The 129,679-nt window shown below is 37.2% G+C and overlaps 3 protein-coding genes and 1 long non-coding RNA gene across 6 annotated transcripts in view; 2 read left to right on the forward strand and 2 right to left on the reverse strand.

The window, feature by feature from the left end:
- Window positions 1-257: 257 nt before the first annotated feature.
- htr7c (5-hydroxytryptamine (serotonin) receptor 7c) lies at window positions 258-64,218 on the reverse strand. Its single transcript, XM_065250834.2, has 2 exons — window positions 63,040-64,218; window positions 258-2,787 (listed from the first exon to the last, which is right to left on the reverse strand). Exons 1-2 carry the CDS (start codon window positions 63,498-63,500, stop codon window positions 2,046-2,048), a joined length of 1,203 nt encoding a protein of 400 aa, XP_065106906.1. The 5' UTR covers window positions 63,501-64,218; the 3' UTR covers window positions 258-2,045.
- A 5,472-nt stretch (window positions 64,219-69,690) lies between these two features.
- piwil2 (piwi-like RNA-mediated gene silencing 2) lies at window positions 69,691-102,884 on the forward strand. The gene is made up of 24 exons (XM_065250835.2): window positions 69,691-69,744; window positions 70,335-70,619; window positions 70,739-70,838; window positions 77,840-77,939; window positions 80,090-80,290; window positions 80,561-80,761; window positions 81,507-81,617; window positions 81,837-81,954; window positions 82,957-83,081; window positions 91,157-91,237; window positions 91,495-91,608; window positions 92,021-92,209; window positions 92,447-92,531; window positions 93,793-93,882; window positions 94,621-94,761; window positions 94,970-95,083; window positions 96,213-96,401; window positions 96,566-96,667; window positions 96,853-96,969; window positions 97,310-97,398; window positions 101,438-101,543; window positions 101,739-101,992; window positions 102,093-102,200; window positions 102,339-102,884. The coding sequence occupies exons 2-24, from the start codon at window positions 70,362-70,364 to the stop codon at window positions 102,493-102,495; spliced, it is 3,150 nt and encodes a 1,049-aa protein (XP_065106907.1). The 5' UTR covers window positions 69,691-69,744; window positions 70,335-70,361; the 3' UTR covers window positions 102,496-102,884.
- A 2,456-nt stretch (window positions 102,885-105,340) lies between these two features.
- The window catches only part of slc39a14 (solute carrier family 39 member 14), a 30,952-nt gene continuing 6,613 nt past the window's right edge, over window positions 105,341-129,679 (forward strand). The window contains exons 1-5 of one of the 3 annotated variants that reach the window (XM_065250842.1): window positions 105,341-105,514; window positions 113,826-114,111; window positions 117,247-117,418; window positions 126,324-126,493; window positions 128,813-128,935. In XM_065250842.1, the coding sequence (XP_065106914.1) occupies window positions 113,851-114,111; window positions 117,247-117,418; window positions 126,324-126,493; window positions 128,813-128,935 (726 nt within the window). In that variant the 5' untranslated portion in view covers window positions 105,341-105,514; window positions 113,826-113,850. Of the gene's footprint in view, window positions 105,515-113,825; window positions 114,112-117,246; window positions 117,419-122,251; window positions 122,422-126,323; window positions 126,494-128,812; window positions 128,936-129,679 lie in introns of all 3 variants that reach the window. The other 2 variants (XM_065250841.1, XM_065250840.1) reach the window with 2 other exon arrangements.
- Window positions 124,207-129,679, reverse strand: part of LOC135732619 (uncharacterized) — a 7,338-nt gene continuing 1,865 nt past the window's right edge. The window contains exons 2-3 of the long non-coding RNA XR_010526785.2: window positions 128,987-129,121; window positions 124,207-125,818 (exon numbers count right to left, since the gene is read on the reverse strand). This is a non-coding gene — a long non-coding RNA (uncharacterized lncRNA). The remainder of the gene's footprint in view (window positions 125,819-128,986; window positions 129,122-129,679) is intronic.

Raw genomic sequence — 129,679 nt, forward strand, 5'->3', positions numbered from 1 at the left:
AGTATCAGTTCTTCGCCTTCTGAGAATATAGTTCCCAGTATGTATACTGTTAACAGATGGCTGTGTCTCATATGACCTTGTTATTTGTACACGGTGTGACTATACAAATCACAACACATAAATAGGAAAATGTTCACATTATTTTGTCACTTATTGGGAGCAGTATGCTAGCTGAAGCTATTTACTTACAGTCTTTGTGCTAAGCTAAGCTAGCGGGGGCTGCATCAGACAGAGTTATAGCACGCACGGAGATGAGAAAGGTATGTATGGACTCATCTAACTCTGGAGGATACTGTGAATAAGCCAAATTCCCAAAATCTGGGCGTGTTCCTTTAAAAAAAACTCATAATATGACCCCTTTAAAAAATATTTTCTAATTTTTTTTAACAGACGGCCTACCCCTGAGTACCCCAAGCCGATTACGCTCTTCCTGTGTTAGTTCTATAAGCGGGAGAATGTTATTATTGCAAAGTGGTCAGGCTATTTGTGTTTATTTCACAAGACTAACGGATAAGCTGTTTGATTTATAATTATTAGAGCATTTTCACAAATTTCCCTTACCCTGCTGTGAACAAAGAAAGCTGTTCCTCAATTTGTGTTTCCCATTTGACTAGTCAGCGTATGAAGCATATGCTGCTTGCGCTGGGACCCATAGACTTTAGCTTCAATTTTGATTTAATTAATTTAATCATATTATGTCGTTGATATATCCCTCGAAGGCATACTGCTGTCCCTTTTGTCTTGCTCTCTGAGATATTTCACCTGTTTGGCAAAAATTACTAATTATATCCTTGGGAATGTCTGAGACCGGTGCAAACATACTTTAATAGACTTGCCAGATGTGAAAGCTTGTCAGGCGTATAGCAACAGTAAGGAAGGCGGGGCTTAGCGAAGGGTCAATTATGATTGGTTTTCTGGTCCAGGTTCACAAATGGGCTACAGGAGCATAAGATTTGTAGTTTTCATATTTCAAAACCTTTTAGCATTAATAATAATGCAGTAACTGTAATTTATTCATTTGTGACAGGAGTATGCAGAAAACCAAGTTTTTTGATAATTGTATGTATTAAAAATAATACTGCATTTTTTATTTATTACAAATAAATGTAAACTGCTATAAAAAATTATATTTTCATCTCCAGACACTTTCCTAAAAACGTTAAAGTGTCTTCTTTAAACCAAAGACCAAAATTAGGCTTCCTGACAAAAAAAAATGCTATATTATATTATAGTTATATTAATTTGAAGGTGTACATCATCTTTTCACCTCCCCCCCTCTCAAAAAGCGCTGCGCCAGTTAAAGGGTTAAAAACCAAACTGGAACATCTAAAGATATGAAAAACACTTTAAGGGGGCGGTTTACATGTTGCGTCTAAAACTGTTGGTTGAGCTTGCGGCATTCTGAAAAGTTCAAATGTTTTTAACTCGACGCACCTGGAAAACGGGCGCGTCGCACCGTATGTGCGTCGCTTCCATTATGACCGCGCATACCGCACGCCTACATTTAAAATAACGAACTTGAGCGCGCAAAAGGCACGATATGTGAACCGCCCCTAAGGGAACTGATATATCAGTGTTCTGAAGAAATATAAACCCTGGTCCCATTGTCCATAATCATGTTTCCCATCCCAGCAAGCAACTTTGCCTTTAAAAGATGTCTACATGTCGCCTAAACACAGCCCATGCGTCTAGGCTAAAACCTATTAAATCTGGTCTGTCAGTGAAATTGAATATATACGTCTAACTAAAGCGCAAAAATACATAAAATAAAATAAATAAATAAATGAAACCAAACACCTTGTAATCACTGTTGACTTTAGTTACATGATGGAATATCATGCATCTCCCATGTTATGTTGGTCACCTAAACATGAAATTATGGCTATTGCTTGCTGGAATGATTCCCGCTCTCCATTAAAATGCCATTGTGTAGTGTATCGCAATCCTGTACACTGTTCTTCACTTTACTGGCTTTAAAAGTCTTGGTTAGTCACATATGAATTATGTCTCTTTCGACTGCACCAAATCACTTTCCCTCAGCCTTATTAAACTTTCAATGCCTCATGAACTCCCACAGCCGACAGACGGCGGTTAATGTTTCGATATCGGCAACGGAGCAGGTCCCTGTACGTGGAGCGCAGGTCCCGGTTAAAGAAAGCATAAATGAAGGGATTCATCAGCGAGTTGGCGTAGCCGAACCATAGCAGCGTCCTCTCCAACCAAATCGGTATGCAGCTACACTTGACCCCGCATATAAAGGGTCTGGCTGTCGACAGAATAAAAAACGGCAACCAACAAATCCCGAACACCCCGACTATCACGCCCAGGGTCGTGGCAGCCTTTTGTTCCCGCTTAAAGATGGAGATGTTCTGTCGCTCGCGGCTCAGCAGACGAGAAAGAGCGGCGCACTCCTCTGCGACGCCGGGTTGGGGTTTGAGCCCCTGCATCCTCAGGGCTTCGCTGGCTACCGTCTCCAGGCGTTCCCGACGGGTGAAGTCGGTAAACCGATGCTTGGCGCCACTCTTTCTGGCGGCCTTGAAGATCTTGTAGTACATGAAGAGCATCACGATCATGGGGATGTAGAAGGCCACGGCGGTGGAGTAGATGGTGTAGCCAAAGTCTTGGCTGATCAGACAGACGCCGGCGGTGTTGACGTTTTTTGCCCATCCGCAAAATGGAGGCAGCGTGATCGAGGCGGATACGAGCCACACCCCGAAGATCATTTTCGCCATCAGCTGGCCGTTTTGGCGAGCGGGGTAGGTCAAAGGCCGGGTGATGCCAAGATACCTGCAATTAAAAAAATAAGACATTTGAATGATGGTTTCCTAATATAAGTGTGTAATTTCGGGCACAACTACACACTTTTTAAAATAAAGGCTTTGGATGACGCCATAGAAGAACCATACATCTTCTGAAAGGTGATTAAGCTTTTTTATTGATGTATGGTTTGTTAGGATGGACAAAATTTGTCCGAGATACTATTTGAAAATCCGAGCATGCAAAAAATCGAAATATTGAGTAAATCGCCTTTAAAGTTGTCCAAATGAAGTCCTTAAACTGCAAAAAAATATTTTCAAGAAAATAAATTCTTCGTATTTTTGTCTTGTTTTCAGTAAAAATATCTTAAATTCTTAAATTAAGATGCTTTTTCTTGATGAGCAAAACGACCCAAGAAAATACGTCTAGTTTTTAGACAAAAAATATCACATTTAAATGATTTTGTGCATAAAACAAGCTTAAATATCTGCCAATTGGGTAAGCAAATTTTTCTTGATTTTTTCTTGATTTTAGTGTTTAAGAAAAAAATTCAAGATTTTTTTGCTTGTTTATGCACAAAATCACACTAAATTTTTTTTGGTCTAAAAACTAGACTTATTTTCTTGGGTTGTTTTGCTCATTAAGAAAAAGCATCTTAATTAAATAATTTTTTGATATTTTTACTGAAAACAAGACAAAAATACTCAGAATTTATTTTCTTTAAAACCAATTTTTGCAGTGTGGCAACACACATTACTAAAGATAAATACATTTTTATATATTTCCGGTAGAAAATTTACAAAATATATTCATGGAATACAATCTTTACCTAATATCCTAATGACTTTTAGCATAAAATCGATAATTTTGACCCACACTGCAAAAATGTTTTGTCTTGTTTTCAGTAAAAATATCTAAAAATTCTTAAATTAAGATGCTTTTTCCCAATGCAAAAAAATCTTGAAAATTTTTCTTAACACTAAATTGAAGAAAAATTTGCTGATTTTTTTACTTGTTTTATGCACAAAATCACTTAAATGTTTTATTTTTTGTTTAAAAACTAGACTTATTTTCTTGGACCGTTTTGCTCATCAAGAAAAAGCATCTTAATTTAAGAATTTTAACAAGACAAAAATACTAATACTTTTTTGTGTACAATGTATTGTTGCTATTGCTACAAATATATTTTATGACTGGTTTTGTGGTCCAGGGTCACATTTTTGGTTTCGTAAAGAACTTTTAACATCCAAAGAAATTGTTCTTTTAAGAATCTTTGACAAAATGGTTCTTTGGTAAGCAAAAAAAATTATTCTTCTGTTGCATCGCTTCAAAACAACCCTGTTGATTCATTATCTCGGTTTAAAGTCTTGTTTCCTAGAACTCAACTCGATAAGACAACATGTGGTACTTTAAAAGATAATCGAGAGGCAAGTGAGAACGAAATTACAACTTAAGAAAACATCAGGGCTACGCTGCAGCGCAGCAAGGCTGTGGCGGTGCAAACTGAGTCCGTCTGAAAAACTCTCGCCTGAACCAATCAGCACCCACTTGAGTCGAGTTGATGAGAGGAGCGCAGAAATTAAGAACAACGCATGAACAAAGATCAATTATTTTATCACCACTTCTGCTGCTGAGGAAAATGACCTAAAAGCCCTTGTCGTATCTGTCGTGGCTTAATCGAAAGTTATAGGCAAGCTTAAAGAGCAGAAGATTTCAGCACTTGAAGGTTTGATGAAGGCTTCTTATCACCATCATCAACTGACCTGCGGCCATAAAAGACACTTACTGCAAAAATGTGCTTTCCATAAAGATCTGCATTTAATCCCTGTTGGGTACTTTTTATCTCGCTAGGATCATAGTAAAACCACAAAGAAACATTAAACTTTTTATATTGACTATATACAATACAGAACAAGTACACTCTTAAAAAATAAAGGTGCTTTACGATGCCAGAGGAGAATCATTTTTGGCTAAATCGTTCTATAAAGAACTTTTAACATTTCTATTTCACAAAAGCATCTACGCCCATTTAAAAGTGGGTGCATGATCTCTGAAAGCCAATATTGACATTTGAAATCAAACACGCCCCTACCCCAATAGAATCTGGACCTTCTTTTGATAGACTGATTGGCTACAAGTGTGTTTTGGTACTCGGCCCGACTTCCTTCTTCAAAGTGTTTTTCAAAAATCATGCACACCGCCATTAAGTTGCATTTTTCAAAATGAAGGTGAGGTAGACTGGACCTTTAAAAAAGGGTTTTATGAACCTTTTAGTGTAAAATTAAAACTAATGTAAAATTTCCCTTATATGCGAAGCGACAGCTCGACCCTACACATTTGAATCCCTGTGATATCTGCTCTGGCTTTGGTTTGGCTGCGAATTTTAACAACATCCCTTTAAGAGGCTTAGCAGTCAAGCACCCATTCCTTTATGACTCTCAGGGCAGTGTGGAGGTCCGGGGTTGAGTAAATAATAAAGCCATTACTTTTATAATGACACTGTTGGCACAAGAGGTTACAATGCTAGAATAACTGTAATTATTACTCTTGGGTATTTCTGCAGACCGAGCTTTGACTATATGTACATTTTATATTTCAAAATAAAACATTTCATGAGGTCTTTTGAAGAGATGGTCATGTGACCTCAACATGGTGGTCTCAATAAGAGAGAAAACCAATATTATTTAGAGGGCATTTCATGTGAGTGTGTATTATTTTTAGGGGACATTTCACAAGACTTTTTTTAAAATGTCAACTAAATCTTTGGTGTCCCCAGAGTACGTATGTGAACCACTAGCTCAAAAAAGCCCCATAGATAATTTATTATAGCATGTTAAAATTGCCACTTTGTAGATGTGAGCAGTTGATCTCTGCACCAAATTGCAGTGCCGTGGTTGAAAAGTGCAGATTAAGGGGCGGTATTATCCCCTTCTGACATCACAAGGGGAGCCAAATTTTAATGACCTATTTTTTCACATGCTTGCAGAGAATGGTTTACCAAAACTCAGTTACTGGTTTGAACTTTTTCACATTTTCTAGGTTGATAGAAGCACACAATTATAGCCCTTAAACATGGAAAAAGTCAGATTTTCATGATATTTCCCCTTTGAATAAGCAAACAACCGATATTTGATATGTTAATGTAAAAAAAATGTAATACTTGTTTGCTAAAGCAGAAATTTTATGTATTTTTTTGTGTTAATGATATTTCTTTAATGCATATTTTGTCATTTATGTGCTCCTGTACAGCGCAGTGGTCTCCATTTCATTAGCAGCAAAAAGGGTCATGGGTTCGAACCCAGGGGACACACACAATGAAAAAGAAAAAAGCGTACTATTCAAAGTCGTTTTACATAAAAGTATGTGCCAAATGCATAAATCTCTTATCCTTTATTTCAGACTTCATTGTTCATTCAGACCTTATGTGTTTTGAGGGTTTATAATAAAAATAAATATATGAAAAATAGAAATATGCATCAGAAAATATCTCAAGTCTTTGATTTATCAAGAAGCGGTGAAGCAGTGTTTTATGGCATTTTTAAAAAGCTTATTCAGAAAAGATTTAATGTCATTCAGATATAGTAACCGTGCACGGAAGCCACAAGAGTAAAAATATACTTAAAATAGCAAATGGCAGAAAGGCTTTTTTGAAGTTGTGTCATGGGATACTTCAGATGTTGTTGTTAATGATGTTAATGAACTTTTGTAACCTTTTTTTTTAAATCCCAGATCCCCCAATTTGTCCTGAAATGGTTTTGTTAGCCTCATGTGCTTAAGATTTTTTACTGAAAACAAGACAAAAATACTAAGTAAGAAAGTCATTTTTTTGCAGGGTAAAGTCCAGGCTACTGTGAGGAAGTGAAAGGGTTAATGGGCAAAGAGACATGGCAGTGTAGTGCACACAGCTATTTGCCTCTAAATGAACTGATGAGGAGTGACATACCAGGGTCAAAGAATGATAAAAAGGAACGACATTCAGATCAGCCACCGCTCTTTCTTTTTCTTTCACATCTTAAGCTCTTTTCTTTACAAAAACTCCCCTCTCTCTCTCTCTCTCTCTCTCTCTCTCTCTCTCTCTCTCTCTCTCTCTCTCTCTCTCCTCTCTCTCTCTCTCTCTCTCTCTCTCTCTCTCTCTCTCTCTCTCTCTCTCTCTCTCTCTCCTCTCTCCTCTCTCTCTCTCTCTCTCTCATGAGTTAATGCTCAGTTTTTGTCTGGAAAAATTTAATATTTTTTGAGGTCAGAGACAAAACTAGTGGTTATTTTTAGATAACAACTAAGCCAGAAAAATGTATTTTAACAATTTCACAATTAAGCACAATCTTCCCTTTAGTTTAGTTTTAATTCTCAAAACAGATATATTTTAATATATTCTTATGTTCTTAAAGAAATTACTTCCTACAGGGGCCTCATTTATAAAGCATGGATTTTTGCGTACATACACTTTACGGTCTAATCTGTGCATAAGCCAAAATCCATATTTATAAAAACTGTCTTTGACATGGAAAAGTGGGTAACACTTTACTTAAAGGGATGTTCATAATACTGACACGACACCTTCATAAACATGACATGACACGTTCCATGAACATATGCACGTTTATGACAACTGTCATTAAGGGCCCTATCTTGCAGCCAGCGCAATTGACTTTGTCAGTGACGCATGTTTCATTCGTATTTTGCACCGGCACACAGCGGGGTTTTCCCTCCACAGACGCACATCGGCAAACTAGGGAATGAACTTAAGCTCCTTGGGCGGTTCAGCGCAAAAAAGGAGGCGTGTTGCGGCGCAAACCATCCCTGATGCTATTTTGCAGTTTCAAAAAACAATTGCGCCACGGACCAAAAAAAACTAGTCTAAAGTCAGTAGCGTGTTGCGCGTGGTTCATTATGCTATTTTAAGGGCGCATGCTTGACCATAATGTATAGCGTGCACAACGCGCACACACTTTGCTTATCTAATCTACACAGATGCAACAGTTATTTTTGCAAATCATAAATTGTTACAATAAAAAATATTAACACATGAGATAAGGGAAATCATTGTGGTGAGCATTGTGGTGATAGTTTTTATTTATTGTGTGACTGCGTTAAAAAATTCTCATGCAAATAACGATTAAAATATTTTCATAAGTTTGTTGTGTGGCAGTATTACGTTTATTTGATGTAAATAATAATTAAAATGTTTTCATAAGAAACCTTAATGTATATGAACTTGATTTGTAAGTGTACTTTGGGGTTGGACCTTGCTTGCGTTTCTTGGGTCTGATTTCAAAGCCCCCAAACCCTTTCAGCCGTGAGGGTGGAGGGTGCACTTGCATTTAAAGGGAATGTTGGATGACGTTCTAATTGGTTTATTTGACGTTACGCCCAAACCACACCTATGAATAATGAACCTACTTCAGACCAACCCCTTATTGATTTGCGCCTGGCGCAAGAGTTTTTTCTCCCGCCGGGAAAATAGCAACAGCGCCCTAAGATCCGCCCACAAAGTCACTTCCGCTTTGCGCTTCGCACTTGCGTTTCAGATCGTTAAAATAGATCCCTATGTGTCGTTTGTTCAATTATGTCATTTTTAATGCAAAGATGACATTAACCAATACATCATAACTTGTCATGACAACTTGACAACATAACTGACCAATTTTTACCAGTTATACAAATGTATTTTTAATTAAAATGCCATTAAGTGTTAATACTCCAACATGATCTCACAAAGTTCCGTGGGATAGTCACGGAATTTTTTGCTCATTTTTCCGTGGCATTCTCACGGATCTCCGCATATTTCCGTGGCCCTGCCACGGACTTTCTTTTCCGTGGCATTCTCACGGATTGGTTACTCAACTGCTTTTTCCTATTTTCAAACCATTGTCGCTTCGGTTTAGGGTTAGATTTGGTGTTTGCGTTAGTATGTCACTTTAAGTATTGGTTTATACTATTTTTTCTGATGTATTCTTTTATATTTTCTAAACTTTAATCAATTGTCGCCTGGTGTTGGGGTTAGAGTTGGGTTTGGGTAGGGATGTCATTTTATGTAAATCTAACCCTAAACCGAAGCGACAATGGTAAGAAAATAGGACAAAACAGTTGAGTAACCAATCCGTGAGAATGCCACGGAAAAGAAAGTCCGTGGCAGGGCCACGGAAATATGAGGAGATCCGTGAGAATGCCACAGAAAAATGAGCAAAAAATTCCGTGACTGTGCCACGGAAATTCGTGAGATCAGGTTGTAATACTCTGTCATATAGTTTTATAAAAACATCATAAATATTCTTCAGTTCATAATGTTTTTTAAGTTTCCTCCATGTGTTTAAGAAATAAAATCAATTATTCAATAATAATAATAATAATAATAATAATTAAAAGTGATAAAATTATACCATTTATATTAATTATTATATTTTATTGCATTTGGAGACAAATTCACCTAAATAAAAACAGTACAATAATGGTTTTCATTATTGATATTCATTTTTGTTTTGTTTTTTCTATGTCAGAACATTTCAGAATACTAAGTAAGAACAAGTTCTGTTAGTCGTCAGTTTTTTATGTATTGTGCACATACATAAAGTTAAGTATAATATTTTGACGTGCCTGTTGCATTTTGTTAAGGTATTTAAAATAATTAGACAGTATTAATACTTAATGATATTTAAATGACAGTTTAATATAATTTTCTTAACCCATAAAGCTAGGTGGTTTCTTAAGTTTGATAATTATTCTGCTATGTTATGTTTATGACAGATTTATGACAAGTTATGATGTATTGGTTTATGTCAAGTTGTCATAACAAAGACATCTCAAACAATGTCATCTTTGCATAAAAAATTACAGAATTGAACAAATGACACATGTCATGTCATGATTATGTAGGTGTCATGTCAGTGTTATAAACACCCCTTCAAGTAAAGTGTTACTGAAAAGGGCTTAGTGCCACGTCAAGGTCTGAGCAGAAGTACGCACTTTTGCAGGTTTTTGGAAAAATAAGCCATTCTTGCTGCTTAAAAAGGGTTTAAACATCGACAAGCGCTCTTTTTTTATGTCTATAACATTAATTAAACATTTAAAGGCCAAGATCTGAAACTGCTCAGCTGTGCACAAGTTCAAGATGATCATTTGCAATTTATAGATTTCACATCTGAAAGAAAGTGGTATGTGCGTTTTCTGCTTGTATGTTCGTATTATGAATCACACGTATGCATTTCTGACAAACGTAGGATGGTTTCTACAAGGCATTTTATAAATGAGGCTTAGACGAACAGATTTGATAGTAAAGTGTGCATACTCAAAAATCAACGGCAAAGTCCATTATTTATAAAAACTGTCTTTGATGTGGAAAAGTGCTTAGCGCCACTGAGTGCTGCAGGTTTTGGAAAATGAATAAGCCATTCTTGCTATTTGAAAAGGGTTTAAACATTGACAAGCGCTCTTTTATATGTCTATGACATTAATTAAGCATTTAAAGGCCGAGATCTAAAACTGTTCAGCTGCGCACAAGTTCAAGATCATTTGCGATTTCACATCTGAGTGCTAGGCACGTTTTCTGCCCGTACATTCGGTATATGAATCATGTGTGCCTTTTTGATATGATCGTAAGATCAAATGTAGGATGGTTTCTACGCAGCATTTTATAAATGAGGCCCCTGGTCTTTCTTTTTGTTCTGGTCAGTCATTTTATATTCAAGAATGGTCGCTTTTAGGGAAAACATGGAGACACCTTATCTTATAAGATCATCAGGTCTGTCCTCTATATGCCTTAATCCATTCTTTTATATTTTTTATTTACAGTATATGTATATGTTGCCAGCGGGTGTGCCTCATAAGTCTTGAAAAGTGAAGCCTCTGGCTCGTTGATCGCCCCCTGGTGGCTGGCTGCAGTACAAGTCATAACCCCTCCCTCTCCATTCAAATGAATGGGTCTCTGCTCTAAATAAAAAATGATTTACACTTCGAATAAAAGTTTCCGAAAGATGGTTTTGGTCCTTTCAAGTAGTTATTATCACGCTGATATATATTCAAGTGTTAATTTTTGTGATAAGTTTCATTTTAGCTAGTAATTTGATGCTTTAGAAACGGGGCGTGTCGTTAAGATTGGCGTGGTTGAATTGGTCGCGCAAGCGTTTGGGCGGAAGTTTGAAACCGCGGCTCCACAGACGATTCCTTCTGGCATGCCTTGGCTTCAAACCAACGTTTTTACGTAACATTGCGGCGACCATGGTCGGACATTTATGGCGCCAATTCAATACAATGGAGGGAGGCGACGTCGCGTCGTCCATCTTTTTTTTACAGTCTATGGATGCCAGCCACTTCACCCAACTTACATTGTGTGAAAGCAATCCAGTGCGGTGTAAAATTGACAGAGCTATGACGGATACGTTTACAGAAGCAACACCTTGACCCACAGCAGCTCAACGGTTTCAGCGGCGGTGTAGCTGGTAACCACAAGCCAGTTTTAATCAAGACCAAAATAAAGATCTGTCCATAAATGATATTAATCCAGGATGGATTAAAAATAACCCAACCATTTTTAGAGTGCAGGATCACAGAAGTTGGATGTGTTTCCCAATTGATTGTAACTTTAGCACAGTTTGTGACTAAGATCTCTCCTGAAACCCCAAGGACATATTTTCTTTCTCAGGAGTGAATTTTGGCAAGTATGAGATTTCCCAAAGAGAAAAGATGCTCCTGCTTTAATCTCATTGCTGCTTAGGAGATGCCAGAAGTGATTTTACTTTCCTATGCGAGTCTGCATTGGTGCATGTTTAAATAGGCTCAAGATAGTTTTTTTTTTTCATTACCCAGACCTTTAACTTTCTTTTTGTGTCTGATCACAACATAACCTTCAGCTTAAAAGCATCCGAGTTTCACTTTGTGATATTTTTGGATTAGTTACTTGTGACGCACGGGCCATTGATACTGGAACATTCTTTAGTTTAGTTTTAGTGAGAGATGGCGTCATATGACATAACCACACAAATGACTTATAAAACCATTTAGTTGCGTTGTCCTGGGTTCAAAGCCACATAAAGATCAACCCTTTCACAAAGCTTGACATTTCACAGAGAGTAAGCGAGCGAGTGAAGCTCCATTTAAGCGAAGGATATACCAAAGGTTTTCAGTGTTAAATGATCTCGGCAGTTCATTGGATGCACAATGGTTTGGTGAATAGCAGAATTTGAGACTCAGGCTCTCTATTGAACAACTCTTATAGGAGTTTGATGAGCTGTAAGCCTGTGCTTAAAATAATGTTGCGGTTTCAATGCAAGTTCAGCTGTCACGGATGCACATCGATTGACAGAGAAAATGCTTGCGATCCAAACAAACACACGAATACAAAAATCAGGCTTGCTCTGTTCACAATGGAGGCCTGCTTGCAAAGCATTCTGCAAGGCGTGTTTATCCTCTATTTTTTTGATAAAAGCATCTGCTAAATGCCTATATGTAAATTTACAAAATCATGATGGAAATTCGTGCTTGTTTATGAGATTTGGATCTTTTCAACAGTTTGTTTCAATTTGATTGAACTATTTTTTATGTGTGCCTTTTAGGAGGAAGTGCAAAGAAAATTTGCATTTACACAATAAAATTTGCATTCAAATTTGCACTTAAACAATCATAACAATCATTTCTCCGCTGAAAACCTTTTATGCATTTAAAGTGACGATAAAACACTTTTGTATGTGCTATATTTACCTATTACATTTATGCATTTGACAGACACTTTTATCCAAAGCAACTTACTTAGTGCATTACAAGGTGTATATTTGTATCAGCCTGTGTGCTTCAACCCATGACTTTAATGCAATGCTCTACCGTTAAGCTATACACGAGCATCTATTATATCATAATCGTATTGCATTTGATCAAATCAAATCAGTCAAACCCTTTCACAAGAAAAGAGTCTCACACTTCTTTATCCAGTCCTTGTAACGTGAACCATAGCTAAAATGTGTGCGTCTCCAAGAGTCCTGTGACTAAAAACATCACTTTCCTTGGGGGAAAGTCATACAAACTAAAATCACAAGAAATAAATCTTCAGTCCCATTTACAGCTTCATGTAAACAACCCCCTATTTGGCTTCAGTAACATCCTTGTGGAGTTAGAAACATAATTTAAAAATGATTTGAAGTGACTAAAAGAAGAATAGAGAAATTGATCATCAGATTACACCAGAGGAAGTAGTCTACGCCGATACATAAAGCGCAAAGAACCTCAAAGGAACCAATATATTTAAAGCTCACATAACACACACTGTTTCTGCTTATCTCATTTTAATCTTGAGTACCTATAGAGTAGTATTACATCCATCCAAAGACTCCTTTGTTTTATCAGATTTATAAAAGACAGATCAGTTGTACCGATTCTTTCCAAATAAGTCCGAGCTACCTGGAGCAAGTCACAAGCAAGCAACACACACAAAACATTATCCCACTATCTCTGGATAACTAATGATTCATGTTCGGGTCGTTTACATTATATGCACCTACGCACCGATTGCTAACAAAACACAAGCATTTGATGCCGTTTTACTTACCGCCTGCGACTCATGACTTGATTGGGACCGCCCCCTTTCAACAAAATCCAGCGTTAAACAAACACACATGCACAACTCCACCGCTACCCCTGAAAAACAAACTATATTCATTGTTTTCATAATGCTGGGTTCTTTGGGAAGCTAAACAAGCTTAAATTTCCCTCACAAACATCAACACACTGATTTAGTGTCAGCTCTTGGTTGATGTGGTGTGCTATTACGGTTAAAGTGCCCATATAAGGACTTCCACTGCACTTAAATTGCCCATAAAAGAAATAAAGCAAAATTGTTACGTATGAATCTTTCATGTTTGAAAAAAAACTTGAATCCTGGTGAAGTTCATTCGGCACAGAAATACTATGTCACACATCCATCTGCTTTTTTCACACTCTTCCAAATCCAACTCTTAAAAGGACTTTTTTTTATTTAAATATGCTCATTTTATGCTCAAGCTCCCCTAGTTAAACATTTGATTCTTACTGTTTTGGAATCCATTCAGCTGATCTCCAGGTCTGGTGCTAGCACTTTTAGCATAGCTTAGCACAATCAATTGAATCTGATTAGACCATTAGCTTCGTGCTAAAAAATAACCAAAGAGTTTCGATATTTTTTCTATTTAAAACTTGATTCTTCTGTAGTTACATCGTGTACTAAGACAGACAGAAAATTAAGTTGTGATTTTCTAGGCAGATATGGCTAGGAACTATACTTTCAAACTGGCGTAATAATCAAGGACTTTGCTGATGAAACATGGCTGCAGAGTATAGCTCCTAGTCATATCTGCCTAGAAAATCTCTACTTTTAATTTTCCGTCGGTCTAAGTACATGATGTAACTACAAGAAGAGTCAAGTTTCAAATAGGAGAAATATCGAAACTTTTTGGGTATTTTTTAACGCAATGTTAATGGTCTAATCAGATTCAATGGATTGTGCTAAGCTATGCTAAAGGTACTAGCACCAGACCCCTGGATCGGCGAATGGATTTCAAAACGGTAAAAATCAAATGTTTAACTCTAGAGGGAGCTGAAGAAAGAGCATATTTTAAAAAGAAAAAATGTAATGTCCCTTTAAACAGTGTTAAACAGAATGCATGAAATAGCTTTAACCCCCCCACCCTTAAGAATGTAATCCAATGTAGTGTAATGGCTCTATATCATCTCTGTATAATGTGGTAATCCTGATTCAGAGGCTGGTTCTGTATATATATATATATATATATATATATATATATATATATATATATATATATATATATATATTATGACACAAACGTCTACTGAGTTCATTTGCCATACACAACAGTAGCTCATTATTAATGAAATGAATTAATTGAACAAATTTCCTAACTGCTGCTAATATGCACACAATGAACAGCTGTCATTGTAAAAGCTTAATGTTGTGCCATAAACAAATTTGGAATATAAAATAATACAGTGGGATAAAAGAGATATATTACATTTCACACAGTGCATCTATGACCTCACTGATCCATTACAGATTTTATAGTTTTATACAGATTGAGTCGTATATCCAAGTGAAACTTCTTCTGAAATGTATGAATACCACATGACCAGATTTCATCTGGCCATACCACATGACCAGATGAAAAAAAGAGATCTTTTTGAGAAGATTTGTTTTTTGACTAAAGATTATGAGGGCACATAATATAATATTGAAGCTCACAGATAAGTCATTAATAATGACTTTAAATGACTTAAATTATTAAAGGGGACAATCTGACTTTTTCCATGTTTAAGTGCTATAATTGGCTCCCCAGTGCTTCTATCAACCTAGAAAATGTGAATAAGATCAACCCAGTAACTTAGTATTGGTAAAGCATCCTCTGCAAGCCTGTGAAAAAATAGGTCATTGAAATTTGGATCCCCCTGTTATGTCAGAAGGGGATAATACCGCCCCTAATCTGCACCATCTAACCACAGCACTGCCATTTAGTGCAGAGATCAGCTCATTTGCATTTTAAAGGACACACCCAAAACGAAACATTTTTGCTTACACCTACAAAGTGGCAATTTTAACATGCTATAATAAATTATCTATATAATATTTTAAGCTAAAACTTCACATACACACTCTGGGAACACCAAGGGCTCTATCATACACCCGGTGCAATGCAGCGCAATGCAGCCCAATGCGCAACGCAAGTGTCTTTTGCTAGTTTCAACCTGGCGCAATTATCATTTTCAGGTTTAGCGCCACGTTGTTTAAATAGCAAATGCATTTGCGCCCAGTTTTGCGCCCATGGGCGTTCTGGTCTACAAAAAAGGTGTTTCCAGGCGCATTGTTGGCACATTGCTATTTTGAGGCAACTAAAATAGACTACGCCATTGACCAACTAAAACCTGGCGCAATATGTAATTTTGTTATTTAAAGAGCGCGTTAGTAATATGCGCCTATAAATGGGACGACAACGTGGGTTTTCTTATCCAATACATGAATGTGCAGCAGCACAAAAACGCTTATAAATATGAAAGATTAAAGGATTGAAATGTAAAAGATTATTATTGAGTGTTTTGGATATAAATGAGGACCAATTATGAGACGTTAGAAGGCACAAAGAGCTGCTTCACCTATAGCCTGCTAAGTAAATAAATGCTTTGCTTTAAACAAATGCATCTATTTTTAAATGTTTTTTAAATGCTACCCTACGATTTATTGTATATGATGACTCTGTACCTGTGGATATGGTGAGATGAGAAACATTTTAAGTAATGCTTTTTAAAAATCCCGGCACTGTCCAAATGCTGAAACGCTTCGGCTCTCCGCACGTTTGTAAATTCTTTATCTCTTGTTTGTATTTTTAAAGTACAAACCCTTTCTTGCATATGATTTTATGCGATACATGTGAGATTATGAGATTATGTTTCCTGATAATGTCTCCTAGAGGTAACATATATAACGAGAACAGGATAGGACCTAAAACTGATCCCTGTGGTACACCCTATTTAACCAAGGAGTGATATGACTCTTTCTCATTTACATAAACAAAGTGATAGCTAGAGATGCTCCGATCAGCATTTTTGGGGCCGATCACCGATCACCAAGATCATGATCTGCCGATCGCCGATCAGTGCCGATCACAGAATGGCAGTGGAATGGGAATCTTTTATCTATAATCTAGCAGAGTTTGCACCATTTGTAGAAATGAAATTAACTATAAATTAGGTATATTATTGTTTTAATAGAGAATCAAATAAATAAGCACAACAAATATTTATTCTTGCAAAGAGAAATGTAATATGCCTTTAAAAAGGTTTATGTCTGTTAAAAGTAGTTAAAATAAAACACTTCACAGTCTTTACTGTATGAATTAAATATACACGCATTCATATGAAGTACAACAGTTTTTCACTGATGAGCAGAGAGAATTTCCATTGAGAGATGAATTAGGATACTGTAGCTTTAAGACGTGGGAGAGATCGTTCTCTTCACGTGCACTGATGACAGGCTGCTGTGTATGCGTGCGGCGGGTGTCCGCAAACAAGAGCAACTGTGAGGAAAATGGAAGTTTAAACCTTCAAAACTTTAAAACAAATGCAAGTAATAAACTTTCGGCACAAGGATGCAATTGTCCGCGATAGATATGTGTTGTATACGCTGTTTGATGGGGATGTGAAGACGCATCGCGCGTCCTCATAGAAAATACGCATATCTCTGTATAGGCAGAGAGGGAAATCCAAATCTGCACGTCACACATGAGCAATAGGTTACAAAATGCTTGCACTGTGTAAAATGGTCTCTAATTGCAGCCGCATCAGGAACGCTATGATGACAAAAGTAAACAGAAAAATCGGCTCATTAGATCGGCAAATTTAGCGAGTGCCGATCGCGTCATTTAATGTCGTTATCGGCCGATTACGATCGGCGGCCGATCGATTGGAGCATCACTAGTGATAGCGATTGGTTAGATACGACCTAAACCAGGCTAATGCCTGACCACTGATACCAACATAGTTTTCTAGTCTATTGAGTAAGATTGTGTGATCTATTGTGTCAAAGGCTGCACTAAGGTCTAGTAATATAAGGATTGAGATTTCACGACGATCGGATGTTAATAGGAGGTCATTTGTAACTCTAAGCAGTGCTGTCTCTGTGCTATGGTGGGGCCTGAATCCTGATTGGAACTTTTCATATGTACTATTATCTGTCAAGAATGTGCGTAACTGGCTTGCCAGTTCAGAACACATGAACCAGCTGAAACAAACAAGGAGATCAATGAGTACATAACGGCTAGTTGCAACACAAGGTGCTAGAGAGCACTATTCGTTTGAAAGCAAAATACCACTAGATGGGGAAAACCCTATTTGTTGGCCCTTTAATTTCATTGCCTAAATTAACCTGACCATTATTGTGCAGGAATTTCAATGGTTAAGTGCATTGTTTGTCACAAATAATGTTCCAGTAAATGCTTAATGATTAACTTTTTTTATCATTGATACTTTATCAGGTAACTTTGCATATTGTCATCTCGTGTCCTGCTACTGTACGTTTACGAACGCAGGCTGTCTACTGTCAATATACTTCATGCTTATCAGTAATGTGGATTTAGAGACTGGACAAACATTCAGATGCTTAGGTAGTCAAATGGCCTCAGTGCATACAGAGTATAAACACTAAGGTTTTTACCGCACTATGCAATGTTTTCCCTTGGGACTTACAGCATCACTTTTAAATTCATCAGTTGTCTGCGACTTCTTCAGTGTTTTTCAGTTCAGCTTACAAACTTTGAAGTCTTTGCTTCAAAGCGACAATGAAACAGAACCGAGTCAGTGAAAAATATACAGTATATTACACACATACATGTACTGTTCACATCAGAAAGATTTCTGAATCAGATAGGAACTGATAAATATATTTTTAAATAAGTATTTCCATATACTAGTCCTGTTTTCTTAGCTGCATTTTTCCATAAAAATGTTTAACTATTAAATTGATTAACTATAATCTTTATTGAATTTAAAAATGAATAAAAGTAATTTAAGTTATGGATTACTACAATTGATCATTAACTTCTCCAAAAAGCGTATACTTAATTCATTATTACCAGCATGTGTGCACATCTGCCGGCAACATTATAATATATAATAGTCTATACTGCTTTATTTTAGTCCTTCATATTCTGTAAAAGCCTTTACGTGACCAGATTTAAAAAATGAATGCCAGAGACATTTCTCATTTAGTGGTCAATATATTATTAAAATCTCCAGCGTTATTATCTAGGAATTCAAATGGGAGACAATTGCCTTTTTTATATTCTAACCATGATAAATGTCCTGTGATGAACTCTGGCACGTCATACTCATTTATTTAGTCATCAATGCATTTCACTTAGCTGTGTCCAAAAGTCTACAACCTTCAGCACCAAGTCCAAAATTGATCAGCGTTCCCACTCACCCCCCAAAAAACCCCGCTGTGGTCGAGTGCATAACATGCTAAGACAAAATATTACAAGTTAGTTTTTCTTTTTTTTTCTTTCGGGCTGGTCATAACTTTCTTAAGTCAGTTAGATAAACAGGTGGATTGGTCTAGTACTATTTGGGCCCTGTCCCAAATGGCACACTCCGGACTCCGGCCATCACACTTTGATGACATCATTTAATGCAGACTTTAGGGACCCTTGACACGATTCCACAAGGATGCAACAGAGTCTATTTTGGGACAATTTTTGGGACTCGAGCATCACACCGAAAATAGGAAGAGAAGTTGGCCATCAATGTTAACTCCTCCCATCCGTCGTCTGATTCGTTTGATTGCTCTTTCACAAGGACTTCTGGGTTGGTCAAAGACCACATCATGGGTGCAAAGGGGGTGCAGATGAGCACACTTCGGAGCATAAAAATGACAGAAGGGACACCCTACAGACTTGTAGACTAAGCAAACACACGCAATTTAAGGCCATGACACCGTAAGTCCACATGAACTGCGCCATGTGGGACAGGGCCTTGGTCTGAAAAGTCTGATTGTCTAAGATCAGGGTGTCCAAACTACATCCTTGAGGGCCAGTGTCCTGCAGAGTTTAGCTAAAACTTCTCTCAACACACCTGCCTGAAAGTTTCCAGTCTGCCTAGTGCAGGGGTGGACATTCCTGGTCTTGGAGGGCCACTGTCCTGCAAAGTTTAGCTCCAACACTGGCCCTTCAGGACCAGGAATGCCCACCTTTGTCCTAGTAAGTCCTTTATTAGCTGGCTCAGGTGTGTTTGATTAGGGCTGCAGAGACATCGGTCCTCCAGGAGCAGGATTGGACACCCCCGGCCAAAATGGATTGGCTAACTAATTTATACTCTAGTTGGTCAGACTAGTTTTTAGGAAAAAGTCCACATATAGTTCATTTTAAAAGAACCAAACCCAGTTAACTTGAAGTGAACCAGAAAAGGAACTAGCCGAATGTGACCTCAATCCTTTTGGTGTTCACAATATAGTGTCCTCAAAAGAGGACCCAGTTCTTTTTTTGGTCCTCTTTAGAACTGAAGTGACCTAAGACCCTTTCTTGTTCACATCACAACTTCATAAGAATTCAGCACGAAGCAGACAGCAACCTCACTGATTTCACACCTCCAAATTAAACCGAACATTAAAAGAACCCAAAAGGGAACCCTACTCAGACCACATCCAGACGAGTTCGGTTCACTTTTGGGTGCTTTTAGGGGGGTCTAATGCTGCATTTACACCAACCGTGGTAGAGGCGTGAAGCGCGAGTGATTTCAATGTTAAGTCAATGTGAAGAAGCGTTGACGCGCGTCAGGAAGTCCCGCGGCGCGGAAGAGGCGTTTGGCGCAGCGCGGAAGACGCGTTTCTGCCTCATTCGTGCGTGAAGATCGCGCGAATTGAGAGTTGTGCGCGGTACGCGCGAATGGTGGTTTTGTGCATTTTGCGGTTCACGCGAATTTGCGGCTGACGCCCGAGTTGAACATTTTGAACTTTGGCAGAATTTCGCGCCGCGTTAACCAATCAGAAGCCTGCTTGCTGCTGTGGTGGCAGCCCCGCCCCGAGTCACTCAACCAAGGCTTGATATTGTCCGTGCGCAGTCACCCAGAGCTATACGACACAAGTTCTTATTTAGAGGAGACAGGAATAAAAAGGACCTCGCTTGGAAGAGTGTCAGTAAGGACTTTGGGCAACCTGGTAAGTTACACACTTGGGTTTTGAGTCACGTGGCGTTTATCGACCCGCGCCGTTTATTTTCCCCCTATAGTAAGGTTACCAAATACAAACTGCTCTCTCAATAAATGCAGAGTCAACATAAGTCATCCTACAAACAGACAACCGCATAGCACTTGCCCCTCCCACAAGAAGCGGAGTTTGCCTCTGACGTGCGTCAAATGCTTGGTTTTTCCGTGCGCTCTACACGCGCGAATGCATCCAAATTGTTCAAGCGGCAAACCACGCGTGGTAGACGCAATTTTGACGCCCAAAACGCGTTTGGTGTAAACTCAGCATAAGATCACTTGGTTTGTTCACAGCTACACCTTGAACTGCTCCAAGAGCGTTTGAAGGGCTCAAACAAACTAGGAGTGAAAACCGCATAAGTGATGTTAAATGTGTTCAGAGTTTGTCACACCACAGAAAATGTTTCATTAACCACCTAAACAAATTTAAATGATAAAAACTGGCAAGTAGATAAAATAAGTTATCAAAAATTCTCTGCTCTCAAACGCTAAGGGCGTGTCTGCTGTCGACGTTGAAACCACTCCCCCTCGCGGAAAAGCTGCCGTCTCTCTCATCTTTCAAATACCGCTGTATCCTGTGTTAGGGGCGGGGCCATGCTCTGTGGCTCCATTGCATCATTAAGCCACCACTTTAGCTCCGCCCAAATAATCCTGAACACAGAAAACTGCGGTGTAACTTCAGTTCAGTTTATAGTTTGTTTAAAGTGTTTTAGCAATATATTTTTAACATTTATAATGTGTTTTAAAAAATTCTTAGAAATGACTTTAGTTTAGCGGCTATGTTCATGCAACCTGCCACTGCACATGTTCATGCACTGAGTATGTTAAACAAGACCAACAGAACCATGGTTGAAAAAAAAAAAAATATATATATATATATATATATATATATATATATATATATATATATATATATATATATAATCAGGGCCGCATTAATGCATGGGCTTACCTGGGCTTAAGCCCAGGGCCTCGGGCTGGAAAGGGCCCCGAGATGCCGGAAAAAAATAACAACCGCATTTTATAAAAAGTTGATACTCCCTTTAAAATGATGCTTAATCGCTTTGCTTTGAATGTCCGTGCGTGAATGCAGTTCCTGCGCGAGAAAATCTCTCACTTACTGTAGGCTACCCTGCAATCATTAGTGAGCTTTTAAAAATTTCTGTCTGAAATATCCATTATTGCATTTCTGATGAACTGAGGACGCGTTTTTATCTTAATATGAAAGACAACGTGTAAACATTCATTAAATAATTCCTCGTAACATTTTAAAGCCAAGATGTACAGAACGGCACACAAAGATATTACACAAAACATTTTTGATAACTAAATCTAATAAATACCAAATTAGATTCTTCCTCGGAAGCCACGGCTAAGTTCAGCGATCTTATTTCATTTTGAGATTTAGCGTGGCAAGGAAATAAAAGACGAGAAATTACATATTATTTGTTACTGTAAATTATAAAAAACAAGCTTTATATACAATTCCTTAAACGGTTCATTAAACGGTATTGCATTTATTCCAGCAAAATAAAAGCCTGACAACTTGCACTTAGTGCCCTGCTAAAAAAACAGCATACCAGCAAGACCAGCATATGTTGTGTTTTGGTGCCCAGGGGCCCCTTACAGTGTTAATGCGGCCCTGTATACAATATATATATATATATATATATATACACTTATACTCCATAATAAAGCATTTTAAATCAAATATATAAATTCCTTTCCTTTCTGACTTCAGATTCCTCCGGCTTCACTATAATTTTCAGATTTACAGAATATCTAGTTTAATCTTTTTCATTTTATTTTCTGAGTGGAGTCCCATTTTGTTAGTCTCAAGTGCATGTTTTATTCTATTTGGATGGCCAAGTCAATAACTGTTTTACTTTCCACACTTCACTCAACAGCATAAGTATTTAGTAGATTTTTGTTGTACCAGCTGTTTGTTCGAATACTTCCTTGGTCAATAAAAATTTTAGTATTGAAAAGATATATCATTTTATATAGGATGTTACGGTACATATGGATGTTTACAGTTGGGTAGGGACTAATATAATGTTTAGCCTACAGTACCAGAAGTGGGTTTCATAAAGATGGGAATCCACATTATTACACACATGTTCCTCCATAAAAAGTAAACATTTGTCACATGTAAGCAAACATGACCTATGAGCTTTTCTAATAGCAAGTGCCTGATACAACAATAGCACTTTTCAGTGGGCTTTATCTGTGGCATTCTTTCAATGATCACAAACTACACTTTTGATGTGTCATCACATGTAGTGTGAAAAAATAAATGACAAATGTTTTACAGTAGTTTTGGAAGATTAGTGTCCATGTTGCTGGTACTGCGAATAATAATATGAGAAACATTTTTGTGTGGGAGTTTACTTATATGTTAAATTGAGCCCATTTTTTCTGATTATAATTTCTGTTACGAACTAAATCAGAAATTAACCAACCTTTCTCCCTTCCCCCATGTACATATAAAACAATCTGAGCCCCTCTATAAGATTGTAAATAATAGATATTAAACTTAAACATTTTAAATAAGACATTATTTATTATAACTACCTTGTCTTGGCATATGATTTTTAAACTTATTTTTTTGTTGTTGAACATTTTATCCATCTTTATTTGACCCTCAATATTAGGTCCAGTACCACCCTTCATTAATAAGGTACAGATTTTAGTTTTTGGCCAAATAAAGAAAAATAAATGTGTAAAAGAAAGTGCTAGAGTAAAAACTATCATGTAGGGCTGTATTGACGTTACACAGCATGTTTATGCATTACTGGATTTACGTCATTAAAATTTTATCAGACATTTAATGTCTAGCCAAACCACTTGACTATTTTCATACAACCTTCTTGGTAATGGCATTTACATAGACTTGTAATGTAAATATGTAAATAAAAGAATGAAATTTGCTCGTTTATATAATCAAATATTAAATAAGTCTCTCTTTCTCTCCTTTTTTCCTTTCTCTATCTCTGTTTACTTTTATTAATAAGATCATAATTATTCAACTGTCTGTTTTGCCATTTATATATATTTTTTCTCTCTCTCTCTCTCTTGTGTATAAATATCAAAACTAATAAGAAGACTATATATTTATATATATATATATATATATATAAATACCTCATCTATTATGCTATCACATTTTAGCACACAGTATTGTATTTCAAAGTATATGTACTTTATGAATGTACTGCTGTGTGCTGTGAAAGTACAATGGTACAGTATATTCAAAAATTTTATAGGACTGCATCAATTTAAATAACACAGATGTCAGAAATCTCTATTCTTAAACAAATCAGGAGCCATACTGTAGATGAACATATCTGTGCATTCAGCAAACATTAATATTTATCTTGTAGATTGATGCCATTTTATAATTGACACTTCTATATTCAGTGCATGTTCATTCCAAGTATTTATGTTTTATTCATGTTTATCAGTGCCTCATCTTTCAGTCATTTTGCACATCAAATTCAGTACTTGCGCGTTGAATTAAAAACATTAATATCAATAACAAGTCCAGTTATTTGTATGCTTTCCCGAGAGAACAAAACATGGCATAGATGATAAATACAAATTTGAAAAGGCCTTTTCTGTATGCACCAAAACGCACACCTAAAAAATAACAGATCTGTATCACAGAAATGATAGAAAACAACAGATACTGTAGAAGAGATTTGTATACATCAGTCAAAAATTGTTTGCAAGCTATCACTGCGGTGTTACCCTTGAAAAACGTCCATTTAGCTACATAAATTTAGTGCCAGTATGCATGAACACTTTAAGCACAAAGGTGTAATTTTGGAAAGGGTACCACTCCAGTGACAGCAAGGGATAATTTTTTGACAAATTTTTTTTTGACAGTGTTGAGGTCAGATAGATTTGCTTAGACTCCATACTGTACTTATACTAACTAGCTAGCTATTAATACCAGAGACAATTCAACACATTTACATAAAACCATTGGGATCAATCTATCTCAGCACCATGCCCGTAGCCAGCTATGAGGCCACCGAGGTCTGGACCTCGGTAAATTTTTCATATAAAGAAAAACATATGAAGTTCTCTGACTGACTAATTAATAATTTTAAAGTATTCACATTGGCACCCGCGTTTATAATTAAGTTTGGACAGTTTACTGTATATTTTTGCGTAAAAATGACGGAGACTGACAGCTGTGAGATGCTGGCAGCTACGGGTGCAGCATTCGCAGTGTTGCCAGATCCCATTGTGAAAAATCCTCTTTTAGCAATTCATGTGACAATTTGGGAAATTTATAAAGTGAAAATGTGCTGGTTAGCGTTGTCTCTGATTTATTGCTGAAAGACAAAGTCTGAACTTGTTTTTTCTTCATTGCCCATTTAATTTATTTTTGTACTAATATCTGGCAACACGGGGTAACCAGCACCTAAACATTAGTACATTTAGTAAGTGTACTTAAACTTTATTTTAAACTCTTTACACTCTTTACTTTTACTCTTAACACATCAAGACCTCACTAATTGTCAAATGGCCTTGCTCAGCACCAATTATTTGAAAGAAAAGCTGAATCAATAATGTCATAGTAGTAAAAAGTCTGAATGGGGTTGATTTATATCCTCATCCATTTAAATACATTTCGGATGCAAAACAGCCCAAATAGTTTTCTTGTAATTGAGCATTTTGCCACAAATTGGTATTTCTGATTAAGCGAATTTAAAGAGAAATTATTTGATGAACATATAATATTCACAAAGATTTCGGGTAATACCATTATCTCATTTTTGATGGAGGTGGCGTTAAGCAGCTTTTGCGTCTGAGCTTTAAATTTGGCTTTAATAAAGTGACACAGTCATTTCTGCCATGGGGAAAGTGAGAATGATGGTGAAATTTAATCAAATTTGAGCAAAAAAATTACGATGAGAGAGGAAAAGAACTGGACTTTAAACTTATCTGCATGTGTGCTACTTTTTTAATCCTTTCCCTAATTAAGACTTTGTTAATCAGGATTGCTTTGATAAATGAAGATTTCGACTGAATAATTCATCCGACAGCACAGACAGCAACAGACAGCACTTGGTTTTCAGTGACAAATAGCACTGTTTTTATAGCACGGCACTGTGCTAGATTATTTAAATTTGGATAGAGGAATCGTTTTAAATACGTCAGTTCTCATAATGACTGCGAGCATTCAGACTGGCGCCGTGTTGTGCAATAATTTGTAACATTAATTCTAATCAAATTCAGGGCATCAAATTTAATAACCTAAATGGAAAACAGATTCACAGAGGAATACAAAAGATGAGTTTTTTGATGCTTTACCTACTTTGAATTCAGTATACTTTTGACAGATCACTGTTTGTTGATCTGTGTCAAATTATTTTAATCGAGATGGCTACTGATATCCAGTCCAGGAAAAACAAAATCAAAACTCAGATACTGGACCTTAATTCATAAGTAGTAATACAACTCTTGTGAAGGACCAGACATTTATATAGACATAAGTACTACCAATATCAATTGCTTTAAACCTTTTAAAATCCACACTACATTCTACTGTTTATTTTCTAAGGCATATTTCATTTGCTTTCCCTTTAAGGGTTAACCTAGAGTATTTCTTATCAAACTATGCTACTGTATTTCCTGTTATATTGTTATCTTTATGGCCGTTTATGGGGACACCTTCTTACTGTACAAACGTTGTTTGTAAACCAGGGAGAGCTTTGTGCAAAGAAATGTACACATACAGCTCGAGGATGTAAATGTGTGAAAATGATCTTATTTCTCATGATTCGTTACCAAGAAGAATTTTTATTCGAGGCTTAAAGTGACCAAAATTTATGTTTCTTTTAATTGCCTGGCCCGACATGTAAAGCTTAGTATATTTACACTTACGCATTTGGCAGACACTTTTATCCAAAGCGACTTACAAAGTAAACAAGGTAGTTTTATCAGTTTGTGTGTTCCCTGGGTTTGAACGCATGATCTTTTGCATTGCTAATACAATGCTCTACCACTGAGCTACACAGGACTACAGTATATGGGAAGACCGGGGCAAGTTGTCACACAGATTACTCCAGAATAACCTTTCTCCAGTAAACAAGTTTTCTTTTTAAAGCCATAAAATCTTAAAAGCTATGGAAGTTTCCTTTAATTTATTGATCACTGTTGTTTGCAATGTCGAAGCATGTTGTCGTATTATTTAGAATAGGATATTACAGTGTAATCCGCCATGTATACAGACAAGGTTATTAAAGGAAAACATATTTTACTTTGTTCTTATCTCAACTTGGACGAATACATACATACCTATCTTTTTCAATGCGTGCACTTAATCTTTGTATAGCGCGTTGTGAATGTGTTAGCATTTAGCCTAGCCCCATTCATTCCTTAGGATCCAAACAGGGATTACTTTTGAACCACCAAACACTTCCATATTTTTCTATTTAAAGACTGTTACATGAGTAGTTACACAAGTAAGAATGATGGCATAAAATAAAACGTGTTGATTTTTTTATGCAGATAAAAATGAGAACTATATTGTGTAGTGGAAGAGCACAGTAACATCACTCCTGACCCGAGTCCTGCATGGGTCTCATTTTGGGAACCCGCTTCCGCCCGTATACGCAAAGTTTAGCACCATATCCGACCCGTCTCCGTGATAATATCAAAATTTAATCCCTGCCCGTGAATTTTAGGAATGTCACAATCCACCCGTTTTAGGCACTTTTATGCGGGTATCCGACCCGTTGCAGGACTCTGCTCCTGACTACTCCCCCTCTCGCTCAAACGTCCGTCAATATTACTGCACTTGTGGTCAAAGTGCTGGAAACTAATAGCCTGGTATAACCAGACTCTTGTACATTCATTTCATTTGTACAGAGAGTCTGGCCACGCTCCATTGGAAAGCGTTACTTCCGTTAAGGAGGGTCCATTGTTGAAGTTTAAAACTATTGGATCTGCCCAGAGTCACTCAAGATCTGCCAAAGCCAATCGCTAACGTGTGGTCGTGATGTATATCATGCACCGAAACCGTCCTGAAACAACAAGTTAGAATAATCAGACAAACAAAACTTAGTAAACCTGGTTCTTGCTCCGGCTTTATTTTCTGTATATTCTGCAGTTTTGCAACAACGGACCGAATAGCTTTTCTCACGTCATTCTCCGCTGCCATTACTGAACTACAACTCAAACTGACGCACAACCTCAACGTCATCGTTCTTAGCCACCCCCATCTGTTCGCTGATTGGTCCTGCAGATTTTTGCAGGAGAAAATGAAACTCTATAGAGCAATCCCAGACGTACTGCGGAAGCGAAATGAAAATTAAGTGGAAGCACGTAGGAGGGCGGAGCCAGGCTAGGAAACTAAGTTCTCTTCGGCCATACAATATAGTTCTAATTTTTTACCTGCTTATATAATCACCACGTTCTATTTTGTGCCACCATTCTTACTCGTGTAACTACTCATGTAACAGTTTTTAAAAAGGAAAAAAAACATGGCGGTGTTTGGTAGCTTCTAACTTCATCTCTGTTTGGATCCTAAGGAATGAATGAGGCTAGGCTAAATGCTAACACATCAGGGCTGGCGTCAAGGTTGTTGTGCCCCCCTACAAAGTTTTTTATTAATTTAATATATATCAAGAATAATTAAAATAAATTAAACATTGATATTTCATTACTTGTAATGTAATCAAATGAGGAAAATATAGTTGATATATGTTTTCTTCAAAATAGACCAGTTTCTCTGATTGGATGTATTGCCGCATCTCACCGTCTTACGTCTTTAGCATATTTGTGACTTGATACTAGCAACGTGTTATTCGCGGCATTTTATGGATTGTGTAAAATATGGATATTAGAACATTTAGAACGAATCAGCACCGCCTGCTTCATCTTCATGCAAACACAGACTGGCTCAAACTCAGAGATTAGAGGTCGAGGTGGAATTTACAAATCTACAGGATACTGTTTTAAGGAAGTTTAATGTTCGTACACGCCGTCTTCAGCTATTTTAAAGGTAAGTAAGCGTTGTTTTAAATTACGTAAGCTTAAATGTGAAGTGTGGCTATAGACCGTTAACAGCATTATGACGTGATTATGGTAAAGCGGCTTTTTTCAAGCTAGGAAGCGGTGTGCGCTGCGCTATGAAACCCATTCATTTCAATGGCTTGCGCCGCGCGAGGGCGGTTTGTTGTTGCGTCGAGCAAAACGCGAGTGCAGCAGAGCTCAGCTTGCGCTCACGCCGCGGTCGAAGTTCAATAGTTTTGTGCATAGTTTGTGGTCTTTTGCACTTTATACAGGAAATGAGCTGACAGTCTGTACCAGTTGTATGAGTGTGTGCTTGCACTGTATTTGTTGTTTTAATGTCTTGTTTTTGCAAGTTATTGTTGCTATTGCGTGCCCCCCCGTTGGAAGCCAAATGCCCCCCTGTTAGTTATGGTCTGGCGCCGGCTATGTAACACATTCATGACGTGCTGTACAAAGATTAAGTGCACGCATGGAAAAAACAATATTTACAATGTTCTTACCTCAACCTTTACAAATTAATACATACAATTTGTAAAGGTTGAGGCAAGAACATTGTAAATATTGTAACACAGTGGTGTTTTCCTTTAAAAAGTGAACATACAATACAAAAAAAACCACATTGTTTTGGTCAAGAATATCTGTAACAGTTTGACACTTTTATGCGGGTATCCGACCCGTTGCAGGACTCTGCTCCTGACTACTCCCCCTCTCGCTCAAACGCCCGCAATATTACTGCACTTGTGGTCGAAGTGCTGGAAACTAAGTGCTCTTCCGCCATACAATATAGTTCTAATTTTTTACCCGCTTATATAATCGCCACGTTCTATTTTGTGCCACCATTCTTACTTGTGTAACTACTCATTTAACAGTTTTTAAAAAGGAAAAAAAACATGGCGGTGTTTGGTGGCTTTGGCCAAGAATATCTGTAACAGTTTGACAAATTGCCTATTCTTATATTTATTTAAACAATAAATTGTTTAGTAAAACGTTACAGATGTTTATGCCTCTTCTTGTGATCCTTTCTTATCTTTGCATAGGGGAAGCATGCAAGCGACCTTCTGATGCCTTATATAGCCTACAATAAAATAATTATCGCACAACCTGCACAAACACACGCATACTGCCATCACAGATCCACAAGATTGCAAATCTTTTTCAATAAAAAACTATTTTCTTTTTCTATTGTGTTTTTATCACTATGCATCTGTGCATATAAAAGTACAACTTTTTGGACAGAGCCTAAATAGTTTTCAGATCATCTCACCAGTGGGATAAGTCCTCTCCGAAGCACAAGATCAAGTTTGTCCACTTTTTCGACAAGAAATATCAATACAGTTGGAAAAACTTCCTCTCATTTCTCTTTGGTGAGCTTTTTTTAGCCTACCTTTAACATCCACAACAGAAATCTCCTCTCATGTAATTCTCAGCCTCCCTCCTGTGTCACAACTATGTCAACCTCTCTCACTTTCTACTCACAAGCTGCTCTGGTCCTCTCAGTTCTACACCATACATCATCCATTCAGCTCTTACTGTACCTTCCCTACCCCTTAGGAATAAAAGGATATTATCACCTGCCATCTGTTCTGGTTAGGGCATCTATTACAAGGTGGTACCCAATAACTGGGGTTAGTTGTCAGACGGGGAAGTTGTGACGTACAGTATCTCAATAATACCCTAAATAAACTATCCGGAATGTTTTGCAAACCAGTAACGTCCTATTGAGGCATCTTTATAAAATGCGTAAACATCTTAATTTAAATAAGCCCTAAATAAGCCATAAAACCACACTGGCACATGTTCAGCGTCAGCTATCGGCAGTGGCGTCCGGTGACTTCTTTATTCGAGGGCGCACGATGCGAAGTTCGTCACAACATGTATGTAGCCCGTCATATGTGTGGTTCATTTTTTCAAAATATGTGTTCTGCGCTTCGAGAGGACGTGTGTGCATCACGTGTCTTCTCAAAATAAGTGCCTGCTGCAGACGCGTCTAAAGGGTTTATGGTAAAAGAGACACTCGCGTTTGCCAGATACTCGCATAATCTCATGCATAAAAAGGTGGTGTCTTGCGTGTATTTTGTGAATGTGAGCGTCTTTTTTTTATCATAAATGGTTTTGACGCGTGTGCAGCAGGTATTTATTTTGATAAAACACGTGATGCACATGGTTCACACGACACTCCGAACACTTATTTTGAATTAGCGCCCCTCGGATGAGCAGTCACGTTCACTAGTTTACTTTATTAAAAAAAAATAATTTCGTAGCCAAGACTTTAGGGTACGCACCTATGCAGAAATTGACTTTCAAAAATCAACCTCCTGTGAAAAATATTCACTCAAGTACAAGTGTGACAACTTGCCCCCATTAAAAATATTGGTGTGAAATCTGCAATAACCACTCATCCTTTCCTTTTGTCTCGACTAGTCACAATCAGTGATGGTATAAAACACATCAAACAACACTGACAGGTGTGAGTCAATATGTCAAGCACATCTCGCATGAGTTTTATCTCAGAGATCTCCCTGATGAAGTCATATTTAAGGACAGGAGCCACAAGAACACTAAAGACCTGAGGCTAGTTTCAGGGCCATTGGGAGAAACCCTGCTTTTTGAACCTAAACTTAATCTCTTTCTGTCCTCATTTCCCACAGACAGGCAGACTGTGTGTGTCTCATTTGCAATTTTAATGCAGATCTGTCCCTTTCCATCTCCACACACAGCATTCCCTGTCAAACAAATATGAGAATTTTTCTAACACTAAGGAGTATGCACTACGAGTATGAACTTCCTCCACTTACTTCAAAGTTAATTATTAATGTCACTCTTATGAATAATTCATATTTTTATTTATTAATCTCAAGAGGAACATTGGACCTGAAGTGACCAGAGAGAGAAATATGATGGGTGACTTTGGCAATTGAGTGAGATCAGCGGTGGCTATGCAGTTTTCCCTTATAACTACTGTAGACCATTTTTTTTTCGTAGAGTGCACTTTGCATAGGCCATAGGTAGGACAAAGTGTTTCAAGAAATAAACATTTCCGAGAAGGAACTGATTAAAAGTCATGCATGCCGTATATCTGTGTTTGCTTTGATTGCATACTATGTGCGTTACTATAAATATTATTTTAAGTCCAGAGAGAGTGAGTAAACAGTAGTAAATGTTTATATCTAATATAAGTTTATTGTTTGAAGGGGTAATTGTTTCTCAGGGTAATTGTTTCTTTGTTTTATAAGAAACATTTCAGTATCGAGAGATCCAAATGTATTGTACTCAAAACTCTTGTATAGTAATGTTAGTCATCATTTTAAAGGAATAGTCTACCCTTTTGCCATATTAAACTATGTCACTACCTCAACTTAGGCAAATTAATACATTTTTTCAATGCGTGCACTGTACAGCGCGTCGTGAATGTGTTAGCATTTAGCCTAGCCCAGTGGTGTAGTCTACGTGATACGCAGGTATACGCCGTATACCCACTAGAAATGGTCAAGGATTTCCGTATACCCACTAAAAATAGCGCGAGGATGCGTAACAGCATGGTTTTGTGACATATTTTTAAACTTTTAGTCATAAAGCACTGATCATTAGCATGCTACACCACTTTAGCGGGTTGAAATACATATTAGGCTATATACTTCCTGCCGAACTGCGCGATCCGATCGGCGTATGAATTTCTATGAAATCAAATTACTATAGTGACGCGAAAGTGACTGGGGAGCAGACTGGTGTGACGCCACAGGGAAGTGACAGCAAAGCACCGCGAGAGCGACTCCAGTTATCACATGGAGAAATCTGCTTTGACTCGCTCTCGCGGTACTTTGACATCACCAAGAGGTCTGCTTAGCGCCAAATGAAGTCGAACCTGCAGTGTAGCTGCTCACGCGACACTGAGAAGTGAACGAGTGAAGCAGTGCTGCAACATAAAATCCATAGAGCTTACAACGCACATGTGAGTACAATATTTAAATCATCAGTCCCGTTTATTACTTTATCTGGAGGTAAGGCTCCAAATGCAATAAAATAAGCCCGTGATTATATCCTGATGGTTTTTAGCTGCCTTCAGTTCCTCTGCATGTTTGCTTGTGCTTCACAGTGTTAAACTTTCCTTCTCTGTGTTCATTTATATATCTGCGTTCAAGATCATCTTGACAAGATGTATATGATCTTAAACTTCTGTGAGGAAATTCATGTCTGCGTTGATGTTCAGTTTAGACTTGCAAATTTTAGGCTACAGGATGGTCTTGTAATAATAATTAAGTATAAGCCTATTTTCATTTTTAGACAATGCTTATATTATATGCAAAAAAAATAAGCTTTAATATCAATGACTATGCAAATTATAGTTAATTCATGGTCATCATAAATGTGTATTAATTAAAAACATATAGTTGTAAGATAATATCTATTGAAAGAGTGAATATTTTTTTCTCCTTCAATGCATGTGTTTGCCACGGATTGAAGATTGTAAACAGTTAATTTAATTTTAATTAACAGTTAAGTAACTTTTGTCCCTGAGTTAGATGTTGATTAACACTAAACCAGTCTAAAAATCAGTCCAGTTTCCCCAGCTGTAAACCCATTGGCTCTAAAGTCTTTTTTTTCTTATAATAAACTGACATGTTGAGAACACATTCAGTTTATGTGTTTATGAGTACACTTTCAGAATGCTCTAAGTTACATGAATATCTTTACTGTATGCATCTGTGAGTGTGGTGGTGCTTATGAGGTGTCGCGCTAGGATGAGTGAGCATAAGGGTGAGAGGGAAAAATCACAGTATACTCACTACAAAAATCTAGACTACACCACTGGCCTAGCCCCATTCATTCTTATGGTACCAAACAGGGAAGCCACCAAACACTTCCGTGTTTTCCCTATTTAAAGACTGTTACATGAGGAGTTATACCAGTAAGTATGGTGCCACAAAATAAAACTTTTTTTGGTACCATAGGAATTAATGTGGCTAGGCTAAATGCTAACACATTCACAACACGCTGTACAGTGCACGCATTGAAAAAAGATATATATGTATTAATTCGTCTAGGTTGAGGTAATAACATAGTTTAATATGGCAAAAGGGTAGACTATTCCTTTAACACCAGGCATGCATTAAAGGAATATTTTTTGTTTCCTGTTTCAAAAACTAATGCCAAGCAACGGACTGTAATGTATAGAGGAATGAAAATATGGAATGAATTGCCATCGGATATTACATGTTTTTTTTAAATGAGGTTAACATTTTTTAAATAATTATTTAATGGTACAGTACTCAGTAAATTGCTGATTGTGATGTTTTGAATGAATTGCGGGGTTTGTATGTTTTATTGTATTGTTTTTTTTAACCTTGGCAATGGCTAATGGGGATCCAAATAAGTAAATAAATGCCATTGTAAAGTGGGTGCACCGAGGCCCAAGCACCCATGAGAAAATGTACATATATGCTCAATTAATTTTAATCAAAACCGCTTTTGAAATGTACCTCTCTGATTGGTGGATCTTGCAATTTGTAATATCTATTTGTAATTTTGTGATCGCAGTTTACGTGGTGGATTGTATTCTGATAGTAGTTCTTTAAAGCATTCACATTCACACGTAATGTAAATGTAAATGTACTTTTCCTGCAGTAGTTATTTTGTCTAGAACAAAGCACTCACATACCTCATATGGGTAATTTACTCTTGCCGCAATAGTTAGCCTGTCTGGATCCGAGCTGAATTAAATCACTATAATGTATGACACTTGCATTACATGTGAACGGCCCCTACGCTAATAGAATTCTGTTTTTGTCTCCCTGTCTTGTCCTCGACCCCGAGGACAATGAAACAAACAGACCCAGTTCCTGTAGCTGTGAAGGTCATCGCACCACTGATCTACTGGCTGTCCTTCAACGTGATGCCCAGCCAATGCGCGACCAACGACCACGGGCTGAACCAGTTTAATCCGCTTACCTGCTTCTTATCCCTACCGTGTCTATATATATAAAAATATATTAATTTCTCCCTAGGGTTTTTTGTCCTTCTAGGAGTTTTTCCCACCGGGTTTTCTCCTAAGGGGTTTTTTTGTTCCAGGGAGAGTTAGCCAACTTTGGCTTAACTTAGCACTTTACTGTATACGTTACATTATTAATACGCTCGCTTGTACGGTTTATTCTTTGCCGCTATATTCTACTTCTTATCCTATCTATTGATTTTCAGTGTTCTCCTCTACATCTACTCATGTAAAGCTGATTTGCAACAATTAACGATTGTAAAAAGCGCTATATAAATAAAATTGAATTGAATTGAATTGAACAACATTTCAAATGAAAGAACAGAGCCTCTTTCAAACTATTTTTTTTTCATTTGATCCTTTTTTATCACCTCCCAAATATGGGTTTCTTCAAAAATACCAAATTTATCCAGTAGATAACAGCGAAAATATGGATTGCTGCAAAAACGTGTGGTAGGGAAGCTTTTTATCTTAAAGGATTAGTCAATTTTCTTAAAAAAAATCCAGATAATTTACTCACCACCATGTCATTCAAAAAGTTGATGACTTTCTTTGTTCAGTCGAGAGGAAATTATGTTTTTTGAGGAAAACATTCCAGGATTTTTCTCATTTTAATAGACGTTAACCCAACACTTAACACTTAACTCAACACTTAACAGTTTTTTTCAACAGAGTTTTAAAGGACTCTAAACGATCTCAAAGAGGCATAAGGGTCTTATCAAATAAAAAATATGCACTTTTAAACCAAACGTCATCACGTCAAGAGGTCACGGATGATGTATGCAAAACTACGCCCCAGTGTTTACAAGTGTGGAGAAAGGGGACCATTCCGACGTTGTTGTATGTCGAATGAAAATAATTAATGTCTTTGCCTCAGTTTATTGGTTAAAATGGTCCGCAAATGTACGTTTCATAACACGTCACTACGCAATTATGTGAGGTCGCGCTGGTGCGTCACACAGCCGGAGGAAGAAGAAAAGTTGTGGTTTAAAAGTGCATATTTAAATTTTTCTTGTCAAAAATGACAATCGTTTCGCTAGATAATTATTATGCGTCGTATGAAATAATTTAGAGTCCTTTAAAACTACATTGAAAAAAACTGTTAAGTGTTAAGTGTTGGGGTCCATTTAAGTCCATTTAAATTAAAATTAGAAAAATTCTGGAATATTTTCCTCAAAAAACATATTTTCTTCACGTCTGAACAAAGAAAGACATCAACATTTTGGATGACATGGTGGTGAGTAAAATATCTGGATTTTTTTTAAGAAAATGGACTAATCCTTCAATTGACAAGATAACTCAAGCTCACAAAGCATCTGCTGTTGCTAAGCAACCTAAGCATTGTGTGACGTTGTACCAAGCACCTACCGACAGAAAAGAAATCGCTGCCTATGGGAAACATCAGCGCACATCAGCATGTAAATCAGTGAGATTTGTAATGTCAGTATTAAAGGCACAATATGTAATTTTCACTACACGAGGTCACTAAACAACAATAATGGCAATCATTTTTTTTTTTGGAAACCCGAATCATTTCATGTTTCTAAAATGAATTCAAAAATGTTTTAGATGTTTAGGTAAAAACCTGATTTAACTGTTTGATGACTTCATGCGGCGCCACACAGACGACAAGTGGATGACATCAATGTACCGAAGAATATATTGCCACCATGTGCTGCTGGACATATTGAATATTAAAGTTAAAAGTCAATTAAAAACAGTACGTCTCACTTCATCTGATATTTGTTGTGCTCAGAGCAACCATCATTAAGAAATGAAATCATGTTTTGAAGGCAAATAAAGGTCAATATTTTCAGATCTGTCAGGTGTTATAATAATTTAGGGCACCACTGTACCTTTTTTTAAAGATGGATATACTTATTTTAAAAATGAGACAGCAAAGTTCAGATGAGAAAGTGAAAGGCATTACCTGACTGTCAACTTTTATTAGGTAAAAAATGATGTGTTTAGTTATTATGATTGCCTTTGGTTGACAGCACAGAGAAGGAGAGAGGAGGTCAGAGAGACAAAGAAAAAAAAGAGAGAGAGAGAGAGAGAAAGAGAGAGAGAGAGAGAGAGAGAGAGAGAGAGAGATAATAACCAAATATAAAATGTGGATTCTCCCCAACCTCCTCTTACATCACAAATACTTCAGGTATTATCAGTTCTTGTAAGTTTGCTTTAGTTAATATCACAATATGTGATAATTGTTAGTGCAAATAGGGAGAGAGGGGCGGATGTGGGTGGAGCTGAGGTGCCTGTTTGCTGAAACCACACAACATATAACAAATGAGATAAAAAAAAATTACCCTCTCACAGTTGCACTGTAACAAATTTCTGTAATTTCTACAGCTAAATTTTACAGTTACTTCTTGTTCTGTGATTTTACAAAGTTTAGCTGTACATTGCAATGCATTGTGGGTCAAAAAACTATTACAGAAGTTGACAGCTTTTTCCCCACAATAAATTACAGGTATATTTGCACTTCCCTGTAAATGATGCAGTATTACAGTTATTCAGTGTTGAATGCGTTGCACGAGTCAGCTTGACGCCATTTTAAGTCGAATTGCAGAGGAGCAGTCACATTGCCACGCCACTCATCCACAATATGTAAGTATACTATTATAAATTGCTATTATAATTGTTAATGATGGTTGAAATAACCTAAGTTTACCGTGTATAAGCCCCACAATAAAGTTAATAAAGAAATTTTGAACAAGCAATCCCAGGTGAAGCAGTTTAGTGGTTAAAATAAAGTAAATGGTATAACTTTAATGTTAACCCTTTTCATATTTATATTGGACATGTATGTGCGTTAATGTCACTCAGGCATGCAAGCAGGGTGCGTGCATGCGCGTATGTGCACGTGCACATTGATGCATATAGGTCTTATACATGCATACATATTTGAAATATAAAAATGTAAACGAGGATCAGATATAGAGTTTTTAACAAACGTGCGTGTTTATAGGCGCCAAATTATTTCTCCGCCGGTGACAGCGTCAAGCAATGCTTACTTAGCAACGAAAGAAGCTTTGAAGCGCCCACGCGCTTTGAAGAGGAGAAAAAAGCGGCGCGGTCACGTTTTCCGCGTGGTTTCAGACGCGACATGTAAAGTAAATGTAAAGTAAATGTAAAGCAACTGTGCGTATGTGTTGGCCATTTCGGTGGCTGCCCGAGCCGAGCCCCGGAGGACACAGGGGATCAGGGCATATCTGCGTGTTTCTTTGTAACACTTCCACTCATAAAACAACAAGTGAGAAACCTTTTTGTGGTTATAATGTTTCAACCTGCGCTGAAAACGCGTTCTGATGATGTACTGGTAGCGCAGATTGATACTTTTTCGCAACTTTGAATGACTAAGAGAGAACGTCTGTTTCTCAACCGAAGGCTGCTGCAACCTCAGGAGGTCGCATATGCAGGCTGTATGTCATCAAGCCTTATTATTTTCATACATTTTCAAGTCATAAGCATATTACAACAATGTATGATCAACAAAGAATAACAGTCAAGCTTTCAAAAATGATATTGGTATGAAAAATTACTGTATATTTGAATCCATGTTTCTTTGTCTTTTAGGTGTTGGCAACAGCAACAGACATTGAAAAAACACTAGCTTCCTGACTCTAATTGTCTTAGGTAGTCTATTTTTGTAAGTATTTTTTGTAATGAGTTGTAAATCATTGCAAAGAGAGGCTATGAATGTATGAAGGACACACATTAGTTTAACTTGGATATGTTTATGTGGAAGGCAACAGATTTTTTTGCATGTAAACCATTTGTTTATGCTTAGGTGAATTGCTCACAGCAAGTGTTTGGATGCTGAGCATCGAGGGTCAGGTGGTTGTGCATCCACATCTCCACTTCGTGGCTGGAAAGGCAGTTAGTTTTCTAGCTACTACAACTTCAATTTTGTGTACCAGGAGCAAGCATCTTGCACACTGGAGTTTATTCAAAGGTAACTATGTGCTTGAAGTACAATGCTGTTTATCATTATTTTGTAAAGTGTGCTATTATGAGTAACAGAGATTTTATTTTGCTTTAAGTGTACTTACAGGAAATCCCTTTAACATGATTTTTTAGTTGATAAATTGGGTTAAGTTAGCAGTTATTTACCCAAATGCTTTATATCATTGCAGAACCAATTCATTGTAACATTCAAACATTGACAATAAAGATTTATTTGATTATATATTTTGAAAAGTAGTTCTGCATTGGGGTAACTGAGCATTTAGGTAAATAAACTGCAAACTTGCTTCTTTTGTTAAATGGCATTCACAAGAAATCCCAGATGAACGTTAATTTTACAGTTATGCATGATTTCATATGCCCACCCAGCCCTCACCCTCCCCACTATGGCACAGTGATGCTCAAAGCAAACACACAAAAAAGAATCTGTATGCATATACTGTATACACACACATATACACACACCCACATACATATACTGATAAACATATCTCACCTACATAGATGTTTTTTAACAAAACAAAAAAAAGAGATTTGCATGACCTTTGCCGATCATTAATTTATTCATGGTTTCATTGGGGTATGAATGAGACTTTGTTATGAAAACCATAGGATTCGGAGTCATAGAATTAGTTCTTTTGGAGTTTTTTCACAAGGCTGTAGGCCTACATGTTATCAACCGTAGTGATGTATTTGCTTTGACATAGCCCTGTGCTATGAGTCCTTTAATTGTAGATCTTTGGATGGACCAGCCCAACAGCAGCAAACTTAGACAACCAAAGAACATTTTACCAAAGACATGTCTTGTGTTCCTCAACAGAATACATTTATTTTCCTGCTTTAGGGTGCCCTCTGACCACTCCCTACATTGGAACAATTTTGTTCATTACAGACTGACAGTATAACTACGCAGTGGAGCCTCGTATCTATGCATCTAGAATGTTTTTCAAGTCTGAAAGCACTATAAAGCCGCTTAATACACTTAATATGGTGTATTATGTTATGAATACTAAAATGTTATATTGTTGTGGTTTGTTCTTTGAAGCAGGGGATAGTCAGGAAATTTTCAACCAGAGGACCTGCTGCTTGAGGTTATGTTAATGCAACTAATCTAACCATAACTCATGCAATTTTGTGACTAGAAATCCAAATCATCACTTTAACTGTTATGACCCTATATTTCAATATAGTCATTGCATTGCAGAGCCACTTCCTGGTTTAGCTTGCCTGGACAGCACAACTGAAATTAAATGAATAATAATTCCCAGCTTAATTTTTCTGTTGCAGTTTTTCTGCACAAAAGGGCAAATCAGCTTGATTTGCACAGCCTGATGTATTTTGCACTCTCTTGTAGAGCAGTTAAGGCACTTAAATAAAGTTTATTTTCATGTGATTTTGTGATTTCAGATGCTTCATTGGACTGAACCCCTCCACCAAGACAGCAAAGGTGGTTAGCCAAAAAAGCGGGAAGGTACAGGAGAAAAAGAACAACTGCATTAACCCTAACGTCTCCTCTCTACTCAAGCGGCTGATAGATTTTGAATGGCTTCAATTGTAAGTCTCAAGCGACTTCCTCACAATATGAATGGACACTGAATTTAATATGATTTTCACTGAATGTTAAGAAAATAAATAGAATATGCTGTTAAGAAAAAGACCTTCTGAAAATGTACAGTATTGTAACACTGTATTTTGTTTTAATAATAAACTTTCATGATTTTGCATCTTGGACTATGGTTTTATTTAGCAGTTGAAGAGAATCTTATCCAATGATGTTTGGATTTAAAGCAGGCCTGGTCTTATTTAAAACACTTTACAATAGGCATCAGCAAAGATGCGAATGTAAAGAACAAAATTAACTATTTATTTGTTACAACAACATAATGTATTGTAAAATATTAACAGATTTTTGCTGGCAAATCGAGTTGGCAGCAAAAAGATGTAATTATTTCAAAACACAATATGTTGTTGTAAAAAAGATTCTACAATAATATATTGTATTGTGAGGAATTTACAGATATTACCTGGCAACTCTAGTTGCCAAGTAATATCTGTAATTTGAAAAGAAAACAAGATAATGTTGTAAACTAAATTACAATAAAGTAGTGTTTTAATATAAAAACCTAATACTTTGCTGTAATTTATGTACAACAATAACCTGTAAATGAAATCCAGTATTATACTGTAATTAATTTTTACAGTTATTAAAAGCAAATTCACAAGACTTTACAAGATTTTACTGGCAACTTTTTTGCCAGGTACTTACTGTAAAATCTACAGGCAAATTCGTTACAGTGTGCATAAAGGGCAAAATTAGCTATATAGACCAAAACACTTTTTGTACCAGGCTGTAAACATATTTATTTCAGCTGTAAATTTGGGGATTTTAACATGGGGGGTGGGGGTCGATGGGATTGACTCTCTTTTGGAGGAGGTCTTTAGAGGCCAGCGCAAACCATCATTTTAGCGTTAAATAATGACTGTTGGGATTTACTAAAGACATGCAAATGTGTGGTCTAGTTTTTTTGTAACTAACCTTATTCCAAATGCATTTATAGTATAGTAGTTTCCCTTTCAGACACAAAATTTATGGGAGGAGATTATTTAAATGAAGTCACACAATACCAGACGTTTCAAAACTTCTTGTAAACCTTCATTTTTGTCCTGCAGTTCTTTTTCGGTGTACTATGGCTTCGTTAGCTGGGATTACACACCACGAATTGTCCACTGCGATGTCTGTGGTGCTGAACTCAAGATCAGCTCTGCTTATTTGCGACCCTGAACTAATTTGCGCTGCTCTTAGGCCTAGTCCATACGGACACGGGTATTTTTATAACCAGAGTTTTTCCTCCTGTGGTTTTAAAAGAAATCCCCTCCACACATGCTCGGTTTAAAAGAAACCTCTGCCTACATGAACACGCAAAAACATGTGATCACGCGCTGTCAAGAGCATGCCACACCAGCAGACGGTGATATAACCCTAATCGTAAAGCCAATCAGAAGCCTTAATCAGAAGCAAAAACCCTGGTTGGACTGTCTACACGACAACACTGCAACTGGCGTTTCTGAAAAAACTCACCCTGGCAGGGGTTTTCAAAAATTTTCATCTTCAGTGACGTGACACTACGTTTCCGTGTGGACGAACGGCCGACCCGCGTAAAAAAAGTCACGGTTATAAAAATATCCATGTCTGTGTGGACAAGGCCTTAGTAGATTGTGTTGGTTTAACAAAGAAGTTAACACAGCCTGGGCACAAAGCACTCACTTCCATTAATCTTAAAACTAGAACAACATTTTATCATTGTCACCCTGTCCTGTATGTAATGAAACTAAAATGTACCCACAGATAAGAGCTAGGCCCCTTGTCTTAGTAAGATGGATATAACTCATTTGGGCTCCCTCGTGGACAACTTAATTGTGGTATTTGTGAGCCATGACTTATGGCGCTTTTCCATTGCATAGTACCCCACGGTTTAGTTTAGTTTGGGTCGGGTCAGCTCACCTCACTTTGGTGTGGTTAGCTTTTCCATCGAGTTTAGTATCACTTCGTAGTGGGAGGGATTATAGGCGTGTCGTTATATTTACGCTGCCTACTGCTGTGAGATCATACACGTGAGAGCGTTGTTGTACATTCCCATACATTCATTTATTTCTCAGTCTGCCACAAAATTAAAATTGGCCACCACAAATAGATGTTTGCACATCGCGTTTATAACTACCTCTGTCTCACATGACGGTTTCTGTTCAAACACCCGACCCGTGGCGTCAGTCGACGGCGCTCCGCTGAGCCTCATTCAAGTTGCATTTAAGCATATATAATGCGGACGTGCACGTCGCGAATGTGCCGCCACAAACTGCAAGTCTGGAAAAAACTGTATGTTGTCCCAGATTCTCAACCTGCGGATGTTTTTCATCGCTAAAAGGGTGTTTGGAAACTTATAGCAGAACACAGATAACAACATGTTTGCTTGAGAGTTGAGACAGCGCAAGTTAGCAGTAAGCTAAAGCTAATATTTACATTATAGCGATGACGTGACGATTCTCTCAGACCAATCAGTGATCTACAGTGTTTTCGCGTCACGTTTGGTATCAACTCGGGTCGCTTGGAACCCCAACCGAGGTGGTACGAAAAAAAGTATCGGGTACTACGTACGGCACCCAATGGAAAAGCTCCCAAAAGTAAACTGACCCGACCCAAACGAAACTAAACCGTGGGGTACTATGCAATGGAAAAGCACCATTTGTGTGATTTGTCTTTAACATTGGAGAAATAATGATGATCTATTTAGATGTGATAATACTTAGCATATTAGTGAAACCAAGAAAATATAGTCCTATGAGATCCTGGGATCAGACTTATGGAAAGCGTCCTTCTGTCTCAAATGTAAAATGCAAATGCGTGATTAATATAATGTTAATTAAATGTAACGTTGGTCCTTGCTAATATAGGGGGATATACCCCTCCAGTTAAAATGTTTCCCACACCCCTGGTAAGATGTAATGTACAAGTAAGATAAACCATAAACATAAGAAATGGATTTGAAGTTGTGATTTAAAGGGACAGTTCACACAAAAATGAAAATTCTGTCATAATTTACTCACTCTCTTATTGTACTGTATATTGCATAAATTTCTTCGTTCTGATCAGAGGTGGACACTACTTGAGTATTTTAGTTACATTTTCCAAGCATCTGTGCTTTATCGGAGTGTTTGTCTTGAGAAAAAAATTCTTTATTTTACTAAAAAATGTTCACTACATTCTTAATCATAGTGTGTATTCCTTTTATATTGCATATTTAAATTGTTTTAATTCCTAATTACTACATAAAAATTGTGTACTTTTACTTTGCGTGAGTACTTGAGTGTACTTAAAAATTTAATATAAACCAAAAACTTGAAATTATGAAATGTAGTGGAGTAAAAATTATGATAATATGCTTTGGAATGTATGTTTTCCAAAGAAAAACACTGATAAAATACGAATCCTTTAAAATGTAAGTACTTAAACCTAAGTAGTGTCCACCTCTGGTTCTGATGAACACAAATTAAGATATTTTGAGAAATGTTTGTAACCAAACCGTTCATTGACCCCATTCACTTCCATAGTAGGAAAAAAATACTATGGAAGAAAATTGGCTCCACGAACGGTTTGGCTTGTTTTGCATGCACAAGGTTTACATACAAAGTAGGAATCAATCGTGTTTGAGGCGTACAATATGTCAATACCATGTACAGTACCATAAATGCAGTTTTACATTCTATGGCACCTTTAAAGGTGCAGTGTGTAATTTTTAGAAGGATCTCCTGACAGAAATGCAAAATAATATACAAAACTATATTGTCAGGGTTGTAAAAAGACATTTCATAATGAACCCTTATGTGTTTATTAACTTAGAACGAGGCCTTTTAATCTACATACACCAAGGGTGCCCTTACATGGAAGTCGCCATTTTGTGCCGTCATTTTTCTACAGAAACCCATAACAGACACATTTTTTACCAAGTTGTCTCCAACGATGACATGTTTATCTGGTGGTGGCTACCGTAGCTTTCAAAAGTGAGGGGTAAGCAGTGGACTAAGCCGTTGGTTGCAATTCGTAACCTCACCCCTAGATGCCGCTAAAATTTACAGACTGCACCTTTAACACTTTTGGGTCTTTTTATAGCTTGAAGAGGTGGTCACCATCCACTCTCGTAGTAAGCAGAAAACCTCATAAATCTAAGTTTGGGTTCTGAAGAAAAACATTGCAGTATCAAACATGACAACATTTTTGGGTGAACTATCCCTTTAAGGTGGCAAACACGAGAATGAACACAAAACTGTTCAGAAGGCCCCTATTGTTGCTGAGACGGAGACAATAGTCACACATTCGTGTGCTGTTTGTCTACAGCAATTTCGCAATCACAGTGGCTTGTTTTTAGGGGTAAGGCCACCGTGGTCCTCTCGGCTTGTTGGTCCTGAGGGTACTGGTCCTGTCTGTAATCTGTCTTTGAGTGAAACATTTTGAGGGCTGATGTGTCTCTTTACAACTACCGATTTTTTCCCTTACACTCCCAGAGCACTCAGTTTCCATAATAAGATAACATGTCTCCAGATCATTATTGATTTGTTTATTTAGTGAACGTATTATTGAGGTAGATACTGCATAATATCCCAGAGAACCCACATACTGAAAGTGTATAACAGTGGCGGCTCGTGACTGCTCATCCGAGGGGCGATAATTCAAAATAAGTGTTCGGAGTGTCATGTGTATTGCTTGCATTTTCAAAATATGTGTTTGTTGCGTCATGTGAACCATGTGCATCACGTGTTTTGTCAAAATGCATCGAAACCGTTTATGATAAAAGAGTTTAACGTAAAAGAGTTTACGAGTTTACGTTCACAAAATACACGCAAGACACTCACTTAACAGTAAACTCTGATTATGCATGACATTATGCGAGTATCTGGCAAACTCAAGCGTCTCTTTTATCATAAACCCTTTAGACGCATCTGCAGCAGGCACTTATTTTGACAAAACACGTGATGCACAAAGGATCTCTCGACGCACAGAACACATATTTTGAAATTACGAACCACACACATAATGGGCAACATACATGTTGTGACAAACTTTGCATCATGCGCCCTCGAAAAAAGAAGTCACCTGGCGCCACTGGTGTATAATAAAATTTATAACGTATAGCTTGTAAGTCACTTTGCATAAAAGCATCTGCCAAATGCATTAATGTAAATGCAATGTAAACATAAATAATTACCATGACACATATAAAGATAAACACAAACCCTCTTGACCTTATCAACCTGAATTCTCACACTTGTGGTAATTTGTCAATCATCTGTCTCTCCTGTCTTCCCCACTCTTTCTAATTTTCTCCCAGCTGATAAAGGTCTTCACTCATTGTTGTGGAAAGGTTCGGGTGTCCAGACATGGTTTTAGATATAGACTGTGATTGTGGACTGTGGACCGGATGGACAGCCCAGACATGGGTTCTTTCTTTCCTCTTCTGGTTAATGGACAGTAAATCACTTCAGGGGAAAAGGGATTCTTTGAAGAACCATCGTGGTGGAAACACTTCAAGTAAATGGTTCACTTTTGTCGCTTTTAAGATGAATGAGGAACAGGCAATGGCTAGGTGGTTTGTCTATCATTATTGTGATGATCTATAAGCACTGAATTAAAGGTCGAGACATTCGTAAAGACTACTTGAACGGTGAATAATAATGATGGGTTTACAGGCTCTTCTGTCTCTCTTTAAGAGTCGTTCTGCACTGCTGCTTCTTAGTAAAATCAATTTAAGAGCATAATCTTTGGGAATGTTGTTAATAAAAGGGCCAAGGAAGGAGTTGTTACTAGATTTTAAAAAATGATGAAATACGAGCTGCTTTCCTGTTGTTTATGCTATGTAAAAACAGATATAAGGTACTGGAGATGTAAGAAAGAAAAGACCAATTACAATCAGTTTGCACAATGGTTTAAGAAAAATGTCCAGTCATAGTTCTGTATGCAAATGTAATCTGTATGCAAATGACACCTTCACTGTTGTTATAAAACACTTTCATGATTCTGATTGGTCAATAGCTGTGTTTTATAGGGATTTACCGAAAGGAAAAATATTGACCGAAGCCGAAATAAAATGAAACACTCAGCCGAAGGCCAAATACTGAACAACTGATCAAATTTTTTTATTTTTACATTTTTATGCCAGTTTCTTACCATTGCACAAGTTACATTTTCAGATTGTCCTTTTTACATTATGAGGCCTTTTACATTTTTACACACTTCTCTTATCAGATAGCTATAAATAGTAAGGGTGTCATGATTACAATTTTAAATCAAAATCGATCGAAATTAAGTCACAACTTCGAACTTCAAATAAAAAAATGGAATCGTCGATGCTGCCATGCTCCCATGTCATGTCTGGTCGGCTTGCCAAGTGGAAAAAAAACACACATGTTAAGTGCTGCGGGTCAATCTCCTCTAACTTGCTAGCTACAGCCAGTTAAAAGACAGCATGTCAGATGCAGGAGACACCACGTGAGCTGATCTTTACATGGTAAACAAAAAACAGCACGCGCCCTCCTGCCTTTAGCTGAACTCAATCAAAGCACGCGCACGTGCACAGCGGAGCGGCGTCTTTGCAAGGACCGGTCATTTATCTGAACTGAGATCTGTTTAAGTTTCACAACAGCTTATTTCAGTTGCTTATAAGTTATGAAAACAGCATTTAAACATGACTTATTGGGGTATAGTTTCACAATCTCATCTGACAGTAATAGAAGCGTGTTTTTAAGGTGCAAAGTACTGACAGATATTCATCTGACATGAAGTTTCGTTTTATCAGGTATGTGCTTGTACCATGATTTTTCCACTGGCAGCATGACTAACATGGCAGGGCATCTCCTGGTTCAAGGTCAGATATTATATTTCATAAAAGTCTAGACTAAAAATAGCATAGCAACCTGTTCTTTAAAAAAAAGTAAAAATCAAGAATCGTATCGAACCGTGGCCTTAGAATCGAAAATGTAATCGAATCGAGGATTTGGAGAATCGTGACACCACTAATAGATCAACCTGATCTCACGAATTTCCGTGGCATAGTCACAGAATTTTGTGCTCATTTTTCCGTGGCATTCTCACGGATCTCCGCATTTTTCCGTGGCCCTGCTACGGACTGTCTTTTTCCGTGGCATTCTCACGGATTGGTTACTCAACTGTTTTGTCCTATTTTCTTACCATTTTCGCTTCGGTTTAGGGTTAGATTTACATGAAATGACATCCCTACCCAAACCCAACTCTAACCCCAACGCCAGGCGACGATTGTTTAAAGTTTAGAAAATATAAAAAAATAAATCAGAAAAAATAGTATAAACCAATAGTTAAAGTGACATACTAACGCAAACACCAAATCTAACCCTAAACCGAAGCGAAAATGGTTTGAAAATAGGAAAAAGCAGTTGAGTAACCAATCCGTGAGAATGCCACGGAAAAAGACAGTCCGTAGCAGGGCCACGGAAAAATGCGGAGATCCGTGAGAATGCCACGGAAAAATGAGCACAAAATTCCGTGACTATCCCACGGAACTTTGTGAGATCATGTTGAATAGATAGACTTATTTAAACTGTTCCATTTACATTCGACTACATAAATGAGTCTTGGCTAAACGGATATTAATACAATCTTCTACTCCCACACAAAATGGAAATAGCCTATTAATAACTATGCCTTAAGTAATTGCAACAACACTTTTATGCAGCACTGTATGTAAGCAGCGGACACGCGCACACGTGCACCCTCAAAAGCGAGCAAAAGGAGAGAGAGAGACAGCGGCAAAGTTAACAGGAGCATGACAGAGGAAAAGGTGCTCAACAATGTGTCTAACAAAAAGCTTATTGTTAATAAACATTTTCTTTCTGATTTAATATAAGCGTGATTGTCATTGTAGGATTTTACTGGTTCTAGGAAGTTTTTATTACATACTGCTTATGCTCTTTGTTGTTGCTTTTCTCATCTATGACATGAGATGAAGAGCTAATAGATGTGTTCGAGATCATCCTGCGCTGCGCAGACCGATCGGCGAGGTTTGCCCCTTACAGTCGAGGGAGGAACTGAAGACGGAGCCGTCAAGCCGGTCACCTGCTGCTTGCCGTAGTGACGTGTGCGTTGTGTTTCCTCGTTTTTAATCGCAAATGAAGTGAAATAGATGCTGAATTTGATAAAAAACAAACCTTTTAATAAAATGTTGCAACCAGAAATATTTTATATCGAATATTTTAATTGCTGCTAATACTGTATACCCAAGGCCGCCTTAATGCACGGGCTTACCTGGGCTGAAGCCCAGGGGCCTCCCAAGTTCAGGGGCCTCCCAAGTTCACGTTTATATTGTGTTGTAACTTGTCAGGTTATCTGTCAATCACTCTAACTGCACGTTACATGGCTGCTGATTGGTCCGTGGTAACTTACCTTGAAATAAAATATCAGACGTAACAGATTTTTCTATTCCGCGTAATGTAATTAAGTGCGCGTTGTCAACTTGGCATTCCTGCATGTTAGACTGAGTGTGACAGAGAAACAGGAAATAATCCACCAACAAATGAAAGAGTAATTTCTGAAATTTCATAATAAGCACTGCAGGTCTCTCTCTCTTTCGCGCGCGCGCCCGCTCTCTCTATGCTCGTGCAGCTGTCTTGAGTCTCTGGCATGCAGAAGTCTCTCCAACTGTGCGCAAGATACTGTGCCGCCAAATAAAGAAAGAAGGAGTTCCCGAACATATTAATGCTGTTCGTTGTTATAAAGTTTAAGTTTACTCGCGTTTATATCAGTGACGCATGCGCAGCCGGAGCGATGTAGTTTGACGCGATGTTAGTTCACAGTACACATCTGTTGGTTTAGAAAGACGACGCAACGGTACATGTGCAAGTCAAAGCGCGACAAGACCATCTCAAATGATCATCCCCTGATAGCACCATTCATATTTATAATCTCCTTATCTAAAGATCTTATATACAGGTATATGTCTGTTTTGTGCATATTCATACGTGTTCGTTTTACATGCGTAGTATGCATAAATACTAAATACAATGCATACTATATCTTCAATAGGGAATGTGGAGTTGACGTCACGCCGTGTGGCATTATGAGTAATCCGCCATATTTGCAGGATCGCCTCCTACACTGTAAAAAACAACCTATAGAATTTACTCAAAAAAATTGTTGTAACAATTTGCACTCACTTTGTTTGAGTAAATTATATCCTATATATTTGATTAAAAAGTACCTAAATTTAATTACTATGATAAAGTAAAAAAAATTAGGTAAGGTCTACCTATTTTTTCATAACTAATTACTTATAAAAAAATGAATAACATTAACCCTATTGGTATTAAGGCACAGATCTATTAAATTATTATTAATAATGATAAGCCATTAAGAAACATTACATATTACTTATTCAGAGAGGGTTGAATAAGAAAATAGTCATGCACAAGATTGCATAAATTGCTTGCTTTATTGACCAAATAACATTCTGTAAACATTTAAAACTAATTATTGGACGTATAATAACCCCAATACATTTCAAGTGAAATACAACATATCATAGTTTTACATAAAGCTTCTTGAACATATTATTTCATAAAACAAAATAAACCAAGGCTTCATGAGATGTTAAAAAACCATTAAAAGCAAGATTCCTAAATACTGTTCTTCACGTTATCATTAGAAAATTAAAGAAGAAAATAATATGAGAGGAAAAACTGATCTCATTTACCTCAGTAGACTAGCATGCTATATCGATACAAACAAACATTTCAACTTCATTTAAAACTTATTAAGTGCAAAAATACAACTTCATATTATGCTATAACTCACAGTACACGTGCATAAAACATTGAACACTAACAAGAAGTACTTACATTCAATTTTAAGTGATTCAACTTCATATACAAGTCTCATATATAACATATGAACTCCGAAATACTTTTTTGAACAGACATTAAAAAGCGAAAGGCAACGTTAAGTATATATCCGTAAATGATAATAATAATAATAATAATAATAAAATGGCTTCATAAATGGATCCCTTCTAAAACAAAACTCAATATATTAACAGATAAATGCAAGAAAACTTTTACAGTAATTATCTAGCATCGACAGCTTTACCGTTGTTTGTTTGTCTGCTCGACGCCCTCCCGTCTGTATCGTACATCAACCGTCCGCTGCTCTCTCTCGTCACGTGGCTTGCTCAAGTTCAACCACTCATATTGAGCAGCTCCGCTGTTCACGAGATTCAGACATGTAAATAATAATAATGGAAGTTAATATTTTAATCATAAATATGGATATTTATTCGTATTCACAGGTGCAAGAACTGGGCGATGTTTCATTCAAAGCTAACCTGACTGACATATTCTAACCTATCAATCTGTCAACAACAGAGACAGAGAAGCACGCAAATGACTAAACTTCTGGTAGATTTTACAGTTAACCAACTTAACATTTCCATTCATGGTGATATCAACAAGTTAAATAAAAACTTACCTGTCAACAAACCGCAGTTCTCCCGCCGATATGATATGAAAAAATGGTGACTCGAGTCCCGCCTGGATGTTGATTCATGCGCACTTTGCGGTGCTAAGGCCAATATTTTGGGGTATATGTTACTTATTTTTTTAGTATTGCAGTTATTACTGTTAAAAATTGGATAGTGAAGGTAGAATATACCCATTATTTTTTATTTTACTTGCTAGCTTATATACTTAATTAAATTATAACTAATTTTCATGGGTTAAATTTAACACCCTCCAGAGTAATTTTTTACAGTGTATCCCGCTGTATTTGAGTTAGTGTGTTGGAGGTTGTTTTTGTATTTTCTGTCGAGATTTTAATAAACTTCTATATGTTTGGTCAGTACTGCTCGATCAAGAACTGCCACAGCAGGTCACACGATTGTTCAGGGAGGAAACTGAACAACGGAATACGTTTTTTCAGCTTTTATTTGGGGGAAGCCGGTGGAGGAGCTGACGAAAAGACGCCGAATCGCGTGGTTTACCTGCCGCAATCAGGAGAAAAACTTTTACTTTTCAAAAAAAAAAAAACCTGCATCAGCGAGAGTGTGTTTGCTGCATTTTCAGTCATTCAGTCATTTGTGATTAATAAAAGCAGAACCACTTAAATTGTCTTGTTTTAATGCTAACACTGTCAAACTAACTTGTAAATGTAAATTATGTAACGTTATTTATTCATTTCTGATCAACCTCACCACATGATTTATAAAAATAAATCTTTAGACAATTTTGACGATTATAACAAATATTTTTTATTAAATGCAACTGCTCAAACCCACTGCTTGTGACTCTTTAAAATGATATAACGTTAGCTAAATATTTAGCATTTTGTTTGTTTTAATAACTTGGCCAAGAACAGAAGTGCCATCTTATGACCATGTGTTGATTCTCTGCACAGAATATAACGGATATTTTTTTATAGAATCATTAAGATACTTAGGTATTAATACATTGTAAGTAAATGGCATATTTCTTTTAGCTGGTTTGCCAACCTTCATAAAACTCAGAAAGAAGAAGGTCATCTTACTATGAGCTTGAAGGGATTTATAGCTCTTAAACTCCTGCAAAGTGTATGCACTCAATCCAAAAACAAGGTAATAATAACAGATATGTGAGCGGAGGTAGTGCGTCTGGATCCGTAATCCAGTCATGGGCTGCTAAATCATATGGATCTGTTGTTTATTTGTCCAAATAAAGTTTTTTGGCAGTAGCACTTAGTTTCTCCTGATAGGGTCCCTTCTCTTTTTCTTTCAAACTCCTCAATTTCTTCGGTTCTTTTTCAAGTTTACCTAGTTTTAGCTTAACACACCCACGATTAAATGGCATAGCGGTCGGCGGTGCCTCTAAACATGGCGCCCACGTCCCATAATCCAACACTGCGGTGACGTACATTAACATTCCCTATAGCCTACAAAATAAATAACTGATTAAAAAACAAGATTCTGTCTATAAAGACGTATCTTTTGTTAACATTAATGCATTTTCACTTTAAAACTAACTTTAACTTCTTATATTTTTAAACTGTGGTGAGCATTTAGTTAGTGAGTGGCAATTTTCTGCAAATTTGTATATTCCAAAAACTATAAAGCTTATAAACATATATACTCTCACACATTTTGGTTTTTTTTTCACCACAAGTTGCTGTGTGTGGTTGTTAAATAAAGTGTCTTGTGTTTATGCTCAAGTGGGCTCAGTGATATGTTAATAATGATATTATGGTGTTTTCTGGGTCAAGGGAAAACTCACTGTTGTATGTATTGAAAGAAAATAATGCATTTTGTGATGTAGATTACCTAGATATTACACTTTTTTTTTTTTAAATGAGACTATAAATTGAGGGTATGGGGGGCCTCCAAAACATCTCAGCCCCAGGGCCTCACATTGGGTTAAGGCGGCCCTGTGTATACCCGAAAATAACGGGAAAAAAGCCTATATTATTAAAATACCAATAGAGTTTGTTATTTTCATTTTTAGGTTATAATTACAACACAATATAACATATTTAAGCATATTAAAGTGTTTTTTCCTTTTTTAACACATGAATTTATAATGTTTATTAGTGGAACTAAAGGATTAAACTTGAAACGCACGTGATCGTTGTCATCAGTGAGGCGACCAATCACGTAAAGCTGTGTCGTTATCACAACTCCGTGCAGCCGCTCTGGAGAAGCTGCACCGGCTGAGCTAGCCGGCTACTCTCGAAACGCTCTCGCGGTACTTTAAAACCATATGACACAGTCACGTGCCTGCAGCGCCAGCTGAAGTCGGACAAGATTACTAACCGGAATGCACTGCTTCAAGTCAGCCACCGATCGGTCTGCGCAGCGCCGCATGAAGTCGAACACACCTTAAGTCTCTCGTTCTCTGTGCTTGTGCATTCAGCAGACCAATACCAAGGATCACCACCGCCATCTCTTTTTCACACGCTGCATAGTGTTCATAATGTCTTGATTTTAAATGAGAAAGGAAACTTGTATGTTTTTGCGTTACTTTAACCTTGGAGAACCCACGGGGTCAAATTTGGCCGCTGTTAAAGCCAGAGTGCAAAATGTTTGAAAAACACATTGGAAAAGGGAGTCAGGCCAACTACCAAAACACACTTGTAGCCAATCAGCAGTAAGGGGCGTGTCTACTAACCGACATCCTTGCCGGGGTTGCGTATGTGTGGGGCGGGTCTTTCAAAAGAAGGTCCAGATTCTATTGGGATAGGGGCGTGTTTGTTTAGTTCATTTCAAATATCAACATTGGCTTTCAACCGTTGTGCACTCTGCCTTTAATTGCTGCTACCCAAAATCTTCTTGGGTTCTCCAATGCTTTCACCAACATGTTTGCAGAATTTGCGCTTGCTTGTTGCTATTTGATCGTGTCATCAAAGACCTCATTGTTCAATAAAATGTATTCAGTCTTTTCACTTTTTTGGCTGAACACCGGAAATCAGTTTTTTGCTATTTTCTGCCAAATAATTTTGGTTGCCATTCGCTGCATCCTTAGTGTTTAACTTATGATTAAACACAGCTATGACCACTGCACCCACACTGTTAAAAGTGAAAGTTGGATCTACTTTAAAAATGACTTCAATTGGTAACACTTAAAAAAATGACGTTTTATCAAATTAAATTCTTTACTTAAAGTGAGAACATTTTAGTTGGATATATTTTGTAGGTGTTACCAACTGAAGTATTTTTTTAAGTTAATCCAATCCAATTTTACAGTCCAATGATTCTGGTATTATACGCAACACCCTTAGCAAATGTATTTGAAACATTCTGTTGCTGTTCACTGTCGGTCAGGGATTATTTTTTCCAGCAAAAGGACGGCTTTTAGGGATTTTACATTATGAAAGTTGCGTTTTGCTTCAATATTCGTATTGTGGGGTAACTGTTTTATAAATGAAATAAGGGACTGGAGGCTAGTTCTGTATTGTGAAAAAGAAATGGCTGAAGAAGTTATTGCTCAGGCTGGCCACACACGTAAAGATTTTAAGCCTGGTTTGCATCCTCGATGATCAAAAAGGGGCGTGACCTGATAAGGGTTTTACTGCAACTGATTTCTTTAGTGATAATTTTGCTGCTCCTGATCGCATTGGAGTTTCCAACATGACAGCTGCAATAGCCAAAGAGACCGTGCAAGCTTCAAGTTGATATTTTTATAGCTGAAACAGAAACTCACAAACTGACATGAAAGAGGAGTATTGAAAAAGAATATCGACTTGTACAACTATGGCAACAGTACAAGTGCTTTTATAATGTGTCATGCAAGAACTACAACAGCATTTGTTTTTCTCAAGTCACAGTTGAGCTTGCATTTCTGTGAGATCTCACTTCGCTTTGAATTTGTTACTACAGTCATCACGTGGGTGGTCTCTCATGGTCTGGTCGGATGATCCAGTATGTGCGTTCTGAGGAATATGTTGTTAAAAATGGTTTGACACTGCCCCTTTGTCTGTAGTCTCCCATGGATTAAAAATCATTTTAAATGTAAAAATTGTCCAGTTTGTTGCAGGCCATACTTACTGTATATTTTAGGGGTGTAAAAATGCAGAGTATCGCAACCGAATATTGATGCATTATAGGCGGCAATACTGTATAGATGCTCACAAATGCAATATCGCTGTTTTACAATACAAATCATACAAGATTCATGGCAGTTTTTTCTATCGGAGTTCACATACCGACCACTATATAGCATTCTTCTTATCTCTGAAGTTAAAACAGTGACAGGAAATACAAGCACAGGTGCATGCCACAATTTTGTTTGCTATGGTTTGCATATTAAGATTCTTGCAAATACACAGTCCTAGTATATTCTGTTTGTTACTGCTAGTAAACATTCTGCCATTAATATAATAGGAGATTTTAAAAAGCGTAATTATTAATTTCTTAAAAAGTTAAGAAAATAAAAAGAAGTAACACATATTTAGCTGAAATGATCTTTAATTCAAAGTTGTAAAATCAAAGTTTAACCAACAAAATATAAAATCTGTAAGGTATAATTTATAGTCATGTCTTTTAATACCCATTTGGCTTCCTCTTCTTTGGACACAACAATTGTTCTTTATAGCAAAATGTCCAAGTTGTTCTTTTCTATGCAATTAAAATTGTGATGAAAAATCAATGCTTTTATGTTTCTTTTTGTCCTTTTTTAAGCTTGACAACCCCTGGTCCCCACCCACTTTTATTATATCCTTTGTAAAAAATTCTTTAACACTTTTTGTTTTGTTATCCACAGAAGAAAGAGTGTCTGAGGCTTTAAACCAACATGAGGCTGAGTAAACAATGACAGTCTTAGCAGATTACCCTGAGGCAAAATGTATTGATAAAGTGCTGCCTTGTATGTAACACAAACACTGGGGCCGAAATCTTTCAATATAGACGGTTTCATTTGAAGCCGTGGTTACACGTCTGGATGGAATTTAACTTCCGGTCTCTATTTGTTTAAAGGTCTGGCTAGGGGCTAAACTTAACTCTGGAACAGATACCTTGTCAAAAAAACAAATGTTTTGGTTTCCTAAAAATGAGTGGAGATGTGAAGGGAGGTGAAGGGAGCCAATCTGTAGTTAACACTAGCGTTGTAGTCAACCTAAACTGAGACCAAGTTTTGACCAAGACCAAGACAGGCCGAGACCGAGACAAGACGATGACTTAAAAGGGTCAGGACCAAGTCAAGACCAAGACCGGCCAAGACCAAGTCAAAACCAAGACCAGTGCAAGTAACTGCATTAAAACACTTATGATAAAATGTGGAATATGCAAATGATTAGGCACTTCTTATCTATTTGTGTGCGTGCGTGTGCGTGTGTGCGTGTGTGTGTGTATGCCATCAGAGAAGTTGATAAAATAATCAAAGGCATTGCAGATATGTGGGAATTTATCTTTTTCTATAAGCAAATAAAAGTGAACAAACACTAAAGAGCTGAAATCAACTTAACCATTTATTCTGAACTGTCTTTCCATGGCTTGCCATCCACTTAACACAATGCAGGTGTTTCTAGTAATAAAATTAGAAAAATTGTCATTGGGAGAAACTTAAACAATGCTTAAACAATGCCAACATCATATGCCAAACCTGAATAAACTGCATAAAATTAATGATAAAAAATAAATTTGTGATGTGCCGTCAGTTGTGGTCTTGACCGGTCTTGAAGTAAAATTCCGAGTCCTCTTTGTCTGAGACTGAGACAAGACCGAGTAAAAATGTGGTCGATTCCAAGACGAGACCAAGACCTTTAAAACGTGGTGTTGAGACCGAGACCGGTCTACAACACTAGTTAACATTGTATACATAGCTCAGTGTAGTTTTAGCTATGATTTAAACTAAGGTAATCTACAGTACTTGTTGTTTATTTTGCTTGTTGTCAGAAATAAAGTACTCTAAAGGGATTCTGTTGTTATTGATTATTTGTGGAAGTTTGCTTGTTAAGTTGCGTTTTTTACACGAAAGGCGTTTACTTATGTTGTTACTGCTGAAACCATCTAGTATGTGTGGGTGCAGCAGCATGAATACATTTCGGAAATACTGCATCCGTCATGTTTTAATTGTCACGAGACGCGTATGTCGTTTGACCTACAAAGTAATCAAAACAATGCCAAGGAATATCTTGGTACCTAACATTAATCAAATGTACACTTAAAGAGCCCTTATTAAAACGTTATTGTGTTTGCGTGGTTTGTGGTTAAAAAACACATTATTTTCCACATATTTTCCACGTACATTATTGTTGCTCCTCTATGCCCTACCTCCTAGAAACGCATTGATTTTGTACAAAACTTATTTGTTCTGAAAAGCACAGTGACCTCTGATTGGCCAGCTAACCTGAACGTTGGCCTGAACGTCGCTCTTTACCGTGTTTAGAGGTTAGCTCTCAATGCAATACTGACAGGAGATTATATCGTCTTTACTATCTTATCAATACGAGCCCAATCTGAAGAAAATGCAGATGACCAAGCTGATTGATCAACTTTGCAGGGCGACTTGAGCAGGACGTAACAGATTGTTAAGGTAATGATAAAAAAACATTAAAACCGTGTCTGCATTCTTAGAAATGACAAACAACAAGCGCTACTCTGCACTGCACAAAACTTGCTTTTTAATTATAGTTTAGTCAGAATTAAATTCTTTAAATATCAAAACATAGGCTGTGAGTCAGAATCGGGCGTAATTATGATAATGACCATTGTGTCCACATCAACAGGCTCGGAAAGTAAACTGTTGCCTACTACAATCCGTGTGTTTGTGTAGTCCAAGAAAAGAGATTTAAGTTGGAAACGATGACGTGAGTTTAAGTACCTACTGCATATCATTAACGTACTAATACACAGTTACACACCAAAGGAAATGTAAAATTGTGAATCAGATATTTGGTGCTCTTTAAAATTCTATACAGACATACTACTCACCTCGCATACTGACTTTTGTGTACTATTTAACACGAAAATAGGCGATTCCGGATGCAGCGATAGTTATAATGGTATTCGGGTAGCATGTGCGCATTCACTATGCAGGTCTTGCATTAATACAGCATCAATAGTCAATCCAATTTTGCAAACTGATTAAACTAAACCTGATTGAACCTTAATCTGTCATCGATACTAAACTAAAACTAAACACCTGCCTGTCCTCCTCACATATATATATATGATTGCATCCATCAGTTCACAGCAGCAGAAACAAAACAAAATGTCATGTGAGACATTTACTGTAGGTTTATTTATAATCCTTAAAAACATACAGTCTATTGAAAGATTATGTGCTACTAGGTACATGCATGATAAATTAAAGAGACTACAAAACGATAGCAAACATAATGTGCTGTAAAAAAAAAAAACGAATGCATCCATTGGAACATTTTCCTTGAGCTGCTTACGAATGATTTTGAAAAAAACATTGTGTGTGACAACAACATAGATGCATTTTGAAATACACCAAAGGTAACCAGGACGCAAGGACACATTTTATCCAAAAGGGAAAAAGCTTCTAAGCTGCTATAGGCCAAAGAGAGAGCTATCTGAAACACAAAAGCAATATGCTTGTACAAGGTAAATTACACCTGAAGGTGAGCTGTAAACCACATTCTGTGGTTTTTATACTGTATGATATTAAGCCATATAGGGGCAGTTTCCCATACAGGGTTTAGATTAATCCAGGACAAGGCCTTAGTTAAGACATTTAAGTAGTTTTTACAAACATACCTTACATAAAAAAAATTACCGGTGTGCATCTTAAGACAAAATAGTGGCACTAATATATGTTAAGATGTGTCGATACAAGGTGTTTTTAAATTAGGCAGCTCAAACATGCATTTTAATCTGGGAATAGGATAAGCCATGTCCGGGAAACTGCCACATAGTGGTTTAATGTCATACATGAATCTCTCATATACAAATGGAACAGTAAATTAATAAACTAGTCAATCCTTTCTCAATTTTATAATAAACTAATCTATATATCTTATAATTCACCTGGGCTTTATCACATTTATATAATGAATATGTTTTTTAATCCTCAGAGAAACAGATGTTTGAAAGGCTTCAGTAGTTGGAAACTGGGCAGTGAATAACTGGGGCTGGGCCTACTTTAAGAATTTAAGGTCTAGGTTCCTATTGTTTACATATTTTCATGGGACACACACGCACACAGAGACTACAAATTAAGAAAACATTAAAGGGAACATATCATGAAAATCTGACTTTTTTATGTTTTAGTGCTATAATTGGGTCCCCAGTGCTTCTGTCAACCTAGAAAAAGTTAAAAAAAAAGATTAAAAAAAAGATTAAAAAAAAGAATCCGTTTTGGTAAACCATTCTCTGCATTCTCTCAAGCATGTGAAAAAATAGGTCATTAAAAATTTGGTTCCCCCTGTGATGTCAGAAGGGGATAATACAGCCCCTTATTAAAATATGTTGTTACCTTAACTAAGAACTGTTGAATCATCCCTCTATCATCTGTGTGTGTGCACGTAAGCGCTGGAGCGCGCTGCGACGCTACGATAGCATTTAGCTTAACCCCATTCATTCAATGGTACCATTTAGAGATAAAGTTAGAAGTGACCAAACACATCAACGTTTTTCCTATTTAAGACGAGTAGTTATACGAGCAAGTTTGGTGGTACAAAATAAAACATAGCGCTTTTCTAAGCGGATTTAAAAGAGTAACTATATTTTATGGCGTAATAGCACTTTTGGGAGTACTTCGACTTGGCGCAGTAACACCCTCCCTCTCCCATTATGAGAGTGAGAAGGGGAGCGGACTTTCCAGGTGAGTCGAAGTACTCCCAAAAGTGCTATTACGCCATAAAATATAGTTCCTCTTTTAAATCCGCTTAGAAAAGCGCTACGTTTTATTTTGTACCACCAAACTTGCTCGTATAACTACTCGTCTTAAATAGGAAAAACGTTGATGTGTTTGGTCACTTCTAACTTTATCTCTAAATGGCAGCATTGAATGAATGGGGCTAAGCTAAATGCTATCGTAGCGTCGCAACGCGCTCCAGCGCTTACGTGCACACACACAGATGATAGAGGGATGATTCAACAGTTCTTAGTTAAGGTAATAACATATTTTAATATTGAAAATGAGTAGACTATTCCTTTAATCTGCACTATCCAACCAGGGCAATTCTTTTTAGTGCATTTTAAAGAACATACCTAAAATAGCACATTTTTGCTCATACAAAGTGGCAATTTTAACATGCTATAATAAATTATCTATATAATATTTTAAGCTACTTCACATATGCACTCTGGGGACACCAAAGATTTATTTGACATCTTAAAAAAGTATTTTAAAATGTCTCTTTTAAAATGTAAATTTATATGAGTCATTGTGTGTTGGAAAACAGCATTAAATATTTTTTAGGAGTTATTGCACATTCCTTTATCTTTTAAAGATTAATAAATACAGAAAAGCTGCTATAGACGCGCTGTATAAAAAAATATGTTTGTATACAATCTGAGCTAAATTTACATTTTATATTTATGCAGTATGGTAGAGACTTTTATTCAAAGCAACTTAGATCTAACCACTGCCACAACTACATCACATCTTTCTCAAATTATTTCCAACGTAATCGGATCTCTTGCCGAAAGATTCTTATACTTTAGGAGGTAAAGGACGTTGCATCTTCAGATGTGTCAAAGCAAATCAGGATCTGCCAGTAACTTCCTTGCAGTGTCACATGGACGACTGGCTGCAGGTGTATTGACCCTATTCTAGGCCTAGGACAATGATGGACAAAGCGTTGTCAGTCTTAATTTCTGCTTTACACTGCTGGACACGTCCAGATAGTTGCCTTGACATTTAAATGAGGGACATTTCCACTGCAGTTCACTGTTGACTGATTTAACAGCTAATTTAACAGATGAGTAATATTAAATGAGCAACAATATTCTGGAACATTAATGATTTTGTGGCAATTAGACAGTGACAGCAACGTCTGTAACCATTGACTTCCATAGTAGGAAAAACAAATATGATCGAATTTAATGGGTAACATCAACTGTGTGCTTATAGATATATCGTCTTCATCATTTATCACAATACTTCCATAATATGTGTTTTTTTCTACTATGGAGGTCTCAATGGTTACAGCAGCTGTGTGCTACCATCATTTATCAAAATATTTTCTTTTGTGTTCGTCAAAATAAAAAAACTCATACAGGTTTAGAACAATATTAGGGTGCGTAAATGATGGGTATTTGGGTTAACTATCCATTGAATGTCAGTACAGTTAATTATGTTAGTTTGTGGTGCATTAAAATGTCTCCATGCATGTAGTGAAAAGCAAGTTTTTATTGTTGTTTATATGTCTATGTGGTGTTTTTAAGACAAACCATGTGCAAATTCCTCATTCAACACCATTGCTGAGTATGTTCTCCATAAATTGGAGACATTCTCATTCCCACGGTTTAAAATCACCTTGCTTTTCCTACGCCACAAACATGTTACGAATAACATCAACACAGTTAAACGGGTGGATCAGTAGTTTGAGTCATAGATATTATGTATAGATGCCGCATGGACACAGCTGTTTCTGTGATGCTCACACATGCAGTGTGAATGTTCTAACCTGTTAACATCAGCGCTAAAAGATTAGCATTATGTGAAACTGGACTTAACAGTCATTTGTCTGAAACTGCTGAATGTAGCATCTGTTTACATATCTATGGTCCGAGGTGGTGTGAGAGTGGAGGTGGAGACTAGTTTGCATATTCATATTTCCCTGTATACTAAATAGGCCAAAGGGTGTCGAGTTAGAGTCAAGCTGTTTCACAGCATGAAGAAAATGCTGTGACATTTAAAACTATGCTATTATGATGCTCAAAGATCATTTTTAGGCTAAGTTTACACGTGGCCGGATATTTTCATAAGCGTACATTTGTACCTCTCCGGTTTCAAAAATATAACATTGTGCACACATGTCATTTTATTTTTCCGAACTGGACCAGGCTCGACCAATCGCATTCCCCATGCGTACACACACATAGAATTGTGGGACAGGATGATGGAGGTATCTCAGGAGTCAGGAAGTAAACCTAACATTTGATTCTGACATGCCCTGATGCCTTCCTTAAGGCAGCAATTTAGAGTTTTCGGACTCAGCCCATGATTTCGAGGATGCTACGTCATCGACATCCGTGGAAGGATTGTTCCAATGTCGAGAATCCTCAGAATTTCAACCAAGGACTGAGTCCTTCGTTCGAGAAATATCCCATGTACAGGAAAGGATGCATATTTGTAGCCTTTGCGCTCTTCGCACTCTGAAATCACCCACAATCCTATGTGCGCAGCACTGAAAGCACACCTTTTCACTGACGTAATGACACAATGACGTGCACTTGCTAGCCTGTTCCATTTACGTGTTCTCCGAATGCTAAAGAGGAGCCTTGCCTAGGCTCTGAAGGAAGTGACTTGTAAGGACCAGTCCTGCCAAGGAAGTATCCTTGACATTGAGAAACACCTTCGGTCCTTAGTTGAAATTCCGAGGATCCTCGACATTGGAACAGTCCTTCGACGGATGTCGATGACGTAGCGTCCTCGAAATTCTGGCTTCAGAATTTCCAAGGATCCTTCCCTGACATTGAGAAACACATATTGGCTGCATAATCACCCGTTTTTCTCAGTTTACATACAAACGTGCAAACTAAGATTTTTTAATTCTCTACTCTGGCCGGAGTTTTTAGAAAGAATTTGTTTCAGATACAAATTCTGCGTTTGTGTGTTACTACACACAAACGCAGAATTCGCATCTGAAACCGATATATACAGATGGAACAGTAAATTAATAAACTATTCAATCCTTTCTCAATTTTATAATAAACTAATCTATATAGCTTATAATTCACCTTGGCTTTATCACATTTATTTAATGAATATGTTTTTTAATCCAGTAAATTACACACAAACGCAGAATTCGCATCTGAAACCGATTCTTTTTCAGGGTGCATACGAAGGGAAATGTCGTTTTTTTTAAATAACCATGTACGTGTAAATGGGGCCTTGAGTGATAAAATTATTGACTACAGATGGACTCAGTTTAAAGACTTAATTTTATAAATATATTAGTAAATTCCAAGATTAACATGAATTAATAAATGCTGTAGAATCATTCATTGTTAGTTTATGTTTGCAAATGCATTAACTAATTGTTAACAAATACAACCTTTTTGTAAAGTGTTACCAAAATTTATTTTTGGGTGAACTTTCCTATTTCAATGAAATTGGACTGCAAAAAAATGTTATATATAGCAATACAAAAAAATACAGGACACTGTGTAAAGCCTATGTGTCAAGACCACAATGAAAATCTGGGATTCAAAATCTAATTTAAACCTGTCAATAGGCTACACCAAGTTTTAAGATTTTAAAGAAGTAAGGCATATTATTAAAGTTTCGATTGCAGTTTCAATTCCTTAAATGAACCATGAACATTATACAGAAGACCTCACTTTGAATTTTGAAACGTATTATAACAAAAAGGCATCAACTCTTCTCAATTGGTAAATCCACCCTGAACTCACCTGTCCACGCTGATCACGCACAGTGTCATGATGGACGCCGTGCAGCACATCACATCCATTCCGATGAAGATGTTACAGAAGACCTCTCCAAAAAGCCACTTTCCACCCGTGAGGTCCGTCACGATCACGAAAGGCATCACCACGATCGCCACGGAGAGATCCGCCACCGCGAGAGACACCAAAAGATAGTTGGAGGGCTGTCTGAGCTTTTTAACCACGCACACTGCGATCACAACCAGCGTATTTCCAATTACCGTCACGGTGGTGATGATAGCCAACATCAACCCGATAACAATTTTCTCCGCCGAGGTGAAATCGGGTATTTGTTCTAACCCGCAGGATTTGTTCCACATGGCCATCGAGACGTTGTAGAACAGTAAAGAACCATTGAAAACTTCCGACACGATCTCTTGATGGGTAAACGAAAAGATATCTACTAGACCCGATGAGTTGAACATCATCCCCTCGCCGAAGCTCGCCAAGTGTCCTCTCCGTGCGCCAAACGCATGCTGAACCGAGCGCGCACCGCAGATTTGGGGTGTCTGAGTGCTGGCTCTCCAAAAGAAAAACAAGCAAGTCGTGAAGAAACAGTAAAAGAGAACTTAAATTAAGGAGAAGCGGAAGAAATCACTATGGTTTGGATTTGTGTTATGGTGGCTGAATGAAACTGACAGTTCACCCCGTTCACGCGGGGAAGTGTGTGAGAATTGCGCACTCTAGTGAATGCGTAACTTTCACATCAAAGGGAAGAAGGATGGTCCCTGCTCCACCTACATGTTTTCCTCAAGATGCTTTATTTTTTTCATTCCGAGAAACTCGAGCGAAACGCATTTAAGCGTGTGCACTCATGCTAGCTGGTGTATGTTTACTATGATCTCTATCTTTCTCTAGAGGCAGTTGGCTGTCAGATAATGTTTTCTTTATGTTTCTCGTTCCTTGTTACATAACCGAAGGGAGGCTAGGACAGCCTTACCTATTTTCATCATACTGTTTGATCGAGGCTGTTTTATTTCTGGGTTTCTTCGTTTTGGTTATAGAGAGGTATATAAGTGGTAAGTGTCTCCTGGACTAAACATGTCAAAATCTGTTACTACCTATGGACTCAACATTATGGGGCAGGGTTTAGATTCATCCAGGACTAGGCTTTAGTTATATTAGGACATTTAGGTGTTTTTACAAACAAACCTTACCATATATATATATATATATATATATATATATATATATATATATATATATATATATATATATATATATATATATATTAAAAAGCACCTATTTCATTGCTAAAAACTACGTTATTTTGTGTATTTGATACAATGTGTTTGTGTGGTTTATGGTTAAAAAAACAATTTTTTTTCCACATATCATATATTTTTGTAGCTCCAGATTTTACTCATTTCCAAAACGCACGGATTTGAAAAGCTCTGTGTCCATGATTGGCTGGCTACTCTGTACGTTGTGATAGGTGTTAATACCTCTTCAGCCAGAAATGTGACGCTCCTTACCATGTTTGAAAGATTTGCTCACAATGCAATGCTAACAGGAGTTAACTTACAGGCTGTGAGTCCAATTGGGAGGAATTATGATAATGTCAGTCTTGTTTACATCACCAATCATAGGAAGTGAATGTTTGCCTACAATCCGTGTTGGTTGTAGTTCGAGAAAAGAGATTTACGTTGGAGACAATAACTCGCGCCATCGTTTACTTTGGGGTTTGTACCTTTTGCATATCATTAACATGTACTAATACACACTTACACACCAAAGGTGAATCTGACCTTTGGTGCTCTTAAAAACACATTTAATTTGTCCCTACAGATTTTACTGAAATGGATTTCATCTGTGTCTGTGAAAGCCCTTGGTTACAGAATTGAAACTTGTCATTGTTCCTGTTTAGGTATCCTGATGTTTGGTTAGCTGGCATGTCTTTGGAGGGTGGTTTGAGGTGTAGATAAATTAACCGGAAGCCAGACTTGAGCAGATATCTGATGGTTTTGTAGAAGTAAACAAAACAGATTGTAGGTTCAAACCTTCAAGGTGTTGCTCTATGACCTATCACCGCTGGATGTTTTTAGCATTAAGTATACTGTAAGTCGCTTTGGATGAAAATGTCAGCTAGAAATGTTTATCTTTCTAGGCTTCTTAGAACACCACGCTGAGCTCTTTGATAACACAGGGCCTTAAAAGTTCAACTTTCAGAATCTGTTTGGTTGATGGGCAAAGAGAAAAGGTTTCAAAAAAACAAAAAACACAGCCCATATGTGGTTTCTACTCATTTACATGGTAAGCACTCAACCACGTGGAGTTACGTGGCATGAAAAGTAAATCTGTAATGAAAAAAGCAGAGAATAGCTAAGGAAAGGACATCATGTTCCCATGCCACTGTAGACCACCACCATCATCATCACTGACCATGGAAGAGAACAGCTGGGCCATGTCACCCCAGGGACCTATGAAAATCTGAATACATAATTCCTGTGACGGTTCCTCTGGTTATGGTAAAAGTTATGACTGGGTATATAAATAATGATAAGAGTGTACCGATCTCACTGTTCACAAACATTAAAGTGAGTTTTGTCATTATTTACATTTTTGAAAGTACAGCTTCATAAAAAGTTATTGGTCAGACTGTGTGGTTACATAAAGGACCTGTTGAACAATAGTTATACCGTAGTTTGACCTAAAATGTTCTTTAAGGAACCAAAAATTGACCTTTTAGCACTGTTGTTATAATCCCTTGCAGCACCTTTATTTTTAGGAGTGTGTTTATAGCAGTGTTTCTCAAACCTTTTCAGCCCAAGGACTACTTTATCTTCCAATTTTTTTCTGAGGACCACCTAACAGAATCCCACTCTAACACTCCCCCAAAAAACAACAAAATAGGAAGGATAAGCTAAGTTTAAGTTTAATATGCAACTGTTTCAAGTCAAAAACAAATTTTTAAAAACAAATGCAATGCTACGTTCAGAAATTATAAAATAAATGTGAAATGAGTTGCAGCTTAATATGAACAACAAACTGCACATGTGGAAAAAAATGCAATTAAACATACTGTAACAGCCTAGGTCCCACTTAATGTCATTCAAAAGGGCCATTAGTTTAAAACTGAGGTGGTAAGTCTATGGTTGTAACTATGGTAACAATAAAATACAGAAAAAAATTCCCCTTAATGTCCAAAATCACTTAAATTACAGGGATTTTACACATTAACAAAAACTATTACATTTCAAAACTAATAGATCTGTGGATTTTAGCTGCTTTCAGTTGACGCTTGATCTTTTATTTTGACTCCACTTTGGTTTAGCCACCGATCCATTTTTACGTTATTAAAACAGAAAGGCAAGAACTGATATCACAGTTTTGCAAGTGCATTAAAAATCTACTTAAATAAGTGACAATTGTATAAACACTTGCCTAGTTTAGGTTATCTTTTGGCGGACCACTGGGGGGGAATTACTTTGAGAATTACTGGTTTATAGTCTCATGGTATATTTTGATTTTGAGATATTGAAGAATATCTCAGACAAAGACATAGGCTCCAAAATTCAAAAAAGCACCATAAATGTATCATAAAAAGTGGTCCACGGACCACTTAATGAGATGTTTTCCCAGTGTTAAGTTATCAGTCACTGCTAGTACATGAGTTTTGCCATCAAATACAATGTATTTATTATTTACATTTCATAAATAGTTACATAAAGGACCTGTTGAACAATAGTTATACCGTAGTTTGCCCTAAAATGTTCTTTAAGGAACCAAAAATGGTTCTTTTAGCACTGTTGTTATAATCCCTTGCAGTACCTTTATTTTAAGGAGTGTGCTTATAGCCTCATGGTATATTTTGATTTGAGATATAGCCAAAATTAAAAAAAAGCACCATAAATGTATCATAAAAAGTGGTCCACGGAACTATTGTGCACCAAAGATTTCAGTAAATGAGATGTTTTCCCAGTGTTAAGTTATCAGTCACTGCTAGTACATGAGTTTTGCCATTAAATACAATGTATGTTGCCTTGTGATGCTTCTGCAGGTTAAAGGCGGAGTCCATGATGTTTGAAAGCCAGTGTTGATATTTGAAATCGCCTAAACAAACACGCCCCTACCCCAATAGAATCTGGACCTTCTGTTGATAGACCCGCCCCACACATACGCAACCCGGCATTTGATTTGATTTGATTGGCTATAAGTGTGTTTTGGTAGTCGGCCCGTCTCCTTTTCCAAACCGTTTTTCAAACATCGTGGACTCCGCCTTTAAGGCGCCTGAGTCAAATGATGCTGAAGAGGTAAAAGCTAAATTGTTGGGGTTTTTTGGGGGTAAAGTTTGACGGACTGAGCACTGATGATGAGTGTCAGCTCAAATTAAAACTCTTCGCACTAATTTGCTTCTGGCGACAGACGCTGCTGTCACTGAAATTACCCTGTTTATACTGAGATGCCACAATGAGCCTGCTTAGTTAGTGAGTCAGTAGAATTGTAAATGGTATTTGTTTACTTACAAGCCGAATCTGTTTTTTGTGTACAATAAAATGATATCTTTATGATAAATATTAATATTAATTATGGATTTTGATCCTAAGGGAATTTGGTTTTTTATATAGCACCTTTAAACAACACAAAGGTTGACCAAAGTACTTCACAAGCGAAAACAACAATCCAGAACTTTAAAAAATTAAACAGAACATTGATCAATAGTACTGTGCAAAAGTCAGGCCACCATCACCAGCTTTGTTGTTTAGCAAAGTTTTAATGACCATCCATATTTATTTTTCACTCTTTTAAAGATACAAACAGAAAATAGAGGAAATATGTACAAAAAATTTAAAACAAAACTATTTTCAGAACTAAAAGTCTTCTTCAGGCTTCGCATCGTCAGTATTTAGTGTGACCTAAATGATCACTATACAATTGCAAAAACAACTAATCTAATGGTAGCATGGTGGCCTAAGACTTTTGCACAGTACATTACATTACATAATTACAATTTGTATGATTGACATTTTATAACAAAATCTCTAAAGTATTTTAAAGTGCACAGTGAATTTCCCCTCACTTAAAAACTTTTGCACATTAAATAAAAAAATTAATATAAAAATATGTTTTAAAAAAAGTGAGATGAAGACTCCAGTCATATCAGTAGCCGAATAAAAACTTTTTTATTGAAGCTGGACTGATGAGACAGATCACATGACTCTTTATGGACACTTTTACTTATGCACAGAATACATTTCGGATGCTAATAGCACATTTTTAGAATGGGACATGAATACTTCGTATTCAGTAGGTGAACAATACCCAGAAGTGTATTTGCTGAGATTGTAAAGTGTGCATCAACAAGTCAAGACCACATGCTTAACCATCAGATTTGTCTGACCTAGATTTAAAGTACACTAAACATTACTGACTCAACTGCTTTGAATTCAAAGCTTTGCATTTCCGTTTGTAGAGCTATTAACCACAGCACATAATTTGGTGATATACTGCAGGACAGTTCAAAGATGTTTGTTTTTAATAGTTTTGTTGTCAGTTTTATTGTTAATTGAAAGTTTTGGAGAGCTCAACTTGTCTTTGGTTGTTTAACAAAGAAATGTTTACTGTAGTCTGTCTTTACAAATCTTATAGCAGTGGATAAACAGAAGTGAATCATATGGCCCTCTATAATGAAACTAAAAGACTTTCTTAAGATATTTTTAATTTGTAAAGATTTTTTACTGTTTTTTTTCTCATAATAATAGCAATTCTGGTGACTATAGAAACTGGATATGCAAGAATGAGATTGCCTGACAGTGATAAGCATTTTACAAATTATGAGCCATGGCAACAATAGGCTAATTGTAACCATCAAAATAACCATCTAGTGGAGCTCACAATCGAGCTTTCACAGTCTTTTTGTCTCCTGTAACACAGTGGTGGTCACAAAATAATAGAGCTGACTGTTTAATTCATTTGGAAGAATCAATTCATTAATCATTTTTAGAAGATACCAAACCTTATGAGATATGAGCTAGTACAATACTTGATAAGTAGGCCTTATAGGACAATTCAAGGTGAATGCAGTTTATCTGATTGTTATCTCCACCATCCTGTATACATACTGTAAGAAATGAAATACAAAGTCATCAGGTTCAGAGACAAAAATCTATTTTGTAAAATCATTTATACACAACTTGTTGTATGTGGTGTTAATAAAATCACATGTAACCTTTCAGGAAAATTATAATAAACATTGCAAGTTATTGTTTAATTAATTTCTTTTAAACTTTATTTTTTAAACTAGGCCTTTTCATAAACGTAGCACAGCAAATGTTAACTTTCCCCATAATACAAAAATAAACATAAAATTGTATCTAGACTGACAACTTTTAACCTTCTGGATCCTGCGCATCGGAAAGAACGATTCATTTGATTAACCCAGTCCGTAAAAATGATTCATCGATTCATTAAGTAATTCCTCAAAATAATTCAAGACGTGCATCGCTTTTCAGGCTTTATTTGTTGCGAGATATTTTGCTGAATACTGCTGTTTATTACTTCATCGTATAGCTTAGCTGTCCGTTTTGCTCTAATCAAAGCTTTATTGAATCAGAACGAATCAACTCGACGAATCTACAGTATGAAGAATCGCGAATCGGACATCACTAACTATTTTACCGGATGAAGTCGCGCCAAGCATTCGTCTGACACGTGCATCGCTTAAATCAGCAGGTACATACACACAGTTAACTTAATTCTTTACATCGTAACGTGGTTTGTGACAAAAAATATGTGAATATTATTATTATTTTATTCATTTTCGCCGAATATATATTCTTGCTGCCGAATATTCAGTTGCATTTCAGTCACGTGCTCGAGAACGTAAGACGATTTGGCTGAGGAGATTTTCGCCCTAAAGTAGATTTTTATTTACAAAGTCTAATTAAACTTGTGAATAAAATGTGGATACATTTTGTGACTTTAAAATTTAGGCGACTTAGAAAACCAATGTCACTTGAAATCGAATTAATTGGGTGCAAAAGAGTAATTAGCTTCGTGTCATGTAACGTTAAGCATGCTAATGCGCTAACGTTAATCCTTATTTAAAGAATATTGCATTGTGACCAAGTATAAGTGTGATTTAATGTCGTTGGCATCTGCAGTGCCTTGATAATATACTCAAATAATTATGCAAAATTGTTTATTTAAACTTTATTATGAACTTTATTGGTCTAAGGTAAATTGGCGTATTTTAGAACACTGTTGTACAGGCCCCGCAAAACGTGTCCCACTTTAACGTTAACGTGCTTTTGTTTGTTCAGTTGCTGTTAGTCGTAAAACAAGAAGAAATGGACCCAAAACAGCCACCATTCCCTGGTCCACCATACGGCAGAGGTGTTGCTCGTTCCATCAGTGAGCCTCTGGTTGGTAAGGTGGAAGAGGGAGGTTTCGGAAGAGGCAGAGGATTTCTAATGCCCATTTCTGAGCCCACTATTGGGATGGGCAGAGGGGCTGTGCCTGCCATGGACATTAAAAGAGCAGATATAGCAGAGGAGATGCCTGAACTTCAGGCAGAAGAGCCAGAGGTGACCCCAGTGATAAGCAAGGTACGGTACAGAGGTTAAATTTTGTGGCACTGAAATATTTGTATTATTATACATCATCTGGAAATGTAAGCATCAAGTCTCAGATATGGTTTCTTGTGACTTAATTCATTCTTTGTTAGGTCGATGTTCCTAGACCAGCAGAGTCATCCCTGTTGTCCATGTTCAGAGGGATGGGCATTGAGCTGGGAAAAACATGGGGCAGGGGAGCAGCGCCCATTGGTATGTCAGAATGGAGAAAAACTTCTCAAACAGCACATTATTTAAATATTTAAAATAAATGCAAATGATAAGTTTTCATGATGACCCAACACTGGCCCAGTCGGGCAAGTGACGGTTCCGTCAGCTGTCCTGAACATTGTCCACGCTGACCCTGGGTCATCAAACATTCATTATTTTTGAGCCCTGTAATATCACAGGTCATATCAGTAATTTTCAGGTGCGCGTTGTCATGTGCAAAACTAAGCCAATATTTTATGCATCTGTTTTAAAAATCCTCTGTTCAAAAAAGCTCATGACCAGCTGCTCCGTAATGACATTTTCGTCACATGCACCAATGCCTGATGCGCCAAGTATGATCCAGGCTACAGAGTCACAGCCACACGCAGCAAGTGATGCCATGGGTGTGTGTACAAAGCATGTCATATGAGAGAGAGCTGTGCCAAAATCTTATTTGTGGAGGTCAATTTTGATTTAGTGGCAGGCTGGCAAAAATAAATGTATAATGTATGGAAAACAATGAATATACACTCATAAATACACTCACATGAATCCCAGCATACTTCACGATACTATACCATACATGGCTCGCGATAATGATTGTATCACGGTGCGACTGTTCTGAGATGAACTGTGTATTGCTTGTCAATCCGATGATGAAACATCACAATTTCTGCCAAACTATGAAAACAAAATGTCCAGGAAAGTTTAAGTGCAACTTTTGTCTCTTTATTGAAGTCCACAATAAATTTTTTAGTAGGTCCAAGGCTCCAGGCTACCTTTTTACTAGAAGCACTGTAGCCCATGACTGAAAATTTATATAAATTATATCAATGAATGCAATTATTCACTTTATCCCTAAAATAACGGCAAAACTGACAAATACTTTGATTATAAATAGACTTCACTCTATATGCATTTGTTGCACATGTCATTATGCAAAATTGATCAAACTTTCAGAATAAGAGGCAAAATATAGGCATCTATGCAATGTCTTACATCCCTGTACTTTCTTGTGGTTGAATCTGTGTGGGCTGTGTAAACAATCGGTAGATTACTGAGCGCATGGTGACAAAGAATAGATGCGTTGTGCAAATGAGTGGAATAAACACAGTCCCACATTTAGTTTTTTGTGGGCTCAATATCTACTTGTTTTCCAAAATGAAATGACAATTAGAAAATATAGCTGCAAGCAATGATGGCGGGCCCTCGCACATCTTTTTATCGCTATATGGTGCCTTTCAGAAAACGATGCACGATGGGCAAGTGCATCAAGTGGGTAAGTATCAGTGGACTATTTTGTTACTACTGACCCGTTTGGGGACGGTAGGTAAAAGTAACCACATATTCACTGCATGCACTTTTGAACAATCCAAAATGGCCGACTTCCTGCTGGGCAGAGCTAATAGGATTGAGTGCGAAAGTGGTACGGGTCGATGAGATCTGTATGCTTACCATTTTTAGTACATGTGCATACATGTTTGCACAATCTGTGTACCAAAAGTTTTTAAGCATGTTGAGGGACCCAAAGTGACAAAAAGTGTTAAAAAAATGTCAATCGCCCTGAGGTAAATTAACAACATATTAACAACATGTGTAACATTAAACGTTTTATGCTTAAATTAATAGCATTTCTTTGTAAATGGACACATTAAACAACATAAAAATGTGTTTTGTATAAACCTGGTACATTTCTAATTTTAAAAGCCCATTAAAGGGATAGTTCGGCCAAAAATGATATTAAACCCATAATTTACTCACCCCCAAGCTGTCCGAGTTGCATATGTCCATCGTTTTTCAGACATACACATTTTCGGATATTTTAGAAAATGTTTTAGATCTTTCAGTTAATTAAATGTAATGTTACGGGGTCCACGACCTTCAAGTCCAAAAAAAGTGCGTTCATCCTTCACAAATTAAATCCAAACGGCTCCAGGATGATAAACAAAGGTCTTCTGAGGGTAATCCGCGCGGTGTTGTTGTAGAAATATCCATATTTAAAACTTTATTAACGAAAATAAATACCCTCCGGTAGCGCCGCCATCTTAGTCGTGTCCGCATTCAGGATGAGAGCTAACGCAGCCTATGGAGGCTACTCCGCTGCGTCTCTGTGCCCCCGCCCTCCGAATTTGTCATACGTCACTAAGTAAAGTGCGTACACTCTGCTAATACTCTCTCCTGAATACAGAGGAGTCTGTATTCAATGGTATAAAAGCATTCGGACTTAAATGCAAACTCTAATTGCCATGACGGTGGTTTGTTGAAATTGAAACTCAATTGTGCTGTCAATTATTTTCTCTTTCTCGCTCTCTCTTTGGACTAAATCCCGGTGCTGTGTTTGAATAGTTGCAGATTAAGGGATGGTATTATTATAATAAGATCTCCAGGGTTTTGCGCAGAATTTTTTTAAGGTGGTAGGGTTGGTGCGTGGGCGGGGCCAAGGGGCGCGGCAATCAAAGGGGTGTCATGATGAAAATTTAAATATTTTTATTTAAAACACTCAAATAGGGATGTTAACAATTAATCGATCTTCGATTAATTGTCGATAAGAATTTACTCGATAAAACTTAACGATTGTTGAAAAACAAAATCATGCACGTGTGTGCGGCGCCTGCGCAAAACACATACAGTCGGAGAAAAAAGTTAAACTACTAGCTAAGATCACAACGATGCTCGATGCCAAGCACACGCATGTGCTTTATAACGTCATGCGAGACGAGGCTGGCTGGCTGCCAACGCAACGAAATGACATCCGCAGTGGATCTGAGAGGCTCCGATGCAGAAAATGCAAATACGTTTAGGATACTGAAAGCAAAGACCCTCTTCAGGGAAGCCTGCAAGTTTAGCATAGCAACGCTGCTATATACAGAGAAGGAGACCAGAAGCCATTTTTAATGAACATATTAAAATGTAATCTTAAATTATGGCAAGAAACTGTCAAATGTAAACTGTAACTGACTGTTGTTACACCCTGAATGCCCGCAACATATATCACTGATCATCATTATTGACTGGCTGAGGTGCTGCGTGTTTTCTAATGGAAGGTTGCCATCTCCGTAATATAAGCATCTTTGCTGAAAGTACGTCTAAGCTGAGGTGACGACGAGAAAAGTGCCCTTCGTGTGCTTCTTGGATATAATTACAAACAGTCAACGACTCGGAAAGCGAGGTAAACAACTTGATAAATAACACTTGATGATAATAAAACTGTTATTTTGACATGGACTTTCATGCGTCTGTTGCAGAGTGCCCATTTGAGGTGGAGTTATACACTGTGTCTATTAGTCATTATATTTCATTACGAGATAAGTTTAAATTGATGATTTTATCAAAACCACAACAACATTGACTCATTTTACAATCCCACTAGCATGTTATTTAGACAAAATAAAATCTTTTAATTCGCGTGAGGAAGCTGTCGTTTTTATGCACACTTTTATGTCATTGGCTATATGCCACTGTAGTAAAGGCTTATTGCACTATTACTGTTAACGATTATTCGATTGATTGATCGTTAATTTAAATGATCATCGAATATGGGAAATTGCATAAATTGACATCCCTACACTCAAATTAAACTTAATTTAAAAAAAACTATGAGAGAAAAAGAACACATACTAGATTATTAATGAATTGAATGTTTTAACAGATACCTCTAATGGGAATAGCTGCGTGATGAAGTGAAACTAAAGGGTTAATAAGCACAAAACGTCTGGCGAACGATGATAGATGGCGCAAAAATTGTAAAAACTGATTATTTCCCACTATTAATTACAATACCCTAAAGGAGTGTAACTACTGTAGCATGTAAAAATGCACTTAAATAAGGTGAGCAAGAGCGCTCAACAATTATATCTAATCAACAGGCACGTGAAACCTAGCTAGCAGGTTGCTCAAACAACAAAATCACCAACTAACTTGCTTTAAATTTGCAAGAACTATAGACTAATACAATAACAGGCTTAAATAAACCCAAAACATAAGCCACTTGCAGTTCTCATAGAGACGTGTTTTATCAACTGGTTATCCTCCAGACATGACGGACCACGTCTTTATCTCATTTCAGCTGTGTGGCGTGTGCACGCTCGCGGTGTGAAGCGCGTCTGCTAGGGATGGGCATTCAATTACATTTTTTTAGTCGATTGTCGGGAGAATTAACGATCGACTATCGATTAATCATTAATATTTTTATAATAAAAAATAATTATTGAACTTTTGTTGAATACAAAAATAAAGCGTGTTTTCCTCCATGAGACCTTTATTACAAGATCAACTTGTGGCAAACAGTTAAACTACATTTAGTTAGACAAACGGAACATATATGCGCTTGAATATGCGGTGCTCTAAAGCAGCGGAACCTGCAGCTAGTAGCCGCATTCTTAAACCGAGACCTCATTTGTTCTAAAAAATCATGACCTCTTCATGATTATTTTTTTGAAATCAAAACGGAAGGTCACAGATAACGAAGTATGGTGTCAAATATTGCACCCTGGTGGTAAAATGTTGAATTGCTGCCACAAAGTGAAATTCATTTAATTGCTTCAAGACACACGCTACGCTAGGCAACGCAACCTGCATTAGATAAAAAAAAGGACTCGATTAATCAATAACAAATTAACGTCATCGACTAAATTCTTAACGATCAACTATCGATCGTCGATTAATCATGCCCATCCCTAGCGTCTGCGCTATTCTCCCAGATGTTTTATCAACTGGCTAGTTATCCTCCAGACAGTGACGGTCCGGACCACGTCTTTCTCATTTCGGCTGTGTGGCGCGCGTGCCCGCTTGCGGTGTGACTTGACGGCCTTTTGTGCAATTAAACATTTTTTTTTTACGACCTAGTTAAGGTGGTAGGTTTCCCAGCTTAAGCGGGGACATCACTGACATCATCACAAGTGGAGCCAAATTTCAAAAACCTTTTTTTTTTACATCCTACAGAGAATGGTTTACGCAAACTAAGTTGCTGAGTTGTTCTTTTTCATATTTTCTAGGTTGATAGGAGCACTGGGGACCCAATTATAGCACTTAAACATGGAAAGAGTCCAATTTTCATGATATGTCCCATTTAAATCTGTGATATAAATACATTGCACTCATAGCTGGTTGTTGAGATTGTAGTCTCACTTGAAATGAGTGGAGGCTTGGACCTGAAACTGTATTCCTTACGTCATGAGTTAACAAGCAGATGTTGATTTTTTTTCTCAGTTAGGATTATATCCGTCAGACTGGTGCCATAAAAAGTAAGCAATTGTAAATGAAACCCACCAGAACAAGCCCTGCTATATACTGCATTAAATCAAATGCATACCTGCTTCATTATACTTCATTTATGTTAATGCTAGATTGATTGGAGTGGGCATCACATTGTGCTCCATCATCTCTGTATCCTTGGCAACACCAACAAAGGTGAATAGTCAACTGCTTAGACATGCAATTTATTGCTGAAGACAGCAGGAAGGTCAAGTAGCAAATAATGAAAATTTACAGTGTAAATATGAATGACGAATGTACACTGTCTTTACATTAAAGAGCTTTTCCTTTATAAGGATTTAAGTAGTGTTGAAATAGTCTGTCGCTTTTAATTTAATGACCAGCATCTGTTTGCCTCATGCACAGCTCTTGTGTCTCCTATGCTCTTGTCAGGCCTCACAGGCTTACTTAAAAAAAACATAGGTGTGGTTTAGGTAAGTGTAGGCCCAGACTAAAATGTATGCCTGAGCTGTCTAAAGTGAAAACAGCTTGCACTGACATACTGTATCTTAAAATATATCGGTGTTATTGCTTTGTGCAGATTACCATTAGTACAACAATCTCAAGTTCACATTACTTTAGTTTACATACATTTATGCACAAAACCACTTCAGCATGCTTCTTGACTGTCAGTGCAGTTTATATAACCATATTTTGTTAAATCTACATGTTTTTTTGTGCTGTTTTGGTTTGTGTAATGACTATGGCACATTATCCAATCTGTTTCTCTGAAGGTTACAATCAAAGATGAGGGTTCACTCAGTGATTGACAGCATAATGCGATCGTATTCCCCTCAAACATACACGGTATAAGCATATATATGTATGTGCTGCTTACCCTTGAAAACTCAAACCAGTCCCTTTAGTTTTTTTGTGATCGCAGCGCAGAATTAACAATATGCAAAAAGCAAAATTTTTAATCTCATAAGAAATAAAATTATCTAAAATTTTGCCATGATACGGGGTAGACAACTTTGTGAATATTTTTGGCTTAATAACCACATGCACATCTCTTTCTAGCACGCTATATAAACTAGCAACCTTGCACCCCATAGTACCGCTGCATATTAAATCATTATGTACCAAATGTACCAGGTTTATACAAAACACATTTTTATGTTGTTAAATGTGTAATTATTTTGATTGCAAAAATCACCAAAAAATTTGAAATTCTGGCAGGACTGTCTAACTTGTTAACATGGGTCCTGAAAAAAAGATGCGCTGCTTATGAGTATGGTGTGAAACCGGCCCAAAGATTTACACATGTAACAGGGCTCTAGATTGCAACCAAAATGGTTGCATGTGACGATTTTTTCAGTGTGTGAGCAAAATTTTGCCGGTGCATTTGCGCATGTGCATGGTAGAGCTGTGGAATATGAAAGGAATAATTGACGACGGGCCATTATAAGAAAATAATGCACACCCAAGGTGCAATTACACCACGGGTGTGCATTATTTTCTTGAAATTCAAAGGACTGGAGTCAATTATTCCTCTTATACCACGGTTACCAAAAACATTGCTCTGGTGCCAATTTTTAAGACATTTGACAATTGAGTTGTGCGGTTATCAGAAACTAATGCATACCCACGGAACATTTCTCAGCCAATCAGAATACAGCATTCAAAAGACCCGTGGGATAAAATTATTTAATTGATGTATCGCTATGCTGACTGTTATTGTTTTATCATATTTAAAAACTCATCTTTTAGACTGTTTACAGTATTCTCTCTCTCTATCTTTTATGTTGCAGGACGGGGGGCAATGGGCGATTTTGGAGCAGGTGTTCAGTCTGTGATGAGCCCCGTTGGGGCAACAGCTTTGGGTCCAGAAAAAGAAGAGGAAACCATCAGGTTTGCCTTTAAGACTAGAGATTCCAGTGAAATCAAAAATATTTTGCTTTGCTGGTTGTCTTAATCCAGTTTATTAGATTAGATTACTTTACAAATAGTACAAATTTGGTGTTGTTTCAATTCACTGGGATCACTGTTTTTGTTATTAACATTGACGAGTTGAAGTCGGAGTGCACAATGTTTGAAAAACGCTTTGGAACACACTTGAAGCCAATCAGCAGAAAGGGGCGTCCTTGCCGGGGTTGCGTATGTGTGGGGTGGGTCAATTAAAAGAAGGTCCAGATTCTATTTTGGTAGGGGCGTGTTTGTTTAGGTGATTTGAAATGTCAACATTGGCTTTCAAACATTGTGCACTCCGCCTTTAACTCGTCAATTAAGAAAAAACACTTTCCTGCCAATTATGAGTTTTTCCGGCAATCTGTATTTCTGCTATTTTCCACCAAGTGGCTCTTACTCAACTTATAAAACCTGGAAGTATTTCCATAGGGCAGTGTTTCCCAATCCTGGGGTGCGTTCCACTCCAGTTTTAGACACGCACTCGCAAACTTCCCTAAACACTTCCCCTCGGGGGAATCCCTGTCGCCATTTTGATGTGCGTTCCACTTCGTCAAGTGGACGAGGGAAGATCGTATGGACGGATCCTCACTCCCTCGATTTTGACCGAGGGAGCGAGTCTACTTCATATGTAGTACACTTCAGGCAGCTTTATATACCACAATGCAACATGATTGTGACGTCACTTCAGCAGCCCGCACTTTGCACAGTTCAAATGATGGAGGGGGCGGTCTCCACTTTCCATGTGACAAGGGCTTAGGGCGATCCATTTGAACCACTTCAAGTGTTCCAGCATTAGTGGGCACTCATACAACGTAAGCAATGATGTACATCCGAGTGAACGAGACGTTAGTGAGGGAAGGTCATAAAAAACGACTGGAACGCAGGGCTGGTCCTCGAGTACCCCCTCAGAGAAAATTTTTGGTCTCTCCTCATTTAAAACACCTGATTCAATTAATCAGTCTCCTTCCAGAATGGATTACATGTCTCCCTAACAAGCAGTTGAGTAAAATCAGGTGTGTTAGATAAGAAAACATCTATAACTTTCTGGAAGGGGGTTCTCGAGGTCCAGGATTGGGAAACACTGCCTTAGGGCAAACTGTTCAAACTCGGTGTATGTTTTGAGGATCACTCTGAAACTGATCCATATTAAAAGTCCTTCACAAAAATTGAATCATCTCAATGAAATTTTGTATTTTTGAAGAAACCTACCCATATGAAAAAAACATATAGGATGGAAAGTTATTTTAGTTTGAAATCATAGGGTCTTTTCTTTCATTTGATATATTTTATGTTTATATATTTAAAGAAGAACATTTTCTGGAAGGAATTAAAGTTTTGTAAAAATCATAAAAATGCTCACGCTGGCTGGCAACCTTTTTTAAAATGCTGGCAGGGAAAGAGTTAAAGAGTTCAAAATAGTTCACCTAAAAAATTTAAAGACTTTTTGTCTGTGGAACCTAAAGAAAATGTTCAAAACACTTTGACTGCTCTTTTTATAAACTGAGGCTGTCAGTCACAATTCTTCTTTCTGACATCTTCTTTTGTTCCATTGAGGAAACCAAGGCATATGCGTCTGGAACAACATGTTGTTGAGTGAATGACACATTTTAAGTTTTTGGGTGAATTTTAAACATCTTTAAAAGAGATAATTTGTACATCAGGGTTTGCACAAGGTCCTTAAAATGCTTGAATTAAAATGTAAGGTCTGGAATACCTGGACAATTGGCACATTATATATGAATATATTCAGACCATAATGTTTATCTGTTTATTGAAGGGTTTCTAAAGCAGTTTACTTCGTAAAACTGATTTAAAACAAGATGTTATGCATGAAGATACATATAAATACATTAAATTGGGTGAAAACGGAGGTAGTTTTTTTCCAAAAATAAATTTTAGTTCCTGATTTATTTCATTGTTATTAATGTGCTTGGCAATGTTGGGTATAAGAATTTACCAAATCTTTAAGGATGGTATTGAAATGTTCTGGATTTTTTTGCCTATACATGATACATGGAGAAACTTTTCGTATAACAGTCAATAGACAGTTATTTTTTCATCACATCCTGATTTTTAATTTTGTATGGTTACAGTTTTGTTGGTAGAGGATTTGCTGGTCTTGGTAGAACTGCATTGCCTCACATGGGTGTAGGTCGTGGCCCGACTTCCCCACTCGGCCTTGTGTCCCCTATTCCTGCCCCTTCGTACATGGCGGCTGCGCCCTCTGTCTCTGAAGATGCCCCAGCTCCTCCAGGAACACCTCCCAAAGAAGAAGTAAAACCCGAACCAGTGGGGTATGAGTTCTGATTTAATTTTGGTGTTGTAAAACCGGCACAATGTGCAAGATTTTTGCATTAAAATATTCAATAACTACAGTGTTTTATATTTTGTTCACTTGTGTACTTACATTTTCCCAAATGTTTCACCAATATTCACATTTTAGCGAAATTTTAACTAGTGAACGTAAGGTGAAGACTACAACTTAAGGGGTGAAAATGAGATATTGTGTGTCTTAAAGTGTCTGCAAAATGTTTTTTACTCATTTTTGTTTTGTATTATTTCAGTTTTCTCGGCAGAGGATTTGTTGGTCTTGGTAGAACTGCAATGCCTCAGATGGGTGTAGGTCGTGGCCCGACTTCCCCACTTGGCCTTGTGTCCCCCATGACTGCCCCTTCATCACTGCCAGCTGTGTCATCCGTCTCTGAAGATGCCCCAGCTCCTCCAAAAACACCCCCTAAAGTGGAAGTGACAGTCGAAACAGTGGGGTATGAGTATTACATAATATAAAACAACACATTTATACTTTGTGCTGTGACACACATATTTTTCCAGTCAGACTGAATCTCAAGTGTTTCTTTTACTCAGTTGGTTGAGCATTGTGTTAGCAACTCAAAGGTGACTGGTTCAATCCCATGGAGCATGCATATCACTTAAAATGTTTCGACTGAATGCATTGCAAGTTGCTTTGGATAAAAGTGCCTTCCAATTCCATTAAGTAAAAAATGAAATGGATCTTTTAAAGCACCTGTTTAAGCCCAATTTAAATTTTGTTATTTGGTACGCTCAAGTACCCATTAAATCCATATTAAGTTTTTTATGGTTTTGGGATCACATGTTCAAGCTTTGAGGCCACTTATAAGACCTGTTATACAGTGCATGGGTAGGCACAGAACGAGATAGCAGGTGTATTAACAAGTTTTGAGTGTTTGCACTGGTGCTGTGTTGCAGGAGTATTTTTTCAGCCCTTTACCAAAAGTTTTACCAAAGACAAATAGGTGAAAAAAAGCTTTCTCCCCAGTGAGAAGGGTTGCATCATTCAAAATCTGACAAATGTTGACGTTACTTTTTTCCACACGATGAAACTGAAAGGGGACTTGGGCTGTCAGTTCCAACATCTCTCGTTGGGTTTCAGAGAAAAAATATAGTTTCAGAGCAACATGGCCATGATTAAAAGATTACAAAAGATACATGAATCGTATGCATATAAAAGTTGATTTGTGTCTTCGACAGGGAGCCGCTGAAGAAAGCCGGCACTAAAGGCAATCCTATAACCATTGGATCAAACTACATTCCCATCTGCTGTAAAAACGAGGCCGTGTTTCAGTACCATGTGACTTTTACGTAAGTGTTCATATTCAGTAATAATAAAACTTAGCATAAGCTCGTTTCAGAATTTGTTGTCTGTTACTTTAGGGATTTTCTCGAGTATGAATTATTAAACCAATCTATTTTTATTCTGAAATGCAGATCTTCAGTAATGGCACACATGCATTTGTCGTGACCAGTATTGATTAAATAATTATAATGAACATCTGATAAAGATCGTCTCTGTAATTTCAGCCCAAACATCGAGTCTCTTTCTATGCGCTTCGGTATGATGAAGGATCATCGATCATCAACAGGAGAGGTGGTGGCATTTGATGGGTCCATCCTCTACCTGCCCAAACGTCTTGATGAGGTTTGTATGCAAGATTGAGTGGAAAAGTAATCACGCAATGTGACATCATATACAATTGTACGATGATAAAATCATATGGTAAAACTGTGTACCTTTGATTACTATATTCATTTACAAGGTACCTCGTGAAATACATTTAGTACACGTTTACAAAACTACAGTAAAACTATGGTATGTTTAGTTCTTTATGGGGAGAGAGGCCAACTTTTCTTATTAGTCCCTTTCACACATACAGTCTTTACTGGTAATTTACTGGTAAATTGCAGTTAACATGTCATGTGTGAACAGAACCTTTCCGGTAAATCAGTGCTCCCAATTTACCAGTAAGACAGGTTGTAAGATTACCAGTAATTTACCGGTAAGTGCTATGTGTGAACGAAAAATATGAGATTACCGGCATTTAGAACGAACAACGTCAGACCGCGCTGACAGATCGGGCCAATCAGAACGTTTTTAAACAGATGACGCGTTTACCACCGCACTGTTTACATTAGTTTCCACTCCCATGCTGCTTAAAAGTCGAGCACAACTAAAGTTAACATCCACATTTCTTCAAAGTTGTTTAAAACAGCTTACCATATATTTGCCAAATTTCCGACGTCCTTAGCACACCCTCGGTGAAGCCTAATGTGCAAACACAGGTTCCGTTTGACGCCGCCTAACGCAATGTTGTTTGGTCACGAGCAAATTCGCGACCGTTTGCCACAGATGTGAAAACAACAAAATATGGACCGATGATATTAAGTCATAACCCGCCATTGGGTACAAATACGACCGGAGCTCGCGGCCGCGCGCCACAGGTAACTTCCGCTTTCTCTCCGAGTTTACCAGTATTTTGCACATTATGCCACTTAGCTATGTGGCAAAGAAATATATTAAAATGAAGTATTGATTGAAGTTAATGATACAAGACACATGAAAGAAGAACAGCATGTATGAGATTGCAGTAATACGGTAATACAGTAAACTGGTAAACTTTATTTTTACCCATGTTTGTAACAGGTTGTACATCTTAAAGCTGAGAGAAAAACAGACAACCAGGAGATCGACATCAAGATTCAGTTGACAAAGATTTTGCCTCCCAGCTCTGATCTGTGTATCCCCTTCTATAACGTCGTCCTGAGGAGGTATGTATTATTAATGTTTATTCCAGGGGTCTCCAACGTGGTGCCCGCCAAAGCACATTCTATTAATGGTCTCAATTGTGTCGGAGCCGATGGTGTAGTGGACAGTGCTCCGACATATGGTGCAAACACACTTCCGGCGACCCGAGTTCGAACCCCTCTCTTCACCCTGTACTTTCCTGTCGCCTCTCCATTACTTACTATCAATAAAAGGCAAAAATGGCCCAAAAAATAATTTAAAAAAACAAAATTGTCTCAATTGTAATATTTATTTATTACATATTTTTATATTACCATGACTCTCTCTCTCTCTCTCTCTCTCTCTCTCTCTCTCTCTCTCTCTCTCTCTCTCTCTCTCTCTCTCTCTCTGATTTTAAAGTGCAAACATGTTGCGATGACGTCAAAAATATGCTAATTAGTATATGATGTCATCAGCACCACAATCTCTCAAAGTTCTGTGGGAAACACTGTGTTAACATTTTAAACAATACTAAAACATATTTACAAGTAAAATTAAATAAAATCCACAAGTAAAACAAAAAGGTTTTGAGTAGACTATATCAAAAAGTAGCCCTCCAGATTGTTTTGTCCATTGTGGTAGCCCTTGCTCACAAAAAGGTTGAAGACCCCTGCTTTATACCATGGGGCTGTTAAAAGCTTTATTCTGATTGGTTAAGGTGAGGATGTGCATTATTTTTTTTGTAAACACACAGCTATAAAGAAGTTCCAGGTCTGTCGATCACATCTATATCACTACAGCAAGTTTAACTGAAATAACAGATTTATTTAATTTAAAGAAATGAAGTATAAATTTATGTGTGGTACTGAATTTAAAAAAAAAAGATTATATAAAGTAATTAAAAAGAGAAGACACTGATTGCCTGTTTTGTTTTTGTTTTATTCCTGATAATATAAAACTAGAATAAATTAATACATAAATACTGAAAAAATAAATATAAAAATTGATAGGCCAACTTCACATTCTTCTCATTACTGCAAACATAAGTTTATCTCTTGCTCTCTCTCTCTCTCTCTCTCTCTCTCTCTCTCTCTCTCTCTCTCTCTCTTTTTCTCTCCCCCTTTCTCTGTAAAATGACATTTTGGAATTAGCAACAGAGGCTTTAGATATGCAATAAATTATATTTAGGGACGCAATAAATTAGGCCTACTTACAGCTGCATTTAAGTACAATAACTCATAATGACTTTTCCTCGGGTGTGCGTTATTTTCAAATAATTTTACGACCCGTCTATTGTTCCTTACATAATTTTAGGATTCTTAAGACCTTGCGGCATCGAAGTGAAAGTAATCAAATCTTTCTTTTACACATTCTCGCCGTTTCACAGTTTGAAATCGAAATGTGGCGTTTAATGTACAGACACACAAATGGTTTGCTAGGGGACAGTTTAAAGCGCTCTGTACTAATGCTCTACACCAGACCATTTATTGATTTAATAAGCTACACAAATAGGATGTTAAGAAATGAACAAATGTCCACCCGTATTTATTTACATAAAAATGCCTATTCAGTATTCAACAGCTCAGGCTGCCCTGAGGAAGGACATTGTGTACTATGCCTTCACGTAGAGGTTAGCCAATTATAAGTCATTTACATACAGTTAGGAAATCTTACAGGTAAAGTAGCCATTTTAATTCTACACACATCCTGTTTAATTGGATGACCATTTAAAATGACATTGACATTTTGGAGGGAGAAACTTTGACTAACATAATAATTAGACTTGTTATGAGGTGTAGAGGATTTCCCCCTGAACACACTTCGGTCATGTTTGAACTGAAATTTTACCATGCTTGTTGCATACTAAGCAGTATGTACTGTTTATAAGTCCCCAAGAAATCAAAACTGACAATTCTTATTTTTTTTATGAAATATTTCATTGTTAATTATAAACAATTTGACTTTCCGTGCAAGTCATTATATATATTTTTTAATTCATTTGCCCTCATAAACTTCAATCAAAATTTGAAAATGTACTTGGCAATCATTTACTAATGACATCAGCTACACGGGTTGGGCGGAAGCATCCGTAACCCCGCCCACTCCCACTTCAGTCTGCTGCGGGTTCCATTTTTAAATAAAACGCCTGCTTTTCTATATCCAATCAATTACTTACTTAATTACTTAGATCCTCCTGCTCCTGATGGATCACTGGGCAACGGGTTTTCTCCACCGGTCACGATCACTGGCGACTTCATGTGCCTCACTCCAGCTGAGCTGCATCACCTTGAGGTCCTCTTGAAATGTGCCTCGCCATGTCTTCTTTGGCCGTCCTGTTTTTCGTTTCCAGTTCTTTGGTGTCCACTTCATTGTCACACGTGCCAGGGGGTCAGGTGGCAGCCAGCAAACCTGGGTCTTCTCTTTGCCACCACATCCTGTAGGTCCTCCATACCCGTTTTCTCCATCTCATCATTTGTAATGTGATCTTTCCATGATATACCCAATATCGTTCTTAAAAATCTGCGGTGGAACACGTAGAGCTTGTTTGAGATTTTGGCTGTCCTTGTCCATGTCTCTCCTGCATAGATTGCTGTTTGCAACACTATTGATGTGTATAGGAGCAGTTCACCGCTTTACTGATGGTGCTTGCTTTCCATATCAGTCGTAGCCTTTGAAAGACAGATGCGGCTTTGCCAATTCTTGCATTTACATCTACCTCTGTGTCTCCTATTCTGGATATGTAGCTTCCCAAGTATTGGAATTTCTTGACATATTCAATGTCATGTTGGCCTATGGTAGGGGTCTCCAACCTTGTTCCTGGTGAGCTACCGTCCTGCAAATTTTAGCTCCAACTCTAATCAAACACAGGCGACCCAGCTAATCAAGGTGTTCAGGGTTGCTTGATAATTACAGACAGGTGTGTTGGAGCTGGGTTGGATTTGAAGTCTGCAGGACGGTAGCTCACCAGGAGCAGGGTTGGAGACACCTGGCCTATGGTGATGGCAGGAATGTGGCTTTTTTCAATAATCATGGCTTTAGTCTTTTCGCAACTAATGCACGATCCGATCTTCTCTCAATGATTGCCCAGATCATCTGGCATCTTCTGTAGGCCATTGTGTGTATCATGAAGCAGTGCTTTATCATCTGCGAAGTCCAAGTCCGCCAGTCTGCCTTCGTTCCATTCAATTCCATATTTTCTATTTTTCACTGTCTTTGTCATAAGAAAATCGACCACCAGTAGAAAGAGAAAAGGGGAGAGGATGCACCCTTGTCTTACCCCCGTCACAATCTGGAACATGATGCTGTTGCCCTTTCAAATTCTGACGCAACAACTGCTTTTTTGGTAGAGTGATTTAAAAATGTTTATATATTTGTCTGGCACGCCATATAACCTTGCAATCTTCCATAAGGACTCGGGGTGGATGCTGTCGAATGCCTTTCTGTTTTCAACTTGAATAATGAGTCAGAAACCGAGAGGTTAAAAATCCCAAATGGTATTACTTTCCGCTCCTCCTTCACGTTGAAACTGTAGGGTCGAGTGAGGTGCTTTGTGTGAAGGATGATATATATTTAGTGCATTATGCAGTACATTGTCTGATGTACATTTCTTCAGATTTTCTAGGTCATCCAGTTATTCCATGCATATAAAAAATACAACATCTATCATAGTGCTTTTCAAGTCTTCTGCAGGCGTAATTCTCCCAAAGTCTTATGACACAAAAGCCTTATCAGTCATAACCACCCCACACATTCCCTTGTGTGGTGTCCTGGAGTGTCAGCAGTGGGCCTGTCTCAAACCATCCATGCTTAAAATGTACAATGGCTCCGGTCGCTTTTGGGACTGATAGCTAGAAGTGAAAACAAGCTCCTCAGAGATCGCTCACCTGCCGTCTAGGCAAACTGCCCCGAGTTTCCCTCACACCGGCTGTTCCCAAACTTAACAACCACTCAAAGCAAAAAAGTTTGTAAACTGTCCCCAAATCCCTTATGGGCTTTCAAGAGCAATGCATTTTATTTTGTGATTTCAGCATTTTTATTAATCAAAAGCGGGCATAGTGGCACCTTGAAAAAATCTGACTCTGCATTCAAATATTACCTCAGTGCAAGGCTGACAAAGAAATATACAACAATGTCCTCTTATTGCAAATGTCAAGGCTTTGAATTTGAGCTGAATACGTAGTTTGGCAGAGATTATGTTCAATGCTACGTGCAAAAACAGTTTGCTTTTACCTCAGCCTCCAAGCTTGCCGGTTGCCATGGCAACCTGTTTTCCTTCTGGTTATTATTTTGAATGTTTCAAACGTTTTTCTTTTCAAAGTAGGTCTGTGCAGTATACCGTCTATTGGTATGGTCTGATATGACCCTCATTCTTTTGCCACCAGAAATGTACACTAAGGTCAGATTTATTTTTACAACTTGGATGTTGTACAGCTGTATATTTTCAAATAGGGAGGAAAAGCATGTCTTTGAATTTTATCAGTAGTTTACTTATTTGTTTGTTCATTTTTGACTAATTTGACAAGTCACTTGATTGGTAGACAAAAAAAGAAGCAAGGGCAACACTGTCATGACTGCAACCTTCTTGAAACTGATTCCATTAATCCGAGCATGTCATTAAATTCCTGCATGTCAGGGAGCGGGAACAAAAAACTCGCTGGTTTTACCTTCTGCACGCTAACAACCTCTCTAGTGCAAGGAAATGTTGGAGGCGCGCGCATTACAAGCCAGGGCTCCCGCAGGGTCTTAAAAGGTCTAAAATTCAGAATGTTATATTTAAAGTCTTAAAAACGCCCAGATTTTTATACTAGGTCTTAAATTTAATTTACCCAAGTCTTAAATTTCTTACCTCCGTTCATTCCCGAAAAGAGTTCATTCCGCAGAAAATAAAATAGTAGAAGAACTAATCAGTGGCAGCGGCAGAAAGTGTTTGATGGGTGGTCTTAAATTTTACTCATAATGGTCTTAAAAAGGTCTTAAATTTAACTTGCTGAAACCTGCAAGAACCCTGACAAGCTCATGTACAAGGAAGAGTCTGAGTCATGCGCATTACAAAGTTCAGGTGCTAGATTGAGCCCATGCCACGTGCATTCAGGTCCGAGCAAGAGTCCAAGACATGCTTATTAAGTCCAGGTGCTTGCGGGAAGGAATATGCGCGTTTTTACAAGCTCTCTCACGCAAAGTGAAGCTCACACACCCTCTCATGCGAGGAAAAGCATGCAATGCGCATGTTAATATGAAACTATGATGATAATAATAATAATAAATATTGCCAACTATTCTCATAAAAAAGCCTGCTATTGGCGATTAGTCTGACGATCGTTGATACACGATACTATCGTCTGTTGGCACAACCCTAACGTTTTTAATATTTTACTATGTTGTTACCTCAACGTAGACAAACTAATACATACCTATTTGTGCACTTTATCTTTGTACAGTGCGTTGTGAATGTGTTAGCATTTAGGATCCAAACAGGGATGATTCAGAAGCTACCAAACACTTCCATGTTTCCCTATTTAAAGACTGTAACATGAGTAGTTACACGAGTATGTGGTGGCACAAAATAAAATGTTTTTATTAAGCAGATAAAAAATGAGAACTATATTATATGGCGGAAGAGCACTTAATTTGCACCACTTTGACCTCGGTGCACATTAATATAATAAGTCCTAGGGGTGGGACAAAAAATCGATTCTTAGATGAATCGCGATTCGGACGTGGGCAGATTCTGAATCGATTCACAAATGTCAAGAATCGATTTTCAATTGTTAGTTTACAAAATAATAACATGACGTTATCAGAACCAAAAGGCGGAACTCAACTGGGGGAGCGGTGCTGCACGCGGTGCTGCACGAGCACATAGCGAAGCTTACAAGAGCAGAAGAGAAAGAAATAAAATCTAGAACAGCCCTGTTTGACTCATTCTAAACAGCAAGAAAACAAGATACACTTTGGGATAGTCTTTCTCTGCCTTTTCTTTGTTCAGTGAGCGGCAGGGAGAAACAGCGCATTTAATTTAATGACTCTTTTGACTAACAGCGTTTCCCTAAACCATCCGCTGACTGTTTAGATATAACATGAATATACTTCTGTAAAAATATGCACATAGTTTGTTATTCAGTCGCTGGGTGCGCTGCATTATATAAATACAGTAATACTGCCAATCACTGTATAATGATGATGCTAGACGCTTACCGTTAATGACAGTTAACATATAGAATTAATGTCACGTTTAATTATTATTTTTACTTTTTTTATGTTTTACAACAGAAACAGGACATATATGTATATAAGAATGACATTATTTATCACTTAGTTGCTTTAAAGTACAGTATATGACAGTTCAGAGACTAGTAGCAAAAGCGCAAACATTAACCTGGCTTTGAGAGCAAATGTGACGTAATGACGTCACAGATATGCAAATTAGTACGTCAAGAATCAATTCTGAATCGAATCGGGACCCTAAGAATCGATTCTGAATTGATTCATGAGGGTCCAACCGATTCCCACCCCTAATAAGTCCTGACTACCTATCTCTCAAACTTGCCCAAGGTCGAAGTGCTGCAAACTAAGTGCTAAAATATTGAAAACCGGTGATCCATGATTGCGTCTCCCCTGGTCTGGAAACCAATTTTTGTATTTTCGGCAAGGTTTTTGTTCCAGATTTCAGTTTAGCCACTAGCCAAATCTAGGGTGGCCATTCATGCCAGTTCCGCCTGACACGTCCCGAACTGGATTTCGGGTTCGTTCTCCGGAAGTCGCGTTGCTCGACGGCATCCTTCATCGAGGTTCTCACATTTCAGTTAAAATACATTACAAAATTAAGATTTATTTCTTTTAAGACATACAATCATTGTAGTTTCATTCTTACCTTGAAATGTAATGGTTGCTTTTCTGAAATTGCACCCGAAATATTAAACCTTGATGACATATGCGGTCGACCAACGCAACATACGGTGGAACTGCTGGCCAGGCAAATAACCTTGACAACACACGTGCATCCTACATCGCCATTCATCCCAAATCAACCAATTGAATATGAATTTGGGTCAAAATCGCCCAGCATTGTTTCAGAGAAAACTAATTTCTACGTTAAATAATTAAATTTCTTTTAAAATCATACTGATTTATTTTGATATTAACGGGCTCCCAGCATTAAATGCAGGGCCACACCCCACGCTTTTGGGAAGTGGTATTTTAAAGAACACGTGCTGTGTCCAAAACCATTCAGTACTATTCAGTAAATAGCGAATGACATTTGAGTCCGCCATATGGGGCAGAAGTTGAACGAAAATGAGCAAGCAAATGTAACTACCAATGCTGAGATTCGTCATAAACCTAACGCTTAATAGATTGTCCTGTGAAGCGTTAAATTATTTTATTTTACTGTTTGTCACGTTTGTCAGGTTAAAATGTATATTATTTAAATAAAAGTTACTGTGTATCGCATTTATTTTATCCATTTATTTTTTTTAAAGTAGAAAAGAACGGTCAACAACATCAAACACGGGTATATAAACATAAATTCATGGGACTGATTCCAGATGTGTTCGTCTTGCATTGCATCATGGGAAATTGTCAGTTAGATGGCTTGTATGACTTGTGATGCTGTACGAATAGACCGGCTGATGATGATGATGAAGCGATTCGTGAAATCTGTTCTCGCTTTACTTTCACGTCACCAGCCTTTAACTTCATGTGGCACCGTAAAAACTTAAAACACACCTTGTGTGTGTGTGTGTGTGTGTGTGTGTGTGTGTGTGTGTTAAATATATGTATATCCGAGTGCATTGTGGGTAAAAGGTAGTGTGCGAATGTAGGGAAAACGTTATTTGCTAAGAATTCGGATAGCATCGCAAAAATGCACTGTATGGATTGGGAGAATTTGATGATTATATAAATCTGCATTAAATTAACCAAATCAAATGAACCGAATCACATCAGCTCTATCACAACTAAATACTTAATCTTCCACATTTTATTCTTATTCCTGTTGTCACCTACAGCTGGTGTATTGCATAATTTTTCTGTGTGTACTGTATGAGATATGTCTAAGCAATAATGTCTTGTTGACAATTCTCCTCACTTCATTTGCTTGTTGTCTTGCTCTTTTTTCTAGAGTGATGAAGATATTGGGCCTGAAACTGGTGGGCAGAAACCACTACGACCCCAACGCTGTTGTCATTCTGGGCAAACACAGGTATTTTGTACCGATCTGATTGTCTGTCTGTGATTAAAATCCAAGGAGAATTGCTGTGCTCAGTGTTGTTTGCCATCACACTGAAAAAACATCTGCACTTCAGCTTCGGTACTTTCTCCTGGTTGAGCTCGTCTGGTCTGTAATTACAAGAGGCACATTGTGAACCGTTACACTTGCAATTATAGTTTGCGTTCTCTGTTTTGTTTGATCTGTAAGAGTGCTTGTACGTCATCTAACGTCATGTTTGTGTGCTTCAGGCTGCAGGTGTGGCCCGGGTACTCCACCAGCATCAAACATACTGATGGTGGTCTCTATTTGCTAGTGGATGTGTCGCATAAGGTGCTGCGTAATGACTCTGTGCTGGACATCATGTGAGTTTAAAGAACACACAACATCTTATCATAATCATCCACTTTATTGCTTTGCTCCAAAACCTACTGAGCTGCTACCTGAAGGGCATTAGGGCACGATAAGTGTGCATCCCATGTACCTTTTGTTTTACCATTCATGTAAAAGCAGCAAAAACTATATCAGCGCTTACATTAACACATTTGGTGCATTTATGCCAAAGTCCTTTTTAAGGAAGTTGTCACTCCACCGACATTTATTGTTAGCTTGGCATCATGTTGATGACGTAAAACTATTGGGAGCTTTTGAAAATGGGGCTCGTCTGTGTAATCATCTTTTTATTAATATTTAATAGGATTAATAGGATTTGTTTGTAAAAATCTGTGCAGGGATCTTGTTTGCTCAATCTTTTTAAACCCCTTTTGTCTGCTTTAGGAATGTGATTTACCAGGAGAGTCGAGAGAGCTTTCAGGACCAATGCACAAAGGAGTTCGTCGGCACAATCGTTATCACACGCTATAATAACCGCACTTATCGCATTGACGACATTGAGTGGTCCAAGTCTCCCAAAGACACTTTCACCTTGGCTGATGGATCAGTGACCACGTTTGTTGAATACTACAGGTGCTATTTTTGAATCCCAGTTCGATCTGATGTAATCAAAGGGCTAGAAAGCATGTACAGAGATATGACAGCTTGACAATAACTCGTTTAACTGAATGACTCGGATGATGTTGTGAAAGGCCTTAGATTTATTTATTTTCAAATCGCAGGCAGAAAGATGGTAGAGATGATAAAAAAAGAACCGTTTCCACTTCGGCATTTTAATCTGCTTCTCTAAATTGTTTAATGCATGCACAGGAAAAACTATGGCATTACAATAAAGGAACTGGACCAACCACTTCTCATCCATCGTCCAAAGGAGAGATCCAAACCCAGAGGAAAGGTAAAACAATACATATCAGCTTACATATCAGTCAGCAGTTTTTTATGGGCATAACTGAATTCACACTCTGTACTGCCATCATCTGGTGTTATTTGATACTTCCTCTTTAACCCAGCTTTTTGTGACACCTGTATTATTATGCACTTTTAGTATTTAATTTCTATTTTAAAAAAATGCATTTGTATTATGCTTTATGCATTTTTATGTATTATGCAAATAACACTCATTTGCATTTTTTTAAATAAATTGCATAGACACAAATTAACACAATAGTTGGTAACGCATAATATTTCTTCATTATGTTACCAATAATGTTAACAATCCATTGGGGTATGCTGGGTGTTGTCTTTAAACCTTCTTGTTTAACTGTGAATTATTTTGTGTGCTATATATTAATAGATACAAGATACAACAACATGCCATGCAAACATTTCTGAAAAGCTGCTTTGCAACAATGCATGCTATAGGGCTGTCACTTTTGAGAAAAATCAAATTCGAACGGATATCGAATATCATGCAATGTATCCGAATGTATTCGAATATCTAGGTGCCCCCTGCGCGCATAAAAACAATACAAGCACACATACATAGACTATCTCGCAAGTTTGTTAGCTGTCATTGACAAGTGCATTATCTCTGCACGTGCTGTTTGCTTGACCGTTTTTAATGATAGAGAGTGCAAACCATTTGATATTTGAGATGAAAAAAAACTTATAGCTCAGTTAAGCAGTTCTCACTTGACTCTGTCGTCTGTGACCCACGACAGTCAGCACATGATCATTTAAAATCCGTTTACAAGACAAATGCTGTTGTTGTTTAATATAAAGTTTACATTGCGTTGTAAACATGATGAAATTATCTTCATACATGCTAATTTCATAATGCAAACGTATCAACACAAGCTTTTTATTCTGCTATAATATTTAACACTATAAAAAATAATGTCATTTTATATACAAACTATAATTCTATCTTGACATGCATATTAGGTTCATGTTGGTCCAATTTGATTCCCTCTCTTGCGCACAGTTGCCATCGGTCTCACTCTCAGCCTTCTTCCTATTACGAGGTGTTAAAAACTGTAAAAAATGCGCTAAACATGGCATTTGAAAAACCGGATGGTTTATTTATATGGATATGTCACATCAGGTTCTAATGCATATTCGAATAAAAAGTGACAGCCCTAGCATGCTAGGAAAGCTCTAAAAAAAAACATCACATCTAAATGCAAGGATACTGACATGGATTTGTTTCTTAACAGGTTATAACAGGTGAGATTCTGCTGCTTCCGGAGCTCTCCTTCATGACCGGCATTCCCGAGAAGATGAGGAAGGACTTTAGAGCAATGAAGGTATGATGACCATTTAATCTGGTATTGGCAGACTCCCACAGATATAGGCTAAAAGCATATGAAGAGTTTGGTTCCAAAACGCAATAAATCCATTTTGACTAATTTGGGTAAAAATGTGTTTTCTATACCAAGAAAGTGATCAGATGAAAACCACTATTTTCTGTTACATACTTTCACATAGAATATTTAGGTTATAATAACATAAAAAATCAAATCCATAATTTGATTTTCAAAGATTTATTATAAAAAATATTTTTTGCAAAATAGTTTTTTTTTCAAAATGCTATAAATCTATTGAATCAATATATAAATGTGCATTCATCTTTGCCATGTTATATTCATTTAGTTGACTAGTGGTATACACTGATTAAAACATTTTCAAATTTGCTTTATCCCGGCTTCAGGCCATTTAGAAATACCGCTTTGTTGGCAGAATACATTAAGAGTTTGAAAAAAACAATGCTTACAAGAAAACATCAGACGCACTTAGAGGGTTGTGCATCTGAGCTTTTCATTTATTAACATTTATAAGACGCTTAAGTCCATAGTAACCTGTTTTAGTACATTTTTTTAGTTTGTGTGTTCCTACATACTAGGTTCCTAACCTGTGCTGCTAACACAATGCTTTACCAACTGACCTACAAGAATGATAGAAGAGTTTATAAAATATAAAGTTAACCTACAAACACTTCTGTCATGCTGATCTCTCTTCATTTATCTCTCTTCATTTCCATCTAGGATCTGACCATGCACATCAACGTGGGAGCCGAGCAGCACACCCAGAGTTTGAAACAACTGCTGCAGAACATCAACACCAATGATGAGGCTCTTCATGAGCTGGGGCGATGGGGTCTCAGCATCAGTCCAGAGATCCTGGTGGTGAGAATAGAAACGAGAACCTACACCTGCGTTACACCTGTCAGATGAGTTTAGACCTGTGAAATTAAACAAGATGTATCAGGTTCCATTATCAACAGATACCAGTAATCTACAAATATTACATTATTGACATCACTGATTTGTATACAGTTTTATGTTCATGGTGATTCAGAGCTAGTTTCATTTCCAAACTTTTCTACCTACACAGACTCAAGGAAGAACTTTGCCCCACGAGACCATCTGTCTGCATTCGGCCTCCTTCGTCACATCATCATCAGTGGACTGGTCCAGAGAGGTGGTTCGAGACCCCTCCATCAGCACCGTGAGTCAGCACAATCTGAAATCACTGTGATTCATCAGTTTGCGGGGGAGTATACATTTGCCACGACGTCAGGCAATGAGAGGAGGTGGATTTCAGAAGAGTTAAAAGCCGGAGATTTCAGATTGTAGACATGGTCTAAAAGATATGCATTGAAACAGAGCGAATTACATTTAATTTTTGCATTACTGTACATGCACATGTCAGGTTATCAGTTTATTGGCAGGCCTATTTATAGTGACATCTTTATCTATTACAATCTGTATGCATTTATCCAGTGTGACTTAAAGGGACACTCCACTTTTTTTTAAATATGCTCATTTTCCAGCTCCCCTAGAGTTAAACATAAAATTTTTACAGTTTTGGAATCCATTCAGCCGATCTCTGGGTCTGGCGCTACCACTTTTAGCATAGCTTAGCATAATCTATTGAATCTGATTAGACCATTAGCGTTGCGCTAAAAATAACCAAAGAGTTTCCATATTTTTATTTAAAACTTGACTCTTCAGTAGTTACATACAATAGTCCCTTTGGTAACATTCAATAGCAGGGGACTATTTTCAGGCGTTGCGTAATATCACTACGCCTCCTGCAGCCATGTTACAGCAGCAAAGTCCTTGATAATTACGCCAGTTTGAGAGTATAGTTCCTAGCCATATCTCCCTAGAAAATCGCAACTTTGAATTTTCCGTCAGTCTTCGTACACGATATAACTACATAAGAGTCAAGTTTTAAATAGGAAAAATATCAAAACTCTTTGGATATTTTTTAGCATGATGCTAATGGTCTAATCAGATTCAATTAATTATGCTAAGCTATGCTAAAAATGGTAGCGTCAGACCTGGAGATCGGCTGAATGGATTCCAAAACTGTAATAATCTAACGTTTAACTCTAGGGGAGCTGGAAAAAGAGCCTTTTTCAAAAAAGCGAAGTTTCCCTTTAAAAATGCAGTCACACTTTTTTTAATCAGTCTGTGTGATCCTTGGGACTGAAACCCATGACGTGTGCATTGCTAGCAGACTGCTTTACTAGCGAAGCTACAATGTTATAATAATTTTAAAGGACATGAACTACCTCTGATTTAATTCTTTAATTGGATAGAGCTCATGTCCCATGATTTCTGTCTGTTAGGTCCCTCTGAGTTGCTGGGCTATTTTCTATCCTCGACGGGCAGCGGATCAGGCAGAGGAGTTGGTGAGCACCTTCTCACGTGTGGCCGGACCCATGGGCATCAGAATCGAGCGACCCGTCCGTGTTGAACTACGGGATGACCGGACCGAAACCTTCGTCAAGAGCATTCACTCTCAAGTCACCAGTGAAGTGAGAAACGGTCAATGTCGTTAGACGTGATAGAAGTGACATCTCATTAAATCCTTTGTTTTATAGCAATGCCGTGTCTTTTAGGACGTGTAACATGATAATCCGTTTTTTGGAATCTAAATATGGATATCATCTAGCAGTGTTTGTTCCCTCTTATTTTTCAGCCTCGGATGCAGCTGGTTGTGTGCATTATGACGGGGAACAGAGACGACCTGTACAGCGCCATCAAAAAGCTCTGCTGTATTCAGAGTCCAGTACCATCACAGGTTTCATTCAGTTTCAACCTATGGAGTCTCATTTCTTTGCCAATAATTTAGCTTGCAAATGAGAAGGGATTTAACAATTGACTTATTTCCTACGTCAAAACAGATAATCCAGTAATTTTGTCAGTGTGGTCAAGTAATATCTAAAATATTCATGTCACATCTAAATCGGTCTCTCCCTTTTCCAGGCCATCAACGTGCGGACCATCTCCCAGCCTCAGAAGCTCCGCAGCATCGCTCAAAAGATCCTTCTGCAGATTAACTGTAAACTGGGAGGAGAGCTGTGGACAGTCAGTGTTCCTCTGGTGAGTGTTTGCTATCAGTGCCCATCAAATGTTTTCGGTTGAAAATTCTATATGTGGTTTCGGATCTAAAATATATCAATCTTTACTAATAGATTAGATAGCATTGTTAGTATTACAGACCTAAGGCACACAGTGGCTTCTGCTGATAAGATTTTGCTGATACAGTTTCATAGTTGATACAGCAGTAGTATGTATTACATTACAAACACACGCTTTAAATTTAATGCATATTTGCATTAACATTACTGCCTGCACTCAAGGGCATCTTGTATACAACCTTAAAAAAGAATGTTGTTCTGTTGAATTATCAAGTGGTACAACTACAATTACATTTTGACAGAAATCTCTGATGGTGATCGGAGTTGATGTCCACCATGATGCCAGCAAAAAAAGCAGATCTGTCATGGGCTTTGTGGCAAGTCTCAACAGGTAACTTAAAACACACATGAAATTGTTTTGGTTTACATGGGTTCATCAGGACCACCCAAAGTGCCTCTACACCCACATGGTTTTTAGCAATGCAGACTTTATATACTGTATGATTATGGCATTAAATGCCAAAATGAATGAAATACTAGCAAACATTTCCTTAAAGCTCTTATTTATCTTGCTTGGCAATTACTTGGAACCTAGCCAAGAAAAGGACCTCATTTTAGCACATCATGAGGAACGTTTCCATTACCCTTTAAATTGGAAAACTGGCATTGAGAATTGAAAATATGGACAGTGGAAACATGTAAATTCCTCTAAAACTCACATATATCGCCCACAAGATTTTTATGCTCGCATGAGGTGGTTTTTCAAAACCGCAATGGAAACTTGAAGCAAGTAAGTCACATATTTATTAAATTTCTTACCTCAGTTTATTCCCGAAAAGCGTTGTTCGCAAAAAATAAAATAGTAATTTAAAATGCTGTAGAACTAATCAGTGATGGAGGAAGAAAGTGTTTGTTGGGCGGCCTCTAAAAAGAAAAGTTCTGCATTTCGCGCGTCACTAATTCGCACTTAAATCCAGTTTTTAATATTTTTTTTTTTAAAGAGGATACACATATGGGCTATTATAATCCATGCAATTCCTGCCATAAGCTATATTTCAGGTGTTGTGATTTGACTGTATACTGTAGGTTTGGCGAGAAACAAACCTTAAATGCAGGTTTGTATGAGCAAAAATCTTTTCTGGGTTAATTTAACCAACTAGCCTGTGGCTTACCTGAGCATTTGCCAGGTTCTGAAACAGAGGACACAGAAGCGGAAAAAAATCAACACTGCTTTACTGAAAATAAACTTAAACAGTCAGGCCGTCAAGGCCCGAGCTACCAACAACGAGTCAACTTTAGTGTTACACAGTTTTCACTTAGGAAGCTTTTGTTTACCTCACTGCTCCATGCGCATTTACTCCCTTGACTTTAATCCGCTAATCTTACTGACCTATGAAGCCTACAAATGCAACCTCTGGATGCTAGAGCCTTCGGAATTAGAAACGACCTTGTTAGCAACACACAACAAACCACAAACAGCCTTTTTAATGGTAAATTTCAAAATTATTGTTTTATTAGAGAGGTGAATAAATGCGATGGCTATATAGTTCAATTTTATTTATATAGCCCTTTTCACAATTGTTAATTGTTGCAAAGCAGCTTTACATGAGTAGATGTAGAGGAGAATACTGAAAATCAATACATAGCATAAGAAGTAGAATATAGCAGTTAAACCGTACAAGCGAGCGTATTGATAATGTAACGTATAGAGTAAAGTGCTAAGTAAAGCCAAAGTTGGCTGACTCTCCCTGGGACGAAAAAACCCCCTAGGAGAAAACCCGGTGGGAAAAACTCCTAGAAGGACAAAAACCCTTGGGAGAAATTTATATATATATATATATATATATATATTATATAGACACGGTAGGGATAGGAAGCGGGTAAGCGGATTAAACTGGTTCAGTCGTTGGTCGCGCATCGGCTGGGCATCACGTTGAAGGACAGCCAGTAGATCAGTGGTGCGATGACCTTCACAGCAACAGGAACTGGGTCTGTTTGTCTCATTGTCCTCGGGGTCGAGGACGAGACAGGGAGACAAAAACAGAGTTCTATTAGTGTAGGGGCCGTTCGCATGTAATGCAAGTGTCATGCATTATAGTGGTTTAAGTCAGCTCGGTTCCAGACAGGCTAACTATTGCGGCAATAGTATATTACCCATATGAGGTATGTGAGTGCTTTGTTCTAGACAAAATAACTACTGCGGGAAAAGTACATTTACTGGACATTTTATCTGAATGCTTTGTTAAAGAAGAATGTCTTAAGTTCAGATTTAAATTGCTCGACGGTGTCTGATACTCGAACATTATTTGGTAAATCATTCCAGAGCTTAGGGGCCAAGTAGGAAAAGGATCTACCACCTTTAGACACTTTTGATATTCTAGGGATAATTAAGTGACCAGAATTTTGTGATCGCAGTTTACGTGGTGGATTGTATTCTGATAGTAATTCTTTCATATACGAGGGCGCTAGGCCATTTAAGGTTTGTAGGTGATTATTAATATTTTAAATTGTATGCGATATTTAACTGGTAGCCAGTGTAAAGAGGCCAGAATTGGACTAATGTGGTCATACTTTTTAGATCGAGTAAGCACTCTTGCGGCGGCGTTTTGAACCAGCTGTAGCTTGTTTACCTGATTTGCATGGCATCCCCCGAGTAACGAGTTACAATAGTCTTTTCTAGACGTCATAAAAGCGTGGATAAGCTTTTCTGCATCTGATGCAGACAGCATATGGCGTATTTTTGAGATATTTCTAAGATGGAAGAATGCTGTGGGGCAGACGTTGGAGATATCACTATCGAAAGATAGATTGCTGTCGAACATTACGCCTAAATTCTTAACCGTGGAAGATGGCACCACTGTGCAGCCATCTATGGGCAACTTGTAATCTGACATATTATTGAACCAAATCGCTACAAACATAATAAGTATCTCCATCTTATTGGAGTTTAGCATACGAAAGTTATGTGCCATCCAGTCCCTATTATAACTAATGCAATCTGTTAGCTTAGCAAAATGGTGGGTTTCGCTAGGATGTGACGAGATGTAAAGCTGGGTATCATCCGCATAGCAGTGAAAACTTATGTTATGTTTCCTGAAAATGTCTCCTAGAGGTAACATATATAACTAGAATAGGATAGGGCCTGGAACTGATCCCTGAGGTACGCCGTATTTAACGAGGGAGTGATGACGACTCTTCCTCATTTACATAAACAAAGTGATATCGATTGGTTAGATGCGATCTAAACCAGGCTGACGCCTGACCACTGATGCCAACATAGTTTTCTAGTCTATTGAGTAAAATTCTGTGATCTATTGTGTCAAAGGCTGCACTAAGGTCTAGTAATATAAGGATTGAGATTTCACCACGATTGGATGTTAATAGGAGGTCATTTGTAACTCCAAGCAGCGCTGTTTCTGTGTGGTGGGGCCTGAATCCTGATTGGAACTTTTCGTATTTATTATTATTGTGCATATTTATGCATATAACGTATGGGTGGAGAAAGTGTAAAACATGTTAACAAGGCAAATATCAGCAGCTGACCATACTGATCTTCCCATATTAGTGGATTTTATTTGTAAAAAAAAAAGATATAATAAAATAAAAAAAATGTTATGAGAATTTCTGAGATCATTGTGTCGCGTTGGTCTTAAATTTCACTCAAAATGGTCTTAAAAAGGTCTAAAATTTGACTTGGTGAAACCTGCAGCAACCCTGTGTAAATTACATATATTTTTTAATAAAGCAGATTGTGTCTCTTGCACAAAATTATCAACATTTATTAACCAGTTTTTAAGAATCTCATGTGAATCATGAGAAATATTTTTAAAAATTATGAGAAATATTTTGATATTCTGGTGAAAGATGATGTATTCTTTACCAATATATTTACATCCATAACAGTATATACTTTCTGCATAGTATTTACAATTCTAATGCAAAGTGTGTAACAGAAGCTACATAGTTCACAAATAGTTCATCTATTGCAATGAATTACTTAACTATGCTTAAAAAAAATCTAAAACCATTTACAAGCAATGTATCTCACATCACTTTAATGAAAAAAAAGCTTTGTGTTTATGCTACAATATGGAGGGAAAAATCTACTTTTTTTATTTAGCCTAGTCAAGGCCCCACAGTTTGGGAAGCACTGCTCTAGTGCAATGGATGTGATATTAGTAGACCTACCAACATCAGTCGACGTGATGTTTGAAATGACTACATTCACATGACTACAAACTACGTTTCAGTCGCATATCATCGATTAATGGAATACCATAATTTTCGCAAAAACCTTTTGTCGACATTTAGAAAATAACTGTAAATTTTTGTGCAATTCTGCACTGAAAAACAAATGCTAGAAAATGTATTTAGACAATGTTTATTAGTATCTTATAACTATAACTCTGTCATTTGCTGTCACCATTCAGCATGCTGACCAAATGGTACTCCAGAGTTACTTTTCAAATGCCTCATGAAGAGATCATCAGTGGCTTCAGAGTCTGTCTGCTTGCCGCCCTTCAAAAGTTCTACGAGGTAAAAATGTTGTTTTCCTTTACAGCCAAAGTAACAAAGTGAAGTCTAATATATATTTAAAGGAAACAGCGAAATGTTGATGACATTTTAAAAGTAAGAGCTGCCATTAATAATTGAAAGGGAATCGGTGAAAGTTCAAGTAAAATGTATTTCCCATAAGCATTGAGTTTGTAACCCTTCTATAAACCATCCCAGGTGAACCACACCTTCCCAGAGAAGATCGTCATCTATCGGGATGGCGTGTCAGACGGACAGCTGAAGACCGTGGAGCTTTACGAGATCCCACAGGTTCTGAAATGCTTCGAGACGATACCAAACTACGAGCCAAAGCTGGCTTTCATCGTGGTCCAGAAACGAATCAGCACCACCTTGTACTCCTACGGTTCTGACCACTTCGGCACACCTTCACCAGGAACTGTGCTCGATCACACAGTCACAAACAGAGACTGGTTGGTTAACAAGCGGCTTGATCGGTGTCCTACATTTGGTTTTGCAAAAAGTAAGTTCCTTTAAAACCTGGTATATAAATTATGTCGTTTCTTTCTTCAGGGTGGATTTTTACCTGATGGCTCATTCAATTCGTCAGGGTTGTGGCCTGCCCACTCATTATATCATTGTCCACAATACAGCCAACCTAACCCCTGACCACTTACAAAGGTAAGAATACAGTTCGGTAAATAGTTTTTTTTTTATGTATAGCTTATAAGAAATAATCTTTATATAGTTGTCATTAATGCATGCCTTAACACTGTTGGCCACAATTCTACCCCATGCTAACAGTGTTGCATTTCACAGGTTGACATTCAAGATGTGTCATCTTTATTGGAATTGGCCAGGAACAATCCGCGTTCCTGCACCATGCAAATATGCACATAAAGTAGCCTTTCTGTCAGGCCAGTACCTGCATTCGGAACCAGCAATCCAGCTATCAGAAAAGCTGTTCTTTCTGTGAGCGAGCCCGCAAAGATTGTTACCATGACCACGGAGGAGTGGTCTTCGTGTTTGATTTCTTGTTTTATTGTTCTTAAAAATTTTCTATTAGAGGATCTCTAATGTGAATTTTAGTTGTTTATGTTTGTAACTACAACTAACTAAAACTAAAAGTTGTGCACTCCACAGTTACATTTTTGTTTGTGTCCTCTGTTTCTGTCTCACTAAATAATGAAGCGCAAACGTATTTGACTTGACATCTACACTTCTAAGTGTTAACAATAATAGACTACTTTGCATACAGTAATGTACAATTTTGCACAATTTTATCTGTTGTAAAAGGCCATTATACAGATAAGTGTATCACTATATTCATAGGAAAGCTCCTTAGGGTCAGGCAATACAATAAAAAGTTATAAATAGCACCCTAGGGTTAAAGAGTTTTGATTCTTATTTTACTTCAAAACACTTGAGTAGCTACAAAATCACCACAGGTTCCTGGTGTAGTGCAGAGAAAGCCTGTTAGATTATGTTCCCCCCCTCATTTCTTACTACAGTTGGGTTTAGGTGGTTTTGGTGTGAGGTTGAGTTGGGATTACCAAATTAGACAGCAGGCCAAAAACATCTTGAGTTGGGCCTACTTTGCTGCATCAAGGCCTAGCCAGCTTGCAATCATTGAAGGGAAGTTAAATTCCCAAGTATATTAGACAATATTTCAGGATAATGTCTGTACGTCAGCCGAAACTGTAGAAGGTGGGTGATGCAACAGGACAACAACCCAAAACACCAGAGCAAGTCCACAACAGAATGGCTTTGAAAAAAAAAAATCCACTTTTAAGAGTGGCAAAGTCGGAGCCCAGACCTCAACCCAATAGAGATGCTATGGAATGACTCAAAGAGGGCCATATACATGAGACGTCCAAAGAATATGGCGGAGCTAAAGCAGTTCTGCCAGGAACCATTTCTGCTCAACGAGGTACATGTCTGATGCACAAGCACCTGGTTGGGGTTATTGCTGCCAAAGAGGGGTCAAACAGTTAATTCTAAGGGTTCACTTACTTTTTCCACTGCCATTTTGAATGTTGAATGAGCGTGTTCAATTAAGACACGAAAGTTAAAAAAAGTCTATGTAATTATTTTTAGACACATTGGGCCTCATGTATAAAAATGTGCATAGGATCCTTACTAAAAGTCTACGTACGCACAAAAGCCAAAAATGGCATACACCAAAAATTATGAAGACTTTTAAAACAAAGCAATGTTCCCTTTATAAATCACAGATCACCTGCAAGTGTGCATACATGAATCATCTTAATATCCCACCCTGCAAGGCCATTTTCCCATCAAGTTTGTTTTTTTTATAAATCACAACCTTTGAGTGGGAACTGGCGTACGCACGTTTCCAGACCCATTTTTTGCGTACGCACGCTTTATACATAAGGCCCATTATGTTTGATCAAGATCAAATTTATGACAAACTTATTCAGAAAACCACTGAATTCCAAAAGGTTCACATACTTTTCCTTGCCACTGTAACTAGAAAATGCTAATAGGACCAGGGGTCTCATTTAAAAACATTCTATCCTTAAAATGTGTGTACGCATTAAGCAGATTTTGCGTACGCAGAAAAGTTTTCCATATATAAAACCATCTACACCAGAAACTGCGCAAAACTGGAGAATGTGCACGGATTAATACATCTCCTCACCAAAACAACCATGTATGGAGTGTACTACGCCTAGTTTTACTATACATAATATAATTGCATATCATTTTAATATGCATATTTCTAGCAAAGTTATTGTACAAAACGCAAGGAAAATATCGTCGCTGTCCAATCAAAACTTCTACAGAACAGTTTTAATTAGCCTGCGTGCGCACGAATTGCCAAAAATTTGTTTAAGTGCGCATGTTTTTAAATATAATGTATTATTAGTTTTCCAGCAACTGTTTAAGGTACAGAAGTCCGACAACGCCACCCACTATGCCAAGTTCAGTGCGCCTGTTACGCAATTTTCCTTGCATTAAAGACATCCTATTTATAAACGAGTGTCACGTCTTCAACTTTCCTCTGCTCTGCATTGCACCTTACAGTTAGACCAAAGGTCACACGAACACCCTCAGGACCCGATGAACCCAGACTGTTGCGCCTACCGCACGGAAAGAACACATCATCTGATTATGGATAGTAATCTGTTAAGTGAAAAACGTGGTGTTTCCCTGCAGACATGAGCCAGCGTGTATTTACCATACAACACTTAGCCAAAGTACTGTATTTCTGTCTCCTGGTCAAAAACCAAACCACACGAGGGCACCATTACAAAATAAAATTAACAGCTGCTGCTAAATTCACGATAAAAACGAATTACGCTCTAACTCTGTTACACGAGATCGGAAGGTCGTGATTGGCATTATTTTTTAGTTTGAAGAATAACCTGCAACACACGTGCTTCCTCACACGTGCACTCAAACAATCGTGTGCAATAATTCATTAAATAAGTAAACTAAAAGGACTGGAGCGTTGAGATGCTCACGTACTATCGATCCATTAAATTATAACTCAAACTTGACCTTTCTGGCATCTTCTTCAGAACGACGCTTAAGTTGGTTCTGCCTCGTGCAACCTTTCTTTTACTGTCTATGCGTGCAACTGGGAATACCTGACGATGAATCCTCCTACTTCGAGGCTCACGTTATGAATATTAATGCTATTGACGCAGCCTTCCTTGGTAACCAATCGTACAGCACAACTTACTGAATATACATTAAGTAACACCGAGTGTCATCCAATAGGGAAGTCTCTACTGAATATTAACTATAATTTGTAATTTTGCTAGGCGGCGCTTTCAAATGACGTCACCCCCGCCTCTTGTGTCAGTGACACGCCGCGGTATGGTGAATGGGTCAGTGTTGTAGAAATAGAGGATCCGGCTTAGGGGTTTAAACAGGTTTTCCCTCATGTCCCCTTTTGTGCAGTGCACCGTCAGGTAACGGACCGGACACGCTTTTACAGCTCGACCAACAACAAGTTTTGAGGTGAGGTGCGTTGTCTTTTTTCTGTAGATGATTTACCTGGCTAGCTGGCTAACCATTCATCTTGTCAATATTCCGCGTCAGATGCGTGTCAGGTTAATTCGAGTTAAAGACAACAAATCGGTCGTGTAATTATGGGTATTAGTGGATGTGAACGTTCTGTGATGCTGCAACTAGTTATATGCAATAGTGATATTGATTGCCTGTTAGCAGACGTTATACGCAGCAATGTGAATAACGCCTATCTACATCTTTATTGTTTATTTCTTTTTAACTTCCTCACATCTGTAAACGTTACAATTTTGATGTTTCCTACTTGTCTGAACCCTTGGATTGGGTTATTATTAGCCCCAAAGAAACTACTGTTTAAGAGTAAAATTTCATCCATGGTTGTCATCTGTGGTTTACGTTGGTGTGTTGTAAAGTTTGTGAAGTTTAAGTCATCCTTGCGAAAACGTCATGAGACGTGGCCACGTAGAACACAAAACTGGTCTGTTAAGATAATGTTTCGTTTCTCTGACATATCGTATAGACAAGGCACGTTGTGTTATTTTATGGATGGTTATTTAAACCTTACCAAATGTTTATTATACTTTATTAAAACTTTGGTAACAATATTTTACAATCTTTGTAAGAGCAGTTATTACATGCAGTTAACCCTAATGCAAACCCTAACCCTATATGTGCATGTTAATATTATTTAGTACTTAAATCTATAATTACACTGTAACAAGGGCACCATAAAATAGTGTAATCTAACCATTATCTTCCTTAAAGGGATAGTTCACCCAAAAATTAAAATTCTGTCATAATTTGCCCACTCTCACAGGGCTCAAAATTAACTTCTTTATTTGGTAGCACTGGTGCTCCCAACTTTAAAGAGATAGGAGCACCAGCAAAAAGTAAGCGCATCCATCCAAAAATTAAAAAGCACCACAACTACAATGTATATGGTAATATATTTATTTTATTAAAAATAAAACACCACCACCGGGCTTTACACATCCTATGGCCCGCATTTAAAATTTGGTCTTCTATTTTATTTTATTTAAATGTTTTTTTGTTTGCTACATAGATTCCTAAATTAAAGTAGTATAGCAGCAATAATAATTTAACAATTACAGGTAACATGATTAAGATTGCAATAGAAAATCCAGCAAACACATAAAAATCTGACTAATTGGGACATTACAAAAGTGACCTTAATATAGAAAGCTAATATATATTTGTATTGATAACTGCATTACCAGGATGATATTACTACTAAATAGGCAATGTTTTAAAAAATACAACAAAAACATACCATCAGCATTGTCGTGTTCCACATAAAAATGGACCACAAGGATGTTTGTCAGATGTCAATTCACCAGCGCATGCGCACATACACTATCAAACACTCTTTAACAGACAGGTCGGTGTCTCCATCAATAATGAACACATTTGTCACAACACTTCTTGTGTTTTTGGCACTTTCGCCATGTTTAAGCAAGGTCTGGCAATTAAAATGTTTTGATTCCTCCACCAACGCCATTTTACAAGATTTACAGTAAACACAGTAAGTTACATCGAGCCATTTTCATAGCGGAGACACTCAAAATCTTTAAACCACTCACCTCTCTGAAAGGTTTAACGTCAAGTCTTATTTTCCGGTGGTGGAGTCGCATTTGAATCCGGATCGTCGTCATTAATTACAGTAGAAACATTGGCTGTAATCGGCTCGTTCTTGTCATGCTCGCAGTTCGTCTTTTCACATTTTCGCGCTTCACGTACCAACAAACAACAAGGAATGACTGACGCTCATATTAGCCAATCTGCGGTCTTCATTAAACACAAGAACTTAATGGTGAAATTTGATTTGTAATGTAACGTTGGAGAGAACACTGAACCTGGGACAGCAGCACGCAGCATCACAATCTAAATCAAGTCGCACCACAACAAAATGGCCCGATGCACAAAATATCTTCCTTCGGGTTCATTAGAACAAAGAAATGTATTTGGGTTTCTAACAACATGAGAGTGAGAAAATGATGACAGAATTTTTATTTTTGGGTGAGCTATTAACTAATGATCTGTTATACAGTGTAATAATTGTGTTAAAGGGACACTCCACTTTCTTTTTTGAAAATATGTTAATTTTCCAGCTCCCCTAGAGTTAAACATTTGATTCTTACCTTTTTGGAATCCATTCAGCTGATCTCCAGGTCTGGTGGTACCACTTTTAGCATAGCTTAGCACAATCCATTGAATCTGATTAGACCATTAGCATTGCGCCTAAAATAAACTACCAAAGAGTTTCCTTTTTAAAACTGGACTCTTCTGTAGTTATGATATAACGTAGTGCCCAAAAATTGTCCCCTGCTATTGAAAGATACTAAGGGGACTATTTTCAGGAGCTGCGTAATATTTGCGCCTGCTGCAGCCATGTTACGGCAGCAAGGTCCTTGATTATTATTGTAGAATGAGAGTATAGTTCCTAGCCATATCTGCCTAGAAAACTGCAACTTTCTATTTTCCGTCGGTCTTATTATATGATGTAACTACAGAAGAGTCAAGTTTTAAATAGTAAAAATATCCAAACTCTTTGCTTATTTTTGAGCAATGCTAATGGTCTAATCAGATTCTATGAATTGTGCTTACAGCTAAAAGTGGTAGCGCCAGACCCGGAGATCGGCTGAATGGATTTCAAAATGAAAAGAATAAAATGTTTAAATCTAGAGGAGCTGGAAAATGAGCATATTTTCAAAAAAAAGTGGGGTGTCCCTTTAAGCAAAGTTGTTTTAAAATGTTGTGTTTATAATGTCAGGTTAAAGCTGTTACAGCAATCCTGATTATATAGAATTTTTCCATGACTTTACATGTGCTGGAAAATATGTTTTTGTTGTGAATTTTTATGCTCCGCTATAAAATATTTTGTGTCTTGAAACCGCGCCTGTTATGTGTCTATAAAATTATTAAAGCTCTATATTCGGTAATCATGGATGACTGGAAAATCGTGAAATCAAAAGCTCAGAGATTGTGGTAACAATGAACTGATTCTGATAACAATGAATGAATAAATGATATAAACTTTTCACTACTTTGAAAGTAAAACACAAATTAAATATGTTTAGTTATCTCCCTTAAACCAAATCGTAAATCTAATATCAACAACACAAAGATAACTGATTATTCTGACGTATCTTCAGTGACTGAAGAACTCAGTTTGACGTATTGCGGGAGACTCCACAACTGCTTGTTATGCATTTTTCCAGCTTAGTGGTTCGGCACAAGGGTTTAACTGATGCTGATTGATGATGTCAATTGTTATTTGGGGGTAATTACTGTATACAGTATCTGTGAATGCTCTTATAAGCTGAAGGGAAGTGCTCAGGGGCATAATGCTGTTTTCCCTAATGACAGGTCTGTTGATTTAATGACGGTGTCTCAGTTAACCCATTATTGTCTGCTGTATAAAGTAGCTTTAATCACTGACGTCCTTGGCTTTTTAAGAGTGCTGGTTTGGATGTGCCAGTGACACTAGCAAAAGAAGAACGGTGCATGAAGTACTGTAGAGATGATCAACAGGTAAACTAGTTTTTGTTTGTTTTTTGGCATGGTGTGTTTACATTAGTGCACTTTTCAGATACTTTTGATGAAATGATGAAAACTTTATGTGTTCCTTGGTAGTCGATCCATAACATTTTGCGCAATACTTTGATTTTAAAAGTTATGTCAACTTTTCACAAGCCAAAACTTAAAATAGTAGTTTGAATTGACTTGCAAAACCAGGTTGTTTTAACTTATGCTGCATTTTTTTTTATTGTACAGCTGCATGTATAAAAGTTGTTGACTCATTGTATGAGCTTTGTAAGTTAATACATTTCCCCGGGGTGTTAATGTGTGTCAAAAAATATTTGCTTTTGTTATCCAAATCCATCTTTAAATGATACTCGGGAGTCAAACCATAGAAAGCAAAGCAGATGAAGCCCAGCCAACAATATCATTCGAGGTGTCAGCAGTCATAGCGCTCAAATTTCTAATAACCTTCAGATAGGATTGTTCAGCATGGTGTGTATTTTAGTAAGCAGTAATCCTAGATCACCATTATGGTTGGCGTGTTGTCGAATAGTTTTCAGTGTGTATAAAAGCTTAACTATTCACATGATTTTGGGCAATACATGATTCAAATTTTTGCAATGTGGGTTTTTTTAGGGGTATCTAACAGTGAGATTGCGTATTGCAACCAACAGCTCAGTCTGCAGCTCACCCAAATAAATGTGACTTGACTTTACCTAAATAATAAGCCTGGATCTCTGTGAAGTCTCGTTTGGGATTGAAAATCAATGGTTAGAATAGTTAGAAAAGTAAGAAGCTGTGCAATTTAAAGGTCTTTTATAGGCAGCTGTGAGCCGAGTTTAATATATACATTTGGGATTCGCACAAACACCTGACACTAGTCATAGGGATGCATAAACAACCTAGTCATGTGTCTTATTCACCCTGTATTTAAATCCACTCCAACACTCTTTTGCGTAAACTGCTTTGTTCATATTTAGCTGCATTGGGTTTGCAGGTTTGTGGAGAAGAATGTATTATTGTGCCGGCCTTCCTGAAAGCCTTGCTGCATTTCCCTCTGTTACTAGAAAAGGCTTCCCAATGTTTTTTTGGAGAGCGTTCCCTTAATAGCATCTCGCATATCCACCAATTGTTTTCCCTGTAGTCTTTACCTGTGATTTGTGTATTTGTAGAGCGTCTGCTTGACAACAAATGAAATCTAGAGGTTGTTAAGGAGATGATCTCCCTTGAGGTTATGAAACCTGCCTGCTCAGTAGTGGAGATGTGTATGAGGTGGAAAGTTTGCTGACTCTTTTTCCGCTAGCTTGCAAAATATTATCAGTTTGAAGACCTTAAGTGGAACATGGGGTTTATAGATGGAGAGATAGATAGATAGATAAATTCATCACCTTATAGCACGTGTCATGTATAATCTCTATATCTAGATATCCTTCTTTCATATACAGGTATTTACCATGTCTGTAGGATTGTGCATATATTCATACGCATCTCAGTTGCTGCAGCTAAACAACTGAAAAACATATATTTTGTGAAATAACATTTTTAGTCACACCGCTAGCAGCTACAGCAGGGATTTTTTCTTATCTTGTGTCCTAAAATAACATCAGGCCACATGAATCTCCAGACAGCTATGTTATGACCCCCTGTTATTATCTGTCACAGACAAGCATTGTACACTATCAGTATGTGCTGAACTGATTGTTCCATTTTAAATGCCAGTTTAGGTCGTGAAGTTTCTGGTCGCATATTATGTACCATAGCATTACAATGTTATGAAAATGTTAGTTTATATAAGTACATTCTATGTAATCCGAACCGAACGTCTGCGCAAGCGCACAGCCAAGGTTGCCAGATTCGCATATCAAAACCAACCCAAATGACATTCAAAACAAGCCCAAAGCATCCCAATAACTGTTCACAGCCCAAATACTAATAGCTAATGAATGATATCTTTTCATCTTCAACCCACAGTTAAACAGCTTGTTTGACCTTTGATTCAGATGTGGAGAGAATGGTATATCAGATTTTTAATCTATGGTAAGTGTGCTGCACTATAAAAGCATTGCCTTGCTATGCTCATATCATCAATAAGTCAGCGGGTATCACCTTACCTTTGCATCTCAATCCCACAAACACACACACACACACACAGTCAGCATATCTCAACCAGCAGTAGTGCGATTTAACCTCTATGACCTGCATGTGTCCAACAAGCAAGCGGGTGCATGTGTGCAATCATTATTTCTATTCAGCTCCGTTTTAATTTATATAGCGCTTTTCACAATTGTTTAATTGTTTAAACTGTGTAAATCAGCTTTACATTAGTAAATGCAGGCTAAAGTCTAATAATTTGAGAGATGTGGGTGACTCTCACAAAATCCAGATAAAGAAGGTGTCCAGCATCATAATTTTTAAAAAGCCCTTGAAGCCAATTTTTTTTGCACATAAAAGATTTAGGTCTGAACTTACTATAACCAGTATTTTTAGAGAATTAAAAAAAATATTTCCCATATATAGTTATTTAATTTTTTTTAGATTATCATTATCAAAATCATTATTATTGCAACATGATATTACATTAAATATATGCATTTACAAACTCATGTTTCAGTAATGAGAACTAAAACGTTGTCTAGTTACAATGACAAAAACATTTTAACTTTTATCTGGAGAGAAAAAAAATAAGAACTGCTTACCTGGTAGCCATCTTGAGTGTCACAGTCAATTATGTCCCTTCCAACAATTTTTTTTTTTGAAAATGTTAGTTCCTTGACGGTTTAATCAATGATTGAAAATTGTTGCAGAGGATGAGAAATTGGTCTTGGACACATTTAAATTCCTTATTATCGTCTCTACATTTACCAATGATCACCAAATACCACGTGTTTCTTTACTGTAAATGTTATAAATGAATCATGTTTTGTATTACAGACTTCATTCATTTTCAATTGGACTTTTGTTTCTCGTGGTTTGAAAACTATGCCATTCATTCACCAAAAGAAATGTAATTCCTCACTGATGTTTAGTCTGTCATGTGCTGAATAGTTAGTCTGTGATGAAGAAAACCTGTTCTGCCTGGCAGACGCTTAAATCAACATCTCTATTATTGAGACTGACTTTTACCACAGTCTACCTACAGTACTAGTCAGGCTGAAGTTTGAACTGTTCATTTAAAATAAGTCTTAAGGTTTGTGATTTTGTAGCTTAACACACAGTGACATCGCATATACATGATCATGCAGTACAGTGATATATAATATATACATTTTATTAGCTTATTGTCATCTTTATCTGTGATCTTAGCTCGAGACATAAAGTCTGTGCCATCCTGCTGTGTCTCTGGTGATTGTCATTTCCTGGGATCTCAAGTTTCTCTGATGGAATTCCTGTAAAGCTTGTTTAAATTGTCACCCATTTATGATTACCTGGCAGAGGTGTGGTAGGTGATAAGGATCTTGGGTGAGTGTGTTGCCCGGAGATCTAGTTATCTAATGTCACAATTTTAATGCTGTTGCAATCCAGGTGCCAAATGACCTCGATCTGACTCCTGGGTCTTTGGTGAGTCTGGCAGAGGGGTGATTTTGATAAGGTTGGGCTCTGGCCCTGCTTGATTGTCTTGCTTCCCATGGTTTTGCTTGAATACCTGAGGAAGAGCAGCTATGCACTTGTTCACTGACTTCTGCATCCTGTTGACTCTTCGATACAGGATGAAAGCTAGGCTGAGGGCATATCTTACTGGCGGCAGTGGCTCAGTGGTTCATGTAGGTTGTCTACAAATCGGAAGGTTGGTGGTTCAATCCCCGGTTCCACCTGACCAAGTGTCGAGGTGTCCTTGAGCAAGACACCTAACCCCAGCTGCTCCAGACGAGCTGGATGGCGCCTTGCATTGCTGACACCGCCGTCGGTGTATGACTGAGTGAGTGAATGGGTGAATGTGAGGCAACTTGTAAAGCGCTTTGGATGCCCATAGGTCTGTTAATAAATGCAGTCCATTTACCATTACCATTTACTCCTATAGAGAGGTAAAGTACCCTGTCAGCGGTTGTCCAAGCTTGGACAACGGGGAGGCTGTGCATAGCTGGCATTCGAACCAGTGCCTAAAGGGCAGTGTCGATGGGCATTACATCAGTTAGCTGGGTCTGCCCTTTCGCAAACCTCATTTCCAGTTTAGGGTTTAAAGTGAAGTTCTGGTCCCTAAAGAAAGTTGAAATTTCCAGTTCGGTGTGGTACATCATCATTGACGGCCTTTTGTGCAGCAATTTTTTTGTGTGTGCAGCAACCTAGTTAAGGCGGTAGGGTTTCCAAGCTGAGGCGGGCCGCCCGAACTGAAATGTGCTGCGGGAAACCCTGGTTATATTGCATATACATGATCATGCAGTGCAGGGATATTTAACCTATACATTTTAACAGCTTATTATGATCTTAAAATGTGATATTAGCTCTAGACATATAGTCCGTGCCATCCTGCTGTTCCTCTAGCGATTTTCATCAGCCTGGGATCTCAAGTTTCTCTGATGGAATTCCAGTGAAGCTTGTTTAAAGACAGCATTTGTTTAAATTGTTGCCCATTTATGATTACCTGGCAGAGGTGTGGTAGGTGATAAGGATCTTGGGTATGTGTGTTGCCCATAGATCAAGTTATCTAAGGTCACAGTTTTAATGCTGTTACAATACAGGTGCTAAATGACCTCGATCTGACTCATAGCCATCTGCTACAGTAGGTTACAGATATGTGATAACCTCACTCTCTCTTTCTCTCTCTAGTGCTCAAAGCATTTTCGGTACAGACATGAATTTGGGCAGACGGCTGATCGTGACCATTGGCCTGACCTTGACCTTAGGTCTGCTGCAGTGGCCAATATGCGATGTCAGCGGCCAGGAAGGACCATCTCCTGCTCAAGTTCTTCAGGAACTGCTGACACGATATGGGGACAACGCCACCATCTCAATCCCTCAGCTTCGATTGCTCCTCGTGCGGTTAAATGGGGGACAGAGCGGAGAACACGGTGTACAAACCCAACCAAAGCCCACCAAAACCAATGCATCCAAGGTAAGACTATCTCAGACGTTATGCAGGTTTAAGTCAAGAAATATTCGGGAGCTAAATGTTTTTGTGTCTGATTAGTGCTTGCACGTGCAAATACTTGGAACAAACATATTTTTTATGTGTATATATTGTTTGGCCAGTTTTTGCCTTTATTCAACAGTGAGGTTAGGAGAGGACAGGAAAGTATAGGGATGAGAGAGGGGTATGGGAGTGGCAAATGACCATGAGCCGGGAATCGAACTTGAGTCACCGAAACTGCGAAAGCACCACATGTCGGAACGCTACCCACTACACCATCGGCTCTGACCTGATTTTTAATAACATTTTATAAATTTGGGAATTAATTTGTCACTGTGGCTGGATTGCCCAAATTGTAGTACTGTGTTTAATTTCATTTATTTTGCCATGTCAAGTAAGTAACATAAAGGGGTGTAAACTCTCTGAATTATGTTATATATTTTAAGTTACAAAGATTTTTCTGATTTGCCGTTCTGAAAGTCTTGATCCTCTGCTTTCGCTCGCATGCTTTGGCTAAAAGAAATATTTTAAATAGTTTCAAAGCTTTGTGTCACCTTCACTCCCCCGTGACTCTGTTGATAAGCTTGCGGCGGTTTATAAGACATAACACAGGCTAATCCTGGGCCACCCAAACACGCTTGTTAAGTTGTGAAGTACAGTAAATACCTTTTTTTGGTCAAACAATTTCAACAGCCGTTTATATGAAACATATTTTTATAAACTCACGGCATACACTACATTCCCCATGCTCATGACATCCCACACAACATTACTTTAACAATTGATAAAAGGTTACTTTCTGGCCATCTCATCTGTGATTTCAGTAAGGAGATGAAGGTTAGGTTGATATTTTTTTGGTAGTTTTACACTCCACTGTGAGTGTATATAAAGTGTAGTTTGATGTTTGCTTAAAGTTTATTGATGGAGCATTTGCACCCGGAAGTTGTGTGACATCATACACTTGACTTGAAAGCAGACTTTTAACACTTGTTACAATCATATCACAAATGTATAGACCCTTTTGGATTAGACGTCACAGTTATGTCACCACAAGCTGCTCGCGCAATGTGGCTGCAGAAAAAAAATGGAAATGAATTACACACAAGTGAAATGAGCAGGATAACTCTTTAGAAAATGTCTTGTTGTGCTGTTGAGTGTCAGAATAGGAATGGCAAAAAAAGATGGCCTTTATTTTTACAGAATACCGTCATCGAAGACACCATTTGAAGATAAACGTAGATGTTTATCTGGAAATCTATTAATAATTAGAATAGAAAATAAGTAGAGAAGATGACTGGTGTTCTGTCGAAGTCTGGTCCCTCTATGTGTTTCTTATAGCGTTTTTTTTATCACGTTATATTTATAATTTATTTAGAATATTTTTTTTATACTGAAAAAGCAATAATATCACCATTTATTAAATATTTAATAATTTTTTCATTTTCTATTATTTATTTTTATTTCCTTATATCTTACGTAATAAATATATAAATATAGCACCCACACACACACATGATATAAAGTGTTATTATAACATAAACAGGCCTATGCATTTTAATTTGTATTTATACCACGGATCTGTTGAATGCTGTATTCTGATGAAATGTTCCGTGGGTATGCATTAATTTCTGATAACCACACACCTAACTTGTCAAATGTTTTAAAAATAGGCCCCAGAGCAATGTTTGTGGTAACCGTGGGATAAGAGGAATAATTGCCTCCGGTCTTTGAATTATTTGAAAATAATGCATTATTTTCTTATAATTTAATGGCCCGTCGTCAATTATTCCTTACATAAACATTACAGTTTTATAATAGTTTTAGAACAAACAAGTAGGCTATAAATATAAGGAAGAAATAATAGAAAACAGGAAAATTATGAAATATTTAATAAACAGTATTATATAGAACATGATTGTATTGCTTTTATATACTTTAGCAATTCAGACTGTACAAATAATTGATTTAGCAATAAGAACAATACATATACATTACATACATGCATATCAGTAGCCAAGTCAATTCAACTTTTAATTTATCTAAAAAATAAACGTAACATGATTAAAACGCTATAAGAAACATTACACTAAAGGTAAACAGGGAAATTAAACTTCGAAAGAATACTGGATCCTTAAAAATCACGGTTTAATGCCAAAACACTTCACACCGCTACTGCAGAGCTGTCACTTTCTGCAACCAGTTTGGCTTTGCCTACAAAAAAAAACGTCATCTCTGTTTGCAAACACGAAAATGGTCTATAGGTTAGCTATATGGATCTAATATATGTATTTCATTCCTGTAGCCAAAAACTATTGCAAAAATGATGATTACCGATGTATTATTGTATGAGTCCGCTGTGTTAGCGATTAACGTTACCTAGCTAACATTCAATACGTTTAAAATTAAGTTCAATTATCATTGTTCGCTTGATTGTAAACCTCTTCAAAAACATTGCAATAGATAAATGGCTTGTAAGAGGAATTTTCTCTGTGTAAACATATCCCTACAAGTACCTTCAAAATTTGCTTTAGAGAAATTGTACTGTTAGATGAAATTTACACCCATGCATGCGGATGGGAAGGAGAAACCGACTTCAACAATAATTAGGCATCGGCAGCTCTGAACTATTATTAAACAACAAATATTTACTAATTGGCTCAAGCCCCAAATTATTAGTGCTAGTGTTTCCCAGTGTGACACCAATTTCACAAATATTGTCTTCTAGGTTATCTTGCTTTTTGTATTAATCTTCTGCCAAGTTTCTGAACACACCTTGACTTCACAAAGCCAAGATTATTTGTCTTTAGGTGTAATTTATTAATCATATGGGCTTCTTAATAATCATACCATCTGTTCTGTTTGGCGTAAAATTATTTGTGTGCTCCACTTACTTATTTTGCCATTGTTTTTCCAGCACATTTTTACAAACCCGTTCTGTATCTCTGAACCTCAGTCCTGACATTTATCTAGGTACCACCTTAAAATTTGACTATTTCAGAAGTCTAGGTCAAATTCGTGATCTGTGTCCTGTGGTGTGGGAGCTCCAGTATAAGCTCAGTTTTGTAATACAAGTCTTTTTCTCTGTGATATGTAAACGAAACCTCTGTCCGGTGCTTTCAGTGCTTGGCAACAGATGCTCTGGCCCTGTATGGGATGAGTGAAGAGTCCCGTATAGATGGACGGGGCCTGCAGGAGATCTGTCCCACCATGTTACAGCAGCTGGACTCTCAAGCATGTAAAGCCCAAGAGGACCAAGATCCAGGGACCAGCCCTAAACCTACAGAAGCTGAGGGTAAGTTTTTTTTGTGGAGATTCTGATTTTTGGACTTTCGTCCTTTTATGCAACTTGTCTTTTAATATTTATTTTTAAGATGACATGTTCTGCACGTCCACAAGGATTATTGTTTCATAATTATCAGTATGGATAAAGTACAACAGATGTTATCACACATTTACCAGGGACTAAGTTATAGTGTATCTAGAGTATCCTATAGACAGCCTTTGATTTGGCCATTAAAATTCTTTGAAAAATTTAGTAGATCAGTAATCGGTATGAGTTTAAACTGTGACTGAAACCGTCAGAAGAGACATGTCTCATACTTAAAGTGTGAACAGAAGAACAGCAGAAGTTTGTAGTCTGAAGATTTGACTTCTCCATAAAACATGAACCTAAAAAGTAGGGCTGCACACTTAATCGAAAAACTAATCAGCCTTGACACAGGAAAATGATTCATTGGATTAACTCATTAAAATTGTGGGCAGGATTTCCATCCAATATGAATGTGTACCCCTAACTCATAAAAAACTTCTTTACACAGTAAAAATATATTGAGTTAGTCCAACTCAATTTAAAGTAAATGGCAATACTCAATTAATTGCCTCAACTCAATTTAGTGTAGTTTGAATAACTCAAAGTAGTGTAGTCTGAATAACTCAATTCTGTTATTTTATACAAAACGTTTTTATATCATACTAATTAGCATAAGCACATGTTAGCATGCTAATAATAATAACATATGATACTTTGGATGAGCATGTGAGAAGAGACTGATCTCCAAACAGGCATTTACAGAGTTAGTGCTTATTGAGAGAAATACGTCACATCCACAACCTAACCACAAGCGCCACTCTTCTGAACGATGGTAACCAAACAATTTGAAAAAATATAACACAAACGCTTCTAAATCAATAAGATAAACCGACATTAAACACTATTAAGTCTTTCTCTTTACCTAAAAATGCATAAAATATCACTTAATTAAAAAAATTACTCTCCAAAAGCAGTTGCATGCAAAGCATGCTGGGAAATTATTTTTCCAGAACCCAAACTCAAACTAATTGTGTTAACGCAATTAAAAATAAATCAATAAAATATAGTACATATTCATTTTGTGTTAGACTAATTAAATATACTTATTGCTCTTAATGAGGTATTTTAAATTAATTGAACACAATTTTAATGTGTCATTTCTAAGAAGGGCTTGAATCATTTTTTGTACAAGAGTGTACAAGCAGTCAAAGTCTTTGTTAACAACAAATAAAACACCATACATAGTTCATAAAAAATATTTACAATATAAATATTGTATAATTACAACATACACAGTTTACACTAGATGCACATTATATTTTAAATGATATAATATAAAATAATATAATATAATATTATATATATATATATATATATATATATATATATATATATATATATATATATATATATATATATATATATATATATATATATATATATATATATATATATATATATATATATATATATAATATATATATATATATATATATATATATATATATATATATATATATATATATATATATATATATATATATATATATATATATATATTTATATTATATATATATATATATTTATATTATATATATTTATATTATATATATTTATATTATATATATTTATATTATATATATATATATATATATATATATATATATATATATATACATATATATATACATATATATATACATATATATATATGCAAACAATTAGTTGGGATTAGTTGTTATGCAGCCCTAAATTCAAGGTTTTTGTCTGTCAGATACACAGATATATGCAAATACAACCTGTAGTGAAATGTAAGTCTGCTCTTTTAGACTGTGCAACTAAAAAATTTGGCAAATATATACAATTAAGGCCAAAAAACTATATGAAGGAATAAGAAATTAAATCGAGAACTGATATTAAGGTAGAATTAAGGTAGAACTGTAGATAAAATCTGCAAGTAAAGTGCGGGCGCAGTAAACCAGTGAATTACATTACATTAACATACACCAACCAAATAATGCATTATTATAAATAAATGGCCAAGCTTGTATATTTTAGATGCAAGTCGCTTCTGGAGTCAATCACAGTCCTCTGGCCAAACAGGAGAATTTAAGGGAGGCTGTTTGTTTAGGGAGTCTTTCAAAATCTCAATTTAACCACTGTGTAGGCAAGAGGTATAAAAAGCCAAGACCGCGAGTTCAGAAAAATTCATGGGCGTATAAGTCTGCTGAGACATTTGGGAAAATCATGCAGACAGGAAACAACTTCACAGACCTATAATCTGAGAGACCAGTGGTTTACAAAAATCATTTGATATACAAGTTTCTTTTAGATTACAAAAATTGATGGATACTGAATTTCTTTTTTAACTGCCTGTTGTTTTCTCACTGAACATTATTGCATAACGTTATCTGACGTAGATTTTCCACTTCTTATCCATCCTGGCAGCTGGAGAGGAGATGGAAAATGTCACAAGGCCAGTTTAGCTGTTTAATGATATGCTTCTCACTGGAGTATCAGAAAAAATAAAAGACATCCTTCTTGTCTTCTTACAGCATCCTGATGTTTTACAATGGGGAAACAACCCTTACAAAAAAGAATATTAAAATATTTTACATTGTATTAAATGATTAAGCCTGCCATATTGGAGGACTATGGGATTTACATAGTACTACTATGACCGATGAGAATACAAAGAGAGGAGTGTAACCTGTCACAAACCGGATTCAAACCTGCCCCGTCACAGCTCTATATGTACAGTGAAGCTCATGCCCTAATCACTGTACTACATTATTTTGCATAGTCATTCTTTCACCATCCTCACTATGTTATATTAATTTATACTGGATGCTGCACATTGGTGGTGGTTGAGGAGATTCCCCCGTTCATATGTAAAGCGCTTTGAGTACTGAGAAAAGCGCTATATAAATGTAAGGAATTATTATTATTATTATTATACCCTCTCAGAAAAAAGGTACAAATGTTTTCACTGGGACGGTACCATTTAAAAAGGTCCTAATATGTAAAAATTTTGTATACAGATATGTACATTTGATTTTTACCATTTTGGAAGCCATTCAGCTGATCTCTACGGTATAATTTTTAGCATAGCTTAGCACAATCCATTGAATCTGATTAGACCATTAGCATCGTGCTAAAAAATTTCAATTTTTTTCCTATTTAAAACTTGACTCTTCTGTAGTTACATCGTGTACTAAAACCGAAGGAAAATTAAAAGTTGCGATTTTCTAGGCAGATATGGCTAGGAACTATACTCTCATTCTGGCGTAATAATCAAGGTCTTTGCTGCTGTAACATGGCTGCAGCAAGCGCAAAATAGCCCGAAAATAGTCCCTGCTATTGAAAGTAACGATATTACGCACTGCCAAGGGGACTGTTTTCTGGCAGTGCGTAATATCATTGTGCCTCCTGCAGCCATGTTACGGCAGAAAAGTCCTTGATTACGATGCTAATGGTCTAATCAGATTCAATGGATTGTGCTAAGCTATGCTAAAAAAGCTACCGCCCGAGGGGCAACCTTCCGATCTCTCCAATGAAGCCGTTACGGAAGTGCCTTAAACTGCAATTCATCGACTGGCCTCTAGAGGCTGGCTCCAAAAGCGAGTCAATTCCCATAGACCACCATGTTAAAATGCCTAACTTTACAGCAAAAAATAATATGTTTACAGCCAGGTACAAAAAATGTTTTTGGTTAATATAGCTAATTTATAGCTAGCTATATAGCCCTTCATGACAACCGTGGGGGGGATATTTTTTGTAACTCATCCTATTAAATTATTTTAAGCCACCTCAGCTTCATCCACGTCCCGCCTCTTTACCCTTTTTTCGATAATCCGCGAGTGACGCGCAGTCAAGATGGCGACGGCAGGCACCGCCTACTTTAAGTTTCAAAAAAAGCTCTTCACAAACCTATGGGTGACATCACGGACGCTACGTCCATATTTTTTACAGTCTATGGTACGATCCCAGTGTCCGCTTTGTGTACCTTCTGTACCTTTACTTTTGAGAGTGTAGTTTTATATCTTATAAAGTAGTAGTAGGCCTCATTTATGAAACCCAAGCAGGGTAAATTTGTCAGTCATCATAAAACCCTTAATAGGCTTTATGCCCAGCTGCACTACTTCCTGAACTTCAGCCAGCTCCTTGTTTCCTGTCTTCCATTATTGGACAAACTGATTAATCCAGGTGTGCCTGACCTCAGTAGTCACAACAACAATAATCAGACACACCTGGATTAATCAGTTTGTCCAATAATGGCTGACAGGAAACAAGGAGCTGGCTGAAGTTCAGGAAGTAGTGCAGCTGGGCATAAAGCCTTTTGTGCCATTAATGCGCCAATTTATGTTTAAATGGATTTTTGAACAATTTATGCCAGTTGTGTTAAACGGTTCAAAGGTTTCCAAAATGCTTGACTTGCGCAACTTTTTATACCATAGATTTTGTATGAAAGACTTGATTTGACTATGAGTTTTTGCTTTCTTTAGGTAAACTGCCGACAGCTGTGTTCAGTGCTGTTAATGTAAACTCTGTGGTTTTGGAGAAAGCTGGTTTAGACGTGTCACGTGACATTATGTTATGTACATTACACGCACCTCCTATGTTTGCCTCCTAGACAATGACAGTCTTCCTCATGTTTGTCATCAATCTTTTGTTTCCAGGTATTCAAGCTGGGCTGGATTAAAACAGAACACCACTTTAATGTTATACAATTAATTTACAGACCAAAGCTGTTGGGTGTGTTTGCCCAGTTATAATGTTGTTTTATTAAAGGGTGTATGTATGTGTGTCCTGCAGTGTGGGGTTACTCGATTCTGAGCGTGACTCTGGTTAGTGCATTCGCTTTGACTGGCGTTTTTGTGGTTCCCCTGATGAGGACGCGATTCATGCGCAGAGCGCTTGTCTTTTTCATCGCTCTTTCCATCGGAACGTTGTTATCCACTGCCATCTTTCAGCTCCTGCCTGAGGTTTAGTATCCACCCCCCATATCTCCACCCAAACATGCCGAATCAACCTGGGATCAAGATTAATCTCCTTAGGGTGTCTGGAATGGCCGTCTTTTTTCTTTTTATCTTTATGCAAAGTTTTCACCTTTACCAAAACAAAACTTCAGACCACGGCAAATGTGGTTCTCAATGTGGGGATTTTCTTTTCTTGAACCTCTTCCTATTCCAAATGATTTCTTTTTTTTTGTATTAATGGCTGTCATTTTCTGAGTATATATATTTTTAAGTTCAAGCTACATCTGTAACTTTTGCCTCTCTGTTTGAAATGTAGAATTGCAGGTTAGTTTACATACTTGGGTATAAATTGACATTTCACACGAAATATGACTCACAGCACAACTTAAAAATTAACTGTATAAGAAGCAATATTCAAATATTATAATAATTTTTTTAATTATAATAATAAACATTATTTTACGCCTACTGTTGTGAATCAAAGTAAGGAGACCGATTAAACTCAAATTATTTACTTGTGTAGCTTTAAGCATCAAAAATGACATTTGATACCAATCACTAATATTGTTTAACTCTTTCCCCGCCATTCACAAGTTATCTGGTCAATTAAGAGAAAACGCTTCCCTGGCAATGACGAGTTGCCAATGACGGCTATATGGGGAGGCTGCAGACCTGGAGCCGGTAGATCTACGCCCCTGACAGTTTTACGCCCCTTGCAGTTTTGCGCCCCTGTTGCTTCTCATGCGTTCAGTAGGGGGAGAGGGAAATACAACTACGATACTAGCCTATTTAAACAACCGTTTATGAGAACTATTGATTAATTTTACACATTTAAACGAAAATTGTATAAACTTACAGTGTACACTGCAGTCTGCACACTGCGGAAAATTCCATATAGTCCAGGTCTGGTCATCTTGGTTTTTATTATTGGAGATAAAAATAAGGATCATGGTTTAAATAATTTTGCATCATGATACGAGTGTATATTAGCGTGTTTTCCTGTGGCATTTGAAATCGATTGAACCCGGAAGCGGCGCATGATGACGTCACACTTAACTATTTATATTTATTTATAAACTGTTTTTATATACAAGAGACTGGCTGATATGATGTTGTGATTTTATATTAAGTTACATTTAGATATTAACCATATTTAGGCCATTAGACATAAAGTACTGTAGGATCCTAAATGCTGTACAATTCACAATAGGTCGTCATACAGCTACAAAACATGTCCTACATAGCATTTTATGAAGACAAACACAATAACTTTCTAAAATTCCAAGGGTCATTTAAAAGAAAGAGACAATATTGTGGTTCACAAATTTGTTTATTAACACCATGACTTGGTTATTTCATGACTCCTGTAGATGACTCTCCTATGGTTTGCCACTCTTTGAATGTTTTTTTTATCCTGCTATCAAAGTGCTCTCGCTCACTAATAAAAATAAATAAAGCAAAGGTTGAATAGTGTTAGAAACAATGGTTACTTATAATTAATGGCAGTATATCGCATCAATCGTTTATAAATAATAAATGTATCGTTATAATACAATCAAAAACAATAACTTTAGCAGATTATTTAACATACCTCAATTCGTATCGCTTCAAGAAGGTCTGCTGCTATCATACTACGGTCTGCTGTTTTGTGACTAGGCTCATATACTAATATACAGCCTCCCCCTACTGGACGCACGAGGAACAACAGGGGCGTAAAACTGTCAGGGGCGTAAAACTGTCAGGGGCGTAGATCTACCGGCTCCAGGTCTGCAGCCTCTCCCTACTCAATGACGGCAATCCATACTTTTGCGATTATCCACTAGGTGGTGCTCTTACCCAACTATTAAAACACTGACGCATCCACTGATCCAAAAACAATACAAACTCTGCATGTTTTGTTCATCGTTCTGAATCGGATCTTTTACAAAAGTAAATTTAATTATCTCAAAATATGGTATTTTTGTAGAAACCTTCCCATATCTGAGAGGTGATTAAACATTTTTTTTAAAGCAGAGGGTTTGTTTTTTCATTTAATATTGCATGTTTATATATTTAAAGAAAAACATTTCTGGAAGGAATTAAATTTTTCTGAAAATAATATAAAATTCTGCCGCTGACTTTTTTTAAAAAACGCTGGCAGAGAAAGAGTTAAATAAACATTTTGAAGAACACGGCAAAATAAAAATTGGGGAATTTGATTTATTTCCCATAAATCAGAGACTCTTATATACCGCAAGTAGTGCTGTCATAAAACATTGACTGCAAATCAAAATCATTCCTTTAGACCATGGTTCTCAAACTGGGGGCCGGGGCCCCCAGGGGGGCCACGAGATGGTGCCAGGGGGCCCCAGTTTTATTACATTTTATAAAATAAATAAGTTTATCATGAATTCTGTGCAATTAACCCTAAAAAAAAATAAGGCTACTAACCAACAACACTACTTTGTATCATTCAATATGTTTTGTTTAATTAACTCTTTCACCGCCAGCGTTTTTAAAAAAAGTTGCCAGCCAGCGCCAGCGCTTTTCATGATTTTCATCAAAGTTTAATGCCTTCCAGAAAATGTTCTTCTTTAAATATATAAACATACAATATACCAAATGAAAGAACCGTTTCATCCTACCTGGTTCTTTTGCAATCAGCTTTTGAATATGGGTAGGTTTCTGCAAAAACACCACATTTTGAGCATAAAGCAGAGATAATTCCATTTTAGTGACGGACTTTTCATAGAGATCCCATTCAGAGCGATCTTTAAAACAGACACGGACATGCAGCCGCTTGCCATAGGGCAATACTTCCGGGTTTAAAAAGTTGGGGTAATAGCGGTATTGCGGAAAATCTCGTCATTGGCGGGGAAGCGTTTTCTCTTAATTGACGAGATAACTCGTCAATGGCGGGGAAAGAGTTAAAAGTTGAGTTTTAGAACAGTTTTGTCATAAATTTTATTTTGGGGGGGCCGCGAAGGAATAAGCTGTACACAAGGGGGGCCGCACGCTGAAAAAGTTTGAGAACCACTGCTTTAGAAGAAATAGCGGTTACCGAAAAATTTCTGTTTGTACACCATACACTATATGGTGGTGTATAATACTATTGGTGTATAATATTAGGTCACTTTCTGGTGACCTAATACCCCCGCTGCTGTTATAGGGTTGTCGAACTACTGTATCATAGGCATCAGTCAAACAGAAGAAAGGTACAGGTACATCCTTTTGTCCTGGATGTTCATGGTTCATTGGCCACTCTGCATAAATGGGGTGTTCTCTGTCGCCTCTGGGACATTTTGGGATGGATGGGCAGAGAGAGGATGTGGTGGAGGGTGTTCTGTCATGCCCTCAGGTTTTAAAGATTTTCATCTTTTAAGACATCATTTGTTCTACCAGGAAGCCGCCTCCCTCAGTTCCTCTGTGAATTAAACACAATGGATTGAATGTGAGAGGGCACTTTGGGGTCCTTGAGACAATACAATGAAGTGATTGTGTGTCTGAATTGGTTATAATTATCACTGTTGATTCATTATTTTAATGAGATATAAATGCAGATGGAATGAATCAAATGCAAATATTTTCAAATCTTCATTCTGGTTGCTGAATTAATGTCACTAATGGCCTGCTGCATGTTAATATGTTACACTATTGAAATTATAAATATAATAATTTCACCAAGTGTTAATTATTCTGCCAATTATTTAAATGCAGATGGTATTAATCTATGAAATTCACAGAAATTGTTTTCAAATGGAAAAAAAGAAAAAACGCACATTTTCCCCTAAAGGATGAATTTCACAACTGAAATGAAAAATATAATTGTTTTAATTATTCTGTTAAATAATTTAAATATTTCTTTCCACTTCCTCTCTCCCTCTCTCTCTTTTTCTCTCTCTCTGTCTTTCTCTTGGTCGATTGGCCAGTGTGGGGGTATGGTTTCCTGTGTGTGACAGTGATATCTCTCTGTTCACTGGTCGGGGCGAGCGTGGTTCCCTTCATGAGGAAAACCTTTTACAAGCGGTTGCTGCTGTACTTCATAGCCCTGGCCATTGGTACTCTGTACTCCAACGCCCTCTTTCAACTAATCCCAGAGGTAGAGTGGACACGTGGGGGAAAGGTTTTAAAAACGTGTGCCACACAGCCAGACCTAAGACATTTCAGATTTCACTCTCCAGACATCTAGAGAGCTTCTGGTGTGGATATGTTAAGTCAAAGGAATAGTTCACCCAAAATTTGAAATTCTGTCACTGTTTACTCACCATAATGTTACTCGTCCTATGCGTACAAATACTTTTTCGGACCATGGTACACTGAAAAAAATTATTCATTGAATTTAATACATTTTTTTAAGGTAAGTGGTTGCAATCAATTTATTTAAGCAACATTTAAACGAAACAAAAAAAATAGTAAAGTAAAATAAAATGTAAAACTTTTGTTTAAATGTAGCTTAAATAAATTGATTGCAACCACTTACCTTAAATTTTTTTATTAAATTCAATGAATAATTTTTTTCAGTGTATGTATGCATATGTAGAACACAATAAATTTACAGCAATTTATATATATATATATATATATATATATATATATCTCAAAGATTAAAGACATCGTTAAATGGCCAAGCTTGTATAATTTTAGATACTTGTATATAAATATCCAAAATAATAACCCAGAAAAAAGCTGGGTTATTTTCACCTAACGTTGGGTCAAAAAGGTACGAGCCTAGCCGTTTTGTATATGTGACCCAACAATGGGTTAAAACAACCCAGCATTTTTGGTTAAAGCAACCCAGCTTAGGTTAAATTCGAACCAAACCGACTGGGCTCGTACATTTTTTTTTTTTTATAATAAACGTTTATGATTTGTTTTTTATTTAAAAAAAGTATTTTTTGTATAATAAAAAATACTTTTATGATGTTTTTTGTGTTTAAAAAAAGTGAGACATTTTAAAGGACAAGTTCGGTATTTTAGACTTAAAGCCCTGTTTTCAGATTGTTTATGGTGAAATAGAATGGTTTTGACTGAAATTTCGACATTTTCGGCTGCCCTGAGAATTTTCGCGTGTTTGTGTTTCATCTCACACCTCTACAATGGGTTTAATGGTGCACTGGAACAATCCTTCCTAAAATGCATTAAACTTTCGTTTACAAAGACGTGAAACTCACCGAGTGGTCAGGGGTGTTCACTGATATGCTCACACAAAAATCGCTGCAAAAGATGCTTTCCAACAGCTGTTTTAGCATTCGTTGTTAACTTGTGGACCTATTTCCCCAAACGCCTCACACCCGTACATTCTTCCGCTTAGAGCTTGAATAATAAACACTCCAGCCCAGGTGGTGGCGCTAATCCGCCTTTGCCAATTGCAAGAATGGAAACAAAGTTCCCGGCGCGGAGTAATACCGTACCTCACAGGACGTCTAATACAGTCAATGGAGTTGGTAAAAACTACGATAAAACCTGTTGGAATGCGTCTTTTGGAGCGATTTTTGTGTGAGCATACCAGTGAACACCCCTGACCACTCGGTGAGTTTCACGTCTTTGTAAACGAAAGTTTAATGCATTTTAGGAAGGATTGTTCCAGTGCACCATAAAACCCATTGTAGAGGTGTGAGATGAAACACAAACACGCCACAATTCTCAGGGCAGCCGCAAATGTCGAAATTTCAGTCAAAACCATTCTATTTCACCATAAACAATCTGAAAACAGGGCTTTAAGTCTAAAATACCGAACTTGTCCTTTAAAATAACATGGGTGAGTAAATGATTACAAATTTTTATTTTTTGGGTGATGAAAATCCTTTTTCTCTCTGGCCTTAATGTTTCCCCCTGCTGCAAGATTAATCTAGAAATTGTGGGATTGATCAAAATTTTGTTGAGTTGTCTACTTTAAATCCACAGTATGTCCTTTAATTTCATTTTTGATCACTCTGTGTATGGCATTGTGCAAATTAATAAATAAATAGTAAAATTATAATTTTGTAAATTATAAAAAGAAAAATAAAACAATCATTTTACTGAGGTCAGGGGGAATCACTAATGCAGATGGACCAATCCAAAACCCCTCTCATCCTCGCTTTTCTAGACCACTTTTGAATAACTTCACCCTTTATGTTTGTTTATAATGCCATTCTTAATTATAAGATTCTCATGTTTCCAAAAATATATTTTCTTGAGTCTAGGAAAGCGATTGAGGGTAGTTTGGATTGTATCCATACTAAACACGCAAATATCCATACTACTGATCCACATGTTCTGTTATTTAGGACATTACACGAGACGTGACTACAGATCCGTACACTACACATAATCCAACATTTTCCAGATTTTAAATTATGCTTACATGCATACATTAATTTATGATTACATTTAATTAGTTTAATAAGTTGAATGAAATAGTGTCTTCTGTATACAGGCTTTTGGATTTGACCCCTTGGAGGATTATTATGTGTCCAAGTCTGCTGTTGTCTTTGGGGGATTCTACCTGTTCTTCTTCACAGAGAAAGTCCTAAAGATGATCTTAAAGCCAAAGGACAAGGTGAGTTTTGTACTGTCAGTGAACTATGGAGGTTCTTGTTTTAGCAAATACCTTTATTGACATTGTCATTGAGACTTCCCAGTCACAATTTTTCCTTGCTCTGCTCCATGGGTGTTGTTCATTTTGTGTGTTTGGTTGATTTCTTAGGGGGCTGAAACACTTCTGGGCTGTGCATTAATGGAGTCTCTAAATGGGAATTTAAATAACATTCAATTCAGTGTAAATCTATATATAATACATAGTAATATTGCAAAGTACATGTAGCAGTACCAATTACGAAAACATAAATCTATACATTTTGACTAAAATCGGTAAAAACGTGTTTTCTATAACAAAAAAGTGATGAAAACCACTATTTTCTGTTACAAACTTTCACATAGCATCTTTAGGTTATAAAAAACATTAAAAATTCAATTCCATAATTTGATTTTCAAAGATTTATTATGAAAATGTTTTTCCGCAAAATGCAATAAATCCATTACAAGTTTCTTTCAAAATGCTATAAATCTTTTGAATCAATGTATAAATATGCATTGATCTTTGCCATGTTATGTTCATTTAGTTGACTAGTGGTATACACTGATTAAAAAAATGAACATTAATGGCATTACTTAAAACTCTTACATTGTCATTGCTGTTGTGTAAAATGTTTTGCTCCTGCTCGATTTTCGTTGACTTTGAATAAAATAATAGAAAGTTTTTCATAAGATCCCCTGGGGTCAATGTGTTGTGCATGACAGAAGC

Source organism: Paramisgurnus dabryanus, chromosome 5 (genome assembly GCF_030506205.2).
Source record: "Paramisgurnus dabryanus chromosome 5, PD_genome_1.1, whole genome shotgun sequence".
Lineage (NCBI taxonomy): Eukaryota > Metazoa > Chordata > Actinopteri > Cypriniformes > Cobitidae > Paramisgurnus > Paramisgurnus dabryanus.

Excerpts from the sequence above, each read along its gene's own strand:
- htr7c (XM_065250834.2), bottom strand. The coding sequence starts at position 63,500 with ATGATGTTCAACTCATCGGGTCTAGTAGATATCTTTTCGTTTACCCAT. Across the intron at positions 2,788-63,039 it reads TGCGTGATCAGCGTGGACAG|GTATCTTGGCATCACCCGGC; the intron begins GTGAGTTCAGGG and ends TTTTAATTGCAG.
- piwil2 (XM_065250835.2), top strand. The coding sequence starts at position 70,362 with ATGGACCCAAAACAGCCACCATTCCCTGGTCCACCATACGGCAGAGGT. Across the intron at positions 77,940-80,089 it reads AAAGAAGAGGAAACCATCAG|TTTTGTTGGTAGAGGATTTG; the intron begins GTTTGCCTTTAA and ends GTATGGTTACAG. Across the intron at positions 83,082-91,156 it reads TATAACGTCGTCCTGAGGAG|AGTGATGAAGATATTGGGCC; the intron begins GTATGTATTATT and ends TCTTTTTTCTAG.